This window comes from Lepisma saccharinum, chromosome 5 (assembly GCF_977018435.1).
Source record: "Lepisma saccharinum chromosome 5, izLepSacc3.1, whole genome shotgun sequence".
NCBI lineage: Eukaryota > Metazoa > Arthropoda > Insecta > Zygentoma > Lepismatidae > Lepisma > Lepisma saccharinum.
This window is the reverse complement of record NC_139233.1, coordinates 30,932,617-31,076,795: the sequence shown is the minus strand read 5'-3', so window position 1 is coordinate 31,076,795 and position 144,179 is coordinate 30,932,617. Positions and strand designations below refer to the sequence as shown.

At 39.9% G+C, this 144,179-nt stretch overlaps 1 protein-coding gene across 1 annotated transcript; it reads left to right on the top strand.

Annotated features, from left to right (window-relative positions):
• Window positions 1-56,910: 56,910 nt before the first annotated feature.
• Window positions 56,911-116,657, top strand: LOC145987742 (uncharacterized). Its single transcript, XM_083122400.1, has 2 exons — window positions 56,911-57,566; window positions 106,184-116,657. The coding sequence occupies exons 1-2, from the start codon at window positions 57,359-57,361 to the stop codon at window positions 107,488-107,490; spliced, it is 1,515 nt and encodes a 504-aa protein (XP_082978526.1). The 5' UTR covers window positions 56,911-57,358; the 3' UTR covers window positions 107,491-116,657.
• The last annotated feature ends 27,522 nt before the right edge of the window (window positions 116,658-144,179 follow it).

Genomic DNA, 144,179 nt, shown 5'->3' with positions numbered 1-144,179 from the left:
CTTCATCAACATCTTCATCGTCGCGATTAGAGTTATTACTTTCAGGGACGCTACAAGGTCACTTAGAACATCAGAGTAGAAAAACCTCATTCTATAGGATCACTTTGCAAAGCTTCATACTTTTGTGTCTTGAAAACCTGACTTTGCAAAATGTTTCAGCTATCATTTACAAAACTTCGATGTTTTGTGTGTAGAAAAACTATGCTAGGGCAACTTAAGCTATCACTTTGGAAAGCGTCGATATTGTTGTGGGTTGAAGAGTTGACTATACAAGATCGGGTTACGTTATCACTTTGCAAGCTTCGATTTTTTTGTCTGAAGAAAACCTAACTGCACAAAAACAACTTAAGTCATCACTTTGCAAAGCTTCGATCTTTTTGTGCTAAGAAATCCTAATATAGCAGATTAAGCCATTACATTAAAACTTCGATAGTTTGTGTGAAAACAGACTACGTAGGACTATTATTAAAATATAATTTTGTAAAGCTTCAGTACTTTGCATGAAGATTAGAAGCTTTAGGCTAGCACTTCTCTGTGATAAAACCTGGCTATACAAGAACAGTTTAGGCTACCACTTTGGAAAATACTTTGTGTAAAGGCTAGGCAGGAACAGGTTAAACTATCATGGAAAAACTGACTATGCAGGAGCATCAAAAGCTTTCACTTTGCAAAGCTTGTACGCACTGCGTAAAACCAGAAAATTTGACCCTGGAGACACACACGTCAACGCGCTTTAGGAATATTGCGGGGATGCATAGCGCAGACAAGAGGTGGCAACAGGAGATTGGAAAGGGGAGGGGCGGATATTGAGGAGCCGAGTATTGCGTGCTGGAAACACTCAGAACAGAAGTTGATCCAGAATGGAATGGGTGGGGCACAGATGAGAAAACGAACACGATAAAAAAAAGAAGAAAAGAAAAATAAACGAGAAGAAGAGAACGTGATTAAAACTCAAGCAAATGGGTACCAAAAGAGAAACATATCGATTGAAGTTTCTCCAATCTCCGCTCACGTTAATTGGAGCTGCGATCGCTTGGCTAACTTCTGCACACAATGGTATGGTCGATCGTAATTGTGCGCTAGGGCTCCTAAAAGAATCGCCCAAGGATTGGCCTTTATGCTAGATCTGAGAGATAACTCCACAGGAATGGAAGTAATATTTGAACTATGGAGGCCAATTTGATGGCAATTCTCAATGCTTAATTTATTCCAGGAGGCAAATCTGGATTGGTTTGAACTCAACTCTTCGAAATTGCCTATGCTACCACAACAAATTCCGTTGCGGTATCACCACTGAGTTATGGTACAAACTTAAGGTTCGATTAGGACTCGAACCTAGGTGTAGGAATACGAACTCTACTCTCTAAGCTACTGATCCAGCACCTGATTCCAATGTTCCAAACGGAATGTAGTAGTCAGTTCCGCGCTGGTTGATACTTGACACCGTTGACGTCATGAGTGATTTAAAAGCAACAAATCCCGTTCTGTGTGACTGGCTGAGACAGTTCACATGCAGCTGAAACAGCGGAAGCGAAAAAATAGAAAAAAAAAACAGGTGGAGACGTGTTAGCTCAGTAGGTACAGAAATGGCACGGTATGCCAAACAGCATTGACTGAGCACAATTTTTTTCACATTTCTACTATAGTGCACCTCTGTATGCCAAACTTATGCAGAAGACGCATTTTTACGGTACAAGAACTGCTGAAATTAAGTTTTAATAAAATAAATTTACAACGTACTTTAGTGAAATGTTTCCATAGTCTCGTATCTTGATCCGCTTCTGTTTTTGAACGCCTCTACATCAATTTAATCCAGTCATCATTCAGTATCAACGTAACGGTTAACCAAAAGTGGCAGATAAACGACGAAACATAAGAGAATAATACACAAATATCCAACTTCACAGGCGGATCTACAACTTTTTTTTGGGAGGGGCACAGATTATGCTATAAGCATATGACAGCAGCACATAATGTTTTGTCTATGTTAGCACAGCCTCATATGCGCGCGCGCGCGTGTGTAATATTCACGTCAAGACAATTACAAGGGCTTGATTTAAGGCCAATTTGTAGTCAGATAAACTAATCGGTTCTGGACCTTCAAAGCGTAATATGAACGATCCCAGGACCCTTTGATTATAAGATTATAGCATTAGTGGATTTTTTGCGAAATAAAAGTTGTTCAAAGTTTTTTGCATTAAAAAAAGGGATACGCAAGCGAAACTACCACAAACATGGGAAATATAGATCTATTGCTTTGTGCCCATCGTTAAAGGTTATTGCCTTGCTACCAACAAGTCCCGAATTTGATTTTCTTCGACTTATTTAAGTGACTAGTAAACTAGTCCCTATCAATGCATACGGGATTATTTTGCTGTCTCCAAGAGGAATGCTCGAACATTGTTGGTTGTGTAGAATGATATCAACACTTATTAAAATAGTTATACCACCATTAAGCCTTGTTTCCATGATATGAAAAACTCAATATGCTGACCAAGGCAGTAATTTATTTTATTATAAAACATAAACTAAACGTAACTTTTCAATCTTCTAGCAAGCTCTTCTTCAGACTCTGCACCAAGTACAAATGTAACAAGGTACAAAAGCAGGACGATATACAGGGTCATCCGTTTGAGATGTCAGAAAAGTAAACCGTTATCTACAAGAGGGTAATGTAGATATCTGTGAGCAGTTTGTTGTAATAGAAGCAGAAAGGATGTAAGTTTCGAGTGAGTGGAGGTTTACAGTCTTCAGCTGCGTGGCGGCAGTAGCATGCATGTAATACTCGAAAATTTCGCATCCCATACGACATACTGTGTGCGCTGTTGTGACGTGACCACCACCTTTGTTACCATGCACATTAGCGCCGCCATGTGGCTGAAGTATGTAAACCTGCACTCACTCGAAACTTACATCCTTTCTGATTATATTACAACAAGCTGCTCACAGATATCTACATTACCCTCTTGTAGATAACGGTTTACTTTTCTGACATCTCAAACGGATGACCCAGTATATACACACAAACATTACTCCCCTCCAGACTATTAGAAGGTTGTTCTGGAACATTCTAGCAGGTGGCTTTCCCTTGTCAACTGTATGTTTTACTTACTTATTTACTTACATCTAGAATGTGGTTGGACCCTTTATCTCACGCTGTTTTTCCTTCATTCTTCTTCCTTCTTCCTTCTTCCTTCTTCTCTCCTCTTTCTCTCTTGTCCTTTCCACTCTTCCTAACACCTTCTTCCATTCTTTGTTTAACTTCAATACCCCATTCCAGTTCATTGTGTCTTCTTCACTAAACATTACGTTTAGTTTATGTTTTATAGTAAAATAAATTACTGCCTCGGTCAGCATATTGAGTTTTCATAAAATAGTTAGTATTCAATTTTGGGAGGGGGACGTGCCCCCGTGCCATTCCCGCTAAATCTGCCAATGTCCAACCCAGTCCCGATTAGCCTTCCGGAGCTACAATGAACCTGAAACAAGATCTTCCAACGTTTTAAGCATCATTTCTTTCCTACCACAAGACCGTATAGCAGAATACCTTTGTGTTCGCAAACAAGGGAAGACCCACACTACCAACAAAGGGGAGGAAGGACACTTTTTCAACATAATTTCAACCTGACTCCGACATTCTTCCCAATACATGATAGAATAACCCAAGGACCGTCAATTTGGGGTCGAGGAGCTTATCATTTGAAACTGTTCCAAGGCACGGATTTCCACGGAGCCACAGATAAAAAGAGAGAGAGAAGGAAAAGTTCAAACTGTTAAACCTGAAATATAGGCCATTCTGCAACTACAAGTGCTCGGAGGGGGAAACTGAAACTGTTATATCCCCCTATCCCTCCCTCTCGCCCGCTATCTACTTGTCAGATTGAATAACAGAAACCCAGAGATTCTTTTCGGTCCGTTTTTGGTCTCTGAGGGGGGGATTCCATTTCTCCGTGGCGAAGGGAACCTCTCTCTGTGTGTGTGTGTGTGTGTGCGTATATATATGAGAAAAGTTTTTCCTAAAAAAAAATTTAAAAAAAGGCCGAACCTGTGGAAAATACTTCGGTAACTTTCTGCAGCAGTTTCTCTCCCGTTTACCTCATTTAGCTATATTGATTGCACGCGATTGTTTGCTTTGAAAACCTGCCAAACAGCAGTTGCGAGAGACCCTGCAGTTGCATGTTTCTTTTTTGTCCCAGTCCCTGCCTGCTACTGCTTTGCCGTGATTGGTAAGATGCCTCAATTTTCTTCCCTTTCTCCCAGGACAAAAGTGTCCCACTTTTCCATCCCTGTATGTGCTTCTTGCGTTAACAAATATGATTCTCCGCAGTTTACGAATTACACTTTGGGTACGTTTGGTAAAACTATGGGCACAGTTGGTAACACTGTGGGCACATATAGTAAAAAGGTAGGCACATTTGGTGAAACTGTGGGCACTTTGGTAAAACTGTGGCCACATATAGTAAAATTATGGTTTCTTTCAAAACGGATACCGGACTATTTGTAATCAGTATAGTCCAGTTTATTCGTTACTTTTAAAAGCAGATCCCGTTAAAATTGGGTCTACTGAATGAATTGTTGCTAAGTCTAATACGTAATAACTTGAATCTTTCATTTGGCTACCATGGTAGATCTAATATTAGTAACCCAACAATAAGACAATTTTTAAAAGTAAAAAATTGTTGTTTAATTATTTCAAAGATTTTAATTTTTCAAAGATATATATTAAACAAACATCTATTGTCAATACACTGAATTGATTCCGTTACTAGTAACGATTATTTTTAAACGCAAACTGAAATCGATATAAATTAAAGTGACAACCTGAAATCCGTACTTAAAATTTCTGAGATAAGAATCGGATAGCGTTTCTGCGAAGGTCGTTAGGACGAAACGCAATTCTTTCTGTGCCATGCAATTAAAGTACCGCTCCCGACCTTCCTAGTTCAAAAATAATTCAAGGTGTGGCGCCACAATCGCACAGTTGAGGATCAAGGTAAGGAAAGGGATAGGGAAAAAAAAGACAAACGCCGCTCGCAGGTGGTAGTTGCTTCTGCCGTGCGAAGCCTCCATTAATCAAAGATGAATCCCCTTTTTTATTTTTATTTCCCCAACTGTCTCTGCCGCCTGAAACTTCCTCTGTTCTCCCTCGCCAGCACAGGATATCGTAAATCCAAGTTGCTACACCAACACCCTCTATCCGCAAGTATTGACTTATCCCAGGGTTGCACATCAATACGATTTGCCACGGAATTTTTATTATTCGCTTGAAGATTTGCTCTTAATCAGTACTAACGGCGTTGCCATTGATGGGGGAGGGGGCATTAGCCCTCCCAAATAGTCTCCACGATAAATTTTCAGTTAACTCAAATTACGTTTTCAGCACTTTGAATCATATCCAGACCTAGATAATATGTGGTCCACAGGTCCCCATCACCTAATCCCCAAATTGCTTATTATTCCCTAACTTACAGGTTTTTCTGATACACACTGTCTCGCGCATAACAAGATAAAGGGAGAAAGCGGGTGAGTGGAGCGAAACGATAGCTCTGCTGCAAACGGCTGGTGGCTGCAGCCGCGTTATTGGTCGAGCTCTCTCGTTTTCTACTTGCGCAGAAGGCTTGTTAACGTGTGCTTGCTTCAGAGAAACCTGGGACAGGGTGTAAATAAGAAGCACAATTACACTATATATAAATGTATATTTTTTATAATAATTTTCCTTTGGGTGTAAATCGACGCTTTGACTAAGTCCGTGCTAGATTTATTGAAACTAAAATTCCGAGTGCTTCAGCTACTATTTGCATCCCTCAGGTCATAGAACAGGCTCCTTATCACACGAAAAATATAATAGAGCTCAAGAGATAAGAGAAAGGACCTAGACTGAAATTTATTTTTCGGAGACGAGGCCCTAGTAAAGGCTTCAAGCTATAAAGTTTTAAAGTATTAAAATCTCCATAGACAAGATAAAATTTATTGATTTGGTTATTTATGTCGCATTTCTTCCACTTCTGGCTAATAGCAACATCATAGCCATGATGAAAGCTGAGCCTTTAGAGGCGCACTTAGCACAGGCCAGGATTTAGGGAAGGGTAACTAATTTATGTATGTATCAGCTGTCGGCACCATAGAACTAATACCATTTGGCCCTTGATAAAACTTGAAACTCTAAAGTGGGACTGACACCGATGGACAGACAACTACAAACGAGATTATATTGGTTATAGGCCCACATCCGCCAAAGCCTCGTTTACCTGTAAGAATGCAATTTCCAGGGACCAGCATGTGGAAGAGATAATTTTTATGGTTCAACGAAATCATTCAGTAGATAAATCAAAACACTAATTCGTGGCTGAATCAGAGCGAGTGAGGTGTTCATCATTCTGGGTACATTACAGACACCTGAGTTGGCCACACTGACTTCCTGTTTAGTAATTGGAAAAGGATGAACAGGGCCACCCCCGGACAGCATTCCATTCATAATTGATTGGCGCCGCAAATTTAACTTCGTGTATCGAGAAAAAAATGGACTATTCTTCCGGCAGGGGGTGCATACAGTTCGACGTTTTCTTTTTTCTGATTCCGAGAAAACAATCAGTGGCTTTCAGTTACGGATAAAAAATGAAAGCTGAAAATGAACACACCTTCTCTCCTTTATTTTCCAATTCTTGCCTATTGTTGTCGCTTCGATGGATTGCTTTTCTATCTGCATGTATCCTTCACTTCCTCCACGGGAGAATTCGTGCAGTGGCGCCATCTATTTCTGGGCGTTTTAATTACACGAAATGCTGTAAGCTCAGCAGGGCTGAGAAAAGAGCAGCACTTGATATTATTGTGCTGACATGCGATATTCTGAATCACGTGATAGTTTTAAAGCAAATTAAGAACGTCTTATTTTCCTGTTCTTGTTCTCCTTGCTACGGAGCTTTGGTAGCATTATTACTTTACATTATTACTATACTTTCTCTTCGAATAACATTTTCTAACTCATGAATGTCATTGTTGGATCAGGCTCCTTAGTCAGTTGCTTACTGATAACGTCTTTATTAAATAAGTCGCGCCTGCTCATACAGGGTGTTCATAAAAGAATATAGCAGTTTCAACATTTCTTTATTTCTCGCAGAGAGAACAAATGTTACATTGAATGAAAGAAGAACCGTGAAAAAAAAACATTCCCGCGAGCTTGCTCTTCTTCACCGTCGCGGGCACTGTCGAGAAATGGCGACTCCCCAGCAGAAGACATTCTGCTTATCTACCGTGGCAGCCACGTTCTCCCGACAGCAACCCATGTGATTTCCTCCTTTTGGGGATTTGTGAAAGACCCTGTTTAAGTGCCACCACTTAATTCTGCCTGAATTGAGAAACCGGATTGTTTCAGGCATTCAGTCTATCACTTCAGACATGCTGATATGAGTGTGTCAGGAAATGGACTTCCGGCTGGATGTATGCCGTGTCACCAAGTGATCGCACATTGAACACTTGGAATGTAAGTTTCACAAACTTGGACAGTTCTTCTTTCACCCAATGTATCAATTGTTCTCACACCCCGTCGCTACGAGAAATAAAAAAAATATTGAAACTGCTATATTTTTATGTACACCCTGTATATGCCCGTAAGGCTTGAGCCCGGCAAATAATTTGCACACTGATTTTATATCCAACTTTTGCTCAGATAGGCCAGTACATTATTGGGAAGGCCCCACTAACTTCCGTACAAAGGATATTAATTTTCGGTTGTTGAGTCAACGTTCTATTGTACAAAAAGTCTAAGTACGAAAAGTCCATAAAATTATAAATTTCAAAGAATTTCTGTTAATTAGGCCACACTTCGCTATTCTGCCGATATAATTACTGATTGTTATCATCACCAAAATATATCAAAATTATATTGTTGGAGCTCAAATTTGTTACGCTGAGTGCTCTGTATTATTTATACTATCCATCGTCATACCGATGTTACGAACGTTAGTATAATGACACATGCCTATGGAAGGGAGGAAGTGTTATGACATTAATTATTTTTATATAAAATTATCAAGCAAATCAAGTTGAGTACATGCAATAGAAACACACACACACACACAAAGAAACAAACATAATGTGGAACAATACATTTTTGTGGTAGTGGATGTGAAACAATGTCAACATTAGAAGAAATAATGGCTTTTTTGTGTTGGTCTGTATAGAATGGCGTATCAACATGTGCGGGTGGATTTCACCCGGTAGATGGAGTAGGTCGCGCCACGTCACGGCTTTGGGCTCCACGCTCACCCGACCTGACCCACATTGGATTTCTTGTCTGGAATTTTATTAAGTCTAGGTGGTATGAGATTGAACGTTGCACAATTGAAACAACGGATTACGGTTGCAGTTGCTGAGATTCGACTGGCTGTGTTGGAAAGGGAGTTTCGGGCTGTTGTGTATCGCTGGGAGCTGTGTGTAGACCTACAAGTTTATCATGTTGATTTGTATTTACTTTGTGCCCTATTGAGATATGTATACTGTGTAAAAATATCTGCTTATGGATAAACGTATAGTGACTTTATAATCACCCTGTATACACACCATAGAAAACCAGTACACTTTCACGGCACAAATGTATTTATGCTTAGATGAGATTCATAACGAGTCACTCACAAGGGACTCCGGATTCGCCTGGTAATCAATGTGTCCCCGGGCTCGATCCCCGATGTTGATACAGTCACCACCAAAAATAATGGGATCCTTAGATCCAGATATAGCCTAATTGCTTAATTGCTGAGCGTTAAGCGTGCTGCTTAACTCTACGGGAGATGAACTAACTTCGATAGAAAATGTTCAATGGCAAGTTCTGTAGCGTTAGGCAACATGCTATTGGGGAGCATTTTTATCAGGTTCTATGGAGACTCATTTTTATTGCAGTTGACTGTAGTATATTGCTCAGCGGTTCGAATCCCATTTCAACTCTAGCCTATCAGAACACAAAGTGGACTTGTAACATTTGGTTTTACACTAACACGCAGAAACAAACAGGCCTCCTCGATGGCGTAGTGGTAACGTCGTCACCTAGTAATCAAGGGATTCCGGGTTTGATAGCCGGTGGAGGCACATAGTGGGTTCGAATCTCACTTTAAACTGTAGGTCCAGTCCCGATAAGCCTATTTGTGCATAAAGTGGACCACACACACAAATTCAACCAACAAACAAGATATTTCCCAAAACCACTCAGCGCCCAATCTCGTTTCGGTACTAACTCTATAAGAAACTCCGAGAATACATAGCACCGAAACAACAATAGGAAAACATATTACACCGATTAAGATAGACACTAGATCTAACCTTAAGAGCTCTTAAACTGAGCATAATTTAATCTCCCGCGCCCTATAATTTACCCTCAACAGTGCTAAGGCCACGAATTCACCTGTTATCCGTTCCTTTCTGGCGGGAAATTTCCCCCTCCTGTGTTACGAATATCCCCCCTCCCCGGCATCCTCGAAGATAACAGCGGGGGTGCTGGAATACCCGGAGAGATAACGAAGGCACTTAAGATAGCGCACGGAGCCGTAAGACGCAGCTGGATAATGCCTAGATTCTTATAGCAACCTGTTCGAGTTCGAGCCAAGACCGTATCGTTACATACGGGCCAGTGTTGCACACTATGAGTTCAATATATGTCCAACTGGTGGGCCGTGAGAGAGATTCCCAAGATGCGTGAATTTCTTGTTTAACGTCTCTTATCTGCTTCTTTAGGCTGAGAGTAACGGTGCCAGAGAGGAGCAGGATGGGGTGATGGTCACTTCTCCAGGAAACAAGCAACTATATAAATAAATGCCCTTTTATACCAAATGTGCTATTTTTTATTTATGTAGATCGGACGGTAGAACTCTCGATCACTCCTAAAGGAGCATTTAGACCGGAGCGAAATAGGGTTTCAGTAATATTTCAGACCGAAGCGACAAGCGAAAAACAACAGGTGACAAAAACAAGTGACAGGTGTCGCTTGGAAGCAAACCAACAGTCACCATTGGAACCTTTCGAACCAAGATGCACGACAAGCTGCACATGTCGCTTGCTTGTCGCTGGGAGTGGCCTGTTTACTCAATGGAGCATCATTCGCCTCAGCCTGTTGTGAAAAAATCTTACTTATAGCATAGATAACCGTATTATGATGCGTTTATCTGTGCTTATAGACTGAAGGGTACCATGTCGCTTCAGTGTGAAAGCCCAGTGTCGTTTTGGTCTGAAAACTCCCCCACACCGAAGTGACACGGCCCAGTTCAGGCTATACGAAAGCATTCACCGCGCATGCGCAAACAACACACCGAGGTAACACCATGCACACCATTAAGAAAGCAAGATACCGTTACTTTGCTGCCAAAAGTAACACGTTACAGTTACTCCGCTTCCCAAATTATTACGTTATCTTTACTTTGCTTTCAAAACTAAATCGTTATCGTTGCAGATACTTTGCCATACAGTAATTGCATTGAATTGTTTATACAGCATCACATCTGTTTTCCGAAGCGCATGTTTTCCAGTGAAACGTTTAAGTGCACAAGTTTTCAACAACGCAACAAAGCATGTTTCATCAATACCACAAAAATCCTCCAGTTCAATCAAGGCTACGCAAGTAAAATAACGTAAAATTACGAACTACCGTTAGATTAATTCATTAAATTTAGGTTAACCATTACTAACTCACGTAGCGAATGAGTAACATGTTAATTAATTTACGTTACTTCTCTACACTGGCTCTGATTGCCTCAGTACAGCTCTTATCATGGGTAAGATTTTAATTTTAGAATTCAAATCTTAAGTTTTGGTTTCAAATATATTTATTGGCTTTAATCTCGATAAGGGGTTAACCTCCAGAGTATTTCGAAATCATATAGATATTTTTTAAATCCGTTAAGGCCCGTTCTGATTTGGTTGTCGATAGGGATTCATGCCTGTGCAATATGACACGTGCAAATAGCCTAAGCGCTGACGCACTCAGAATATGAAATCCAGTCAGTGTTGGTCTCTACAACAGCCTAATAATTTCCTGATCCAACTCTCCTCCCGCAGGACATCTGTTTGGCTACCGTGGAAGTAAAAAATCTTCCAAGATGGCAGCACTGACGTGACCCGCGTACCTATCTCCCTCCAGTACTTTGATTGCAGTGCCAAACCGGAAATGAACGTGTAACAGTTGACTTACTATTTTCTTCTACATCATTGCGAGATGGGAAGCGTGTTCGTCTGGCGCCGGGCAGTCCGATCCATTTCATGTTCCTCCATCGTGTAGACCCCCGCTGTACGCGACGCGATGCGATGCGGAATGGGTTGGCGATGCGATTCGTGAAGGAGATTAGCCGAAAATTCGTGAGCTGATTTTTTACCAAGATGAGATCCTCGAAGGGGATAAGAGCTCTAGCAACAAGTAGAAGGAGAAAAAACTTGCAACGCCAAGACGGAAAAAATTGTGGAGGAATATTTCGTCCAAGAAACGAGAAGCTCTGGAAATTGCTCATGAATATTGTTTTTGCACTTGGTAAAGACTATAACCGTTCGCGCAAGAAGACATTCCGTGCACTGAATCAAACGTTTCCCTTACAAATTTTGCCATATTCATTCAAGCGATTTTTCAGAAAGGAACTTCAGGCATATATAACACAAGTTTTCCTTCACAAAAAAACTCAGGCATACTCCATCACAAGTTTACCTTCACAAAGTACCTAATGCATAGTCCATCACAAATTTTCTTTCATAAAGAACCCTATGCATACTCCATCATATGTTTTCCTTTACATAGAATAGAGGTGGATTAAATGTTGCCCGGATCAAAGATCTGAAGCATACGCCACCACAAAGCATTCATTTACAAAGAATTCAATGCATACTGGAAAAATTGTTTTCCTTAACAAAGAACTATACTACTCATTAACTTCCCCCACAACAAAAATTGCAATACACTCTATGACGTTCTTTGTAAGGAAAAGGCTAGAATGATATGCATCAAGTTCAAGGTAGAATTTGCTTTACAAAAACATATAATAGGAGAAGGTCTAAATATGGGTGAAGGTTTAAATATGGGTTTTGGAGTTATCAGCGCTCCTGGTTGCTGCAACCTGGCAGAGGCTATTGGAACTGGTTAACTGTCAAGGACAAAGATTGCGGCGCCAATTTGCAAGAGAAAGTGGTGGTTAGTTTCGGCCTTGGACGCTGTTATAGAATTGGGACCTCCGAAAACCTTTTGCAGGTATGTTTTAACTCAGCGTTTTCTGAATTCTCATCTTAGCGGTACATAAAAACAAATGTGGGCTTTTATAATGCTATGATTTGTTTGTGAAATACGTACCACAGAGAGCGAAAATAAATTGAAGGAGAAAAATAGCGTGATGGTCTAAATATGGGCTATGACATGAGGTCTAATGTTGAGATCACATTCTCAACACATATTTGGATGTTTTTTTGTTTTTGTTTTTAATTTCGATTTTTCCCATTCCGCGTGATTTTCAAAACAACAGATTATTCATAAATATGAATTTTATAATGTTTTAGCGAAAAATGACTGTTTTTAAAAATTGTAATTGCTTTTTGTGATATTGCCACTAGTAGCCCATATTTAGACCACAATTCTGAAATACATCATTTTACCATTTCTTTGAAATTACTTTTTCTTTTTAAAAGTTGAGACCTTCTATACTTTAGCATGCTATTACATTTAAGTGTATATTTTATAGATATGCATTTTAAATGCAGGTGCTTGATATATTAATTTTCTTCCTCCGAAAATGACAACATAAAAAGGGGGGCCCATATTTAGACCTTTTCCTCTACTTTTTTTAAAAATTCCTGCATATTCTCCATTGTTTTTTCACTAGAAATTAAAGTACTGTAAGAAAAATGCTAAGAATTCCTACATAATATTTACGTCACGAGATAAACTCGACACATAATCTGATCAATCATTTTTGAAAAGTCAGAAAGACTCAAATAACACTGGTCAACAGCCAAAATGCGACATGAGTGATATATACAATTTCTAGTCAATATTGGTCTCCTAAATACGAAACTGTAGTTAAAAATCGCAATTGACTAATTATAATTGAGTTACAGGGCATTGTTGATTTGGAGAAGTTCCCTATGTACGTACAGTCATGTTCAAAAAATCTGTCGCATGGATTTTTTCTAAGTCCAACGTCTTACGAAATTATGTTGGTAGCTCTGAAACAAGGAAGTGTTGTGAAATATACGATCCTCCAATCAGAGTGAAGTTCGATTCTGAGGAGCAGAAGGCGTGACTCACTGTCTTGTCCACAGGAAGTTCAACCAATGCAGCATTTCCAAATATGAGATAACGTCCCCATTGGTTAAATATTGTTTCAATAATGAGAATCGGCAGAAAGATTGCGCAAAAGTTTACTTTGTCGTTTTAATACTTTTAATCGTTTCAAATTAGTATTAAATTGTCCCAATTATAGTTCAAGAGCTTAATATAATGTATTCATGTATGTGTTTGACAATCATATATCACTCATTAGAACAATTTTCACATTGTTTTCACTACGTGAGATGGCATTTCATTTACATTTACGATAAAATAGTGGTTTGGGTGTAATAACAGTTTTCATTAATTAATTTAGAGATGCATTTTTATTTGTTGAGTTAATGATTAGGTTAATTCGTTATTTCTCGCGAAAAGAGGGAACCACAGCTGAAAGAAAATACACAACTTGTATTATTGAGGTCAAGAGTTCGTTTTAACATCACTTTTTGCACACATAGGCTAATCACGACTCGGGATACATTTAAATTGGAATCTGAAACATTATGCGACCTGACTGGAACTCGGGAAAGGACACACTGATTACAAGACGTCGATACATTACCACTTGGTCTGGCGAACGCCAATAATAATGAGGGGTTGTGGGAGTGGGAGAGGGGTGACGGAAAGTAGAAAATAAATAGTATTTTGGGGGGTATTTAATGTTATATTTATACACATACAAACCTAAGAAAATATTTATTTTGATACATGTGTGCGGGAGGTGGGGTAGGGGGAAAAGAGAGGGACAGAAAGATATTGGGAGAGATGGGACGAAGAGGTGATTGTGGAAAATGTTTTATTTGACGTTCAGTAATAAAAACAATCAAATCAATGATGATTATCTTATAAATACCATATTTAATGTAAATTTGTTTTAAAAATGGGGGCGGGGAGCTGTTTGTTTTACGTTCAGTGCAGGATAACAAGTGGAGACACATAGTGGTTCGTATCTCACTTTAAACTGTAGGTCCAGGCCCCATTAGCCTATCTGTGTATAACGTGGATTTAGAATTCAGTAGAAAATAACGTCGGTCTAGTATTTTGGATTTTAGATGCGTTGAGACCACTAAAATTTCCAATTCTTATAAGAAGAAACCTGTCCTCATATTACCATTTTGAAAGAGATAGAGTTAATTGTATAATCTTTCGTTGTTAGTTTCAAAGAAGACTAATTCAAATAGTAACAATGGGAACGAATAAAGCTTGCGAAAAGTTTTTGCCACCGTGCGGATTTGAACCTACGACCATTAGAGTGACAACCCAGTGCGATAACCACTAGCCCACGAGTTCGTTCCTTCTTACGGCATGATTATGAGATAAGACCAATGCGTTCAATATGCATTAGAAATATAATCCCCACCCGCCTCTTTATAAACAACGCACCCAAACGCTCCTTTGTAGCAAATTAAATAAAGGTGGTATGAATGTCACAAAACATTTAAGCAAAATCTACTATATTTACGACGCAATCGTTTTACATGGAGAGGCTACAGTTTCGAGAATTGAGGTTGTGACGTGGCTTCTTGTAGTGGTAGGGTAGATATTCGTATGGCAAGGTTCCAGCGTGCACTAGCCAGTAATTTCCGAGGAAAAAACTTCAATTTATTTTATGATGGCAAAGTGGTTCGGTGATAGGCTATCAGTATTACACGCCGAAGATTATAAGTTTGACTTCTGTTCGATTACCCCTATTATTATTATACGGGGTGTCCGAAAAGTCACGCAACCCGGTGTTTACGACCGTATAACGGAATAGCGAAACGGAATGAGAAGAAACGCTTTCTGCCAAGAGAATGCCCTGTATATTGGGAAAATTTAGAGAGACAAACATATGTAAGAACATGCATGTTTTAATAACAAATAAGCAAAGTGTTGCCAAAGGCGGAAAAAAAATATTTGCAAATCGTGTGTATTGATGCACAGAACCCATTGAGGTAAATTATCGCAACATTTCACAATACCAACGAACAATTTGGATGGCCATCTAATGAATTTGACAGAAAAAGAACTTTGACGAAGTTTCAAAAACATTGCAGACGGGAATAAATGGGCTGTTCCAAAAATCGATGTTTTCACAATATTACGCAGGACACTGGCAACACTGTTGGTGTCACGTGTCACCAACAGATGTGTTTCACCTCAGGCTATCACACTAAGGCACTTTTAACGACAAAGGACAAAGTTGGTTATTCTCGAACATATGCAATAAATTACATACACCTTGCAACCCTGAAATGTGGGTATCCCTAAATGCATCTCTTACGCGAGAATATGACGATGTTCGGATATATTCATCAACAATAAACACTCTTTTCTGTGTAGAATATGGCATTTTGAAAACACACACACGATGTCAGCATAAGTAGACACAATCTGGAATGCCGTTCGCGACAAACAGCAACCACTTAAGGCACAGAACACATAACTAGGGAACGGAACTTTAGGTAAATAAATGTTTTTTCTGCGATAAGATAGAGACCCTCGTTTTTGCCAAAATTCTGATCATAGCCTTATACGTGAACGCAGCAAATTTTATTTTACATAAAAACACATATCTTCCAGTTTTCCGTATGTAAATACATATTTTGCGAATTTTCATTTTAAATACATAAACTCGCTCATTGTCTTCAGCTACCTCGAAATCCTCCAAGGAAAAAAAGGTTTATTCTCCGCACCTTTTTCATATCTAGAGTGTTAGGTTTATTTTGTCTTTGAACACGCTCGCTGGCAGACTTCTGGCGCCTCGCCTACGATCCTACTGGGGGAAAATATTAATCCCACTGGATCTAACGCACAAGTGCTAATGTCTAAATATACAGAAATTTTTGGGAAAAACCAAGGTTTTCAAACTTTGTGCCAAATTGCACGTGTTTTGGAAGGTGAGGAAGAGGAAGCTTTGGAAAACTTCAGCGTTAGTGACATTTCGTGCTTCAAATATGCAAGAATTGTTTCTTGTGACGTGGAGCGATCTTTCTCACAATATAAGATGCTTTTTAGAGATAATTGTCATAGATTTACAATGGAGAATTTGGAAAGAAACTATGGGGATCCACTGCAACTCTTCCAAAAAATAGTTCACTAAGAGGTAAGCATTTAGAAACTGATTTCAGGTGTTTAAAATGCATGTAATATTTTGTTTTTGTTACAAAATGTTTTATTTTTATTTTTGTCACATATTTTCAACATTATGAGACATAAAAAAATAAATATTTCTGAGTTTTTTAGCACATAAAGTTCCGTTCTCTACACATAACAATTGATACATGTTCTTCTGTACCCACATTTCAGGGTTGCAAGGTGTATGTAAAGCGTTTCTTCTCATTCCGTTTCGCTATTCCGTTATACGGTCGTAAACACCGGGTTGCGTGACTTTTCGGACACTCTGTATATAGCAACTAAGTATTGTATTTAATTAATAATTGAAAGAAATAAAAATGTTATATATATTTTTTAAAAAATAACACTCCTTTCTAATGATTTTTCAATGTTATTTTTTAAAATGATTTTTCAGAATATGTTTTTGAATTTCTCATCATTTTACTAGGATTTGCATAAAAATGATCCATGTGTCATATTCGACGAAATGTCATGTACGGCGAAAGTTATACATTTTTATTTTATGGAAAATTATCAAGAAACAAAACAAATAAATACTATTGACATCCTTTTGTGAATAGTATTTATATTACATTATTTTTTGTTCACCATGTATAGTTGTATTCTTATAAAAAGCATGAAAAACAATATATTCTCTACATTTCGCAAAGCAAATAATATACGAATTTTCGTAATAAGTAAAATGCAATAAATAATTTTTCGGTTTAATATGAAATAAAAATCACAGAGTTAACCGAACGGTGAATCGAACACAGAATTTTACAACCCATAAAATGCCTTGTAGCCTTTGCAATGAAGTGATGTAGATTCAAGTAATAAAATTTAATGCAAAATCGTACGTTATAAGATTGTTCAAATATATTAAATCAATGTGTCCATAAGTTGTTATACTGTCAGCCATTTGGCACATCTCGTTACAAAATCTCAGCACATCATCATTCACTAGTTAATCGAATATATTGATTCACTTCACAGTTCAAATTGCAACAATAGTTTCGACTCATATCACGTGAGATGTAAACTCAATTCAATTCTCTCATTGTATGTAACTTGTATGTTGAGCTCATGTAGAAATATCAATTATGAGCTCTAAGCTAAATTTGATGCTACAATCGCTTGATCAACTCTTGCGTCTCGCTGCCAGACATTCTACGTTCCTGTTTGCTCCAGGTCGCTTCTGCATTTCATTAGCATTGTTTTTACCTCTGTTTCATTCTCATCGTCGTTATAAACCTACGTAATTTCTACTGTTTACAGTAGACAGAATCTACTGTTATCAATTGTAGTACTCTACTGTGTCTCTCGGAAATCTACTCAAAATCAAAGATTTCCTACTGAACACTTTCAGTAGGCCTAATGTGTAATTACAGTTGAGGAACTACAAGTGAAATATTCTCTTCAGTATTACATGTAATATTGCATGTAGTGTGTTTGAATTTCAATTTGAATTCAAAATCTTGGGTGCATCAGCACTTTGGCTATTTTGCACCTGTCACTTTATACGGGGTCCAGCCCCTTACCAGAACTAAAATAACATAACTGTAACGTCGTGTTGTAACTAAAATATTAAAATATTCTGAATTCGGTTAAAAGCTGAGGCTGTAAAGAGGCACTCAGCACCCACAAGGACCAAACACAGGACAACACAGAAAATTATACTGGCCATGGGGCCAGTCGCCAGAACCTCGTTCGTCTGCAAACTGAAGTCCAGGGTGTACTACGTGGAAGCAACAATTGGGTGTACATACTTCGTGGAAGGTCATCCCTTACACCCTTGTAGTGTGTTTAGCTCAGCATGTTAGCTGTAAATATAACTTTTTATTCCTCCTCACTAACAATTTGTTTTTATATCTATTTAAAATTTAAACCAACCTCACTTCCATGTAGTACACCCTGAACTGCATTTTGCAGACTAACGAGGCTCTGGTGACTGGACCTACTGTTAGTATAATCTTTGTAGGACTGCGTGTGTGTTGTCCTTTGTTTGTGCTGACTGTCTGTCGCTTTACAGGCTCAGCTTTTAACCCAGGTAAGGATATTTTAGTTTTCAGACACCCTTTTATTTTTGTCATGATAAGGGGCTGGACCCCGTATAGCGTGACGGGTGTAAAATAGCCTAAGTTTTCAGGCACACAAATTGTAATTCAAATTTAAAACATCTTAACATAGATGTTTCAAAACACCTATTGATCTACTGAAAACAGTAGACAAAAGTTTCATTGGAGTAAGTAGAAAAGAGTCATGAAATAATACCCAAAGACGTCAACCATTATGAATTAATGTTACATACTTTTTTTTATTTCACTTTCCAAAACCTAGGAGCTCAAAATAATACATGGCATGCGATTTACTAGACAGTCTGCTTTTCTGTGATTGATTCGTCGTGCCCAGTCGGGGATTACTACCGTTCAAGGTAAAATGGGAAGGGGAAGAAATCCACCACAGTACCATGACGTATGAAGTAACATGTTCACAGGCATTCAATGCAACTGATAAGGGTTCACCTGACCTTGGAAGTGTAGGAAACACGTTTCACGCTGGTTTCCAGAATGCTGTGGCTAATCTGGAACTAACGGTGGAATAAGAAATAACATTTAACAATGACATTTCGCATTTACAAAATATGAGATATGTAGACTGATTTATTTATTATAGTAGACGGTAGAGAATTACTTACCACGAAAGTCAAGTTCTAAATTGCAGACATCAAAATCTACTCCAGGTTGTAAAATACATTTGTGATAGACAGCAGATAGGTTAATAAGGTTTACAAGATTGCTAACGACTCTTAAGACAAACGTTCAACGAAGGTTATTGAGTGAGAAAATGGGAAATTGTTGAAAATAACGGCCTAGTTGAGTGAAGATCGAAGGTTCGAATCTCTTATAGAACCGGCTATTTTTTTTACACTAATTTTTGGTGCGTAATATATTTAATGTATTGTCGACATTTATAAGAAACAAAATATGAAAACTCTCCTCCTCCGAAACGGTGCGAAATAAGACTCTGTGCTTTCGATTCCGACTGCAGCGGGACGGCATGGATTCGAGTCGTCCTGGGTTCTCGGCCTGTTATCTGTATAGGAGCAGTGGCAACCTACCATCGTGAGGAAATTGGGGAGCTACGAGTGACTGGTGTAACCTGGTTTCAGATATTTTCTATAACGGCTGAGGGTTCGACGTGCTGACCAACGTCACCTCGTTGCCAGTTGAAGATAACTCTAGGTAGGATTGTGGAAGGGAGACTGACAGTCGGGAGATAGCCCATGGCCCTTCGAGGTTTTAAAATATGAAAACTATTCCTTCCGTGAATCTAATTTCTCGTCATTATCACGTGAAATTTCTTTTCAGTATGACTCCTGTAATACTAATTAGTTCCTAAGTAGGATAATGAGATGGACAAAGAGATATTAAATTATGAGTTCACTGTTTAAAAAATTTGCATTAACACATTTTTATATTCACATACCTCTTTACAAATTCCTGAGCACGTCACTACAAATGAACCAATCTAGTGCACACTAGAGCCTTGGCTTATCGATATGGGGTATCCTACAATTACACTCAAACCACAACCTCAATTCTCGAAGCTGTAGCCTCTCCATGTAAAACGATTGCGTCGTAAATATAGTAGATTTTGCTTAAATGTTTTGTGACATTCATACCACCTTTATTTAATTTGCTACAAAGGAGCGTTTGGGTGCGTTGTTTATAAAGAGGCGGGTGGGGATTATATTTCTAATGCATATTGAACGCATTGGTCTTATCTCATAATCATGCCGTAAGAAGGAACGAACTCGTGGGCTAGTGGTTATCGCACTGGGTTGTCACTCTAATGGTCGTAGGTTCAAATCCGCACGGTGGCAAAAACTTTTCGCAAGCTTTATTCGTTCCCATTGTTACTATTTGAATTAGTCTTCTTTGAAACTAACAACGAAAGATTATACAATTAACTCTATCTCTTTCAAAATGGTAATATGAGGACAGGTTTCTTCTTATAAGAATTGGAAATTTTAGTGGTCTCAACGCATCTAAAATCCAAAATACTAGACCGACGTTATTTTCTACTGAATTCTAAATCCACGTTATACACAGATAGGCTAATGGGGCCTGGACCTACAGTTTAAAGTGAGATACGAACCACTATGTGTCTCCACTTGTTATCCTGCACTGAACGTAAAACAAACAGCTCCCCGCCCCCATTTAAAAAAAAACAAATTTACATTAAATATGGTATTTATAAGATAATCATCATTGATTTGATTGTTTTTATTACTGAACGTCAAATAAAACATTTTCCACAATCACCTCTTCGTCCCATCTCTCCCAATATCTTTCTGTCCCTCTCTTTTCCCCCTTCCCCACCCCCACACACATGTATCAAAATAAATATTTCCTTACGTTTGTATGTGTATAAATATAACATTAAATACCCCAAAAATACTATTTATTTTCTACTTTCCGTCACCCCTCTCCCACTCCCACAACCCCTCATTATTATTGGCGTTCGCCAGACCAAGTGGTAATGTATCGACGTCTTGTAATCAGTGTGTCCTTTTCCGAGTTCCAGTCAGGTCGCATAATGTTTCAGATTCCAATTTAAATGTATCCCGAGTCGTGATTAGCCTATGTGTGCAAAAAGTGATGTTAAAACGAACTCTTGACCTCAATAATACAAGTTGTGTATTTTCTTTCAGCTGTGGTTCCCTCTTTTCGCGAGAAATAACGAATTAACCTAATCATTAACTCAACAAATAAAAATGCATCTCTAAATTAATTAATGAAAACTGTTATTACACCCAAACCACTATTTTATCGTAAATGTAAATGAAATGCCATCTCACGTAGTGAAAACAATGTGAAAATTGTTCAAATGAGTGATATATGATTGTCAAACACATACATGAATACATTATATTAAGCTCTTGAACTATAATTGAGACAATTTAATACTAATTTGAAACGATTAAAAGTATTAAAACGACAAAGTAAACTTTTGCGCAATCTTTCTGCCGATTCGCATTATTGAAACAATATTTAACCAATGGGGACGTTATCTCATATTTGGAAATGCTGCATTGGTTGAACTTCCTGTGGACAAGACCGTGAGTCACGCCTCCTGCTCCTCAGAATCGAACTTCACTCTGATTGGAGGATCGTATATTTCACAACACTTCCTTGTTTCAGAGCTACCAACATAATTTTGTAAGACGTTGGACTTAGAAAAAATCCATGCGACAGATTTTTTGAACATGACTGTACGTATATGGTATTACATAGCTGTAAGAAGAAAATGTTGAGTTTTTCTTTTCTTATATTTTTTATTTGTTGTAAGGAAAGGGGAACTGTTCAAGATCAGCCACAAAACCTCTTTATTCATTGTTTTGTGAGGTTTTAATTTGTGCAGACGTGATTGTGGCTTTATAAAACTAGGTAGATTGTGTGCATTTATCAAAGATCGTGTTTGCGTATTACGTGGTCCGTTTCTGGTAAGGTTGACATTTAATTAAATTGCTGAGTGATGTTAAAAAATGCCACGTAAATGCATTATCAATGCTAACAATGTCTGTTATGTTTATGGTCAAATTGTGTTTTCTGGACAGCGGAGAAATATTACCCCTGCTGTAAGAACAGCCTATAATCTATATTTCGGTAAATACTGCAAATTCGGAGATGAAGATAAGACTTGGGCTCAACATTTCCGTTGTAAGACCTTCTACACGAATCTGCTGGACTGGATGAATCACAGAAGACCATTGATGTCATTTGCTATTCCCATGATTCGGCTGGAGTCCACTAATCATACAGACCATTGTTTATTTTTTTGTATGGTCCCATCAATACAACGTATGTCCAATACTAAAAAGAAGACAAAGGTGTCATTTTATCGTGACGGTCAAAAATTGTTGGAAGAATACTTTTCTACCGAAGGAGATCTGATATACTGCAGTGATATTAATGGTTTATTGGGGGCTATGGGCATTAAGCACATCTGCGAAGAGTGGCGGTTGTTCATAGATGCATCGGTATAAAGTCTAAAAGCTGTACTGCTTCATAACAGCAATAAATTGACGTCAATCCTTATTGATTATTCTGTGTAAAAGAAAGAATCGTATGATAGCCTAAAATTCCTCCTTCAATCAATTAAATAGAACAACTAGGTACATACCTATGGAAAATATGTGCAGATTTGAAAGTCATTGCTATTTTAACTGAACTCCAAGAAGGCTATACCAAATATTGCTGTTTCCTCTGCGAATGGAATAGCAGAGACAGAGCTTATCATTTTATTAAAAAGGATTGTCGCCATTACGTCAAAGTATGGAAACTGGAAATATGAATGTACATAATGAACCTCTCGTTGAATCTGAAAATATTATACTTCCTGCACTTCATATAAAGCTTGGACTGATCAAAAACTTTGTCAAAAAGTTGGATCGATACTCTTTGGTATTCAAATATCTACTTAACAAATTTCCAAAAATCAGTGAACAGAAGATCAAGGAAGGAATTTTTGTGGGCCCTCAAATTCGTCAACTTCACCAGGACGAGATCTTCGAACACCTGCTAAGTGATGTTGAGAAACGTACATGGAGTTCTTTCGGAGAAGTCTCCAACAATTTCTTGGGAAACAAAAGTGCTGAAGACTATGAAAAACTTGTAAATAATTTGGTTTCATCGTATCAAAAAATAGGTTGCAATATGTTCCTTAAATTGCATTTTCTACTCTCATCTCAATTTCTTCCCGAAAAGTTGTGGGGAGTTAAGTGATGAACACGGTGAGCATTTCCACCAACAAATATCTGTAATGGAGAAAAGATAAGAAGGGAAATAGAGTAGAGGAATGCTTGCCGACTATTGCTGGACAGTAACCAGGGATGATCCTGAACTTCACTACAAGAGGGAAGCAAAGAGGAAGCGGATTTAATCCCACGTAAGTAGTAAAGAACACACCATACAGTAGTATAGTAGAAAATAATTATTTTGTGATTAATGTAAAAACTATGAATCATGAATTTAATTGGAAAGGCAGATGGAAATGTACCCACGTTTTGTACTGTTCGCATAATACAGTTCAAGCGTAAAAGTCACATGCACACCAAGCATACGTCATTCCACTAAGTTAGAACATTGGGAAACCCGACTTTTAGACAATACCTCGTATAATTCTTAAACCGGAAGTCGAGTGGCATTTTCATTGTCAGTTTCGTGTTCAGCATCATGGATTGATAAAGAAAAGTCAATTTTCATCCATGTCGCAAAAAAAAAAAAATTAAAATTTGTTGACCAGTGTAATATGAATGCGACATTTACCTTCTGGCTTGGTGCTCTCATCTTTTCGATACTATTTTCTATTATTGTTTTTCGTTTGCCATGTTTCCTATTGCTTTCAACCCACTCACATTTTTCCTTCGCTATTATTGCGATTATTCTAATAGATCTTTTCAGTTGTTACGGCGGGCGCTCTACAAGCTTGCAAGGGAAGTGGGGAGCTAGGAATACGCCGCAGATCAACCAGGGAACAGCGGTGGCGCCGAGAGTTACGACGTCGAGGGGAGGAACTACTACGTGCACCTCATTCTACAGGCTGCTGCGTTTCTTATCGCGCTGGATTGGTCGCTTCCCCGTTCCCCACTTCCCTAGCCAGCTTGTAGAGCGTCCGCCGTAAGAACTGAAAATACCTCTTTTTTTTTAGCTGTTTGATCGCTTTTCCGGTTATTCCTGAACTCCACATGTTAATCGCATTCATGGATATTCCTAATGTACCTTATTCCTATTCACATTATTATTCAATTCATTGTTATTTACTCAACTCATTGTTCTTTGTAAATGAAAACAATTATTTCTCAAGTCATTGTTATTACCACTCACAATTATGTTTTAAGAAACCATCACATTTATTCCCTTTCGTGTATATTTCAGTTGCAACTGTCAGTGTTATTCGTTGTTATTCGTGTTAAAATTTTCTCTGTTACTCCCGAACGTTTTCACAGTTATTCCCATTCACTGTTAATCCTGGTATTCCAGTGTATTCGATTCCATTGATGTTTCTGTTGCAACTGTCACGATTATTCCCAATCACGGCTATTCCTGTTACAACTGACACGATTATTCCCAATCACGGCTATTCCTGTTACAACTGACACGATTATTCCCAATCACGGCTATTCCTGAAGTAACTACCACGATTATTCCCAATCACGGCTATTCCTGTTGCAACTGCCACGATTATTCCCAATCACGGCTATTCCTGAAGTAACTACCACGATTATTGCCAATCACGGCTATTCCTGTTACAACTGACACGATTATTCCCAATCACGGCTATTCCTGAAGTAACTACCACGATTATTGCCAATCACGGCTATTCCTGTTACAACTGACACGATTATTCCCAATCACGGCTATTCCTGAAGTAACTACCACGATTATTGCCAATCACGGCTATTCCTGTTGCAACTGCCACGATTATTCCCAATCACGGCTATTCCTGAAGTAACTACCACGATTATTGCCAATCACGGCTATTCCTGTTGCAACTGCCACGATTATTCCCAATCACGGCTATTCCTGAAGTAACTACCACGATTATTGCCAATCACGGCTATTCCTGTTACAACTGACACGATTATTCCCAATCACGGCTATTCCTGAAGTAACTACCACGATTATTCCCAATCACGGCTATTCCTGTTACAACTGACACGATTATTCCCAATCACGGCTATTCCTGAAGTAACTACCACGATTATTGCCAATCACGGCTATTCCTGTTGCAACTGCCACGATTATTCCCAATCACGGCTATTCCTGATGCAACTGTCAATATTATTCCCAATCACGGCTATTGCTGTTGCAACTGCCACGAATATTCCCAATCACGGCTATGCCAGTTGCAACTATCACGATTATTCCCAATCACGGCTATTCCTGATGCAACTATCACGATTATTCCCAATCCCGGCTATTCTTGATGCAACTGTCACGATTATTCCCAATCACCGCTATTCCTGTTGCAACTGTCGGTATTATTCCCATTTGCACTTAATCCATTTTAAGGTCTTCCCCCTACTCTCGTTCCACCCAGGCTCACACGCGAACTTGCGATTGCGTATCCACAATGTTAAGCCTCCCCCTCCCCTTGGCGTATCTCTTGCACTTCCTGTTGTTTATTACCTGGCACCGCGGCGCCCTCCCTGGGGGGTTAGGAAGCTTTGCCCCCCCCCTCACATCCGCAGCCTTCGCGAAACCTCGGACGTCCCACCAGAGTAGACGAACTAATTGAGATTACGTCAGATGGGAAGAAAGATGGCCGCACATGTGGAGCGGGTGGCCAGATTTACGGGAAGCCGAAAGCTGCGTAAGTACTGCTTGTCTCATTATGCTGTCAGTGTTGCCGGAACAAGATATATTATTGTACACACCAGGGAAATACACCGGGACCGTTATCATGCCGTGAAGAACGCGCAAGGCCCTGTTGGACTAAAATATCTTGCACTGGAATTAGAAAAGCTCTAGTGCATCGAACGAAACAAAGCATATAATGAAAATGCTACACTGAAATTGGTTTTAGAGACCTTTCTTTGTTTTCTACTACATTGGAAAGTGGTTCAATTAGCACTTTTTTATTATTATTATTATTACAATTAGCAATGGCAGTTTCTGCTCGGGCAGCAAAGTTGCAAAGTCACTGGACTTGTGTACATAATCATTAATCATGAACGTCCTAAGGGAGCAAGTGGAACCACGCCCCCTCCCTTAGAAAATGGATGTCAACCTGAAAATATACTATATTTCTCACATGTAATTTCATTTCGTTCAAAGTAATTTATATTAATTATTATAAGGGTGTTGCAAGAACATGATAACTTTAAACTGGAGCAGTGTATTTTTTAGGCGGCGACAACAATATGGGGGGAAATACTTTTTCATTTGCCCCCCCCCCCGGAAAAGATTCTGCGGATGTTCATATTATAAATCTTAACATATGCGGTAATAAATAGTTTTATAGTGTAATAATCTAATATGTGAGATACAGAGAGAGAGAGAGAGAGAGAGAGAGAGAGAGAGAGAGAGAGAGAGAGAGAGAGAGAGAGAGAAGAAATTACAAATCTATCATTGTAACGAGTGCACTCACGGTTCCCGAAATGACGTGTCAATCATACCCCGGCAGGGGGCCAAACGTCGTTATGCGTACGGGAAATCGGTCGTGACTCACGGTCCAGTTATCAAGTTCGGTACTGAGACGGTCGTTTATTGTCATACTATTGCGAGGCGGAGATTAATACCTTGAAAAGTTACACTGTTTTGTTTACCTTTGATATGTAGATTCGAACAATCATAAAACACTAATAGCATAATATCTGGTACCTGAAAAAACGTCAAATAACAACACTGACGAACGGTAAAAAGTGAATATATATTGTAACAACAAAATAATATTGCAATCAACAACTGTTTACAAAGCCTCCTCACTCTCACAACATTCACTCTATCTCTCTTTCACACACAGAGGTATTTTTACATGTGAAGTATGGATACAAATCATGGATCTCATTAACATATCATTCCTTTTAATTTTTAAACCTTTATGTGAATTTAGGGCATTTGTCTGCCAGCTCCTGTGCTCTTTTAAATTAACTTAAGTGCCAGCCCTCGGAAAGCGGTTGACTAAGACAATTGGGTCGGCGTGGTTAAATCTTTCGTTCGAATGAACGTATGCATCGAGTCGTAATCACGACATTACAAGTTTCTCGGACGGGGGTATTACACACAAGCCTCTCTCGTCCAATGAGAACAACTACTCAATTACATAGTGATGCAAAAACTTAATTGGCTCCAGCTGCCGGAAATACACTAATCAATCGTCGGCGCGAGCAAAATTTACATCAAAAACCACTATGCAACAAATAATACTACTTCATGCGCACGACCTTGCAATAAAAACAACTACGCTTTCCACAATTAAAAAGGACTCATCAGTCAACTATTGACAAATTAAATTACGCGACGGGGCGGTCGGTTACACAAGAAATGGAGCACACTTTGACAATTTACACTAAATATTAAAGAAATGAAATGGAGCTTCTAACGCTGAATGCAGACAATTAAATTATAACATCTGAACATGAAATTACCCTTTTTATAACAATACCAAAAATTATCAGACGCGGGGGTTAGGTTTGGTGTTTCCTGAGTAACTTTGCAAATAAGTGAGGCTTCGGCGTTAACTGTACGGTGTTGAAACTAACGACGCACGTTTACATGTACATGAGACCCTCTGAAGTATACTGTACCAGACTCTGCTACATGGCGTGGTTATTCATCTCTCCTGGACGCGGGACTTGCACACGGTTCCTTTGTAGCGAAATTGTCCTCCGAGGTCGATCGCGACGAGGAATAATTGCGACGACATGGTGTACTTGCACCTCCTCAGTACTTCGGGCGTTCCTCTTGTCACTAGCGTCGGGTGTACGTGGTCACGCGCCGGTTCGGAATATCTCTAGTGTCGGGCATCAATTGGACGTCGATCTGCAATCATCTCTCTCTGGTGCCGGGCTTCGTTTGGGCGTCGTTCTGGTATCATCCTTCCCTCTCTTTCTCTGGTAACTAGCTTCGGTTGGAACGTCGATCTGGAAACGTCCTTCGGGCTTTGGTTGGGACGTCGATCTGAAAGCGTCCTTCGGGCTTTGGGCAGTGTTTGGTTTTGGCGTCGTCTGACTGGCTTCGGCGTCGTTGCAGGCGTCAGGGAAGCGACGCCCCCCTTCTCTATCTTCTTTAGCCCTCCATCCTTATGTAGTCCACGCTTGGCAAAAACAAATCACCGCGTAATCTTCACCAAAATAAGGCGCACACTGGTAACTCCCTATCCGCAAGTCGCTCGCGGTACGTAAGGAAACAAAGTCCACGGACACAAAACAATAATCACGCGAGAGTGTAGCGCGGAGCTGCTCTCTCTATGAAATCCGGGTGAAAACTGTGTCTGGAATCATAGTACTGCCTATATATAAGGGATTCGAATTCTTCCGTTGAACAGGACGCTCTAGTGGCTTGGCTTCTGTTTCAGAGGGATGGAAATGACCTCTCTCCATTGTCTTGAAACGCGGTCAAGTGCGCGTCGTCGATCCTTGCAGGCTTGAGCTCCAGCTGATCTCTCTGGTCATCCGTGAACATGGGTTAGCCCGCCCGCTGCGACTCAGGCCTGGTAGCGACGAAAATAATCTTTCCTTATCTTCGCGTTGGTGCAAATATGTCATGTTCTAAGCGGCGGCTGTCACTCAGGAAAGACTCGTCCCCAACTCCCGACGTCTGGCTCGGATACAAGTTTATTCACAAAATAAATCAAACCTCACACTTTCATGTTTGTGCATAAAATGAATCAATAAACAAAAATAATTTATATCGAACTGCGTTTCACATGTCACTAGATACCGTGACATCATTTTATGTTCTCTACTGTTAAGGTTTAGCAGGCTGTTATAAAAGTATAAAAGTAAAAAAAGTAAAGTGCTCCCCTGTGCTTTGCACCACGTCATGAAGGCGTATATGGGGTGTGAATTTAGGGCCCACACTTTCTTGATCACAGCCGAAGGTACGCCCACCCCTGGTCACCTCTTTCCCAGAGTTTCTCCAGGCACCCACTTTATACGACGCTGGGTGGGCGCCGAAGCCGCTTGAGTAGGTGGAAAAAATCCCGGTTCTCCCCCGCCGAGGATCGAACCCAGGTCTCTCGCATGGTAGTCAGACGCCCTAACAACTGAGAAATAATCATGACTTTGGCAAATATATATTTCTTTTACCCAATAATTTTTAAAGTACAGCAGAATTAATAAGTTTTTGCTTGCTCTTAACAATGAGTCTATAAAAATAGAATAGTGTAAAATTTACTTTTAACTTATCTAAGTATCCTAAACAGTTTGCCATATTCAATTTGTTTATTTCCCCTCCTAGAACATTTTTCTCCCCTCTTCCTCCAGTCTTTCTCCATCCATACTTTCCTGTTCCTTGTTATAATCTTTTAATTGGTCAGAAACGACCAAGGAAGCAGCAAGGGGAAGAAAACAAAATGGATTATCCCTTCTTTTACCCTAAGTTTGTTATTGCAGCTGTCTGCAGACAAGAACAATACAGAAAAAAAACTTTTCCCAAACCAGTAGATTGATTCGTTTAACTTTGATTAATCACAGAAATACAGGGGAAACTAACTTCCCGCGCGTTTCTCGACGATATGCCACGTGACATTTACGTGCCCAATCTTTACCTGTCTCCCCCTCCCCTTCTCCCAAACCTAACCTTCCCCTATTTTGTCTTGTGATTGCTCATCAGTGCTATTTAAATTAATATCACGAATCATAACGTGCCTCGCGGATAGCATAATGGTTTTCTGTAACCTTGTAGTCAAGAGGATCCAAGTTCGATCCCAGGGGTTGGGGACCTTCTTTAAAACCGTAAGCACAGTCCCAATTAGCCCATATGAGTATAATGTGGACTTAAAACAATCGTCTGAAGAATCTTTATCAACCATTTACTTCGGCAGCCACAGAGTGGTCATAAAGCCAAATGTATAATGCTTTAGTAATTACCAATATGCATTCTAAATTTGTAGATTGCGCTGTCCTCCGTGGCTAGTGGTTAGCGTAACGCCTGCCATTGTGTTGTCCTGTCCAATCATGTACTTCTTTAATTCCTAGATTAACTTGCAAACGTAGGAAAGCGGCGTTAAATATTGAAGATGCAGAAAGAGCATGCGTATAGAGCAGTGGCTCTTCCTTCGTCAGACTGCGGCCAGGTAAATTCCTTTTTAAAAGTCTATGCCCCGATCCCAACAAGTTTACTTGCAATTAGCTTTCTATTTTTAGAACTTTATACGTTAATAATATCTGATCTTGAAATTTAATTTTAGTAAGTAAACTATGGCACAATCATAGAGGTTATTAGTTCGATTATCTCTAGGCTGGTTGACAAATGTAAAAGTAAAATTTGGTTTGAATTAGTTGACAACTCCTAATGGAATCTTATAGTTTCCTCCGGCAAATATCATTAAATTAGTTTGGTAAGTGCTGATTTTCACAGGCATGTTTCATTTCGGCAACCGAAAAAAAATCCAATTAATGAAAATATTTCCACTTCAGTGTACGTATTTGTTAATGAAAATTGATGCGCAAACTAAATTAATCCGTCAAACCTCCAAAATTTGAGGCTGGAAGTAAAGCACCTCCTGGTTAGATGACCGCCACTGTCGCGAAATCCAAACGAGAGGTCATCTTCCCAGGTGTTTGCCAGCTTAGGCTGCAAGTGGCTTCATCCTTCCGGCTCTAACTTGCTACCTTCATTTGGTGCAAAGGTACATAAACCTTAATCTTAAAACTCAGCTAGCTTATCTACAGGGTAGGGTTCTTTGTAGACAACGAAACCAGACAGGATGCCTTCCAATGGAGACATTTAAACAAATATATTATTTAAACACAGGATACATGGAGTAAGAATATTTACATGATAAGCTACTTCTATAATTTTCTCGTTTACAGTCAATTTTCATCTCAATATGCTTTTTATTATTTATTTTCTCTATTTGAATATTCTTCTATCTGTACTTCCTTCGTAATGGACAGATCTGGATCTGGACTTCCTTCTTAATGGACGGTCTGGATCAGGACTTCCTTCTCAATGGACGGTCTGGATCTGGTCTTCCTTCTCAATATGGAGGATCTGGACTTCCCTTAATGGACGTTCTGGATCTGGACTTCCTTCTTGTCTTCTTTGTAAACTTCCCTCTGGATTTCAATTTGTTTATGTTTTGACTATTTAACGAATTCCTTTATCCTTTTCCAACTTTTTCCTTTAAGCTTTGGGAATAATACTAATATCCTCCCTTGCGGCTGCGATTGGAACGCGCCAACACTAACTGAGTACAACAGAGTGTATACTTGGTGCAAACGATTGACACGCGCATCCAAGTAGGTGCTACGGTTAAAACGCGCAACCAAAAAGTGCTGTGGGGCGTCGATTGGAACGCGCTCGCCACTGATGTAAACAAAATTTCCACTATGAGAATGATAAATCAATCAAACAGATGCAATATCTGTTCAAAGACACAAACTTGTATCAGTGCTTTGACTTCCTTAATTTTCATATTTACTTACATATGATCACTAATTTGATTTATAAAATATATATATAATTTATTTATTTCATATTTATTCTTTGTCTTCTTATAATATACTCTATTGTTTTTCATCTTTCCAATTTGCTTTGTTCTTATTTATAAAGTTATTCACACATATTATGCCAGTTCTTAATCTTGCACGCCTGGTGCTGCCATCTCTATTCCTCTTTGGCAAACTATTTACATTACTTGGTCCTATTGGGTACGTAACAAACTCGAGAAAGACCCAACCGTTAAAATTAAAATCTGGAGGCTGCAAGGGGAAGACAGTCGCCTCTCAGCTGTTTTGACTTCTCACCACCACTGGCGTTAAAGGATTTCCTCTTATCGTTGTTGAACAAACGAAAGGTAATCTTTCCAAGTGGTTGCCAACTTGGGATGCAAGTATAAACCTTTACGAGAACCTCTCCAGAGTGCTGTTGCACCATGGTGTTTAGTTCAACAGAATGGATAATGTCCAATTAACATTAAAGAACTATTGCCACCAATATTCGGAGGGCTACAGTCGAATTGCGCACACTTTTCCGGTTTTATCACTGGTATCTGATAAGACGTTGACAAGCTGTCACAATGTACAGGATTGCGCACAAAAAAAATGAGGCGATTTTGTCAGATGTAAAATGTTCTTCAGCCGTTCTCACTTCTGTTGTGTTTGTGTGTGTGTGTGTGTCGACTTACACGTGTTTTTGCAGTCATTAACCTAACCTAACTTTTGATTAAATTGGTATGAATTACTATTTTATTTCTAATTTTTCTCTCTCTAAAGAAAAAACAGTTTTGCGCACAGACTTTAAAGCTGTCAAAGTGGCAACGTTCGATCAAAATCTGTGCGCAAAACAGGTCAGTGAGATTTGTGCGCAATCCTGGATCTAAAGTGTGCGCAATTTGGTTGCGGCGTATGCGGAGAGTTATCTATCCTCTTCTCTGGAGGACGTACTGATCTTCCTATTTAAACTCGTTCACATTCAACATGGTATGTTGTCCACTACCGGCAAAAATAAAGTTGTTCACCTGAAGACAAGAATAGAGTTCACCCTCTAAACCTAGTGTCAGAATAGGTGCAAGTACTAGTAGATATACTAGACCAGCGGTTCTCAAACTGTGGTACGCGTACTCCCACGGGTACATGCACGACTTGAAAGGGGTACGCGATCAGCTCGAAAGACAAATACCCACAAGACAACATTTTTTTGGCGCAAGTGTGTGGAGCAGACTTCATTTTTTTACACTGCATATTATTAACACTCAACAGAAAAATAAGGTTGTTTTTGTTACTGACACTCTTCCTTTCGTGTATATTGAAATAAAATACCTGTTCGAAATCTATACCTATTTCATTCTTCAACTCAAAAACCCACAAACATTTGTTGAAGTGTAAAAACGTCACGAGTATGACTGGTAACAGTACCGAAATATTAGGCGCATCCAGAAAGTAAGTTTCCCACTAGCCCACAGGTGGCAGGTAATGCGTATTGAAACCGGTTTTGCGCATGCGTGAGAGGCACATGCCCTTGCTAGTGAATGTCATAGAAGACGCCTCCCGAAAGTCCTCAGTAGCGTCGCGGTATAGCGGCTCTTAGTCCATCTCCCGCCGCGTGCGTATGTTCGTTTGGTGATCATGTTCTTGAACGCGCAAAACATACAGCAGATCGAAATTCATCGTCAGCTGTGCCAGGTGTATGGGCCAGACGTCATGAGCAAGGAGATGGTGCATCGTTGGTGCAGGATATTTACTGAAGGCCGGGAAAATGTGCATGACGACGAGCGCAGTGGGCGGCCAATGGCCGTTATGGACGAGCTTGTGGAGCAGGTGCAGCAGCGCATATTGGAGGATTGTCGCGTCACGATCACGGAACTCAGCAGCCATTTCCCGCAGATTTCTCGGTCGTTGTTGCACGACATTGTTACCAAACGCCTCTCGTTCCGGAAATTGTGTGCCCGGTGGGTGCCGAAACAACTGACGCCCGAACACAAAGGAAAACGCATGGGCATGGCGCTGACATTTCTTCAGCGTTACCATGATGATGACGATTTCCTCAACCGGATCATCACAGGGGATGAAACGTGGGTTACATACAGCACCCCAGAAAGCAAGCAGCAGTCCATGCATTGGCGCCACAGTGGATCTCCATGCAGGACGAAGTTCAAACAGACTCTGTCGGCGCGAAAAGTGATGTGCACAGTGTTCTGGGAAAGGCAAGGCATTATGCTCATCGATTTTCTTCCCAGAGGTTAGACTGTGAACGCTAACCGTTACTGTGAAACACTGGAGACATTGCGATGAGCCATTCAGAATAAGCGACGCGGTAATCTCAGTGCCGGGGTGATATTGCTGCACGACAATGCGAAGCCGCATATGGCTAGGCGCACTGCAGCCCTTCTGCACAGGTTCAGTTGGGAGGTGTTCGATCATCCATCGCACAGCCCGAGTGTTTTGAATAAGTTCCTGTCCTGTAAACATTTTCACAGCGACGAAGAGGTTCAGAAGGCTGTCACACGGTGGTTCGGCGCCCAGGCGGCGGACTTCTACGACGCACGTATACAGAAGTTGGTCCCACGCTATGACAAGTGCCTGAATTCCGGCGGGAATTATGTTGACAAGTAACTGGACAAGTGCTGTATCTGTGGCAATAAATCATTGTATGAAATAATGTTTTCTTTTTGTGCACAACCTCAGGGAAACTTACTTTCTGGATGCGCCTAATAGATTAAATTTTGAGAAGAATTTCCGCTTGAGAGTTTCAAGGGCACAACCAGACATCAAGAAACTGTGTCAGGCTATGCAGGCACATCCATCGCACTAGAAACTGAGGATTTACAACAAAACTCCAAAATTGTGCTTGGCAGTTTGCTTACAAACTTACTTTTGTTCTTAATTCGTTTCAATAACTCTGGAAAAAGTATATGAAAATTAAAGTTTTTATGGAATTTTTAGCATATATGTTTCACATTTTAATTTTTGTAACTAAGCATAAAGATTGTAAAGATAGGAACACCCAATAAAATAAACAAAGGATTCTAATGTTTAATTGTTTACCATCTTTTCACATACAGCCCGAATGCGATTTTGCTATATTGTAGATACCCGCTTCCAACATATCCGAAACTCCTCTCCAATCAGACAGCGAAAAAAATTCCCCAAAATACACTATTCGGAGAAAACCTATGGCGAGGGGGGTACATTATACGTTTAGTTACAACTAAAGGGTACAATGCGAGTTAAGTTTGAGAACCGCTTCACTAGACAGTAGATAATGCCCAATTAATATTGTCACTGATACTTAGAGAATTATTTTATTTGTCGTTCTACTAACATTGCTTCTTCCATCTTTTCAAAGTGTAAGCATCTAAAAAAAACACACAAATATGAGCATGGAGCGAAGGCACACACAAAGGACATGCTTCAAAAGGAAGAAAACAGGAAAACCAAATATATGGCGGAGGGAGGTAAAAAAACCAAGAGAGGAAGGAAAACTATAGGAGATTTATGTGGACAGACTTGGCATAATATGACAAATCGCGAACGATAAAAAGGATAAAAAAAATGAAAAGAAGGGAATATGTACGTAGCAAATCTTTTCCGCTTTCCGACGCCTGCAATCCCGTTTTCGGAATGGAGGGAAGCGCAAAACAAGAAAGATGAAAAGTGGATGGGGTGGGACAGATTTGGAGATATGGCCAAATCATGGTTTGGGGGGAGAGGGACGGCCCCAATGTCTCGCGAGATTCCAATGGAAGCTGGACGATGGAACGCATCGCGTCGCGCATTGGCAATAGCGTGGGAAGCAGACTAATATCTTCAAGCACTGGTTGTGCATTTTGTTGGGCCTACAGATCAAAGTGGGATCGGAACCACTGGGTGCCTCCACCGGGTATCGAAACCGGGATCTCTTGATTACAAGGCCCCTTGAAACACCAGTATAAGTTTCGGTTAAAGGTACGGAAAAGTTTACATTGCTACCAGTGGCGTGTCCAGGGGGGGTTAGTGGGGTTATATCCCCCCACTCCTAAATTTAAAAAAAACTCAAATTAGTACAACAAACCCCAAACTTTGTTGAATTGAATTGTTGCTTTATGTAAACGTTATGCACAGATTGGCTAATCCAGGCTGAGTCTACAGTTTAAGGTGGAATCCGAACCACTGGGCAATGTGCCTCTACCAGGTATTGAACCAGGGGATCCCTTTATTGCAAGGCGGCGATGTTACCACTGCGCCTTCGAGGAAGCCCCCCATGTAAACCATCCAAGTATAGCAGTAAATGCACGTATGACTTCCCTTCTCAAGAAATACCAACTGTCCCCATTGTAGGCAATTTGTTGTAATGCATTTGTTATTGAAACAAATTAAACAAAAACGTCATTTAACATTAGACCGGATTTTTGTAGGAGGAGGACTGGGGTTGACACCATCGTGGGCACCTCTCCTCCTCTACATACAGTTAATATATAGATATGCAATTTTATTTAGAAAGTATTGGGATAGTCACTTTTCATAATATTTTCTGTATTACTGAGCATCGCCGATGGCTTAGTGGTAACGCTTCGCCTTGTGTACAGGGGGTCCTAGGTTCGATCCCCGTTGGAGGTACATTGCACGGTGGTTTGGAGTCCACTTTAAACTGTAGGTGCAGTCCCGACTTAACTGTGACAAAGCTTTCATTTTTAAAATAATTTTACCGTATTTCAAGTATCTATTTTCTTCATCTTTTCATTTTATGGCAATTTTCAAATCAATTGTATCCCTATCTGAGGCTCCCTTTGAGATGGAGGCAATGCAGAAATGTCGACAAATCTCTCGTTTGTGTATGTAGGTACGTGTTTATGTAGGGTTCCCCACGCTCCGTAGTGATGGTGATCAGCACCACACCCTCGTCGCTTTTACCTCCCAGAGTTGCCCCAAGTACTCATTATTTAAGAGGCTGAGCGAGGCCTAGAGCGGGGTCAGAAAACAATTACAAGGAAAACCGTTGGGAAAGAAAACGATCGATAGCTATACCGGTAGATATCGCCAACCGATTAACAGCTTCCGGGGTGAAGCAATGTGAAAAATCAAAGCAAAGGGGTTGCTGGGGCAATTAAAGGGGTCCCGTAACAGTTGTCCTTGCCGTAACCTATAAGCCAGGTGAGTGTAGATCGTGAACCGAAGTGCGAGGTCTTGCCCTGTCGCTGATAGGATCTCGTGATCTGCACGTGTCCATGTTCCGTTCAGCCACGTACGGCCGAAGTTTATTGGGGTTGCAAGGAGGGGGTGAAAGAAACCCCACGCGGTTCTCACATGAATATTAGCCGTGTGAATATATTTCCCTTTGAATGACTCAGACACTAGGAAAGTCATATTTCTGGAGCCTGCGTATTTCAACATTCACGGTATTCTTTTGTACTCCCGAAAGGATAAAAACTTCGCGATACTCATGTCGTCTTTTATAAAGGTCCCACGTGCACACTGCACTGTGTGCCATGAAGGGACATACAAAGGGATGTGAAGGTGAGGTCCACACATTCTCGATCTTGGATCCCTCTTTTTTGAGGCGTTGTGATCAGCACCACGTTCCGGCCGCATTTATCCACCAGGATTGTCCTCTGGTACATACATCGTTGAGGTTGGGTGAAACCAAGAGTCGCTTTCTGCAGAGACAAGGACGTAAGAATTCCGACTTTAGATCACCTACCCTGGGAATCGAACGTGGATATCCCGCGTAGCAGTCAGACATACCGACTGACCACCGCGGCTTCTTGTGTTTTAAAGTTTGTTTAAGCCCACTTTATGCACAGATAGACTAACCGGAACTGGACGTACAGTTACAAAGGGGATCTGAACCACTGTGTGCCTCCACCGAGTATCGAACCCAGAATCCTTTGATTAGATGGTGATAGCGTTACCATTACATCATCGGGGGGTTGTGTTGTTTTTTCTGTAGTAAAGTGCAGCCTTTGAATATTGCATAATTTACGTCTCTATTGTTCCTCCTTAGACCAATCTCGACTATGAGGATGAATGATGATTAGTTAGAATTGATGAAGGGACAGAAGAACACTGGGACTCAAGTCCGAAATCATGAGTCGACCACTCAACGCTCAGTCTTTGAAAGTAAGGTGTTACTTATAAGGAGCTTTCAAATGTAGCGACACGCGACAATCTACGCATGTCGCTCGTCGCTCCTCATAGGCCGTTTTCTGAATGGCGAGCATCGTGTTGAAGTGAATGCTTGTTTATTGCCCCGTGTCGTTTGTCGCTTGTCATTCCGGTGTGAATCCTCACTGACGCTTGTCGTTTCCGTTTGAAATGTCCCTGAATATCACTACTAGTAACTAGGGCTCGGATAATTATGCGTTTTGCATATTGCATATGCAAATGCATATTTAAGGATTTTTAACTAAAAATGCATATTTGTATGAAAATATGTTGATGTGCATATTTTTGTACCCACAACCAACACCGAGCATATACCGTATTTATTTTTTTTCTCCTCGCTTCGCTTCTCTTCTCTTTCTTTATCTTTTCTCTGTCTTTCTTCTTTCAACAACTTCAAACAAGCACCATAATTATAGAAGACTTTAAAGAGGCCCTCGCCCAGGTTGAAGGTCCTGTGTATGTACAGAAATTGGATGCAGTATTGAAAAAGAACAGAGGGTATGCAACAATGGTGATAGTTTGCAAAATTCTGTATACAAATGGACAACATTTGGATGATCTGGAACTGGATGTGTCTAACTTTGTTGCCCTAAAATACAGTCCACTTGTATCTTGCGAAGTGGAACGTGTGTTTTATGAAAATAAGACTATTCTAGCTGAATACAGAAGGAGTTTCAAATTCAAAAATCTGAGACTTCATGCTGTTAGCAAATGCAATCATGATCTTGATCTGTAATGTATTGTGTTTCATTTAACGCAGAACCATATTAATTGAAAAGAAATCTGTGTAGTGATTGAGCATTCAGAATAATGCATATTCATTCCCTGACATGTAATCTTTCATAGTTTGTAATACAGCATTTATAAATTAAATGGGGTCTTAAAGTGCATATTTAAGTATAACACCATTAAACCTTGTTTCCATGATATGAAAAACTCAATATCCTGACCAAGGCAGAAATTTATTTAATTTTAAAACATAAACTAAACGTAACGTTTCAACCTTCTAGCAAGGTCTTCTTCAGACTCTGCACCAAGTACAAATGTAACAAGGTACAAAACAGGACGATATATATACACAAAAATACTCCCCTTAAGACTATCAGAAAGTTGTTTTGGAACATTCTAGCATGTGGCTTTCCCTTGTCAACTGTACTTTCACCTGGAAGTGAATGTGGTTGGACTCTTTATCTCACGCTCTTTTTCCTTCATTCTTCTTCTCTCCTCTTTCTCTCTTGTCCTTTCCACTCTTTCGAACACCTTCTTCCATTCTTTGCTTAACTTCAGTCTCCCATTCCAGTTCATTGTGTCTTCTTCACCTTTCTTCTATATTTCCTTGGCCTCCTTCCACTATCTGCTTAGCCTCATCCCACTCTATGTCATGTCCTGTTTCTCTCGTGTGTTTAAATATCGCATTTCTCTGTCTCTTAAGTCGTACATCATCCCTATGTTGTATCAACCTTTCTTTCAGCCTCTTTTTCGTTTCTCCTATGTGCACACACTCTGATATTCTTTACATTACACTTCGTAGATAATCCCTTCCTCTTCCTCTTCTCTGTTTTCCTTTCTCTTGTTTGCATTCTTCGTTATTCTTAAGATGCTTCTCCCTTCCTTACTGTAAGTTTTAATGCCCACTTTGCTAAGCACTTTGCATATCTTTTCTGTGGTCTTCCCCATACTCCTTATTCAAAACCTTCTCTCTTTTTCTTTCTCTTCCAATTCTCCCCTACCACTTTTCTTTCTTCTTCTGTTTATGTCCAGTCTATCCTCCTTCTCATAGCCATTGTTTTCCAGCTGTTTCTATAGGCTATTTATTTGCCTTCTTTTTCACATTCTTTCGTGCATATTTTCTTGATTCTGTACTCCACATTCTTTATAAAATTTATTTTTGTCACCTCACTTACATCACTTCTTTTTTTTGCATATTTTACACTTTTTAGTGCATATTTGCATGTTTTTTTTTGCGTTTTTTTAGTGCATAACTATCCGAGCCCTAGTAGTAACAAATGCACTTCGAAGCTTTGTTCCTTTATTCAAAATAGAATGATACATCTGTGAATGATTGGATGAACAAGAGAGCTGAATCTGACGACTGTGCTTTCATGTATCGTCTATGGACGCTGAAGTGACTTATAAAAGCTTATAAAAACTTTCATCGGGCAGGCCTCATCTCCGGGATCAACTCAGGGCAAGCCCCGGCACCTAACGATCTGTTGGGTGAGATGAGTCAAGGCAAGGGCTTATAAAACCTTTTCCCGCTCCCCCCCCCAAAATAGGCAATAGTTAGGCTGGAGAGTTTGATGAACTAACCGATCTCCAAGTACGCACTGGTAATTGCTTTCTACGGACGCTAAATTGGCGTCATTTCCATTGGTAAATTAACCAACGAATATTATTACTTGCAAGCTTGAGTTCCAATGAGAACAAGACGGTGCAGGAAACAGAGAAATAAAGTACTTGAATTTGAAATTGTTACGTCCAAACAGCGACATGTACCAGTCTTACAATTTCATCCGTTTTCTGTAAAACAATGTACAATCAGTTGACATTGATGAGCAGCAGTGGTCCAGTCGATAGGGTGTCTGGCTGCCACGCAGATCCCAGGTTCGAATCCTGGGTAAGACACTGGTGTATTATTGTTTTTGTCTCATCATCCGTTTCAACAGTTCATCGTCATCGTCTCGATTAAAACCCAAGTGGTAAAAATAATGTCAACATGGTCACACTATCTCATACACTATGATTGCTGCAACATACCTCAGAGTTGCGGTAACCACAGAATATATTGAATTTGAGTTTTTTTTTGTATTTAGTCCACATAAGGCTAATCGGGACTGAGGCTACAGTTTAGAGTGGCGTCTGAACCACTGTGCAAAGTGTCTCCACCGAGTATCGAACCCGGGACCCCTTGATTAAAAGGTATCGACGTCAGCACTACCCCATCGGGGAGGCTCGATAATACAGGTAAAAAAAAGGTAAAGTGTTCCCCTGTGCATAGCACCACGCCATGAAGGCGTATAGGGGGTGTGGGGGTAACGCCCCACACTTTCTTGATCCGGTCGTGAGTGAGGGTGATGTGATCAGGATCACGCCCCTGACCGCCTTTACCCCCCAGGGTTTCCCCCAGGTACCCATGTTATTCGACGCTGGGTTGGCGCCGGGGCCGCTTCCACCGTTAGAAAAGTTCCCGGATTTGAACCGGCCGGGGATCGAACCCGGGACCTTGAGCATGGTAGTCAGACGCGTTACCGACTGAGCCACCGCGGCCAGGGTGTCCACAAATTATATTTACAATTTCAAATCTAAATAACTAAATAATGGAACGAGGCATCTCAGTTCTGTTTCCTTCATTTAAAAGAAAAACTCTCAAAGTTTTTTTTACCACCTCAATGCATCTCTATGTGTAGCCCCCTTGTTGCCCGTAGGATATCAAAAACTGGCCAATCATTTGATTGTGCATAAGACCACACCACACATGAACCTTTGGGCTTTGGCGATCGATTTCTCGAACCTCGTGAGGCTTTTCAGACCCCCCCCCCCAAAATTCGACAGTTATGCCTATTCAATCATTTATGAGAAAAGGAAACACGCTGTGCCTTCTCCTGTGGAGTAGTCAGTTTATGAAAATGTGACCTCACATCTTCCACACTTACTCAATGTACCTGACAAAACAGTAAACAAAACTTTGAGAGTTTCTATTTTACATTAAGGCAACAGAACGGAGATGCCTCGTTCCATTATTTAGTTATTTAGATTTGAAGTTGTAAATATAATTTGTGGACACCCTGTATATATCCTTCAGTACTACTTATTCTGTAGCTAATAGCAACGCACGAAAATAATATGTTAAAGCAACAATCGCAATACACCCTGCAACACTGCGCACCAAAAGATATGTTTTATCATTCTTTCCTTTTCCCAAACTTCTCGAAACTCCTCAGTTTCGATTTTGCTCTCTCTCTCTCTCTCTCTCTCTCTCTCTCTCTCTCTCTGCCTTCAATCTATCAAGAGGGGAACTACGCGTCTCTTCGGCAACATCACAAGCATAGAGAATACCCAGCCGAAGGTTATAATGAACTTTCTTCCATTTCTCGACAGAAAAAAACTCTTTCTTTTCCGCTTTCCATTTCCGACCGTTGTCCCCTTCCTCCCCCTCGGCTGAAACAAAAGAAGAAAACTTTCCCCTCAATGCATAATAAATTCCTGATCCATCTTCGATGTCAGATCTTCAGAACTTTTCAATGCAGGCTTAATACCACGCGGCGCAATATTCGACAAAAGTAGTGAGGGGAAAGATTTATAATGCTCGGGATATGCCAAACAATTTTGCCAGCTCTTCTTCGGGAAGTCGAGAATGGCTTGAAAACGTAACTCCATCAAATAAGGAGTCGCTACTTTGAAGTTCAAAGAGAAGTTTTGGAGTTCATATATTTTGCCCATCTTCAAGCCAAACTGAACCTTGAGAATAAGTGTTTCGAAGAATGACTAAGATGTTTTGAGTTTCGAAAAACTGTTAGTAAATTCCGTAGGGAGTTTGAACACTGCAAGAATCTACGCTATTTTCTTGTAAATGCATTAAATTATTTCTCAGGATAACCAGTTGTCCCCAACTTTAATCCACTATGAGTTGAAAGAACCAGCGAAATCTGGAAGTTTCAAATAGGAATCAGTTAAACCTATACTCTGTCTCGGGAATCTCTGGAGCAAGTGGATGAAAACAAGTCTCTGCGCAAGTAGTAACTCGAGAGGGATCGACCAATTAACACGTGAGAGGGGAAGTGAGTGCATGAAGAGAAAAATCCGGCTGCAGCTACCAGCTGGTAGCAGCACCGTGTACTGCTTCGCTCCGTCCACTCGCTTTCTCCCTTCTCTATCGTTAAGTGTGACCGTTCTCCACAGATTCCCAGGACAGAGCATACGTCACTGCATTTTCCCGAAATCATTCCTTATGCTTATGCAACCCAAAATACGGTACGGATATGTGGGCTGCATAAGGAAGAGGATACGTCTTCATTCAAGGCTGCTGCCTTGAAAATCGGAACATTCTGTCAACATATTTGTTCGTTTAGACCTAAGCGCTGTTAAAGTTTGTTTCTAAGCCCACGCTGTGCACGAATAAGCTAATCGGGACTGGACCTACAGTGTAAAATAGTATCCGAACCGCTATGTGCCTCCACCGGGTATCAAACAAGGGACCCTTTGATTAAAAGGCGAACACGTTACGGTACGCGATCAGGAAGGTCTGAATTACGCGCTATAAAATACAAACAAGACCCAAAATGTGTCAACTGACACAAATATATTGATTCCAGTAACATACTAATTGCATGAAATGCTAGTGATGCACATTATTGCATAAAAATACATAGAATAAATTAAAAGTGCACTTTTATCATGCTGTTCTGATGCACAATTATTAGAAGGAAGAAAGAAGGAAAACGTTAAAAAGCCTCGTTTACTGGGGAACAACTGTGTGCTTTCTGAACACAATTATACTGCAATATACTCAGTCTGTATACCAAAGTTCGTAATTGTATTGTAATAGTTTCTCATTGTATATATAGATTCGCTTGTTGAGCTGAGCAGGAATATTTACGTATAACGTATTTTTTTTAAAAAATGTATGAGCCCCTCGACCCCCCCTGAATTACTTAGCTTTAGTTGTGTTCAGATAGAGAAACTTAAATTATATAGTTTGCTAACTTTCTACTACGGTGAGGTTCTCACAGACAGACGGACGTACAGTCAGCGGCAATAAAAAACCCTATATTCAGAAATACTTGCTTGCCTTCAAGGCGTCTTTTGTGTTGCATAACTGTACGGCGATAAGTGAATCTTAATAGCAAATTTTCAATGGCAACTTCTACCACTGCCGTAGAGATAGGCAACACACATAATGCCTTGCAGGGAAGCGAATATTTCACGATCTAGATGTCCCATTTATATTGCCGGTGACTGTACAAAATGAGATCAAGATATAACCTCATAGCCGCTTTATACAGAGCATTGATGGAGAAAATCCTCATCTGAAATCACCAACCCCGGGAATCGAACCACGGTGTTCCGCGTGGCAACCAGACGCCCTACTTACTTCGGTTCTCTATAAAAACAAATAACAGCATAAGATAAGGGTTACAATATATCCGGATCACCCTGTATGTAAATATACAGGGCGATACTCTCACTACGAAAACCCAACATTCTTGAATAATTTCTTAAAATGTTTACGGTTCCCTATGAAAATTTACATGTACCCTAATCACCTTGTATGTTACCGAACAAGGTATGCCTAGAGCATATGCTCAAAGTGGTCCCTCCAGCATCAAAGAACTTTTGTGTACACGTCTGTACGTTTGCCTAATTCTACATAGCTAATGATAGCATCCTCCTGCTGTATCGTATACTTCAGAACGTTAATTGTTTGTGGCTTATTTCTGTAGATACGGCCTTTTAGGAAACTCCACGAGAAGGAATCAGGTAGTGCTGGTGTCAACTTAGTGTTTGTGGCACATGCACAAGGTCAAAGGCACCGTCCATTTCATTAAGGGTGCAAAGGTTGTGCTTCGATAGACATAGGTTGAAATCACCATGTAAATTTTTAATAGGGATCCGTAAAAAAGTTATTGAGGAATTTATGGGTTTCTTAGCGAGAGAATCGCCCTGTATATTTATGTACAGGGTGTTCCGAAAGTCTTGTGAACTCCAGGTGGTTATCAAGATGTTTCAGATGACTGACAAGCAACTATGCTGTGGAAGAACCATAACTATGGAGGCCTATGGACACATGTACATAGACAGACCGGTAAAATGATTTACATTAGAACAGAAGCCGTTCACCGATCCTGTATAAGAAGAGGACTCGAAGACAACAATCGAGAGGCAAGAAAAAACTGTGTTGAGATCTCCCAAAAAGTCTGTGAGAAACGTGGAATGCCAAAGACTACCAATATTCCAGTTTGATTGATTTGCTTTATTTTACTTCGTTTTTGTGCTATCTTTGGCTAATTTCGGAAGATGGGGATGTGTGATGAAATTGATGAATGGACACTCACAAACACCCATGCCAAGGCCGGCATTCGAACCACCCCTGACGTCGTAGCGCGATATGCTAACCACGCCTTCACGAGGACCGACACCAATCATCCAGTGTTTATCAACCAGCTTACTGATGCAGTTTGGAGAAATAGAGTGCCGCATACTGACCTAGACCGGTAACTTCGAAAATTGTCCTAAGGATAACAAAACATTTGGAACACCCTGTACATAAGGAAATAATATCCAAGTATGACACTGTACAGAAAACAGAGACATCTCTTTTTGAAGAGGGTAAAAACAAAATACAATATTTGTGTCCTTTTATAGTTTTTAAGTCCACTTTATGCGCATAGGTTAATCAAGACTGGACCTACAGCTTAAAGTAGGATCCGAACCACTATGTGCCACTGCCGAGTATCAAAGTAGAACGTATACAAAGAGAGACAGCACAATAATAATAGTGTAATAATGAATGGAGAATGTTACTGTCTCTATGAGTGACAGACCACTTGGAGGAAATTCACTGTACGCAAACGGATAGGGTGCAATAATAGTTGTAGAAGAAAAACAACGAGAATATGTTCCTGAAAGAAAAGAGTATTGTGTCTTGATAAATGTTTATAGAAGGTAAAAGGTATGTATGAGTTCGTTTTGAAGTCCGCTTTAGGCACCGAAAGGCTAATTGATAAACCTTCAGTTTAAAGTGGGATCCGAACCACCATGTACAGTGACCGGCAATGAAAATGAGACATCAAGATCCTGAAATATTCGTTTCCCTGCATGACTTATGTGTGTTGTCTAACTAGAAATTGCCATTGAAAATATTATAATCCACTTATCGTATTAGAGTTAGGCAACACACATAACGCCTTGCAGGGAAGCGAGTATTTCAGGATTTAGGTTCTCATTTTCATTGCCTGTTACTGTACCTCCACTGGGTATGAAGGTAATAGATATAGTGTTGCAACCCTTTGCATTTCAACATGCCATAAAGACATATGAGGGACGCGGAAATAGGACCACAAACATTCACAATCTTAGACATTTGTCGACGTGATGTTATCAGCACCTCGCTCGGGCCCCCTTTATCTCCCAGGGCTTCCTCCAGGTATCTTATTAGAGGCTTGCGGAACCCCAGAGTCGCTCCTTACAGATACAAGCTGGAAAAAAAAACTAAAATCACAAAACTCGAGACTCGAACCCGGTTCGACCGCGTAGCAGTCAGACACCCTACGGACTAAACCACAACGGATCTGTTTACAGAATAAGTAAAACAAATAGTAGTAGAACTATGTAATAAGTACAGACTAGGCTAGAGATGTATATTTTTACATATATGTAGACCACTCAGCTTTCTTTTTGGAGTCTAAAGATGGTTTGTGCCATCTTGCTGACAACGCCACCTTAATCCGCTTCATTACCTTCTCCCAGAAGGCATTCTACTTGTTGAAAGAGAAAACGCACGAAAGCAGGCGCGTGCCTCGTTAGCGAAATAATGCGTGCTGCGCGTACGCATGTTTGCAGCTGAAAGGGTTCTTCATTTGACTCTGGGACAATTGTTTCCTCGCAGTGCGGCATTGTTGTGTCTAATTGAGCCATTCCACCGCACTTTCTGGCGCTGCAGTCGCTACGTTAGAAGAATGTGAGTGTGTTTGTGATGAGAACGCAAATAGAAAACCATCTAAGAGGGGAAATGCTATTCACTAATTTACAGTACATTATAATGTTTCAAGTATGAAGGGTGGACTTATTTGCATTTTTGTTAATTGTTGCCGCTTTTCTACCACGGCTAATCGCGACGAGGAGGATAAGTGTTGATTAGATTATGTTGATATAATCAACACAGATGCTCAGACCAAGACTCGAACACGGGAACTTCGGTGGTTAGCTCGAAAGTCGACCAGTTAACGCGCTTTTTTTTTTTTTAAAGAAAAACTCGTAAGCGGCAGTTTTCCCACATAACAATCTCAAATAAATGAAACTAAATTCTCTATTTTTCAATCAAGACAGACAACCATATCTTACCCAGGATTCGAACCTAGACCCATGGCGTCGTAGCACACTGAGCTGTCCACTCCACCACGGAGGTCTACTCGGGCCCCAGAGCGAATACATGGACTCAGTAAAATGTCCTTATAGATTCAGGAAGGTTGTTTATTTGGAAGAGTTGAATTTAAATTGAATCACTATTACTAACAAATCAACTGCACATTAATGTTTTTCTGGCATTTTCTAGAAACAACGTTCAGTGTACAGAAAGTCATTAAACAATTGTTAACTTTCTAGCTTCCACGATTTTTATAACCAACAAAAGTTAATGATTCTGTGCTGCCATCTGTGAACAAAAAATACAAGTTTGATATATTTAGCGAATAATTTCTTTGTCAGTGAGGAGTGGATCAATGAAGAAAGAAATACTGATATTCATAAATTGTTTTCGTGGAAAGGGTGTATAGTAAATGCACATACTAAGCGCGCAAGCGGAAGTAGTGTGTCAGAGGGTGGCCCGGAAATTAAAATACTCATAAATTCATAGTTTGATGCACAAAAATGCATCAATTGAGAATGTCAGACAAGGTAATTTCTACGGAACTAAAATCTCACGCTTAGCTGTGTCAGTGATGGACAAAAGTGCATGAACATTGATTCGATGCATTTCGAGTTCTGTGTGACTCGGCATAAATAAGTGCAAAATAAAAGAAATACACAACCCCACCGGAGGATTATCTTGGATGTGAGTCGAGTTACCAGAGCCTAGTTAGCCTGCACCAATTACCCCAGTCTTCTGAAAGTATGTAGCAGATTTATTTTATGTATCATGCTAGTCCCGTGAATGCTTCTAAGCGTATGTAGTACCGGGAGAATAAGTGTTAAGGGTTCGAGTCCGTGTAGAGCCCCGCTATCCACCCCGAAACAAACATTCTGTAATTCATTAACTCACCACTTTTTAATCCATCCCAAGCGTCCTCTAACACATGTGAAGAGTTTCGAAAACGAGGTTCCCTGCAATTATATTTTGCTGTAAATAAAAGAGAGGTCTCTTTACAAATGCACTGAGTGCCATCGAAATGTTTTGCATTGTTAGAAGCTTGTAGTGCCCCTTGCACAGAGGAGGAGATGGGTGCTCTTGTTCGAAGCCCAATCCGCTAAACAAACAGACATGGTTCGGACCAAATGCTATTTTCGGAAAATGCGAGCCACAATATTGATCAAATATTGACTAACGTTAGGGGTTAATCACGGAGAGCAGCAATTGCGTCGCAATTGCAATTTCCTCCCTCTCGCTCGCTCTCTCACGCACCGTCAAGAACCCCTCTCCAGAGTAGGGTGCTGAGTGAGTGGATTGGAGCGTAGAAGGACTAGGTTTAATTGTCTCCCGCGGTTCCTCTGGTAGTCGAACCGAGGCCTATCTCACCATCGTTCCAGTTATATGACGAGTGCAAGGCCGAATCCTCTATCTACGTGAACGAAACTACAGTCGTCTCAACGAAAACGTAACTACACTCATCTCGACGAGGACGAAACTGAACTCGTCGCTACGAGAACGAAACTGTATTCGTTGCTACGACGATGAAACTACACTCGTCCCGACGAGAAAAATACGCCACTCTTCTTGACGAGGACGGAACTCCACTCGTCTCGACGAAGACAGAACTCGACTAGTCTCGCCAAACTCAGAACTCGACTAGTCTCGACAAAATCAGAACTCGACTCGTCTCGACAAAGTCAGAACTCGACTCGTCTCGACGAAGACAGAACTCGACTCGTCTCGACGAAGACAGAACTCGACTCGTCTCGACGAAGACAGAACTCGACTCGTCTCGACGAAAACAGAACTCGACTCGTCTCGACGAAGACAGAACTCCACTCGTCTCGACGAAGACAGAACTCCACTCGTCTCGACGAAGACAGAACCCCACTCGTCTCGAAGAAAACGTAACTACACTCTCTCGACGAGGATGAAACTGCACTCGTCGCTACGAGAACGAAACTGTACTCGTCGCTACGACGACGAAACTACACTCGTCCCGACGAGAATAATACGCCACTCTTCTTGACGAGGACGGAAGACAGAACTCGACTCGTTTCGACGAAGTCAGAACTCCACTCGTCTCGACAAAGTCAGAACTCCACTCGTCTCGACGAAGACAGAACTCGACGAAGACAGAACTCCACTCGTCTCGACGAAGTAAAAGCTTCATTCTTCTTGACTAACGAATCTGAACTTGTCTCGACAAGAAAAGTACTCCACTCATAGTGGAGCCTACCTTATCTCGGCGATAACTGTGCGTCACGAGAACGAAATTAGACTCATCTTGAAGAGAACGACGGCCTCCCAGATGGCATAATGGTAACGTCGTCGCCTTGTAATCATGGAGCCCTGGCTTCGATACCCGATAGAGGCATAAAGTGGTTCGGATCCCACATTAAACTGTATCAGTTCCTATTAGCCTTTCTGTGTATAAGGTTAACTTAATGTCAAAATCAAGTTCAAACTTGACGAGAACGATACGCCCTTCGTCGAGACGAGAAAGATGTTCAACTTAGCATTACGATAAATCAGTCATTGACGTTTGATGAAAACATAGTTATATATTCGATACACTAAAGAAGAAAACTTCTCAATGTATTTGATGATACGAAGAATAATACCACATGGTTATTCTACGTGCACACAAAAAAAAAAAACAGTTCGCGCTTCATCGCCAGAGTTCGTGCATTACCATATAGGAGGGAGCACCTGGCCGCCTGCCGTGCAACCAGAGAAAACAGCTGATTGCAAAGCACCTTTCGGAAAAGGGATGGGGGAATGGGGAGCTCCACCACCTGGTTGTATTGCAAGACTTCAGTGCATCCGGTTTCGGGGAATTTCAGATCCATTTTCCAGAAATCAAATACCCTCTGGGTGGGGAAGCACAGAAGCAGCCAAACGTGGTCCACAAAGCTTGTTTTTCAACACCAGTAAAAGGTGGTCCGTTTACTCTAGCGAAAGCTACACAGTGTCGAATCAAATTTAGTTAGAACTTATTTTTATTATCAGATAAGGAGCTTGAACTAAAATGGCACACTGTACGTGTGATGTTCAGTGGCGGATTAACAATCTTCTTCCGGCGGGCGGGGTACAAATAACAAAGAGCCAGGCTATTGCAAGGCACTGTATTAGGGCTTTTATTTCAGTATTTGGTTTAAGCCAAAATGAGAAAACTATAGAACACTTCGATTAGTATCTTACACTGCAGTGTATGGGATCTTCCGTTTATCACTAGACTCTTCTCTAACTAACAATACATTCATATACGTCACAAAATAATATAAACACTAAAGGAAATAGTTATATTAATATTGGAACCCCCTTTCTTCAATTAGAACTACCAAAATTCCACATACGAGATAAAACAACACTGGATCAAAATACCGGAATATTAACATCCCGTTAACAATCTTCTAGTAACTGAAAATCTTCGTTAGTTAATAACCACTTTTTGTGAAATTACAAAATTTCGTCATCTACTGGAATTGACGTCATCAAGCTATGAAGGGTATTCTGGGTTACGTGAGAAATGTTCAAGTAACGTTAAAAGCAGAATCAAGTAGAGAAACGTAGAGAGAGAGAGAGAGAGAGAGAGAGAGAGAGAGAGAGAAACAGCTTCTGTGACAGATTGGTCGTGATCAGTGGAAACCTCTAAGAAGCCTGAAGTCCTGTCCCATGATTTATTCCATCAGTTCAGCAGTCATCCTCATCGTAAAATAACGAAAAGAGGAAGATTGGAACAAGAAATAGAAAGAGGAAGACATGAAGCAAGATATGGAGAAAAGACAAAGGTACAAAATAAAGGAGAAAGAGTAAAGAATAGAGAAACACTGGAATAAAGAAATAGGCAATCAGAGGAAGATTGGAGAAGAGATGGAGAAAGATAAGAAACAAGATAATGAAAAAGGGAGAAGTTGGGAAACATATGAACAAAGAGAGATTGAACAAGAAATAATGAAACAGGGAGAAAGATAGATATACAGCTAGAACAAGACAAGAAGCAGGATATAGAGGAAACAGAGAAAAACCATAGAAGAAAATAGAAAGAAATATTGATAAATTGATTGACCTAGCTTATTTCACTTCGCTTTTCAGTCACTTTTGACTAATCGTGAAGATGAATGAACACCCTTGCCCAGGCCGGGATTCGAACCCAAGACCCTTGGCGTCATAGTGCTGTGATAACCACTTCGTCTGTGAATGCTTGGGTGTGTCTTGCCTCCTCAAAATCGGCAGCCACGCGCTAGAATGAAAATCTGTCTCTATGCAACAGCCAAGGACGCCGACAACATGCATTAAACAAACGAATACCTACCGTCACGAAAAAAAGAGCGCGGATCATTTGCAACAAATGGCAGGGGCGCTTTTTCCCTTTAAAGCCCAATCAATGAACAAGTACCCTGTGGTCACCGAACCGTAAACCCAGCACCCGGCCTGGAGGACAGCTGTTCGGGAGCAACCCCACATTGTCGCGAAGGTTGGTCCGATTTGGCAACGCCGCGAAATTTATTCTTGCGTAACAAGGTAGGGCAGTAAGGGAGGAGGAGGGGGGGGCACGTGCCAGGAAGTGAATGCTTCCGAAGGAAGCTCGTGCCCCCCCCCCCCCTTGTGTGGGGGTTGCTTTCGCAGAAGCCCAGGCAGCGTTATATCGAAATCGCCCCTCTTGGTAAATTTTGATATAAGCATTCATGAAATAGAATTGGAAAAATTGAGAATCAAGTTTAATGCGAGGAGAAGTGAAGCTGAACTAATTATCTCCATCAGCTCTTTCAAGGTCAACGCTTACCAAGAAGCTTTCAATTTAATCGAGTCCCATCGCTGCTGATACCTGGCTTACTATCCTGGAGCATGCTACTTCTTTTCAGGCATTCAGGCAGGCAAACGAGGCTCTGGTGCCTGGGTCCTGTGCGAGACAGCGTATTTTCTAACGGCGTATCCTGTGGAGAGCAAGGGGAAGTATTGTCCCCTCCCCTGTAAAACGAATGATGAAAATGTGTATTTGGTTCCGTGTGTTTTTTATATTGAAAAGTAAAAATAAATGTTATTCCCTCGTCACTGTAATATCGAAGTATGTAGCCCGGTGTCGGGAAAAATGCGCCCGGGAAAATTGCGCTCTCGCAATAAAAGTGGGGAAAATGCGCCCTCTCAAGAGTAACCACAATGAAAAGTGGGAAAAATGCGCCCAGCACACACAACCTTCACCAATATTATAATATGTTGATTAAAACAACCTTTACGCAGCTTCCCCTCACACTTAACACAGGCTTGGGACTGTCAGGAAAGATAATTTTGTTTTTAAAGTACAGTAAAAATATTAATTTTTCTGGCGTGTTTAGAAGCTGGAGATGATGTCCGTTGTCATAAATTTTTAAAATTTTACTTTTGTAATTTTTATTTAATATGTTGTAATTTTTATTTTATTTCATTAAAGTTTTTATTTACATTTGTATTTCCATTTCTTGTGACCTCCGTTGACGATCTTTTACTCCATTTTTTGGGTGTACGCCAGACTTCTCAGGCACTTGGTAAGGTCCTTGGGTGTGCTTGTTTTGTGAGTATGTAAAATTTTGCTAATCTGTTCACCCAGTTTTATGTACGTTCGTTTCCTCTTCGTTCCTTCCAAACCGATGCTAGCCCTGTCATATTTGTATCCGCTGTATTCCGCTTCCTGCTTCAGCGTCTTCAGAAGGGTGTAGAAGTTGGGATGAAGTCGAACTTTCTCCTGCAGCTTATTGTTCCACCCTTCGACAGCATTGTTCGTGCGGTGCTTTGCATCTCCACAGTGCCACACATCAACTGGTAGATTTGGATTTTGCAGCCATTGTTGCACAAAGTAGTCAAGAAACGCTGTCAGTTTCTCTCCTGCTGACTGGTCATATGTGCAAGGCGCATTTTTCCCACTTTCTAATGTGGTTACTCTTGGGAGGGCGCATTTTTCCCACTTTTATTGCGAGAGCGCATTTTTCCCGGGCGCAATTTTCCCTGATTCTGTAGCCCGTGCCCTCCCTGGGAAAGTAATGTTTCCCCCCTGGAAGAAAGTTATTCGGGAAAAAGTTTTGTTTTTCTCCCAAACAACAACACAATCTGGGCGAGCCCATGGTTTGCCCCATCATCTATCTAATTGTTGGGTGCTTTGGACGTTCTACGTGGAATTCTTCCCGCAGCATCATCGAGTAAAAAAAGGAGGATACTCTTTTGTTTTTCTTTTTAGAGAGTTATGCATGAGTGAGTAAGATGGTGAATGAGCAATAAACTACTTATGAATTCCTATCAGGTTCTTTATTTCGTAGACACATGTGGTGTTGCTGCTACATACGTGAATACTACGCACAGACTGATCGATATTTGATATTTAGCGCCACTTTTATGCCACTTTTGGCTAATCGCGACGATGAGGATGAGTGATTATACTGGGTGGTCCAAAAGTCCCGGAACGGTCACATATCGTGAGAAATACACATCGAATCGGAAAACGAAAAAATACGTGTTTAATAAGTTAAAGAAAGCTATTCAATGATATCACACTTGATTCCCGCCCCCCGCACCCTGGGGACAACTGTGAAATTTTAAATGGAAACCCCCATTTTGTATTGTAGAATCGGAAAGAGAACTTCATTCCGAGTCCAACGAGCTATCAACCATCCTCCTAGCTCAATTAGGAACGGAGATATGAAACAACGTGAAAATTTCACAAAACCCCAAAAAAATTCAAAGGGACGCTCTGCCCCTAATTGAGCTAGAGTGAAAGCGATTGGAGATTCGGAATCTGCACGTCAAGACCTTTCAACAGAGTTTTATGAATTTTTCACGTGGTGGGTGGGGGTGGGGAATCAAGTGTGATATCATTGAATAGCTTTCCTTCACTTATTAAAAACGTATTTTTTCGTTTTCCGATTCCATGTGTATTTCTCACGATATCTGGCCGTTCCGGGACTTTTGGATCACCCGGTATGATGCAACTAATAAAGGGACACCCACAAGGAACACCGATTGCATCAAAATACACACTAAAATGCATAAAAGTGTACTTTTATCAGCTGCTATTGGTATGAGCACTAGAAATGTATCAGACACAATTATTTCAATGAGATCAAAATTACACGTTTAACTGTCAATAGATGCACCAAAAGTGCAACCTTCATCTGATGCATTTACCAGGTATTCGAGTTTCCTTGTCCGAAGGTTTCAAACCTAAACGCACTGCCATGAAATGAGGTGGGTGGCAAAAGTTCGCGCTGTTGTTACGTTGGAGCACAACCCTCTGCGTTCGGAGGTTTAAGAGAATGAAAGATCTCGTAGAGTTGGTCTTTGTAATCCATGAGATAAAAACTCACAGTATTTGCTCGAAAGGCCAGGTATGACACAAAAGTGCCACGGAGAGAGATCGGTCTGACGTTCGAACTAAGCAACGCAGCCCGGTTGACGTTGCCACACAGTGCGCGGGAAACAGCGACTTTTGTCCCGATCTCGCTTTGCTTTTCCCACATGTGGCACCAGCGCAATTCTGCCCAATGGCCAATTTTCATGGCCGTGCGTTTAGGACCCTTGGTCCTTTCTACACAAGACAGCAGATGACGCGATTATTTTTTGCAGCAAGTAAAAAATGAAGAGGCAATGCATGGCTCAAGGGTTGTTTATAAGAATAAGGTGTAAGTTGTAGGAATTTCAGCGTGTTTTTTAAGTCGCAACAATGCCAATTGCCCGCAGACTGCAAACACTTATTGTCTCGCCTCTCGCCTGATTCTCACGCCATGTGAACAGACAGAACTGGAAACACCTCAAATCAATGTTGATGCACTTCAGGCGCATTAACTGACACAAATGAACGTGGAATTTTGCTTTCATTGAAATGATTGACAGACTGACTGATTTTTCTTGGCTGATTTTCTGCATGGAGTGTCATTTCGCTAACTCCTATGTCATTTCCCGTGGTTCTTGACGTTGTGTTGTTCATCTGAATTTCTTTCCACCTCTGCTATTGTCTCTTGAAGGTGTTTTAAGTCCACTTTATGCACAGTAAGGTTAATCGGGACTGGACTTAAGAGTTTAAAGTGGGATCCGCACCACTACGTGCCAACAGCCAAGGACGTATTTAGCGGTCCACGGGGTCCGGACCCTCCTCCCCCGAATGATTTACCAAATACTAAAATTAAATAGTGAAAATACACTTATTTAACATTTGTTGTTTAGTCGATGGTTATTTCCGCCGAACTTACTAGAAGGCCAGGATTATATTGGAATCATAACTTTGAATCACAGTATAAAAGAAGATTTATGCACATTACTTATAGTAATATGCATAAAATATTAATCATGAACTTTACTTTTCGTCAACTGGATCTAACATTATTTTTTTGTTATTGAATAAATATTCAATTCTTTATGTATTTTGCATTAATTTCCTTAATTTTGGCGATCTAAACTATATGTAAGCTAGATAATGTATACGTGCTGTTATATCTATATGTTATATGCTAATAAATTATTGTTTGGTTCGCTCCACACCGCCGAAATATATTTCTAGATACGTGCCTGCCACTAGCGGGTATCGAACCTCTTGATTACAAGGCGACAACGTTACCACCGCCATCGGGGAGGTATTTCAAACGATTGAGGCACTCATTTGATGCATTTTAGTACATCACACGAAAGAACAACTGATAGAAGTACCCTTTTATGCATTTCTGTGTGTATTTTGATGTACCAAAAATTCATCCTTAACAGTTTATGCACTTTAATGTGTTACTGGAGTCAACATATTTGTGTCAATTTAAGTCCTGTGTGTTGAGGAGACACCTGCGTAGAGACTAACCACATCACGTATTCCACGTTGCAAGAACTTGGCTGTCTGGTGACAACCGTGGAGGGCCAAACCAGAAATTAGCCTCTCTCAAAAAGAAAGTAAAAAAGTGTATAATACTCAATACATCTGCGCCCAAGAAAAAAAATATTAAAATTTTAAGTCCACCTTATGCACAGATATGCTAATTGAGACTGGACCTACAGTTTAAAGTAGGATCCGAAGCTCTATGTGCCTCCATTGGGATTCGAACCCAGGACCCCTAGATTTAAAGGAGACAATGTTACCATATGAACATCATAACGAAATAATTTCATTTCAAAGGTACTAAATAATTTAGATATGTTTGGAAAGAAAAGTTTAAAAAAAACATTTTTAGTAAGTTTAGTATGATTATGGAACTATATTTCTAATCCCGTTATTGTACGTCGCTTTTCTATCTATTGAGTTAATCATGACAATAGGTTGAATGGTGACGGAACGGCGAACCTGGGACCTATGCCTTTGCGGGGCGTTATGACGACGATTTCGCCGCGGGGGCCGTCGAATTCCGTGACATAAATATTTGTCTTTAACACTACATGCATTTAGATATTTTCGTCAGGCTGCTGCATTTATGTATGAATACTTTCAATAATGGTTTAAATTTCGCTGCATATAGATAGTAAGCCTTTGTTAAACTTAGGTTGTGCTTGACAATTGATTTCCATGTGAAGTATCTGAAGTGTTGGAAGTTTACTGTTACAGTCGTGGGAAATAGAAAGGGGTGGGTAGAGGAGAGATAGGAAAGAATAGGATGGCCTATTGATGTCGGTCAGTGAAATATTGAGCAACTTGGTTTCCTGACCTTGAAAGGGAGAAGAAGACGGCTTTTGTGAATGACAAAGTGAGTCCCCCTCGATACACACGCTCGGGGCGAGACTCACGGAAAGCCGGTGCGGAAAACTTTTCGCTCGAGTTCGGAGCACGCGAGAGGGCGGTCCCCGTCCGCGCCCCCTCCCACCGCTGGGCGGAGTCGCAGGGGGGAAGGTGGGCGGGGCTTGCTATCCTCCGCCGACGAGCTCTACTTAATTTTCGGGTGGACCACCATCCCCGAAAACTTTTCGTTACCCTGTTTTGGCACCCCCTCTCGCCCCGGAATCGATGCTTTCGGCGGTGCGCGCGCAGGGGTTCTCGGGATAAGGGCGTGCATGACGGTCGGGGAGGGTGCGGAGGGAAGGGCCGAGAGAGAGGTCCCGGCCCATCCCCGCTGCCGGCACGGGAATATAAAAGCGAGCGCGTGGTTTGGGGAGGACCAAGCCAAATCGCGGGTTGGGGGTTAGAACGTTGCAAGGGTCCGTCAGTGTTGTGGGGTTTGCCGTCTCGTGAAGGCATCTCTTTCCCTATTGTCCGCTTTCGAAGCACGTGTGTTTGTTTTTCTTGCTCCGCGAACCCCGCGCCAGTGACTCCGCATGCACCACGAGAAGCACCCGGCACCCTCCAGAACCTCCGCCCGTACATCTGCCGGAACCCCGAAGAGGAACCACCGCACGTGGTACTAGCTGATGGGAGCCACCAGAACGCCTCCCTCGCTCTCCACTCCATCCCTACGACCGTTGGACGGATGACGAAAGCACATAAGGACTCGCCGCTTCATCCTTCTCAGAGTCGAACCTCGGTCTCCCGCATCCCCGACGCCACCCTGAGGAACAGAAGGAGGAGGAAACCCGTCGGGGGTAGAACGCCCCAAGCACGTGACAAGAGACAGGCGTTAGAACCCGTCCGTTGAGCCCCGAAAGTGAGCGATCCAAAATGCCGAGATGCCTCATGGCGAAGAAGTGGAAGTACCCCTGGGACAGGGAGAAGGCGAGGGAGGCAGAGGCTACTGGGGGTCAGGAGAACCCCCGAATACCCTCCCCGAGGCCTTGGGGACCGTCCAGCCCCACAGCGGGTGCCACAGCTCCAAGTCCTCCACCCAACACGCCAGGGACTCCGGATCGAGTCTCTCTCCTCTACAATGGTAAGTACAGTCATCATTACTATTCATTATCCATAGAACATCTAGGTAGCAATAGCGTCTGCTATGTAAACACGACAACAATTACCAAGCACTGTCCTCCGTTAGTACAGGTTCCACTTCGTGTCAGACCTTCCTCCGGTGCTTTTTGCCTTCAGGTGCTAGCAACGCTGACACAACCATTCGAGATGCCAGTTCCGACAAAAATCCTGCATGTATCGGTGTTTGTAAGTTGCCAGCCATTAAATTTTGAGGTCGCTAAGTCCTCTTTCTCTAACAAAGCCCGCAATTATAGCCTGACACCAAACCTCAGAGCAAGTTCATTATCTTGGCGCGAACAGGGCTCAGCTCGACACGACAGTGAATATGCGCAGTTGTTGGCTCTTGCTAACATCCTCGGAAAACATTCCATTTCTGATTTGGACAAATGAAATCAGTTTATCTGATTCGATTTGTGCATCTTATCTTTGTGACCAGTAAAAGAAACACAAGGTTCAAGAAAGAATCACAAATATAATGAATCTGCTAGTATATAAGGCAGATATCATATATTGCACTGTATCATTTATGGGTCTTTGACAGAACAACAACTCTACTTCTATAGTGGGGTACAACCACGCATTACGTTGCTGATTTTAAGGAGAAACAGATTGTATAATTCTTATGGTATAGTGAATAGTAATCATCCTGATTTCTAGAAAGGAAAATACACATGTAATTCTGTTGGTACAATGGACAGTAACAATGTGTCAAAGGGGGAAAAAAACAGTTTGTGTAACTTCTGGTATAGTTGGGAGCAATCATGCATTTCTTTGCGTATTTCTAAAAATAAAAATTCACACTATATACCTCTGTTGGTACAGTGGAACGTAATCGTACAGTCCTTTCTTTACTTTGACAAAAGTAAACTTAGCTGTATAACTCTGCTTACTTGGTGCCGTTAATAGAGCCTCCCTCCCACTTTCCCATGGTTAAGGAAAAGTGGATTGCAACACACTTCTGCCTCTGTGGCAGAAAACGTTTGGATGTTTGATTTCTCACCCAATGAAGAGTTTGAATTTTTTTGTTTTATGTCCACTGTGAGTCGGGACTGGACCTATAGTTGAAAGGGCGGTCCGAACCACTACGTACCTCCACCAGGTAACCTGACAGCCTTTCGTTAGAAGGCGACGACGTCACTACTACGCCATCGTGGAAGTTGCATCCAAGGAAGGAAACTCCATATGTTTCTTCTTATTACTGAATTCAGATTTCACCATCCTTAATATGGAAGGTTTGTATGGCAGTTTCAAATTAGAATCAGTGTCAGAAGCCAGAAAAAAAAAACATATTTTTTTCCCCAAAGATATTGGCACTTACTTTCTTTGTGAAATGATCGATTATCTACATTTGAGTGGAACCCAAACCACTCGTTGAAAGTTTGAGCCAAGGCAACTGACTCGCAAAATCTTGAGCGTTTAGCAAACTGGATTAATATCCTATTTGGATTGCTGAGATTTGCCACTCTCGGAGCTCAAGATATAAAATATGGCCTAACTCCGCCCTTGCAGTGTAAAGTAATTTCACATTCACTCTCGGATTTCGAAGAAAGGTGAATGAGAGGTTGTATAGCTCCATTTGTGTAGGAAACAGTTACCATAGTTGCTGATTTCGTGAAGCTTAAAGTCTACTTTTCGTAACAGAAAACAATCACATATTTGCTTCTCCAAAGCAGAGAAACTTTGAAGTTTGTAATTTACTTTATTTAATTCAATATATTTTGATTCAGGTGGTATATTCATCCTTGACTTAAGGAACACCAAACCTTTTATATATACTGTATATATAAGTGTCCAAGTGTTCCGTTTTCATAGAAGATTGCTTGCCTCTTCATTAAAAATATGTTTAATTCTTATATAAGACACGTAAAGCCAAATATATAATAAGAACACAAAAGCATTAGCTGAACACTTAAATTGTGTAAAAATAATTTCTCCAGTGCTATGAAAGCTAGAGACGAAGTGTAGGATCATCCAGAAGTAACGAGTTTTTGTATTTTCAATTATATTGCTCATAATGTTGTAAATTACACCACATGAATGACAATAATATACAAATTCTACCTAAAACATCTTAAGAGGAAGTTCCATTCACACTTGCAATAAACTTAATAATAATGTCTTGAATGTAAGCTATAAATCATGGCTGTTCAAGTCACTGCTTTGTGCTCCCTCTTCTCGTAAATATTTTTTTCGTAAGATACAATGCGGGGACAGTGCTCCAGATAAATAAGAGTGAAAAAAATGTTATGAAACCTGTATGCCATTCCTCCCCATAACACAAAAGTCACGGTGTGAACATGTTCCATAGTAACTGTTGATGGAAGTGGGGCTTTTGATGGGAAATGTGAGGGAAAATCCCAGCATACAATGTTTAATTATAACTTTATATCGCTTCAATTCGGGATACATTATTAAAAGACATCTCTCCTGGGCATTCCGGCTTATTTCTTGTTAATGCACAACAGTTTTAATGCGTCCCCATCCATTGACTACCAATTATTGGCCTCCTCCCCGACTGAGAGCAGCAGCAGGGGCCCATTGTTCCTCACAGAACAACCTGTAATCTGCAACAATTGCAGAATTACGAGCCTACAATGACAGGATAATAGCCAATGATGTTTATGTGCGGTGTGTTATTCTCCATTTCGGTTTAACTTCCATTTCAAGTTTTCTTTCTTGTGCATGCTAATGCCTCCTTATACACATATTGCTTTTGTCACAAGTTTATGTTGCTTACTATTGTAAGTTCTTACAATTCTTACCCATGGTTCTCCTATGTAACAGCATAATAGCACAGAAATTAGTAATTATTTTTTATCATTAAAAACATTGACTTTCAATTGACTAGACATTTCATTATGTTATATCTGTAATCAGACAATTATTAAACTAAAGAAAATTTATTATATTCCCGAATAACATAAAGAAAATTTTAAGTTTGCCTAACAGTTTCGGAATTTTCGTAGAATGCTCGAGTATATTTAAGCACGCTATGATAGCAACACTGCTAGCTTAATTGGGCGTTCTTATCCCAGTCAAACATCATTGAGCTAAGCTCTTTTGATGGCAATCGTCTCTTTCCGTTAGGTGTAGTCAATACGCTGTCAGCCTGTTAGACTACATGTTATTACTGGACAAGACCGAGGCACCTGCAATGCCATTATTCTCTGCGAAAATCCATTTGCCCAGTGAATTACTATTGGTACGTCATGGTTTAGGGAATGAATCATAGCGAGATTGTGGATGATGATTTGATGCCAGTCTTCCCATTGGTGCAAAAGTTGAACGTAATTCTGATGTCTTTTACCAGATTTTCGACCCACCTGTTTCTACGATGCCTTTTACCTAGAAAGCTCCAACGATATTACAAATTTTACTTATGCTCTGTCGTCATGTGATTGCGTGTGCATTTCTTTAACGTCAATTTTCATCACTTTTAGGCATATCGCGATGAGGTTGAACAGTAATTAGATTAAATTCATGACGAGACACTCACAAAAACACGTATGCAGTACGTAAAACACAAATCCCATAGAGCATTATTCTGCATGAGGTTCAGATGCCAGAGGCCTGCAAGAATGCATTTTCCATGGAGTATATATATACTAAGTGGAATAGAGACTGACGTTTGAATGAAATTCGAAATAGATAAAAAGACAGTAAGGCGATTCGTTCGATCCATCTCATTTTGTGCCTTCTATATAGTAGCATATGTAATATGCTAACTTCAACAACTTTAGAAAGTTTCGTTGAAATATAGAGCAATATATAATTTAGAGACATGCAAGAGAAACTTGTTATTTAATGTAAAATGACCCAGAAGAATCATTGAAAATAATCTCCGATGCTTCATTATAATGAGATGTTTTTAATAATTTTAGTTGCTTTTATTTCCGTGCCATCTACCGGACACCAAGTTAACAAACTCCAGTTTCCACATTTGCGTGGCACAGAGGGGGAAACAATGACTGCTTCGATTTCGCCCTGTTTTGTTTTCAAATTTTAAAATTTTAATCTGAGGCCAACTCACATTTGTACAGTCCAGCGCATCGGAACAACAGTGTGTGTGAGAGGGGGGAGGAAACCGTAACGTAAACTTTTTCGTTTGTTCCCAACCAGATGAACGCAGACCAATGCAAACACGGTCCGATGTCTGTGTTATTTAACGTGAGTTGCACATGCAGAACCGACGGTGGTGTGGGTAAGTGCGTGCATCGCGTCATGGACACAGGCGGAGGGTAAAAATGAACCTGTGGGCAATATTAGCACAGTGATCGACGCTGTGGTCAGAGCAGGGCCGACACTCGCCCCTAGTCAATGTTGCGCACACAAAACGAAAATATCCCTCAACAAGGAGAACTTTCCGTGAAATTTCCCTCGGCTAAAGAAAATTGTGTCAGATGAAAAAATAAGTTTCGAGGGATAAATCCATGTTTTGCTTTCGAAAATATATGTGATATATAATGAGGTGTGCGTGTGTGTGTGTAATATATATAGCCTATATAAATTTATATATAGTTTGAATTTAAGTCCTCTCTATAGCTTTCATATTCATGCTGTATGTATGTATGTAATTTTATGTTATATCCAATGAAATATTTTCATGTATATTTTATATACATTTTATATAATTTGATATAAATTATAATATCGCAAGTTAACAATGTTATATACGAACGACAAATCTTTTATGATTCACTAAAGCATTTAAATAATAGAGAGTCCAAAAAAGGGAAAAAATACACGTATCAAAGGGAATTTGCATGGCAGTGTTGCTCGTGATCTCTCAACTCTCCAGAGCCTGCAAAACCAGAACTATCAGTCACTAGAAGGTAACCCCCTCCACACTGAATCGCAAGTATTGATTGTTCTCCCCTTCCCCTTTCCAACCCCCCTGACCCCGCAATCGTTACTGGACGAAGAACAATTCCCCCATTTTTTTTTACTGCAGCTGCCGATCGAAAATTGGCACGTTATTCTAAATCTACTTCCACTCCCCCTTTCTCCACCGTTTGGGATTTAACCTACAAACCGCATCACGAAAAGCACATTACATTATTCACTCCTCTCACAAGTTTTTTTTATTGTGTCAATATTCCCCTGGAATGCCAAATCATATAACATTTTAATACTGTACAGAATTGTAGAAGGTTGAAAACACAATATTATCAAGAGTGGAGTTAGATTTAAACTAATTATCTCATTTATTTTCATGAACCATTTACAAAATGTAAAATATTATCATTGCGAATATCAATACGTAAAAACTTATGTTCTGAAGCTCTACTGTACGACGTACAGTCACCAGCACAAACATTGGACTACCTTTACGGCGGTGGTACAACGTATCATTTAAAATTTGCTATTAAAATTCACTCTTCGCCGTAGAGTTAGGTAACACGCATAACGCCTTGCAGGGAAGCGAGTATTTCAGGATGTAGGTGTCTAATTTTTATTGCCGGTGATTGTACATTGAAGATTCTCTCTTCGGAATTTCTGCCATCCATGTGATTTCTGGAGGAGCCTCCAAGACCTCAGGATCTCCTTTCAGCGATCTAACTGTTCTCTTCCTTTCAGGTGTAGATGCAGTCGAGAGCTAACAATAGCTTCTCTTCACAGGCTAACGCAGTAGAGAGCTAACAATAGCTTCTCTTCACAGGCTAACGCAGTCGAGAGCTAACAATAGCTTCTCTTCACAGGCTAACGCAGTCGAGAGCTAACAAAAGGCTTATCTTCAGAACATGACTCAGTCGAAGGATAACAAACTGCTTCTCTTCAGAGCCCGATGCAGTCGAGAGTTAACAAACTGCTTTTCTTCAGAGGCTGGTGCAGTCGAGAACTAACAAATACCTTCTCTTCAGAGGCTGATGCACTCGAGAGCTAACAAACAGCTTCTCTTCAGAGATTGATGTAGTCGAGAGCTAGCAAGCAGCTTCTCTACAGAGCCTGATACAATCGAGGGCTAACAAAACTGTTTATCTTCAGAGCTTGGTTAAGGCGAGAGCTAACAAACATCTTCTCTTCATAGGCTGATGAACTCGAGAGCTAATAAAACAACCTTCTCTTCAAAGCCTGGCAAGTCGAGAGCTAACAAATCTCTAAAACTGTTTCTCTTCAGAGGCTGATGCAGTCGAAAGCCAACATTTTTCATCCCTTTAGTAACAACGCTTCTCTTCCCAAAAGAGGATTTTCAAGGTTGATCAATTTTTCGTGGACACACTGTATAAGTACTCGGTGCGTAAAGGAATTCCAGTTTTTTACATGAATATTCTATGGTTCTTAGGCTGTTCCTGGACGGAGAAAAACTGGAAAGCTGGGTAGAGAAGATATTAAAGGGAAAAGATAAAGATTGGACACATCTTCTGAATCTCATTTCCCCCTAGCTTTATCTCCTACTACTAGCGCCTCCTCATGAACGTCTCCTATTTTACGGTTACTTCTTGATCCCCTCTAGTCCCTGTTCTTAACCCTCCCCCTCTTGCACCCTCCCCCACCCCGCGCTTTATAACCCAGCGACCATTCGCGCGTCGCAAAAATCATGTGCTTAATTTATGAGTGGCAGTTACATACCGTTGGGATCAAATAAAGTGCCCCCTCCCCTTTCTCTCCTCCCCTTCCAAACAGTGCTTGCGTAGCAGTGTTGAAAAAAATTCCACCCCTGCCTCTGGGGCCGAATCTCCCTCCGTTCACGTCACGAACAGACCGAATGACGTCATGTCCATTACAAAACTAGGGAAATGGATATTTGGCTTCTAATATCCCAGTTATCTCCTACCGGATAATAACAGTGGACCGCTGCGTCAACTTTTGTCACATTTGACAATTCTGCAGGAATGCAAGTATAGGCCCGGAAAAGGTTGGGTATTTCATAATTCGTATATGCTAACTACAGGGTGTTCGAAAAGTTCCGCACCATAGGGCAAATGTTAAAATTTACTGTTTTCTGGTATTTTATTGCTGTGCGAGACTAGCTGGATACCACGTTCCGGAACACTGGATTGGTTGCAGAGGGCTCCACGGTCTCCGGATCTGAATCCGTTGGGCTTTACAATTTCAAGATATCAGAAATTCCTGGTATAAAGTGTACAGATTCCCCACTTGGCCCACCTCTGCACATGGATCGAGGACGAATGATTCACCACAGTGCCACATTAAGTTTCTCGTATGCTCAACTAATGTACGATTCCGCGTACAGAGACCTGTGTGTAACTCGACGTTGAATAAATACTGTGATTTGGACTATGATGCGGGATGTTTTGGACATCTTGTATATCAGAGTGCATAGTTTCGTTATTGCTAACGAGTTGAAAAAAATCGAATATAAAAACTAAACATGGCCATATCCTGATATCGGTTAATATTTATATTTCAATTCCCAAAACTTGGTAAACATAAAAAATGTCAAGAATTAGCAACTTTACTTATTTAAAAGGGTATGTTTGATCGATTGATTTAGTTTATTTTACGTTGCGGTTTTGCCACTTTCTTGGCTAATCGCGACGATGAGAATGAGTGATGCTATGATGAAATTGAGGAAGGGACACTCACAAAGAATACCCATGTCCATGCTGGGATTAGAACCAGGGACCCGTTCTAATCACTCCACCACGAAGGTCGGCCCTTATTACGTAAAATTGTAAAAACTGCAAAACAAAACAACAACAAAAAAAACGTGATGCATAAAAAAATATGGACATGGACAGTATGCAGTTTTCTAAAGACAAGTAAGGGTCTCGGTTTCATTGTTGTTGTATTTGTTACTTAGCGTCGCTTTTCTTCCTATTTTAGCTAATCGCGACGATGAGAATGAGTGATAAATTTGATTAAATTGATGAGGGACACTCACCAAGGACACCTATGCCCAAGCCGGGTCTCAAACACGGGAACGTATGTGGCCTGGGCCACCGAGGTGGCTGTTCTGGTCTCGTCTCGAACTAAACAAAACGAGACAAGTATCCAAGAATTTAGAGATCCTTAAGGTAAACATTTTTTAAATAAATAAAGTTATTCTGTTCGACGCCTCTTTTCGACGTTAAGGACAACTGAAAAACGATATTCCTAATACATGCTTAGACTTTATGCTGCCCGACAATATAGTACAATATTTTGGAAATTTTTTCTTCAACGAAACTAACTGTATCATAGCAATTCTACCTCATTGTTTGTAGACAAGTCATACGTATATTTTGTTTGTACCAATTCAATCCATTAGTGTCAATTTTGAGCGTGTGAAGAATGGTTGCATATATTTTCAGGATATATATTTTTCGAAAGTTCGTAGAGTCGAAACGGAGCGTCACGCAGATAAGCTTTACTAAGATAAGTTACTTGGCTTCATGAACTCAATTCTCAACCTCCGTGATACCGAGGGCCGATAAATTCTTCTTTTTTTTTTTGAAGCGATGACCGGATCCCTACAATTTTACTCCTAAATACCTTTAAATTTTTTTGAGACATTGTACATTACACATTACGATGTGTATTTGAATATTAAGCAGTACGTAACACCATAAATATTGGGAAAATGGAAGTTGGATATAACATCACCTAGCGATTGTTGGGTAGAAATTATTTCACATTTCAATGTCAAGAATATGCAATATTAAAATTTTCTTAAAATATTGGAGTTTCTTCTCTGTTTACCGAGAACTAATGTACGAGTGTTTTCGTACAGGAATGGTGGACAAGTGACAAGAACGCTCATTCAATACAAATTTTGAAAGATATGTTGATTAATAAGGTGAACTTAAATCAGACGTGTATAAACTTTTACGAAATGTTATTTGAAAAGAAGAATGGTCTGAAGAAGATCCATTCATAGGCAAAATAACTTCTAATTCTAAAGGATTGCTTGGTTGAGGTGCATTGCATATCATCATATTTCGTAGGTTATTTACACATTATTTATTTGGTTAGTTAGTTTTCAAACATAAGTATTTATGCCGAATCAGTTTTTATATTAAAATGCTTAATTTTGCTGTTCGTGTTTTTCCTTCAGGAAAATATGAAAAATAGGCCGTCTTGTTGTTTTAAAAATCTGGTAACTTTACACTAATATAGCTTGATTCTCGAGACGAGACTGAGACTTGCCTGTCGAGACCGAGACGGATGATTATGAATCGTGACGAGAACGAGACGGATGATCGTGAATCGTGACGAGAACGAGCGAATGATTGTGAATCGAGACGAGACCGAGACGGATGATTATGAATCGAGACGAGACCGAGACGGATGATTATGAATCGTGACGAGAACGAGACGGATGATTGTGAATCGAGACGAGAACGAGACGGATGATTATGAATCGAGACGAGACTGAGACGGATGATTATGAATCGTGACGAGAACGAGACGGATGATTGTGAATCGAGACGAGAACGAGACGGATGATTGTGAATCGAGACGAGAACGAGACGGATGATTATGAATCGTGACGAGAACGAGACGGATGATTGTGAATCGTGACGAGAACGAGACGGATGATTGTGAATCGAGACGAGAACGAGACGGATGATTGTGAATCGAAACGAGACCGAGACGGATGATTATGAATCGAGACGAGAACGAGACGGATGATTGTGAATCGAGACGAGAACGAGACGGATGATTGTGAATCGTGACGAGAACGAGACGAATGATTGTGAATTTGAATTTAAAATTTTGGGTGCGTCAGCACGTATGCTATTTTGCACCTGTCACTTTATACGGGGTCCAGCCCCTTACCATAACTAAAATAACATAACTGTAACGTCGTGTTGTAACTAAAATATTAAAATATTCTGAATTCGGTTAAAAGCTGAGGCTGTAAAGAGGCACCCAGCACACACACGGACAAAACGCAGGACAATACAAAAAATTATACTGCCCACGGGACCAGTCGCCAGAGCCATGTTCGTGTGCAAAATGCAGTCCAGGGTGTACTACGTGGAAGTGAGGTTGACAATTGGGTGTACTACGAGGAAGGTCACCCTTACACCCCACGGATGATTTTGAATCGAGACGAGAACGAGACCGATGATTATGAATCGAGACGAGAACTAGGCACTCTCAAGTCTCATCTCGGTGCAATCCCTAGCAGCGTTCCCAAAGCTGACTTCAAAGAACTGGAAGCGATGTTACCAGTTCCTGAAACATGTCCGAACAAGCCTTCCGTTGCGTGTCATTGACGAGGCTGTCATTTTACGGGACAAAGTACGCGTACACAGCTTGTTTAGTGTTGGCCGAATGAGCTGCATGTTACAACCCGCAGTCAATAAACATATCTGATCACGGCTCGTTTTAAGAGGCCCGTTTCCATGGCATTAACAGCCTGCACGCGGCGACGAATTGTCCCTCAGCGCTAATTGAGCCACAAAAGCCTGGGCAATAAACACGAAGGCGTCGGGGAGTGGGGTGAGGGACAACTCGACATTCCGTGCAATGTTCAGGTGATGATTGCGTCACGTATCATGACATGTTTGTAAGGTAATGTAAAGTCTAACTACACTTTATGCACGAGTAGAACAATCGGGACGTCCTCCCTCTCTTGTGGGAATTGAATGCGTTTTGCAATTCGCTTTCGACTTTTGTCTCTATCAACCTGCAAGAACGCAGCCAATCAAAGCTCAAAACAAAAATTACTTTTAGACATTTGTTCGGCAACCAACAAGTGAACAGCCAATCAGAATAAGAAAAGGTGGCTTCACTACTACCCACAGCATAATTTACAGTTTCCTTCAGCAACCGGAAAGCAAACAGCCAATCAGATCAAGAGAAGGTGGCTTCACTACTACTCCCAGGATAATTTACACATTTTTTCAGCACTAGCATATGCAAGTCACTTTGAGTGTAGTGTAACAACTGGTACATGCTTGCCGGTTGCTGAAGAAATGTCTAAATGTAAATAATACTGTGAGAAGTGTGAAGCCATCTTCTCTTATTCAGATTGCCTGCTTGCTTGACGGTTGCCGAACGAATGTCTAAATGTAAATTATGCTACCCAGTGGAGGCACATTGCACATTTTAAACTGCAGATCCAGTCCTGATTAGCCAATCTGTGCATAAAGTGGACATAAAAATAATTCGATTCAAATTCAAACTCAAAACATCCGGTTTTCAGGTGATCTTTGCAATTTGTACCGTTGTGTACAAAGTTGAAACTTGAAAAATAATGTTAATTTCCAGACAATGTCTTAAGAAGCATAAATAAAGTATAAAAAATTTACAAGAGCTATTTTAAAGTTAAAAAGAAAGTAATCTTAGTGTAACTTCAACTGGAAAATTAACTGAATTATAAATTCGTCATGTTGACATCAGTGTCTCAAAGACATGTATTAATTCAATTCTAGGCCACGAGATGGAACTGATATTTCGAACGCCAAATTTTGGCTGTCTAAATGCACATTAGGGTACGTGCTGTTAAAGGAAATTGATATATTTTATGACTATTTATTTTCTTCAAGTTTCAGATACAGTACTCAGACAATTTACACTGAAATTATACGAAGCATAGCCTAACGCAAGAAGTCGGAGCCTAGTTTACAAAGTTAATTTAAGTGTTGAATGAGGAAGTCGTAAATTTCATAACTGGGAAAACTAACTTCGTTGTGTACTTCTCTAGCTTCAATTTGTGTATTAACTAGATAGGACGTAAGTGAAAGTTCGTAAAAAAAAAAAATCCGATTCGTTGAGCGCTTGGAGTGCGCTATATGGACAGTTATTTAGTCCAAATTTTTTGTAACAACTAGAAGGATACCTTGGAACATTGATTCAGATTAATATTTGAGCAAAATAGACGCGTTGAAATATGCCGCAACTTACAACCTGCAATGATAAAGTTTTGGAATATAAAATCACCACTCCCAGCGCGATTTAGACAAAGCGTATAAACGAGTGATTTCTGAGATTTGGTGGGAATTATAAACTCCAAGGAAGTTGCTGCTCTCACTTTAATTCAATGTTATTCCTCGTAGATTGCCATCGATAAGCAAATTCCGCATTAACGAATGTTTACTGTATAATTGAACAAGTACGGTGCCAGCAGAGAACACGTGAGACCATAAGAAAAAGAGCTGAATCATGCCAGCAACCTCTTAAACGAAGATACATACGCGCACACGCGGTGTATCACTTTTCACAAAGGTGTCAATAGGTTGGCGCTTAAGTAGAACGGCTGTTTGAAATTTCAATGCTCCTGTTCTACTACAAGGAGAAACTTTTTTGCTCTTTAAGCCAGACCACTTCTCCCCTAGGTCAATCCGGTATTTCTGAGATCTCCACGAGACCTTGGTCCGAGTTTCACCTCTCCCACCCTTCCCCCCCACCCCCCTTGACACACGAGAAATTCACGCAATGCCCAAATCAGTTTCTGTTTCGACGCTCGACACGATAGCATCCATTATAAGACCCCTTCCACAGGTGTCATAAAAACCCCCAGAGCGCTCACGAAACAGTAAATCTCACGAAACCTTCTGCAGAACGGTGCTCCTCCCCACAGTCCCTCCCCCCCGGCCAATAAACTAAATTGCAGATGGATTCCCCGCTGCCCATATAACATAATGCCGTCTCAAGCTATTTCTTTCTTCTTTCGGTTCGATACAAGAATTTGAGTGAGTGTGTTGGTGACCTGTTTCGTACCCTATCGAAGCCAGGCCACGTGTTGAGCGCTGACATGTGGAATGGGTTTCCAGAAGGCATTTGAAATTATGTTCAGTCTCTGGCAATCTGGAAAGAAAAATGCTCCATGGTAAGTAAATTGTGCCAGGACCCACCCGTGCACGTGTTCCTGTGTCATGGGTGGCGTGAAGGGAGTGCACATCCATCGCTTTCATGTCCACATCACCTACAGCATTCCGATTTTTCATCTAAATATAAAAAAAGACTGATAGTAAACCAGTCAAGATAGTCCGTTCTAGTGCACATTGCAATAAAGTGATCTACTTCTCCTTTTCAGGGCCTCCCGATGGGGTAGTGGTGCTTCTTCGACTTGTAATGAAGGGGTCCCAGGTTCGATGCCAGGTGGAGGCATATAGTGGTTCCGATCCCACTTTAAACCCGATTAGCCTTACTGGGCATAAAGTGGTCATAAAACACCAGCTCAGTCAATCTCCTTTTCAGTGGCGGTATACATGTCCAAAGTGCAATCAATCCTGATTAGCCTCTGTACAACACGCCATTCCTTAATTGCCATTGAAAATTAATTGTTTTTATCTCCTTTATGTTTATACTAGCTGATTACCCGGCGTTGCCTGGGTGTTTACTTATCCCAATCTTGTATTAGACAGGAATAGTGTAAAAAAGTAACTAATTTTAAATGTGATCGTGAATGTCACCAATTAGCTTAGCGACTCCGAAAACTATGGATTCGACACTAATCTAGGTCATTTGTGGCATTTTATTTTTCACCCCCTCTCACTCCCCATGCCAATAGGTGATGAACTTGGAGTTGAACCGCATTGGGAGTGTCACGAAAACTATGGATCCCATTCGCAACACAGCCTGAATGTTAGACAACCCGAGAAACACCATCGTTGTGCGGATTGCATAGAGTCACGGATGTCTGTTTGTGCCGAATTTAATATCGGCGGTTCTCGATTATTTTTACATGTCACCCCTTCCCACCCCACCCCTAGGGGTGCCGGGGTTGTCTTACCCCCACAGTATTTATTTCCATATTGCAAGTGATACGTGTACCAAGTTTGGTTGAAATTGCTCCAGGCGTTCGAGAGTTATTGCTGAACAAACATACACACATACATACATACATTTTTATATATAAAATAATAAAAATATATAAATAGAGAATAACAGTTCTTTTTCTCCTGTTACTCCTTTTTCACTGTCTATATTCCGGTTATATAAAGTGTTACAAAATTATTCATCGGATTTCAAATTGCCACATATTTTGAGTTTACATCACCATAGTGGCAGGTGAAACGTCACTCTCAAGGTACATTCTCTGTTCTAAACAACAAGGCAATAGTCGAATTCGTGCTATAATCGCTCCAACATATCCGATGTCACTGATGTGATATTTCCGCTCATCCAGAGTTTAGACAAACAAGATTGACTCAGTGATCGATTTGGGTGATCTTACTTCGCTTTCCTACCACTGTGGATAATCGCGAAGACGAAAATAAGTGATAATATAATGGCATTAATGAAGGGGCACTCACAAAGAACACCCGAGACCTGGATTCGAACCCTGGACCCCTACTAACCAAACAACAAAGAAAAAGTTACACTACTTACTCTCAGGGTAGTATGTGTAGGGGCTGAAAGGAAATTTCTCATTCTTGATTCTGCATCCTCCCTTCTTCTGTGGAGGTGAGCACCAGACTCCGCCTTTACCGCTCCCAAATTAATTAGAGGCTGGGTCAATCCCAGAACCGTTCCATGCTGAGTCATCGCTGAAAAAATCCACCTGGAATCACCCTCACTGTGTGGGCATTGGCCCGGTCCTGTTCTCCGTGATAGCCAGACGTTCAACCCGATACTTCGAAAGACATTACTGGCATCTAACTCCACTCTCCATTAACTGGGATTTTTTCACTCTGATTAATTGAACTTAACCCCGTGACGCAATAGTTTTTTAGAGTCCCATCGCCGCTGTTTTCTGATTTTCCAGACCGGAGTCTGATACTTCTCTTCAAGTACCTTACCCATTTTTCTCATAAAGCTGGGTCAAAACCGAAATTTTTGAGTTCCTCACCGGGGATTAGACCTGACTACTTGGGCCAAAGACAAGAGCAGGGCGGGAAATCCTGGGGGTGATTTCCCCCACCAACAATCTTGGCCTCGAAAATCCCCCCCACCAAAAATTTCCGGGGAGGGAGTTTTTGTTCCAACAAACAAAAGATAAGCAATTACTTTTAATTTCAAGTATGCTTTACTAAGAATAATATCGAAAAAACACACAAATTAGTGTAGTTGTGAGTGTTCAATGACATTTCTCACTCAAGAGATCATTAACAAATCTACATCAATACGCACAATAAACGTAAAACAAGAATGCAAAGCAATAATAACTATCAAATCTAATTGATTTATATTGGCATAAAGCAAAAACTGAAAGAACTTAACATGATGAAACCACTTGTATTTCATAATTTATTAACATCTTTAACCAGTTAGTAAGGGAATTATTTTGTTTGTAAGGTTATAATATATCAAAGTAACAAATTAATTTCTTTATGTGTAATTAATAATAATAATACTTATATTTTTAATTTAGTAATTAATTTTTACATTTAATAACATTATAAATATGTATGTCGCCTAGTTTATATATATATATTTGTGGGGGAAGGGGTTTTGTAGATGAAGGAAGATCTTTATCCTCCCACCAGTCTTAAATGATTTGCTCGGTAGAACATTGAGAATTTTACGGTACCTTTTAACGGTGTGTTGCTGGAAAAGGAACACAGCAAATTAATAGTAAGAAAATATATCATTTTTACCAAAACTGCAATGCAAGAAAGGAACATCGACGGCACCAGGAGTGGGCGCTCTATCAACAAATAAGAAAAACTAGTTAAATAAATGCTATTTTAGGCAAAATATGTATTTTGTATGATACTTAGGGATATATGTGATATTCTCCTCATCCCATTCCTCTCCCACTACTTTCCTAGCTCAATCACTGCGTGTCTTCAAGATTAAAGTTGTAGTCAATGAGCTGCATGTTACAGAAAAAAAATTAACCACCATGATGTTCCAGCACGAAAATTGCGATATACTTTCGTCGAAGTTTTATACATTTTACACACCAGATGGGACAGCAAAGCAAATGTCTGCAATTTCCTGATAGTTTCGGAATTTCTCTGCAAAATACTCAGAAAACTCCTAACATTTCATAAATTCTGTAATGCCATATGTAATTTCTGCCCGAAGCAGCTGCTTGTGAACTTGTACCGCGAATATTATAATTTCATTAGAAGTTCCCGATATGGTTTGTTACCATTCAAGATTTAATTATTCCTCAGGTTCTAAATTTTTGATAATTTCAAATTTCCCAACTGTTGGTACTGTTATCAAACTGTATGATAATCCCGAAAGTCGATAAATAATTTTCCAAACACTAGATCGGAATGGGAAACATGTCTCTATTGGAGATTGTAACTGCATCTGGGTTAGCTACAGCTATTAGTACTTCTCTCTCTTGGTTGAGTGGGTGTGGATTTAGAAGAAAAAAAGATAATAGGTGGTGAAGAATATGATGGTGCTGATGTAATGGGTGGTAGATTGATATTTGCTGTTTTAAGCCCACTTTATGCACAGTAAGGCTAATCAGGACTGGACCTACAGTTTAAAGTGGGATCCGAACCACGGTGTGCCTCCACCGGGTATCGAACCCGGGACCCCTTGATTACAAGGCGACGACGTTACCACTGCGCCATCGGAGAGGCCCTAATGGATAGATAATTTCAGAGAAGTGTCCAAAAGCAATTTTTGTACATTGTTCAGCACATATTTTAACCCCGGCTATTGCCTATTTCTGCGGAATTTTTGCGATATTGAGACTGTCAAATCAGTTATAGTTTTTCCTGTCGAGTCTTCTCAAAAGAGCAGCCCCTCCGTTGCTAGCACATTGTGTGTCCCGGGTTCGAAACCCGACATGGGCATTTGTGGGTGTCCATTCATCAATCTCATCATGTCATCATCACTCATCCAGATCTTCGGAAATTAGCCAAAAGTGGCACAAAAGTCGAAGCAAAATAATGCAAATCAATCAATCAATCTTCTCAAAGTAATTTGGTTGTAAAAAATGCAGTGCAAGATAGCTAGGGAAGTACTGTAACGTTCTCAAATTGTTTGACACAAGATGGACTGAAAAGTATCAATACTCAGTAGGGTGACTTGTGAAATCATATACACTAATAGTAGAAACTTTACTTTTGTCCATTTTTGGATCATTTTTTAGTAGAAATGAACCCAAATTTCTCTGAACACAGTCAACACATTGCAACAACTTATTCCAATATGAAATGCCTATTCCTCATTCATTGGAGCAGTGTGTCAAAATGTTGGATGGCCTGGTTGATATTTTTTATATTTTCAAATCTGAATGAAAAATGTGGCAAACAGTAATTGAAGAGACATGTCCAGGGTCTGCATTGTAGGCAGTAGAAAATTGTGACAAGCTCTTGTATTCAAATATGCACAAATTGTTGGTGATCTTGGCTACACTGCCAGTTTCATCTTCAACACCCGATAGGATGTGTTTAACATTAACGAAGTTGAAATAATGTCCTCGCAATTCAACGGAAGATCCTCGACTAATGGGCCCTGCACTGTTAAGTGTGCATACATACGAATATTAAAATAACGCCGATGATGTTATTTTCAATTTTGTAGCAAGGAAGAAAGGACTTATTCTAATATTGTAATTCTTTTTCAAAGAGAAGCTGGGATTAGCTTTTTCAAAAGCATTTTCTGATCATTTTATGTAGAAAAGTTAGAAGTTCGTAGATAGACTTAATGTAATAAATGTGTGACCTTTCATGTGGTGGTAGAGTGGATTTTAATAGCCAGATCATACCTAGGAACGCTATACGTCCCGGATTTTATGGACAATCCCGTAATGGTATAATTTGTTCCAGTGTTCTGAATAGTTTCTTCAGGATGCACAAATGTCCTGGAATCCGGTGGCAAAGACGAAATGATTAAGAATATACCATCCTGAACTTTTTGTATATTTAAATGGGTGGACGTAATTTTAAAATGCTCATTTTACAAAGCAATCTAACCCTACATTGAACCACTCCCTCTCCATAATACAAGAGTTAACGAGATACAGACGGTACTGCAAAGATCTTTGACTTCACGATGGCGCCGCCGTCTACTAGCAGTGCTGAATTTCAGTTACGATTCTCTTTCATTGTATAGTAACCTGCTTAATATAAAGAGTCAGTGCTTGGGTGCCTATCTGTTCAGTCTGCAGTTTTCAAACAAAGTTCCCACACAATGTGGGATGTAAATGACAATTATGTTGTACATACATACAACTTTATCGGGTTCAGTCCCCCCCTCGCTCCCTTCCGGTCAGTAGTGTCCCGGATTTTCACTTATGAAATATAGGAACCTTAATTGAACCCCCTCGGTTACGTGAGCTATATATACGCCCATGATGAGACGTCATGATTCGATAAATTCAACGAAGAACAACAGACCATGCCCAAGGGCGTCCACAAAAAGTTTTGACGAGGTTAAGAATTACTTTTCATCAGATAACTACAATATTCTTTTAGACTGAGCATCGCCAAGATTAATGTGGGGGATTCTCACGTTTGTTTACATAAAATTGAATAAGTGCGCCCTTAGAAGGTACGTTAAAATTTAACATATTCTACCGTTAAAATTTACGCAACCGTTATTTTATAAATTTAAGTCTGAATATTTTATCATGCATAAAGAGAGATAATAATTATAAATTGCAGTTTCGTGCACCTTAAATATATTCTGAAAACTGAATCAATATTACATTATTCACGTTAATTGTGTAGACGTTGGAAAACTGTGGTGGTCATATTTTTATACAATTGATAGATGGCAGTGGAAATTAACTGTCTTAAACCGCCATTTCTTGAGTTATTTTCTTTCAATGTAGTAGTAATAGTAAAGTTAACAATAACAATTTTTATAAACTAATAACAGTAAGCAATAATTATGCTATTCGAGAAATATTTACTTTATATACAAGAGGAGCAAATATCTGGCACAGCTCTGTATTCCATCTGCATTACTCCCTTTCTATTAATCATTTCGCATGAAATGTGTGTAATGTGCAATATTTTTGTTATTAATAACAATGTTGCTCCCCTTTCAAACATACACAGGGACGAATGCATCTTGGATGTACATATATATAATCAGGGAACTTAAAATGTGATTTTTCTCAAATGGGCATAAAAATGGAACAATTTGGAAAAATACAAATTCATATTCTATTTAATATAATTGTACTTAATAAAGACGTTGACTAATTTTTTGAAATGATAAGTTTAGAACTTGGTATCGACTAGTGACGACATTGATGCAGTTTACCTCGAAAAAGTACTCGCAATCATCTTCCATTTCATTTCACGTATTTCCAAAAAGAAATATCCTGGAAGAATTTATGCATGTTTTCTCGTGACAGTACTAGTTGATATTTATGGATGAAATGATGTAAGTTTTTTCTCTATCATTTTCACAGTTCCATAATTCAACTGCAGAAATAAGGTTTCTAAGAAAATGTGGAACCGTATTTATTTTGTTTCTTAAATATTCACTACCGCACCATCTAACGGTGTGAATGTCATTCCTAACAGAATGTTCTGTAAAAATCACGAAAAAAATTGTTCGCCGTTTCAAGAGCAAATCATGTACTGTTATATAATGCAATGTTTTGTCAAGTCAGCGCCTGAGGGAGGCAAGAGGATGAAGTGTCCCCTACTCAACAAACAAACAGAAATTGATAATTATTTAAAAGCTATTTTAACCCAAAAATTCATTTTTTTATGGTATTTAGTTGTAAACTAAATGTGACCCCCCCCCGACAAGAATTATATTCCCGTCAGAATCTCTTTCTGACAATATCACTAGTGTATTTGCCAAAGTTGTACCTCAAATACAAGATTACCCGGAGTTATTGCATAATTGTTTTGTAGTTGCCTTAACCACGTATGGATAGCTTTTGTTAAATTTGCGGAAAGAAACTATTGTAGATTTCTCAGAAACAACAACTATAGTTCGTGTGTTTTCAATCATAGCCATTTCATTTTAATCTGCAAGAGTTTATGGGCCCCACTTTTAATAAGTAAAAATATGTGTTGGTGAATTGTTGGTGCAAGTAACACGTTTCAATGTTGTAGCTTTGTCACCATGCATATGAATTGTGACTAATGTATTCATAAAATAAGTTTTTTTTTTGACAGAATATTATCGAAAGCATTAAATTTTCATAGCAGGAGATATTTGGGGTTTGAAAAATATGGGGAAATTTATTAATAAAACTGATCAATTTACTTTATTTTTTGTGCCACGTTTGGTTAATTGCGAAGATGCGGATGACTGACCAGGATTCGAACCCGGGCCCCCTGGCGTCGTAGCGCGATGTGCTAACCACTTCGCCATGGGGACCGGCTAAGACGACTTTGGAAACATGTAAAGTTCTACATTTGCATTATTTAATGCATGAAAATGGTTTAGCATTTTAATGTTATCCTTTCATAAGCAATTTCGAACACGATTAATGCTTTTTGGTGTCTTCCCAGTAGTGACAAATGAGGTCTTCACATATATGGCAGAGATACAACATTTGCATGTAGTATCGGTTAATGTTCCCTGCATAACTCGAAAACATGGGCAGATACATAAAAATTAATGTCATTTTGAAATGAAGCACCCTAAAAACTATAAGAAAAGGTTATTTTTTTTGGTGAGAGAAGCTTCAATTGTAGAGCAGTGTAACATAACAAAAAAAAAAAAAAATGAGGACAAGGCCACGGTGCAGTAAGCCCATGCCTGGCTACGAAAAAGGCAGGAGGACATAAATTGCGTCGAAATTTGTTGTGCTGCCGCACAGAACCAAAACTGTGTCAACTGACACACATGGGCCTTTTTTCTCTTTTTACTACAGTGACACATTAAAGTTCATAATCCTCTAATGATGTACTTTTTCTGCATCAAAATGCAAAGAGAAATGTATAAAAGGGTTCTTTTATCAGCATCAATTGAGACGAACACACAATCACTTGACAAAGAAACTCAAATTCAACGTTTAACTCTGTCAATTCGTACGCAAAAAGTATATCAACCTTAATTTAATGCATTTTGTGGTCTCTGCCTGTAATTTAAGCGTTACCTTTCAGATAACGCTACCAAATAAGGTAACGCGTTACGTTTTTATTGCAAAGATGATGTTGGTAGAATAATAACAGTCTTTAGCGTTACCTTGCGAAGACGGAACTGTCCAGCAGTCCTGCTCGTCTCCACCAAATGATGAAAACATTAATCTGCGCAAAGCAAATACATTGTTCGGAGCTGCTAATAACATTTTTTTTTAGTTCATTACCTTCGAAGCATTGAAACACACAGTTATACATTCTAGAGTTTATTTTGGCTAATAGATGTCTCTAAGTGAAAAAAAAATGTTCGCCAATTCTTGTATATTCCTTTCAAAAATAATTTCATGAAGGGGACCTACGCAAAAGATAAGCCATGTCTAGGCAGATAATTGTTTGTAGAATGTGTGACACATTCACTTGACAACGCACCGGCCTAATTGCTTGTCAATTGACACAAACATTTCACATAATTTCAAATCTGTTAACACATTAAAGTGCGTAAAATACTCCTGATGCATTTGGAAGCATTAGAATGTATTCATATCTAGGAATATGTTGGGGGGGGGGGGCGAACCAAGTGTCTCAGGAATAATAATAATGTTAAAATTAAAATTATAATAAATCAAATTAATACGAATTACATGATTCATTGATTTGCTGTTTTAAGTCCACTTTATGCACAGTAAGGTTAATCGAGACTGGACCTATATTTTAAAGTTGGATCCGAACCACTATGTGCCTCCACCGGGTATCAAACTCGGGACCCCTTGATTACAAGGTGACGATGCTACCACTGCGCCATCGGGGAGGCCCTAATACTAATTACAATACATAAATTAATATTATATTATTATTATTACAAGAATAGGTAAAAAGACTGTATAAGAATAGATATAACAGCTCATATTCATTACGTAGCTTAGCTACCTGTAGTTAGGATCGGAATTATTTACATAAAAACAAGTGCCCTGGCAATGAAATTAATGTCAAATAGATGAATAATTGAATATTTATCGAATAACAAAAATGATGTTACATATAGTTGAAGAAAAGTAAGTTTCTGATTAATATTTTATGCATAGCCTATTATTTTGAGTAATTGTGTACATAAATCTTCTTTGTAATGTCACTCAAAGCCGTATGATCCCAATATAATCCTTGTCTTCCAATAAGTCAGAGAAAATTATACAACAAATACTAAACGAGTATATTTATATTATTTAATTTTCGTACTTAATAAGTCTTTCGGGTGGGGGAAGGGTCCGGACCCCTTAAATACGTCCTTACTGTTCTTCAAACCGTATGATCCCAATATTATCCTTGTCTTCCCATAAGTTCCGAGGAAATTATACAAGAAAGGCTAAACGAATATATTTTTCATTATTTAATTTTAGTACTTCATAAGTCTTTTGGGGGGGGGGGGGTCCGGACCTCCTGGACCCCCTAAATACGTCCTTGACAGGAACTCAAATTCATCACTTGTGCATCCAGGCACGATCATGTCAAAGAAACCAAAATTACGCATTCAACTGTCTCCATTGGTGTGTTTCGAGTTTTGTATACAGATAGCTACTCAAAGAACTTGAAGTGCACTATAACAATGTTGATGTATACTTTTACATCAATCTGTAATTTTGGTTCCTTCGATATGATCGTGTGTGATCCTCTCAATCGATGCATTTTGAGTGCATCACACGAAACAGGAGCTGATAAAAGTTACCTCTGATCTGTGTGTATACTGGCGCATCAAAAATGCACCATTAGCAGTTTGTACTGGAGTCAACATATCTGTGTCAATTGACACATTTTGGTATCTGACTGTAGCGCGATGGGTGGTTGACTCAAGATAACCGCCGAACATTTCTGGTTCGAATCGCGGCTTGGGCGTGTCCTTGAATGTCCTTTCGTCAATTTCACCATCGCGATTGACTGGCAAAGACTGGATGCAAAATTAAAGAAATAAAAATTGGAACAGCGTCGTGCTCTTTTCAAAACTGGGAACATTTTCCCAGAAAAGAAACCAGGGTGAATTGGAGGTTTGGAAAAATCTCAAGATCCTTCCGTTCTCCAGAGAAGAACGCTATCGGAAAATGGAACGGCATCATCTTGATGGTTCGAAGCATTGTTCTCTTTCCAGCCGAACTACTGCCGAGACCAAACACCATGATAGCATCAGGAAACATCCGACGGACCAAGCCAAGTTTTTTCGTTGCGAGGAAGTTTGCGGAGGCACCGACATGGAGCCGACAAAGCGCGATTAACGATCGTCCGCCATCTTGTCGGCCGAAGGGAGCGATACGCGCAACCCGTTGGCCCGGGTGGAGCAACCCGTCCTGACGTCACGCCGAAAACTTTCAGGAGATTCGAACTCCGAACCGCCCACGGGACACGCCCACTCCTCCGTCCGGGCTCGAAATAAGGTGGGCTCTGGAACGTCACTCTCTGGAGAGCCCATCTGGAGTTCTGGTCCTTTTCCAGAAGACGTCCCCCTGGCGGGTAAGCTCAGCTCTTCTTCCTCTGGGGAAATATCTAGGTGGCTCGGTTGGCAATGCTTGGGGAAACGATAGAGGGCGCATTAGAAGCATGTTTCGTATTTGTAATACTCCTACACTCACTGTGCGAATTAAGTTTGCGATTTAATTTTGAGTAGTAGGTTTGTTTTTCTTATGCAAATGTGTTAATATGTTACCAGTTAGTAAGCTAAACTATTGTCTTCCGGTTCTAAATACCTTAGAACGTTAGTTTTGAATCATTAAATCTTATGATAACATTTACACGTAATTTATGCACTAGTAACATCCAAAACTTGACCATTTCCAGTTGGCAGTGGTCAAGTTTTGAATGTTACTAGTGCATAGTGTTTCTTATAAAAAACTTAATGTCCATTTAACCTGCCTGCTAGTTTCTTGTGAACATTTTAATACATGTTGAGTGAGGTTGGTTAGTTGGAGAATGGTGTCCGGCTTTAATCCACAAGGCTGCATACTTTTCGGCAGGGAAATCTTTGGTGACTGGACCATTAATGGACAAGGAATTGTTTTTCAATTTTGTTTGTTACATAGTTTAGAAATAGTGCACTATACACACAGAGAACTAAATGCATCATACCGATTGATGCACCAGAACGCGTCGATTGATGCACTAAAGTGTGTTCTGTGGCATCTGCGAAGAATCAGATTGACATTTGATGCATTTTAGTGCATTTTTGTATGTCGTAAAAGAAACACGAAAGTGCATCACCTGATGCAAGTGAGGATTTCCTTCAGTCGAGATACATTATAATGTATCATTTGATGAGTTTCGATGCACCTTCCTGCATCTTTTTCAATGATGCACTTAAACGTTTCGTCTGAGCTACAGATTTTATTTAGCTTGGATGAAACGTCTAAGTGGATCATCGAGAAAGATGCAGAAAGGTGCATCAAAATGCATAAAATGATGCATTATATTGCATCTCGACTGAAAGAAATCCTCCCTTGCATCACATGATGCACTTTGGTGTTTCTTTTACGACATACAAAAATGCACTAAAATGCATCAAATGTGAATCTGATTCTTAGCAGATTCCATAAAACACACTTTAGTGCATCAATCGGCGCGTTTTGGTGCATCAATCGGTATGATGCATTTAGTTTTCTGTGTGTATGCTTTCAGTTCCATTATCTTTGAGAGGGATAAAAAATAACCCTGGCTGGGATAAATATAATTTTCTTTTGCCGGGGATAAAATGTTTTGTGAAGGGGAAATCTCTGACATCCCCACCGCTAATTCGCACACTGCCTACACTGGTTTGATTTTCTAAACTATATGACTAATCGCGACGATAAGAATGATTAGATAAAACTGATAGGACACTCGCAAAAGAACACCATGTCTAGGTCAGACGAGAGTTCGATAAGTTATTCCAGAAAGGTGACGTGTTATCGTTACTTACCTTCCAAATGTAACGTGTTACCGTTACTTTGTCATGCATTTAACTCTTTACACGAGTTTATATCTGTTCTCTCTGTAATGCATGTAGTGCATGTCTATCTAGGTCGAGACTCAAGTTGGTTAGGACTCCCCGATGGTGTAGTGGTAACGTCGTCGCCGGTTTCGATACCCGGTATAGGCACATAGTGCACATTAAACTGTAGGTCCAGTCCCGATTAGCCTTTCTGAGCATAAAGTGGACCTAAAACTAAAAACTCAACTCAACCCAAGTTGGCTAAGTTATTCAAAAAGTAATGCGTTACCGTTAGACTTATTTTGCTTGCAAAGTAACTTGTTGCCGTTACATTGCTTCCAAAAGTAACATATCACAGTTACCGTTATTTTGTCATGCAGTAAGAACACTTCAGCTAAGTTACTAGTTTCTGAAGTTATTCACAAAATCAACGCGTTATAGTTAATTTGCTTACAAAGTAACGTGTTACCGTGCATAGGTCAAGACCAAAGTTGTTCAAGTTGTTTTTTTAAAAAAGTAGCGCGTCATCGTTGCAGTTAATTTGCTTCCAATAGTAATGGGTTACATTCACCGTTACTTTGTTATGCAGTAAGGACTTAACTGTTTACACATGCATCACATTTGTTCTCTGGAGTCCACGCCTAAGTCGAAACCAATGTTAGGTAAGTTATTCAGAAAAAGGTAACATGTTACCATTACTTTGTTTCTGAAAGTAACGCTTTACAGATACCGTTACTTTGTCATTCACTAAGGACATTTAACTGTAACACAAATATCACACCTGTTTTCTGAAGTGCCTGCCTTGGTCGAAACCATAGTTGGACATGTTATTCAATAAAAGTAACCCGTTACCTTTAATTCGCAACCAAAAGTAACATGTTACAATGCCGTTACTTTGTCATGCAGCAAAGGCATTTAAGACAGGCTACTAACGCAAGCACAGAAAAAAGTTAACACGTTACTCGCAGTACGTTACTCTCCAACTCGGGTCGGGAGGGACATGAATCAAATGAAAAAGTATGACGCACAGTAACACCGAGCGTGGTAGTACGAATCCTCAGACTTGGTGTAACAGAACACTCCTACGGTGCTAATGCAGAATAGGTATTACTCAGCACCATCTGTCTTGTCTTGTTGCACCAATGCCTCTCAAACACCATCAACCATAAAATCTTTAACAGTCGAAAACGTGTTGGGTTACACCAATTACAGTGGCAACCGATTTGCTACAACTTTTGGTGGCGACTCAGTTGCATATTTTTTTTCAATATTATTTTCCTTAGTGTACAGTCACCGGCAATGAAAATGGGACACCTAGATCCTCAAATCCTTGCTTCTCTGCAAGGCGTTATGTGTGTTGCCTAACTTTACGGCGGTGATTGAAGTTTCTACTCAAAATTTGCTATTTAAATCCACTTATCGCTGTGTAGAGTTATGCAACACACATAACGCCTATTCCATTTTTATTACCGGTGACTGTACATCTCATGTAATCATCATTCATCCTCAGCGTCGTGATTAAATTGAAAAACTATATAACAAACATACTACATAGGTAATTGTTCAGTTCTTTCTCTTTTCTCTTGTATTTGTCTATGTGAGTTTTGGCTATTTAAAGTCAAGTTTTCAGTTCTAGGATAATCATAATAACGAGAATGAATTACGATTACATAAAATAAATAAAAGCGATTGAATTCTCAATCCTGAACTTGGAAGGAAGACACACAAGTCCAGCATTAAATGCACTCACCCACAACACCAGTATTGACCTCTATCGTCACTACTAGCAACTTCATATATTATTTACTTTGTGTATAGGTTCTCTTACAATTATGTACATTTCATTATATGTACACATTTGTTTTAGTCTGTTATCAGGAAATGTTATAATAAAATCAATTCAATAGTAGATATAGGTAGTCTACCATTAGCTTGTTTTTGCATTTTGTGGTCTTAAACTCAGATAGTTCACTTGAAAAAGACATGATTTTAAAGTGTAATTAGCGGGACGTGCAATATCACAATTATATCATTTCAACCGATGCTACACTTTATGATATACAACATACCTAACCTACTAACATGCAATATTTTTACAATTGAGCTACAATTACTCCTAGTTCTAATAATGCCAAAGTGGTTACAGGTAAGGTTAGAATAGCAACCATTTCTCGTGACGTGTCGATGCACAGTGTGCGCGCACCCCCGAACTATTATTATGATGAAATTATAATTTATAGCATGGTTTGGGGTAATTCCGACATTTGGGGAATTCCGACACTTCTAAGTTTCCAACGCTCTAACACATGAAAAACACAAAAGAACTCAGTGGGGAAAGATTGAAGTTTGAACAATGTCCACACAGCAGAGCTTCATATAGTGAGTGTGTTTGCGTAGATCGGCGTGCATAAGCTTGGTAACGTTTCTGTTAACATGCTTAAAACATGGTCATATGTTAAAATCTGGATTGAAATTGCTAAACTATAGATTTAGAGAATAAGAGAATTGAAGTAAATGAGCAATTCCGTCTGCTTTTTACCTTGTCCAGCTACAACATGACAAAATAAAAATGTGCTTGCTGTGCTTCCAAATGAAGGTTTTTAATGAATAATTATATCTATGTCGTTTCGAGGTACTTCCGAGGTACTGCAATTTGGGGCGATGTCGACACTTCTTTTATTTTTGTTCGCTTGCCAGTGCTACTTAAAGAGCAAAGGGTATTATACTTATCAATGATCCCAAAAATTACTTACTCATAGTATTCTTGTGGAAATGGTACGAAATTTTAAAAGAAAAACTTCAAAATGCAGCTAGCTGCAGGAAAGTCTGCGGTTGAAGATGTAAGAAACGGAATACCTCGAACGTTTGATGTGCCCAGGAACACAGGAACACTGAGATTGTCTGTCCAACGTTCTTCAATGAAAAGGGAAAGCAACTCGAGGAAAGAATTCCACAATTAGATGCTGTTGGATTTGGTTTCACCATAACCGATTTATGACCAGCCTTTTCCCTCGCACAAGATGCAACACTGAATATTTCATTTTTTAAAACCACTCAATCAATTTTACAATGAACAATGTCGGCTCAGATTATTGTCTAACTCGACCAGTACCACAACAAAGTACACCTTTTAAAACCGTTTTAGGAAAACACTTGAGCAGAGCTTCGACTGTTGCCAATACAACATAATGCCTTTATTGTCTTAAATCATCTGTCTTATCCATTATATGAAATTGCATTTATTACTAGAGACACTTACATTTAGAGTTGAAGAATATATTTATTTATTTTAATTGTTAAATATGTATGGTGTCGAATTTCACCAACAAATTGGGGCAATGTCGATACTACGTCAACTTTTGGTTTCTAGCCTTCACTCTTTCTATCTAATTAGGAAGGAAATTATCAATGTTTCGTACTACTTAAATTACGTTAATTAGTTTAACATGTCAATGATATAATATAAAACAATTCAATGGCCATTACGTTTTATTATACTGTATACTGCACACCAGAAGGCGTTGGATTTGATAATATACTCCTTATAGAAAAATATAATATTTACATATTAACTTAAAACGAAAGGCTTTCTGTTAACATTTGTTAGGAAACTATTTCGGAAATGAAGCACAAGTGTTGATCCTGACACCTAGCGAAGATTATATCATGACATCAAGTCAGCACAACATGTTGATTCCAGTAACATATTAAAGTGCATAAGCTCCTAATCATTGGCGTTGCAACATATCGCAAGGCCCTGGACGAAATTACAATGTGAGCCCCCCCCCTTCTTAAAATTTGTAATCTCAACATGAATCGATACAAAATGTTCAGGAAAAAAGATTATCAAGTTTAAATAATAATAATAATTACTGATCAAAATTACATCTAACAATTTTACCTCGCCCTAAAAATGTCTTTCTCTGCTTTTCTTGGATCTGAATCAAGCTCATGACTTCTGAATAGTCCAGTGTCGTTCTCTGTGGATAACATTGCCAGTCCTGACAATCGCCCTTGTGACATGGTCGTTCGGGGGTAAATGTTTATTTACTTCAACCTGGAAAAGCTTCTTTCAGCAGATGCAATACTTGCAAGAAGTCAGAATAAGTTTAGCGAAATACACATATTCGAATACATCTCACAAGTTTTCGTCGCACAATATATGTAAACACTTCTTTCATTCCGCATATGTTTGAAGGAACTAGTGCAACAAGCACTTTTAGTTCTTTATATAGTGTGTATCACAATGAGTCACAGATTCGATAAAATAAAAGGTTATTTTATTCATTGCTTATTTATAGCGGGCTGACTTCTAAATCAGACAAGCCGGCCCCCCTAGCGGAGTGGTTAGCACATCGCGCTACGACGCCAGGGGTGCCGGGTTCGAATCCAGGCCTGGGCATGGATGTTTGTGAGTGTTCCATTCATCAATTTTATCATGTCATCACTCATCCCCATCTTCGCAACTTAGCCAAAGTGGCACAAGAAGCGAAGTAAAGTAATGCAAGTCAATCAATCAATCAATGTAAAGCAGACAACTAACGCCCGGTTTTTATTTAAAATATTTGACGTATTCATTCCATTTGCAAACGTTTAACTAGAATTTAAAGCCAAACAACAAGAGAATGCTGTAGCTTTATTGGCCACAACACTTAGTCTCTTCCATCTATTTTTGTCGCTTCTATTTATTACTATTTTTTTAAATGCGGAGCCGCGGTGATCTAGTCAGTAGGGCGTCTGACTGACACGTGGGAGACCCGGATTCGATTCCCGGAGTGGGTGATCTGATCACATCACCTCCAAATTGGCCGGCCGAAGAATATGCCCCCACATCTCCGCATATATATATATATATATATATATATATATATATATATTGCACCATGCCATGAACTTTACCTTTTTACTTTCTTTGTAAAGGTTACGAAAGAGGCGAGGCCCCGGACAGTCATCCACCCTTTGATACGCCTCTGTTCCTAATTATGCAATTTGATGCATCAAAATACACATGAATGCATGCAAGGGCACGTACTTTCATCAGCCAACTGCTGTTCTATGTTAAGCACTAAAAATACATTATTGAAGAAGACCGTATACAATCACTTCAAATATAACGATAATACACATTTAACTGTGTCAAATAATGCCCCAACGGTGCATTAATCTTGATGGAATGCATATCGACTTGAAAATTATCAATATTATCTGTTTCTTGAGTCTGTGGTGTTCTATATCACCGTGAAAGCAGTAAGGCATAGAATAGTGTGCAAGTTAAAATATACAGATGTGATTTAATCTAACACTCAATGTGTGTTAAGGCAGATTTTAGGTTTTACAGCACCGTATTCGATATACTTAAAAATTTCTGGTTCACTGTTAGACGTTCCTACAATATTCTACCGTTAAATTTAACTTCTCCTCTTCACCTGTGCATTTACGAAATAACGGTACGCAACCGCTTTCTATTTAAATTTCAATATGTTATAAAGCATAAAGGCAGATAACGATTGCAAATTGTAGTTAAATGTACAATAAATAAAATTTAAAAACTAACACATTAAACTAAATTACTTTGGTTCCTAATGGCAGTTAATACTACAGTAGAGCGTCGATTATCCGAACGTCGGTCAACCGAACGACCGCTTAACCGAACTGTGTACTCGCTCACTTTCAGATATCTGTAATGAAAAAAGTACGTGACTTAGCTGCTCGTAAGCGTGTAGGCTTGCTTAGACAGACCAAAATAAAGGATTTTTTTAAACGTTAATTTTGTGTACTGTGTGTATTGTTCATGCAAAATGCGTATGTAATATGTACATATTTTTGTTTAATAAACTGTACCACATACTATATATTGCTACTAAAGTTGCCTTTGTACGTTACTTTGTAATACATACTTAAAGAGATGCCTGTTTTTATGAATAAATTTACTGTACAGTACTTCTTTTTGGCAAATAAACATGTACAGTTCGATTATCCGAACAAACCAGTTTTCCGAACACCCATGTCCCCCAATTACTTCGGATAATCGACGCTCTACTGTACTTTGAAAACAGTCGTGGTCATTTTTTTCGGTAGTTGGATGGCAGCAAAAATCAACGGTCATTTCTCTAGTTAAATTTTATTTATTTACTCGAAAAAGGGTCAAAAAATGCAAAAACATGCCCTAATAAAGGCATCCCAATTTATTCACTTATGTGTAAAGAACGTTCCTATCTACTTATGCAACGTTTCTGCCTTACCAAAAAGAAGATGCATTTGCATCAAAAGCCTAGCCATAGTCATAAGCACCGAATTCCCAAACAACTGTTGAATCACTTGTAATAAAACAAAAAACAAATTACAGCTACATTCTTAATAAATGAATGAAGCTTAAGCAGAAAACAACTTATACCCACGGTACAGTCATGGAAAAAAGTACTTCCCCCCATAGAGCCTTATTACCAGTAGTTTTATGGAGGAAATATTTCCTTCCACAACTTTACACACTAACGGCATAGCAAATTTCCTTCACTTTAAATATTTCTCTTTCAATTTGACTAGGTGAAACGGTTATTAAGGCGAGGAGATACAGTTACGCACCATGTGTGCATTTATTTGAATATCGTCGGAATGGGTAATGCTACTGAAGAAAAACGTGGGGGTACAAGAGAGTATGAATTTCTCCACATGTGGCAGGTCGAAGCGTTTTTCAGAGTTGATTATTAAGCTAGATACGACCTGTAAAAAATATGACGAATAACAATTTTCGGAATCCCATGTGTTCCTTATGGGGAATCAACTTCAGCATCAAGTTACGGCTAATCAAATGGGAGTTTCGACTTTTCAGCTGGGCAATCACTTCTTGAAACTGCCCTCTTCCCATTGATATCATTTTCTATTCCATCGTAAGTTTGATATTCCCAAGATAGCAAATCAAAAAATACTCTCATATGCCGAATGCATTTCTCCTTGCTTCCTTGCAGTGTTGCCAAAGCTGGTGCGCATAAAAGAGCTAAATTTCACCTTAATGGAGTTAAAACCGACTTTCAAGGAGCTAGATTTACGAAGTGCTTCCTACAGTAATGTTAGTTGTCAAAGGGGTGGGGCGCTGCTATTACAGGTAACTCTAAATTGATGACAATTTATTCTTAGTTTTCACCATCTAGATACGACGGCATCACCCATCTCAGGGTAGTACGAAATCGAAAATAAAGGATTCCCTCATGACAATATTATGCCAATTTCACGTCCACGGGGTGCTATAAAAAAAGTAGCTGGGGATATAAGAGGGGATGGGGCGACGCAGCCAATATAACAATATCACGTCACGTGCAAAATGTATAATCATGGCAAAAGTTGGTCTATGTGGGCCGGAACCAGTGATGGTATCATAGTGAGGCACGGGGGCGGGCACCCCAGTTCACAGGCAAACGAGTTCACGAAAGACCCTGAGCTGGCTCCAAGAGAGCTAAGTTGGCAACACTGACTCGGAGGGAAAAGCTGGACGGATATTGTCTCGCATGCCCTTAAGCGAAACGAGAAATCTTATTCCACCTAAGATAGCGGACGGGTATCAAATTAGATAATCTAGTGCTGATAAACCATTAGGCGAAATGGGAATGGGCGAAACGGTATCTAATCAGTACACTTAGTTCCTTTCTTAAGCAATAATTGAAAAACAAAATAATAATTTATCGGAAGGAGATGAAATACAACGGAATATGAGAAAGCGATACTGCTTTATTAATGTTCTGTATTATAATACTTGCTTCGCCAACAAAGCTTTTGGATTCGAGTCCCGGCTTGGCGGACGCTTGTTCCTTCGTGCATGTATCTCTTCATCAATTCCATCTACACTCTGTCCAGGAAATCTCTGGAGCGAACGACAGAAAACAAGTCCTCTGTGCAAATATTTACCCGAATGGAATCGACCAATGAAAGAGTGAGAGGGGAGGTGAGTGCATGGAGGAGAAAACGCGGCTGCTGCTACAAGCCGTTTGTAGCATTACACCACCTGTTCTCTTTCTCCTCTTCTCTACCGTCATGCGCAGCCTTTAATCCAGAGACAGAGTGTATCATAATCATTCATCCTCATCTTCCGCAATTAGCTGCACATGGAAGTTTAACGAAGGGAAAAAATCTTCTCTGAAGCAACATTCTGATTCGAAACCAACTTCCACCAATACGTAACGAATTACGAAAGGTTACCGGGAACGAAAAATAAAAAGAACCAACCAACTCGTCACGTGTTACGATTGCATGACATACCCTTTCCGTTCCATTGTTGCGCTCCGGAATCTCCATAAAGCACGTTAAGAGCAACAAGAGTTCCATTTTTGACCCATTTGTTTATTTCCAATATGGGACTGCGTGCTTCAAGGTCAGATAACTTTAAAAGAACAAGGCATAGTTTGTCCTGTTTCTTTTTAACTCGAGAGAAAAATAAAAGAGGGCAGCACCTGTTCGGAAAGCGTTATTTATATATTCTGTTAGGAGTAGACCTCAATTCAAATCAGAGCTATTCCAACCAATATATCAATACTATTTGAATTGTAATTTTCTTCAGTGTCGTGCAGGAATGGGAGTATTGCTAGGGACTGAATAGAAATGTGATTAATAGTATTTTTACTTCAGTGAGGACCTTCTCTCATGTTCTCCCCTGGCATAGAAAAAGTTTTGTGATTTTTTTGAAAAGAAATAATGCCAATATAGCTCCATATATATGTTTATTCATATTTCCCGCTAGGGGATATCAGGCTATATCTTTCATGTATTCCTGCATTATCTTAGGCTATACTCTCTCACATATTCTTAAATAGCATTTCGCTAGGCTACACTCTCCTACATATTCTTACAGGAGCATTGTTTAGGCTACACTCTCTCACAAATTCTTACAGGAGCATTTTTTAAGTTACACTCTCTCACACATTCTTACAGGAGCATTTTCTTAGGTTACTTTCTCTCTCTCTCTCTCTCTCTCTCTCTCTCTCTCTCTCTCTCTCTCTCTCTCTCTCTCTCTCTCTCTCTCTCTCTCTCTCTCTCTCTCTCTCTCTCACACATAGTTTTACAGGAGCATTTTCTTAGGGTACTCTCTCACATATTCTTTCAGGAGCATTTTCTTAGGCTACACTCTCTCACATATTCTTTCAGAAGCATTTTCTTAGGCTACACTTTCTCACATATTCTTTCAGAAGCATTTTCTTAGGCTACACTCTCTCACATATTCTTTCAGGAGCATTTTCTTAGGCTACACTCTCTCACATATTCTTCCAGAAGCATTTTCTTAGGCTACACTCTCTCACATATTCTTTCAGAAGCATTTTCTTAGGCTACACTTTCTCACATATTCTTTCAGAAGCATTTTCTTAGGCTACACTCTCTCACATATTCTTTCAGGAGCATTTTCTTAGGCTACACTCTCTCACATATTCTTTCAGGAGCATTTTCTTAGACTATACTTGCATATTCTTGCAGAAACATTTATCCCACACTGTGCAAATGAATGGGTTGGTACCAAAAAACGGTATGCGTATATTCCTGTAACTGGTTGTACATTTTTCGTATTTGTTGTTATTACTACTTACTTTGCTTTACATATTGGGAAAGTTTAAAAAATTTCATTGAGATTTTCCTTAAAATATCGAATTATTCTAATTTCAGAAACAGGGAATTTCTTGTTTTTCAACGGACATAGCCTTCCCTAAATAATATAATATTTGATTTTTTATTTTGATTTGCTTTATTTTACTTCGCTTTTTGTGCCAGTTTTGGCTAATTTGCGAAGATGGAGATGAGTGATGACATGATGAAATTGATGAATGGACACTCGCAAACATCCACGCTCAGGCCGGGATTCGAACCCTGGACCCATAGCGTCGTAGCGCGATGTGCTAACCACTCCGGCACGAGGGCCGGCAAATAATATAAGACTTTGATTATTACCATACCCTGTATAAAAATAAGTACCGCACCCTGGCCGTGGGGTCTAAGTCGTCATGCTTTGGGTTTTACGGGACGTGCGCAGGTTCGAATCTCCTGGGGGGGGGGGGGGAAGTGCAACAACTGAGGACTAAAAGTGGTAAATGTTGTAAGTGCCAAAAGCGAAAGTGTTGGGAAATCGCATCGTTCCGCACATCAGCCCGTAAGAACGTGCACACTAGTGACCTCTTTACATGCCCCTTTGAACTACTTAGAAGCCTACCAGCCACAGTTCACGTTTACCACATTATAAAGCATGGAACATTTAACAGTTTAACGTGGAAGACTGTGTTTGAATTATTGTGGCACTTACAGCGTTTACCAATTTTAGTCTTCAACTGTTCTCCTGAGATTTCGGCCTGTTGATAGGACCGGTGGCCATCCACCATCGTGAGGAAATTGTGGAGCTACGAGTGAGTAGCGTAACCCAGTCATGGAAACCTACAACAATGCCTCGGAGTTCGTCGTGCGCTGACCAACCAAGGATCTACTGAATTAAAAGTTTTCCACCTTAGGTTTAGGCACAGATAGGAAATATATTACGTAGAAACTTACGCCGAATATGCAGAAGATGCCGTCCTGGTTGAGAAGAATTCAATATATATTTGATTTAATTTGTTATTTAGCGTCGCTTTCGGCAACTTTTGGAAAATCGGGACGATGAGAATGAATGATGAAATTAAAAGGACCCGAACGCTGGCGTTGTAGGCCGGAGTGCTAACCACTCCGCCACGGAGATCGGCAATTCAATATGCCTGTGTATGTGCACACATATATAGCTACACTCTTTCCCCTACCGGTGTCTTCTTTCAATAACAACAATACAAAAGAAACAAATGCGAAAGGAAAACTCAAAGGGCGAAATTAAGAAGTGAAGAAATTGAATTATATTGTTTCACAAATATATTATTTCAATCTATCAACTGTTCACCTATGGCTTCAACCATTACCACTTCGATTAACGCAGAAATATCACAACTACCTCTGCAGGCCTAACCAGATAATAAAATTGAATTAAGATGAACAAAATTACGATAAGAAAATTTGCTGTAATGACGAAATTAGGGTAATAATAGCCAAAATGTGAAAAATGTTTTCCTTTGCCACCTAGTGAACACAAGTGAAATCTAGAATTTTATATGGATTGCGATGCTTCTTATATATAAGGAAACCGAATTATTTTCCTGTGCACATTGAAAAATAGAGTTGTTTAACTTCTGGGGGTTATCAGCGAGTTACTCAATTATGTCCTGACTCTATCATCGCTTCGTGATAAACGTGGAGGGGTCACAGAATCTTGCCATATTGTTTTTCTCACCTCTTATATTCCATGTTCGTCATCTTCAACGAGTTTCGTGACTTGAACCTTCTTCCCCGAACTTCCTCGTATTAATCCGTGCAAGCTCACGAAGGAGTACAGATTGAAGGGTGCGGACAGGGGGGATCCAAAGGGGTGGGAGATTACGAGATAGAGGGTGGGAGCATGGGCCTGTTTTCCGCTTTGCTAATTAAACAGGGGGTTTTCATTAAGAGCCGTGATTATATCGATGCTGAAGGAAAAGAAAAAAGGGCACACGTCAGCCGGAATCAATGGTCCAATGGCCGTTCTCGAAAGGCCGTTTCCAACCCCCATCCCGGACGAGCCCCCAGAAAAATAAGGGAAAGTCACAGCTGTTGTCAGACACATTTAATTAGAGAGAGAAACGGGCACATTGGCTTTACATTCAACCCCCTCCTCTACCCTGAAGTGATCTTACAGGCACCAACGTTATTTACCAAACACACTCTGGTTTCAGGGACATTGCAACGTGTCCCTGACTAAAAAAAGCGGAACTATTTTTTTTAATACTCACCAGCGGCTACACAGAACACGAACAAAATATCAAAAAAGGCCATCATTAATTAATCAAATTTGTGCTTTCATGACGGATGGCTTGAATTCAACCAACCCTTTTTGATTTTTTGTGCCCAACGCATAAATACCAGCAGTGGATATTTGAAATGTGTCCATTGTACTTACGCCTTCATGTGAACTGGCCTGAAGCTCTGCTCTGGGCGTGTAAACTCGCACTCCGGTTCTCTATCCGCTGGACAGCCAATCTGTAAAACAAGAAAAGAGTAGTCATGTTTAGTCAGCGAAGCTAGCTTTTCACGAACATTAACATGGTCCGAAAAAAATCATTTACGCATGTAATATTTAGTGCTTGGATTTTGAAGACCTGAAATTTCTCTCCAATTAATAAAAAGGTTGAGAAAATAGCCTGTAAAGTTACTTTAGATAAGGCCTGGCCGTATTCGTTAAACAGCGCTCTCGTATGCACGTGTGGACAGTAGGGCAAGCGGAGATTCTCTAGCGTTGTAAGAGGAATGGAAAGGATAAAGTAACGAGGCAGAAGGCTTCGTAGGTCGCGTTCGTGACGTGGTTAACGTCTTCTGATTCGTGAATAACGGTGCAGTATAACCTCCTGCTCTGCTGCTTACCGGCCTTGAGTTGCAGTTTGCAGCCGGAAAGAGGCTAGCTCCGCCCTCCGTCTTCTGACGTCAGGGTCAAATTGATTCGTTGTTAGGTTAGGCATGTTAGGATAAGATCACTTAGCACTAACACGTTCAATTTTCTTGTGACGTCACTAGTCGAAGTGCGGGGCGGAGCTCAATAGTGCGTGCTAAAAGTGAGACATGCGAGAAGCTCGCATCGCTAGCTTCCATCGAGTCTGCTTTAGGCACACGCTTGAAATTTTGGTAAATGCCATGAAAGTATAGACAGTGTCCAATGTGTCCAATCAAGGTTTATACACTTTTGGGTGCATATTGATACAGTGAAACGCGTAATTTTCGTTTTCGTTAATTGTGTTACTGGAGTCAACATAATTGTGTAAATTGTCTGTATTGGAATAATTTAACACAACCGGATTATTGCTGAAAGTTTTTTTTTTCGCACTTGCTTGCAAGGTTAAAATTCTTTGATTCTTTACTGGGGTTGAACTGATACCGATACGATGCCGATGCTGCGCAACACTTTCGCGGAGTCTATTTATCCTGGAAATTATGCAAAATTCAAACTTTTTTTTATTTTGCACAAACTTTACACGGAAAACTATATTTTCTGATTACATAATATCTATTTTAATATTTTGATGCAATTTTTGAAGATTCTAAAGTAAATTTATTTGTAAATTGATGCATATAATTGGAGAAGATAATGCACACATCAATATTGATCAATATTTTGAACAAATTTTAATTATTTCAAGTAACGGTATCGGTGGCAATCGGTAAGGGTATCGGTATCGGTGGGAATCGGTAAGAGTATCGGTATCTGTTCAAAGTGTATCGGCTCAGCCCTACTCTTTACCTATCTTTCTCGTTATCTGCGACTGTCGCTACAATGACGTCTGCTCTTCTCTCTGTCTCGTCCCGTCTTTCTCTCTGTCCCTCTGGTGTCTTTTTCTCTTTGCCTTTCTCTGTCTGAGTGTAGGTATCTCTCGCTCTCTTCTCCATTGTTTCAATTGAACCAATATAAAATCTGTTGCTTGTGAATCAAGTACAATAAAATTAACCGAACGACCGTGCAGGAGAAAAAAATGTTAAGGTATCTCAAAAATTATAATGAACACGATATAAAACTTCAAAAATACTGAAAAATGGCCAATAAGCCAAGTATGGCAAAAGTAGCCACATTGCACAGTGGCTCAGATCCCATTAACACAGCACAAATGCACCTAGTATGAACCCAGAAGCCTCTCAAATGTAGACATGATCCTATCATGCCATTTGGCTCTTGATTTTGAATATACAAGCAATAGTTTTAGTGCCACTTCGATAAACAAATACAACATTGTACGACTGAGCGTATAAAAGAAAACAATCCCTATGGTCATTCTGTCCGGTGAGTTAATTTATTTTTGTTTGTTCGTACCGTTAGAAAATCTTTCTCATTCTATATCACTGAGGTCTCGAACGAAACGAGACTCTCGAACAGCAAATCTCGATCTCGTCTCGAATTGACAGACACCTGTGTCGTTCTGAGACTCGTCAAGTTTCGAAAGGCCCTGTCTCGTTAACATTTATATTTTGAGAGGATGTTCTCTTGAGATCGAGACTCGCAAAAACGTCAGAGTTTGTTTTAAATGCACTTTATGCTCAGATCACCGTCTTACAAATTTTCACTTTTTTTCTCTTTCCTGAACGAAAATAAGTGTTCCTTATAGTTTTGACCTCCTGATTACGAATCTGAAGTCAGATATTCTGTATCAGGTCTGGTTTTTCAGAAATGTTGAAATGAATTTTTGAAGAAAACCCCAATTTTTTTAAAATGGTATGTCTTTGAAAAAATTGACATTTCTATGTAAAATGCAAACTTTATGACATAAAAAGTACGTGCATGGCAGATTTGGATATCAGAAGGATATTATGTCTTAGTATTGCGTGCAGTTTTACATGAACAATGGACTGTCAACAAAAATACAACCTTAGTGACAATGAAGTTCGACCAGTCACAAATATAGGAGTGTGTTGTGAAAGAAGGAAAACACATGCATATGCTGAACATATTTTATTCAGCAGGCTACATGGAACAAAGGAAAACATAAATTTCCGCTGCAACGCAGCAATGTATGGTGTCCACACAAAATAAAACATTTTCGTCCATCTACACGTGACATTGAAGTTCGACCACTGTTAGAGGGGATCCTGTTTACCATGGTGTGACGCCGCCCCGTCGGCGAATAACTGTGGCAATGCGTCGGGGCATGCTTCGGACGAGTCGTTCAAGGTATTCCACATCGATGCGGTGCCATTCCTCCTGCAGGCAGGCGATAAGAGCAGCCACTGTCGTGGGTCCCCTCTGTTGCACACGTCGCTTAAGAACACGCCACACGTTCTCAATGGGCGACAGGTCGGGACTCGATGGTGGCCATGGCAGAGTTCGCACGTGATGGCGAGTCAACCATTCTCTTGTCAGCCGCACTGTATGAGGCCTGGCATTGTCGTGTTGAAAGATGAGACGCCTGTGGAACAGGTGCCTTCGCACTGTGGGAAGATGCCGCTCCAGTATGCGTGTATAGGCGTGTGCATTCACAATGCCCTCACGGACGTGTAGTGGGCCAACCCCAGATGCCGTCATGCATCCCCATACCATCACTGACGCAGGTTTCTGTGCCCGACGTGCATAACATTTTGCTTCATTCTGTTCCTACTTCCGACAAATGACTGTTTTCCGTATTTTCCCGTACACAACATTGAAAATGGATTCGTCCGTCCACAAAACCCTGTTCCACTGCCGAAATGTCCATCCCCGGTACATTCGTGCCCACCGTAGTCGATTGCCTTTGTTCAACATGGAAAGGAAGGGTTTACGTTTCGCCTTGTACACTCGGTAACCGCATCGCTGTAGGTAACGGCGAATGGTTCTGGTTGACACTTCAATGTGAAAGCGTTCTCGAGACCACAGTCGTAATTCGGCCACAGAAACATGATTGTTGGTCTGGATATAGCGCCTAAATATCCGTAGGTCACGCACGCTCGGCAGGCGTTTTCGACTAGGGGCCTTACCTGGCTCTGTAGTACCCGTATTTTGGTGGTGTTTGGTGATGCAGTGGACGGTTGACTTGGGTAAGAAACAAAAGTGACTATTGACAAATACATAGACATAGATTGATGCATGTTAAGAAGCACAAAATAAAATAAACACCTATGGAGCTTTCCTCTTCTGTGATGTGGGGGTCGTGTTACGTACCAAATTCCACTGCGAGCATTGACACACCATATTTTCCTTTGTATCGCTGCTGCAGGATCAGATTTGATTGGTGAAACCTCCCACCATGCTCATCAGAAACAGCTCCTAGGTTTTCGGGAAAGAACGACAGGTGGCTATGTAGCAAATGCACTTTGAGCGACATATTGCATCGCATAGTGTGCAGGTTTGATAACAACTCCTCCACTAGTTGCATATAGTTCGCACTTTTGTTATTTCCTAGAAATTTTCTGAGACACTCTCAAGAGAAATCCAGGTCTTCCTCTCCACTTCTGTCAGTTTTTCAGGGAATACGTCATCTTTCATCAATTGACATATCTGGGGGCCAATGAACACGCCTTCTTTTAGTTTAGCATCTGAGATATTTGGGAACTTTCCCTGGAGATATTTAAATCCTTGTCCTTCCTTTTCCAACCCGTTTACAATACCTTCATAATGCCCAATTTAATGTGGAGGGGAGGCAGAAAAGTCTCCTTTGGATCGACAAGAGGTTCCTCTTTCACATTCTTTCTTCCGGGAGTAGGCCATTCCCTTTGTTTGTAATGCATTTCCCTTGCTCTACTGTCCCACTCGCAAAGAAAAACAACAGTATTTTGTGTAGCCTAACTGTAACCCTAACACCAAACCAATCACCTTCAAGTCCCCACATATGTTCCACTTATGCTCATCATACCTCACTTTATGCAGCACGAGTTTAACATTTTGATAAGTTTCCTTCATGTTTACTGAATATCCAACTGGAACGGAAGGGTAAGTATTACCGTTGTGGAGGAGGACACACTTCATGCTTGCTTTTGACGAGTCCAAGAATAACCGCCACTCATCGCTTTTATACTGTATTTGTAATGCCAGCATCAGTCCTACAACATCTGTGCAATATATGCAATCATCACTACTGCTGTAAAATTGAAGAAAGTCATGTTGTCTATCACAGTAGAATGTCACTTTGGTTTCTTTTTTAAGAAGATTCCATTCTTGAAGCTTTGAAGCTAGGAGCTCAGCTTGGTGTTTGGGTAAGTGCAAGTCTCTAACAAGGTCGTTCAGTTCCTCCTGAGTAATCAAATGTTCTCTGGCACGTTCCCTGTATGTCGGATCCTCACGCTCACTACTCATACCACATTCACTTTCATCAACATCACTGCTGTCTACTGTATATACTTCTGACGGCACTGGCACAGGGAAACCTTGACCATGTGGGATGGGTCTTCTAGATTATTGTAGATCTAGGTATTGCACTGATTTACTACCTTTGGGCGTTGCTCCCTTTACTTGAAACACAAAAGTAGCAGTCGTGCAAGTGATCATGTGATTCAAACCATAACATTGGTGTAGCGAATGGCATACATTTGTGAGAACCGCGTAATTCACTGCACACGATTGACAGCAAAATTTCGGTGCCCAGGGTTTGCCTATGTCGACTATATTATGACTAACATTATTATCATCAGGAAACGTTTTTTTAAATATTTTTACAAGCTACCGTGCGTCCATTTCGATCTTCAGCCGAGAGATCGGGAGAAGCGTGGCGGGCGGCGCTGACGGAGATGCCGACATTTGCGTCCTGTAATGACCGCTTATTTTTATGGACATATGCATACATTCATATAAATATTGCAAAACGAGCGCTAACCTGTGTTATAATTCATCATCTGTAATTCATCCAAGTTCTGCCCTTATATACACAAAAAAATACGCTTTAGAAACGATGTTAAGAGCCACAGATAATGAAACATTTTAATCATAGTTTTGACCAGTAACGTCCTGCTTAAGTTTATATCCTTGAAAGAGTTTTGTGTCGATCGTTTGGAGGTTTCGAATGTGCAACACTGTATTAAGATTACGCTGCAGACAAAACCGTTAAAAGTCAATGGTTTTCGTGAGCTTCCTTGCAATTCGAAATCTCCGAGCTCGAGTTTTTTGTTCCTTCGTGACTAGATGAAGACAGAGCTGTGAATATAGTGGCGAGCAGATGTAAACCAAGAGCGTGTTAATTTCGTACTGTGCGCAAGAGTGATATTCTTGGTTACTTGCCGTTACTTGTTTGTGTTATTGCAGTGTGTATGTGTGTTGTGTCAGTGAGACGATTGGAATGCCAGCCGCAAGGTTCACGTTAGAACAAAGAATTCTTATGTATGACACTTACGTGAAAACAGACTCGTGTCGAGACGTGTGTAGGCAATTTGTACAGAAATTCCTAGGCGTTTCACCTCCACATAGAGATACGGTTAGACATCTTGTCCTTAAATTACGAGAAACTGGATCGTTAAATTTTAAAACACCTAAGCAAAAACGACGGATTCTAACCGATGCAAAACTCGATGAAATTGGTGCAGCGTTAGAACGTTCTCCAAACAAACCTCTACGCCGTGAGATGGACGTGTCAAAATCATCAGCACATACAGCTACTAAGCTACTAAAATTAAAACCGTACCCTTATAACACAGGTTAGTGCTCGTTTTGCAATATTTATATGAATGTCTGCATATGTCCATAAAAATAAGCGGGCATTACAGGCCGCAAATGTCGGCATCTCCGTCAGCGCCGCCCGCCACGCTTCTACCGATCTCTCGGCTGAAGATCGAAATGAACGCACGGTAGTTCCAGAAAACTAACAATTTCAATTCACTTTTCGGTTTTTTCAAAAATTGAGACCTGATACGGGAATACGAATATCATTTTCGACTTCAGCAGAAAAAAACAACTTTCATAATCACCTATTACTTTTCAGGAAAGAAATTCAGTGAATCGGAAATGGAGCTGCAGTTTACAATAGGATCCGAAGCACCATGGGCCTCCACCGGTTATCGAACCCGGGACCTTGTTTGTTTGACTTTTAAGTCATCCACTTTGTGCACAGAAAGGATAATCAGAACTTGATCTACGGTAGGCATCGAACCCGGCTCTTCTTGATTAGAAAGCGACTACGTTACCAGTTCGCCAGAGGCGCTGAGATCCGCCTCGAGCAGCATCCCTAACCTGACTCGGCCTTATTAAAACCTTCATCGTTCCTCGCAGCGGTTACAATGCGTCTTGGAGGCCCACGGAGAATCCAATAATCGTCCCTAGCTGGAGGAATGCTAATGCCAGCAAAGGGCACGGGACTCCAATCACGTCTCTAATTCTCCGTCCGCTACTTTCTTTCGCTTGCTCGCCTCCCCTTTTCATCCTCGATCCTGAAGGATCGTAATTTGGACTTTTGGGAGGCAACGAAAGGCGCCTGCTAATGCGCCAGAAGAAGATAGAGAAGAGACGAAGCAAGAACAAGAAGAAACGGTTAAAGATGCGGAGGGCGGAAAGGTCCTCTGCTCCGGCTTTTCCAAATATCTGGAGAAGAAGCGAATTTTCTGAGCAAATACTCCCGCTCTCCCTACACTCACTTGGAGAGTGTTTGCAGAGGAGTCCCTCGGGAACCTTCTTCCCGGGCAAGTTACAATGCAGGAGTGAAGCGGACCGGAATAAGGACTGGTGAATTAGCTTTCTCCCTTTATCCCGGTCCGAAGTTTTAGCTCCTTCCCGAAAACTTGAAAGGGGGGTTCCTTCCCTCTTCCTGAAGGAGAGATTGTTACCGAGTCTTTGTTAGATTTCTAACTTCCTGTGTTGCCAATTCAGCACTTCGCTTCCGCTTTTGGATTACGGGTTTCTATGCTGATGTTATGCCGGCATTAGCATGAATACATCAGTTTTAGTGTATTAGTTATGCTCAGGCCCGTAGCCAGGAATTCTTTGTAGGGGGGGCGAAGTCAATCCTAGAGGGGGCAAATTTTTAATATGTTGTGTCGCATTGGCAGATATAGCAGGATATACAGAGGCACTTGCCCCTTCCCCCAAAAGAGGTAAATAACAGAAAAAGGTTGATATATTGAAATTGCAACGAACAAAAAAAAACTTCGAGCAACATCAAATAGCAATATTTCGATAATGACCTTTCCAGATTGCCAAAGGATATAAAGTTTAACATAAATAGACTAATAGGGACTGTATCTAGTGTCGCCCACGGGACGAGACGGGACAGGCTTTTAAAAATTCGAGACGAGACGAGATTGATCATGTGTTCCGAGACAAACGAATATTTTCGAGATGAGACAGCATTTCACAGCATTTCCACGAGACGAGACAGGCCAAAGTCTCGTCTCGTGGGCAACACTGAGTGTATCTATTTAATACTTACAGGTCGATAATGTTAATAGACGATTAATATGTACCAACAGCCAGGGCCGGATTAAGACTAAATTGGGCCTGATGCGCAAAGAATAATAGTAACTGTATAATAAGTAACACTGAGTATAGGCGTCTGAAATTGGGGCTCCAAATTTCATTCTAACATTTATTTTCAGGTTAATATAGCAAAACGTCACCTTGTAATCAAGGGGTTCCGGGTTTGATTCCTGGTGGAGGCCCATAGTGGTTCGGATCCCACTTTAAACTGTAGGTCCAGTCCAGATTAGCCTTACTGTGCATTAAGTGCACTTAAAACACCAAATCAATCCAATAATATAACAAAAGAAAACTGTTAAGCTTTCGGAAAATTCTCCTCTGCTTTCATCTGGGCCTAGTTAGGAATGGGCCTAATGCTGCAGCATCAATAGCACCCACCTTTATCCGTCACTGCCAACAGCTTTGGGCCTCTCTGCAGAACTGATTAAGGGAGCCCTTTATAATTCATGCTTCATAATGATTCCCTCAAGTTTCCAGTATGCAAGATATTTACGCACAAAGGAATCTAACGAGAATCCAATAACACCATTGTGTTGTGTTATGCAAGAAAAATCGAATTAATTAAATAATAGTTACATATTATCTACACTTTGATGAATTGTGTAAAAATTTGTAATACATTTTTTTGTACTTGCTAAAACATTAAAACATGGGTCCCTTAGTCCACCACGGACTCAATTTCCTTCAAAGGGGAGACTCTTGCATCACTACAGACAATGGTTGCCTACTGGTTACGTTAACCATTTTGCAAAATATTGTGTGAATTGTATTATACTATAGTTGAAATACATGTTTTGACATCTGACAAACAAATAAGAATCCCCTGATTGATCAATGACTTCTTGGATTACAGTGTCATCATTAATATTTCATATTAAGTTTATTAGAAAGAAATTGTATTAATAGGGCGCAAATAATTTTACGGGGCACCAGGGCATTATCTTTAACATTTTTTTCTTCATATAGATCGTTTTTCACCCAGGGCTGACTCCTGCCACCACATAGCTATGGCTCTGAACTTGGACTATAAGAATAGCAAATGTTGCGAGCGAAGCGAGCAAGAAAATTTTACGAAATGTATTTTTATTTGTATAAAATTTGAAATCTAGGATGGCGTAATTGCTCCTCTGTGCCCCTTGCAAGTGCTCTTGGCCGTCTCGAAGAAAAATGCAAGTACACGTAAAAACCAATTCCATCATGAGTATCCAATTGTCCTACTATTCTTAGATTCTCATAGTCTTGTTTTTTTACTTCAATGTTTGCTTCCCCTAGAATGGACTTCCGTCCAAGGTCGGGGGACAATGCCCCTTGCCCCCTTGTGGTTGCGACACTGTTTATGAGTGTCTCTTCATCAATTTCACGTCATCACTCATTGTTGTGATTAGCTAGAAGTGGCAGAAAAACAACGCTAAGTAACAAAAATCAAATATCCACTCCCTCTCTCTACCACATGAATCACTATTACCGTATGGTAGACTGGGGAAACGAAAATTTAAGCGGTTCAAACTTCATAGCAACACATCCAAGAAAAACATCCAAACCATGGACGTCCGCAGGATTTTTTCCAGGGAGAAGCAAGGAAGGTACTTTTTCCCAGGGGGTGGCAAACGAAGGCAAATTTTCCCCAAAAATTGTGTTGTTCCCTAAAAAACATTGTTTAAATTTGAATTTATGGTGTTCATGCAATAATTAACACATATTATTGTGGCTAAAATGAAATTATATTTGTGAATTACGTATTTTTTGGTTGACTTTCATTTTTCAGGGGGGCCGTGGCCCCCTTGCCCCCCCCCCCTTCCGGACGCCCATGATCCAAACACATTAGGCACCTTTAATATAAGACTACTCAAAATGTCAAAACTGTTCTAGATACTGAAAAATTGCAAAATCATTTCCCGAAGTCTGAATCTGGAAGGGAATTTCTCCTCCCAATCCTGATACATTATACGGAATCCCATACACTCTAATAAATCACAAAATCAATAAGTGTCTTTGTTATGTTGCTAGAGTAACACATGATATAATTGTAAAGATTAGTGAGAATTCCAGGCAGGAGTGTTTTCTGTATTTTTCACAGGGGGGGCAAAGCAGGCTCTCAGGGGGGGCAGTTGCCCCCCTTGCCCCCCCTCTAGCTACGGGCCTGGCTTATGCTGTGTTCTTTTCTACCTATCAGGGATAAGAATGAGGATGAAGGGTAAAATTGTGGAAAGATGATTGGTTGGTTGATTTGACTCCGCTTTTCTGCAACTTTTGGCTAAGATGAGTGATGATATGATGAAATTGATGAAGATACACTCAAAAAGAATACCCATGGGATTCGAACCAGGTGTCCCTGGGTTCGTGGTGCGATGTGCTAACCACTCGGCCACGGAAACCGGCTTGGAATAGATGAAATAACAATGAAGCGTCCACAGTTTACCCAGAAATCGTAGCACCCGAAGGTTACTCGTCGCCTTGTAACCAAAGGGTCTTGGATTGGATACTCGTTGGAGGAACATAGTGGTTCGTATCTCACTTTAAAAACTGTAGATCCAGGCCCGAGCGAGTAGCCTTTATTTGCATACAGTGGACCTAAAACAAACGAACCAATACTGGCTAAATATGAGAAAGTACTACGAAAATCTCAATGCATGAATTCAGATTAGAAGACAGGAAGTACAGAAATAACAAAATACAGAGCTGATCCAAGTAAATACATTAACAAACTGCAGGAATTGTCGAAATACACAAAATGCCGAATATGGGGAAAACGAAATGCAGTGAAAATGGTATTGAAGACCATGAAATTCGGAGAAAGGAGGAATACAGGGAAAATGAAAATTGAAAACAGTGAGGAAATTGGAAATTCAGATAAAAGAGGAACACAGGCAATGCCGAAGAAAGAAAATCTTGAAGCACAAGAATACCATAAATCAGAGGCGTCTCCTGAACGCATGCGGTGCATGCTGCGCATGCGTCAATTTCAGGAAAAAGGACAGCTTGCTCTGCGACGACGTTAATGAGCATTTCTACATTCTAATTTCTTCATATAGGAAAAGTATTTATTTTACACGAGAGCGCTCAACTAATCTTTTATTACATTTCTTGGATCTGAAGTGGCGCATGCGTCAATTGTGGGAAAATAATTATTACTTTCTTTCACTTCAGATCCAAGAAATGTTATATAAGCTTAGTTCAGCGCTCTTGTGTAAAATAAATACTTCTCCTATATGAAGAAATTAGAATGTAGAAATGCTCATTAATGCCGTCGCAGAACAAGCTGTCCTTTTTCCCACAATTGACGCATGCGTAGCATGCACCGCAGGGATTTTAATAGGAGCAGGCATCATCGTAGAGGTAACATGTAACTCCAAATTCCAGTAACTCTTCCTGTTCCTCCACGGTAAGCTTCCGAGATGAAGATTTGGAACACGCACACACACTAATGGAAATATTCGGTCCTATTAAGAGAAAGGAGTAAACATTCTCCAAGCTACACCCTGTCCTGGGAATCTCTAGAGCAAGCGAACGCAAACAAGTCCTCACAATTAGGACTTGAGAGGGTTTGACTTCCCCTCCTGTGAGGGGAAGTGAGTGCAGCTACAAGCCGTTTGCAGCAACGCGCACTGATTTGCTCCGTCCATTCGCTTTCTCTCCCTCTCTACCGTTACACGCAGCCTTGATCCACAGATTCCCCAAACAGAGTGTAATTACCACAACGGATCAGGTTTTAATTTACGTGTGAAGGAACTTAAAATATTTAAGAGAGTAAAGAAATATGGTTGAAATAGTTTTATTAATACCATGCATGATCTCTGTAAGCAATCCATGCGATACTTTATGCATGTTTATGAAAATATTTCTTGAAAGTTCTCGTAATCATCTCAATGGTACAGTTGTGTTTCCTTTTGTATTTCCAGGGTACGTCCAGGACCTGTCGACATTCCAGCTGACAGCCCTTCTTCCACGAGTTCATCCAGACACGGAGAAGAATGAGACCTCAGAGTGCCAGGCGTCCACGTACCCAAATTTCCACAGCCTTCCCAGCGGACCGCAAGACTCCCTGCCCGCCCAGCAGAGGTACGAGGATCTGGGCAGACGATGGGGGGATGATCATCACCCTCATCGCCTGCTGCAGATCACGCCCATGCCGCCGCCGCCTCCGACGCAGCCTCCTGCAAGCACCCAGGTCCCGCCCAGGAAGTCCCTGTCAATGTGTTTCACAAGCACCGGTGCCGCCCTATCTCTGCCGCCCAAAAAGAAGGACATTTACCGACCGTACTCCCTGGACGATCCGCCGGCGCCAGTTGCGGAACAAAGGCGAATAGAGCCGGTGATCGAGACGCAACACCAAAAAGATCTAAGTGCGGCGCACGCGATACTGGACCTTAGTGCCTCGACCGCGATGGGTTACAACGTCCACTCGGAGACGGTGCACCCGGAACCTCCTCGGGTGCATCAACCGCCTCACTTCCAACATCTGCAAGCACCACCGCAGTCGCCTCCGTCACCGGAAGTGTACCATCTCAACAGCGGGAAGACCGTGGCCTACACGTACGAGGCGTTCTTCGTGAGCGACGGCCGGTCCAAGAGGAAGCTGTCCAGCGAGCGTTCGGAAACGGACAAGCCTCGGTACTCGTGTCCGGAATGCGGGAAGAAGTACGCGACGTCCTCGAACCTGTCGCGCCACAAGCAGACGCACCGCAGCCTCGATTCTCAGTCCGCCAAGAAGTGTCCGACGTGCACGAAGGCGTACGTGAGCATGCCGGCCCTAGCGATGCACATCCTCACGCACAACCTCAGCCACAAGTGCGCGGTGTGCGGGAAGGCGTTCTCGAGGCCGTGGTTGCTGCAGGGCCACCTAAGGTCGCACACCGGAGAGAAACCGTACGGCTGCGCGCACTGCGGGAAGGCGTTCGCGGACCGCTCCAACCTGCGTGCGCACATGCAGACTCATTCGGCGGCAAAGAACTTCCGCTGCAAGCGCTGCAACAAGTCCTTCGCGTTGAAGTCATACCTGAACAAGCACTACGAATCGGCATGCTTCAAGGACGGCACGGGTGTTCCACCTGTGGGCCCCGAAGAGTGTTCGTTGGAGTGCGGGGTGGACATTGAAAACTCCATGTCCCCAGCACTTCCATCGCCTTCACAAGTGACGAGCAACGTGTACCATCCAGAGGACAACATCGGCACGTGTGATGCGTATATGGTCCATAACGAACTGTAAATTTGTAGGTATGCCTTCCTTTTTGATACACACACACACTTCTAAGACAACATAGCAAGAATGCACTGCTCAACAAAGGTAACAAATGCTGTCCAGATATTGTTGTTTGTCGTTAACCAGTAATTTTTGGTTCAGCTGAAAAGGCAACAGCGTATAAACTTTCAAACCTTTAATATTGCTAGGGTAGATAACAAGAAGTGTAACCAGAAAACAAGGAAGGGCTGTATTCCATCCCTTTAGTACAACCTGCACCTCTTGAAGCTTAATTGTACAAATTAGATTTTCCCTTGATGCTTAAAGAGGAGAAAGGGGCTATATTTTTAAACTTACACCAGCAGATGAAACTTTCTCAAGTTGCTGTGCAGTCCTAAGGGTTTGTAGAAGGCAATGCACTGAAAGGACGACCATATAAATATCATAATGTAGACATGAAGAATTGTCATTAACTTGTTATAACATATTTAAAATCTTTCTAGCAATAATGGTTCAAACTTCAAAGGGGAATTCGGGAAGTAAAAAGTAAAAAGTAACTGGGAAGCAAATAATATATTTCTCAAAATTTAAAGTATACAAGATTATAAACAAAGCCTATATTTTAGTTAAAAAATTTTTGTACCACATTAAGAAACTTGTTATCGCCTTCATTTCGATTGTTGAGAGAAATTAAATGAAGTTGTTGGTTTTGAAAACTGGTAATATGTAAGGAACATAATAAAATGTTTAGATGAAATATATTGTGTGCATACAATCACATGTCTGCCTTGATTGTGAAATCAATTCACGGTCCAACCACTATGGCAAATAAAATTATTATCATTTTTAAAAACTTTTGTGAAGAGAAGGTTCCTTCGGATTAACCACTGAAGATTACGAACTTTGAAGAGCTAACGTCACTCTCACATTCAGAGACTGGTACAGTGCCACAGCCCTGTAACAGTTACTGAAGATGAGAGTAACAGTACCTCCCCAAAGTTTATAATCGCCAGAATTCAATCCAGTTTACATGCATTTTGTTCGTGAAAGACACTCAGTTTGGCGTAAAGATAGCAGAATATTAGTACCTCATCACTAAAAATTCAATAATTTTTCATTAGTTGCAAAGCAAGGAAATTAATTAGTTCGTAATTCTTCCTCTAAATTTTGACCAGGAGTGCAGACCGCTGAAAAAAAAATAGAACCTGATTTCCCCGCCATCTACAAATCATATTTTGAATTATTCATGGTCGCAATGTTAGTGTATTTAAGATGGATTTTATTTGTAATTAGCAGAAAAAAGTTTGAACTATAATTGTTAGAAAGGCGTTGAAATGTTAAAAGAGAGATAAGTATACAATTTGCGTCCCACCACTATCTTAAGAAAGTTAAACATGGTTACATCACTGCAACTGTCAGACAGAAGAATATTTTAAAGTTAATGCATTTTTAAAATGTTGATGTTAGTAGATCACAGTTATTTGGTTTGTTCTTGATGATTTAACATTTTCTCAACAAATGCAAAGTGTTTCGAAAACAACGAATGAATATAAATATATACACATAGAATTATATATGTATACAGACGAATGAGAAATATGTAACTTAGTGAGAAACCTAGTCAGTAGGTAATACTATGCATATAAAAATAGGTTCGTAGAGTGATGAATTTCATATACATAAAAGAGTTGCTTTACAATGAATAATGTATTTATAATTTATAAGAAAGTTTGATAAAGTGTTGACAAAATGCGAGTCGTAACTCAGTACTAGGGTTGTGACAATTCTTTTTAACATTACAAATTAGCAATTTCATTGTTGAAAAACAACTAGTAATGCAATAATTCTAATCTGCGATTACCGTTTGGTTTTAGATGCACGCTCTAAACTTTGATATATTGATATTTTCTGAGAATTTTTGATCCAATCTGTTCATTTCACATGACGAACAACTAATGATACTATTTATACCCTGATACTGAGTTTGATTCAAGTTAGTTTTTAGCAAAGCATTATAATTTATTCTACAAATAGGAAAATAAAGACGTAGCTTTGATAGTGAATACAATGTCCAAGACACTCCGCTTCAATACATTCCAAGGTATGTACTTAAAGGGTCTCAGTATGAAGTATTGTTTGTTCTTTTTTGTTCTATTTGTGATAGAACTATTTAAAAAATGAGGGAAGAGATTTAATGAGAATGGGAACCTCATAGTCTATGCAATATTTTTGCAGATTAGTCTAAAGATGTAGATATGAGAATTAGGTTAGTATATTTATATATACGTACATAAGATACATATGTAGATATTACCTTTAGGAAAGTAGCTAGGGATAGAGTGCAATATTTTCCATGTAAATAATGATGATTCTTTTTTTTATTATTGTTCCAACAGTCAGTTCGACATGAGGTCTAGTCATTGTTGAATTAATTTCCGAAAGAGGAAGTTAATTTTTTTGGACTTTGCACTTCGATAATGGTATAGCACAAACCCGAACTAGAATCACTACCAGACGATGTGAAGTAATTGTAGTGTAATTGCATGATCGAAAGTTGATTTATTGGACATTATCTAATCTTCCGGATCAATCTTAAATTGGTCATTGATCATACTAATTATAACAACTTAAATTTCCATCTCAAAACGTAGCTCGGATCAAAATAACTTCTCAATTAAATCTTCACAGGAAGTTCAAGCTGGTTTCAATTTTTTGCTTGGATACAAGAGCTTCCAAATAAAAAGTTTCGACTGATTACACAATTTTCTAACTAATAAAAAAATCTTCTCAAATTAAATTATTTTATGTATATGTATTCAAATTATTTATTTAAATTATTAATTATAAACATATTTATAAACATAATTTTAAAGAATTATCAAAAATCACAATACATTTTGTTACTAAGATGATACGAAACTGATTAAGTTTATTTAAAGTTATTAAAGAGATACATAACTGTGTACAAATCGCCCATCTTCGATATTGAAAAGAAGCGTTTGCGTGCCATAGAATCTCAAAAAATTTCAAGATTTCTTAGAACTCCCTACTCGTGTAGTATGATAACTCCTGCACTCTTTCCCCAACATCAATCGATGAGGCTAAACAAATATTATTTCTGGATGTTTATCTTCGTCCACGGCACCCATTGCGGCATTCAGCGACTTCTCTTTGTCTTGACCAAAACTCCTGAAACCAAAGTGAGTCAGTCACGTTCATTGTTAGAGCACCAAGAATAGATTTCATTTCCACAAGGATATGCGGTTTCTCTGCAGGTAACCAAATCTTCAATTAAAGCAAATTTCATTCGGAACAAATCTGATTGTATCAGGATTTTTTTGCGTCAAAATTGTTGAACATGACAAAACAATGTGCTTTTTTAACACTAAATTTTTGGCAAGAGCACTTATTACCAGTTTAACTGTAATTCTTCACCCAGAACTTTTGATCATTCTGAAGAATATTTATTTGCAATAAGATCTACCAGAATATAAAAGAAAGCTATAGGAAGAATCCTTTCAGTACCAAAGATTACTAGTCATTTCCCAAATTACTTATATGCAATATAAATGTAATGAATACCGATTAGATAAAGGTACTAACGCACAATATCCTGCGATGAAACGTGAGTACATGCAGAAATGTATAAACTAAATTCACATGAATGAATGTTATATTTATAACATTCAGTGGCTAGATAGTGGCATCCTCAACGTAAAAATGCTTTTGGCATAAGCTTGTGATAAATTTATAAAGTACATGAAATGTCCTAAAACTAATAATAAGATAGCAATAACTTTAACAAATATTAGATAAACTTTTAATAATTATGTGATTTACGAACAATAAGTTACCATTAAGAATGTGGAAAGTAATATTTTGCAAATACGATTCACAATTACACTTCGATTGATTCTGGCTTGACTGGGATTCAAGTTCGGACTTTGTGCTGTACGAGATGCAAATTCAACTGCCTTTATAAGATGAGTCCCTCAGAACTGATCTGGAACAGGAGTTAAGTCTAGTCAAAGGCATACATTCCTGGAGCTCGTCCATTTTTATTCCCTCTCTCTATATATACATACACACATGCATACCTATATATAAACATCATAAATATTTATGTCGCACCGCTACATAGAAAACACCCACAGACTGAATTATTAAACGAAATCCTTAGCATGTAGCATATTACTTTGTTAGTCGTGTTTCCTAGTCAAGATGTACTGTATCTATAATTTGCAAATATTGTGAAAAATTATGTGTATAATTTTAAAATATGTCGGGAAGTTTTTACAGTTGGAGCCATTGTGCACGTTGCAAATCCTATTCGTTGATAGTGTTTAATCTATCAATGTCGGTTATACATACTCTATATTTTCACTTTAGTTCACTATTTAATTACGCCAAGTTCATAAAGTTTTGATGTTCTTCGAAAGCAGCTTCAGAATACTTTGATTTCTATGCAAAATTCAATACTGATACGTTTAAATATCTGTCTGCGTAATTGTTTTTTTTTTCATTTATGTATGTGTCTTAATTTTCCATACTCGATTTCTTCAATCACATCTTTTACTCTTGCTGTGAAACTTCGGTCACGTACCAAAAAATATATTTCCTACAGACAGATTAAGGCACAATGAATTGGTGTGAAAAAGGACTTTATTTTTTGTATTATCTTGTCTTTCACACAACAGATCCAGAGCTAACAATCATAAAATAACAATGCTGTTCTATAATTATTATTAATAATAATTTGATTGAAGTAACTTGTAACGTTGCTCACATTCACTAAATTTCTTCTAATCTTATTGTATTACTTTCAATGGTATTCACCAAGCATTGTGTCAGTCAATACGTTCCTCCTTAGACTTTCTTGCTATTCACTTTTCATTGGCTGCAGTTGCAATGTCTTCTTTCTTGAATGCAGTTTTTACCTATTATTGTAAAGTTTCTTTGTTATTCTTCGTTATGGCTCTCCCCTTCTCTTTCTTTATCAATCATCTTCCTTCCAATACCTTCAGTGACTCTTGCTTTGAAATGTATCAGTATATTGACTTCAGTACTATATTTGCCTTGCATATATTTCGATCAATACCTTAAATGAAACAAAACAATAATATATGTATTTATAAAAATGTTAATTGATTTTACATTTAATGTCTTTCGAAGAACATCACAAAACTTGTTTAAAATTTAACCAGAGAATGTAGCTTACATATGTTATTCCTGCATCGAAATGTTATAAATCTGGTTACAGTTTTGGTTCACAATCCATTACTATAATTTGTAAGTTTTTAATGTAGATAGTTTGTCTATATTTTAAGTTTGATGTCAATACAAGCAAATATTTAAAAGAATCATGTGGCACCGACAAAATGTCAATATTTTCATGCAGCACAACGTACATGGTGGTATCTAATTTTTTGAAAAAATCAGCAATATTTTCAACGAAACTATATTTCGATTTTCAAACACCAATAACTTACATCGAAAAAAGTTCAACAAAGCAATAAGGTTTATTTAAAAATATAGCAATAACTTGAAATGTTGTTTTAGTAGCAATAACTTTACTGTTGAAGGCACAAAAATGCAATCCAATTAAATTTCACTTTTCAATGCATTATGTTATCTGACTTTTACTACTTTAACGTCATGTCATATTCAGAAATTCAGCTGATCTGAGTCACGGATATCCTAAAAGTAAAATTATTTTTTGCTGATATCATAATAATTGAGTTTCTTTAATTGGTCGAGTCTTCAAAAAGAAAAATCTTTTTCCTTGTAACCTCAAACCTAAGTTCTCACAACACTGTACCTCTACAAGTTGGCGTGAAGAACATGTGTTAGAAATAGTAAACTTGTTGACCATTCTTTGCCGTCAGAGGCATTGCTTTCATCTTCACTAATCTTCAATCTTCTCATGATCTACGAATTTTTGTCGAATTCTTCTCTGGTCTCTCTTCACATCTATATTTCTTCTCTTCTACATACCAATTTTTTATCTTCTTTCTTCCGTCCTCTTTCACATTTTCTCCATTTTTCTTTTCTTCTTCAATCTTCACTTTTGTATTCCTTTCTCGCTTCTCCATCAACCCGAAAACGTACTTCAAGAACATAGTGTCCTATAGACACAGATGACTGGTGTGATACGATCCACTGAAATATGTCCCCGGTCGAGAATCGAACAATGAGGACAGTGTATAAATATCCTTCTGAAAAAAATATAATCTTCCTAGTTTTCAGTTGAGTGTTTTTGCACTGTACAAATCTTTTGCTAAAACGACGTAAGACAGCTGTCCTAGGAGGGCAGTATCACATTTTGGTAAATTTAATGGTGTTAAAACATGTTGATTACGTGTTTTTTTCTTACATCATTGTAGTTAAAACATTGGCCAAAATGTGGTGTGGACTTCCTGGGCGTAGTTTTAACACTTGAAACAATGAAGATGAAATGCTGAACGATGAATTGATTAAAGGGCCGAAAGTATTGTACAAATGCATTCTATCTAGGATTCGAACAAAAAAATCCCACACATGGTAGACGGCTACACCAACCAACTAACAACGAAGACTGGCTGAAATCAGTATTAACAGTTTAATAAACTCTCTGTGGTGCAACAGCCCTCCTAGGGCATGGGCCTGCCAAAGGGATTTTCATTGGGTGACGTGTGGTCAGAGCATAAAGTTCCATCGCCGCTGTTTATTATAGCTCATTATAGCGAACGTCCCACAAACCTGTTGTTTAGTGGACCATGAGATGATGATGAGGTTCCAGAAATCAGCCCGTGGAAGCAAAAACAATAATTTCGCCGATACCTGAAAATCCCTTGTTTCTTGCTGCAACTCTGCTTTGTCTGCTGATTGAACCAGCAACAAGCCACCTCTTTTGGAGAATCTCGTCCATTGTTCGAACTCATCGGTGACTCTTTCCGGGGTTATATCAGTCCTCTGCTGGAATAACAGGCTTGCCGTCCCGTGAAACATGGCTGCGGCGAGAGCAAAAGATACGAAGCAAGATGAACGAATTCATAATCGCACGGTTGGCCCAGGGTCTGTGTGCAACTGACACGCGTCGGTATCACTCGCTGCTGTCAGGAGCAGCCGAACTGCACGTGCCACAGCGTCTAAAGCAGTGTTGCCGGCAAATGTTTTTAGAAATTTACCAAATGACTATGTTTTAAGGCAGTGTTGCCAGTTTATTTGCTTCACTTTCTATTTCTAAGTTCCCTTCATTCTTCATTTCTTTGCATCTTCATTTCACAACCCATTTCTTCAAATTTCTTCAGCTTCTTGTATTACACACTACTTCTTTCTTACTTACTTTCCTCTACTTCTTTAGTCCTATTTCTATTCTTTATTCTGTTTTCTGTTATATTTTTTCTAATCCTTTCCTTACTTATCTCGCTTCAACTCACTGGCAAATGTTCTAAATTTAACCCTTCCTTAATACAGTAAAGTTCTCCCCAGTGTGTGAAGACTCATGGTCCAACATATTCTCCCTCACCGTCTTAGTAGTGCTGAACACTATTCTTCGGTCACCTTTACTCCCAGGTCACCCACCAACTAGTAACAGTTAATGAGAAGCTGGTGAGCCCCAGAGCCGCTTATGGAGGGACATTGAAGGAAAAATTCCTAGCTCTGGTATCGAACCAAGACTATTAACTTCCCAGTACCCATAATGATAAGTTTATGACTGGAAGAACATCCTCTGTATTTACACAGTATCAATGGCAAATAACAGAAATGCACCAGTTCTATATTATCTAGCCTTAGAACATTGTTATCAAATAAATTATATGTAATAGAACATTCATATTATTTTATGAAATGTCTTCTTAATAAAACAGGAGATAAATTTGGAACATCCTGTATGAGTCTGAATCCCGGAATGCCTCTAGGTCTTCCCTGATGCTTCTTCTGTCACCTATTAATCGTCACGATTAATCTAATGTTAGAAATGCGACGTTAAATATACAAAATACTCAGAACAATACTTCTGGCTTTATCACTTTGGTCCAACTATTTTCTTTTTCAATCAAAATCTTTCATCTTCCCATTCACTTTTATTTCTTCTCTTCATTGTTGTCTGTTAATTCTTTGGTATTTGTGCCTTCAATAGTGTCTGAACAACGATGCACCTTTTTACATTGTTGGTAATTTAACTCACGACAAAACCCGGTATTGATTGAGAGCTTAATGTGACGTAATTTTTTTTGTTGTTGCAAGTAACAGCTTTATAATTCCTGTCATTTGTGTGCGTAATACTACATTTATATTTTTGTCTAAGATCGTTACACTACACGATGTTCCCTTTTGCTGAAAAAACGATGTAAAATACAAGCAAGGAATCTAGAAAAATATATGCATTTCTAGAAAAAACTGCTTAGGTGCCTCATTCTTGACCTATAGGGGTATTTTTTTTAGCAGTGCAAAATGTACGTTCGCTTTGTTGCAAATTTTTGATGCAAAAGTATTTTAAAAAATCCTTCCACTTTTTGCATATACCAGTGTAGAGTATTTTGTAAAAATATTTTTGAGTTGGATGTATTAAGGGCCCAGGAAAATGCCGGGGTATTCGCAAGCAATAACACTAGTAGATGGGCCACAACGAGGAACATTCCTTAATAAACCTCTATGCAATGGCCCAGAATTTAGCAATATACATATTATTATAAATATAGTTGAGACTTTAGAATGTAATAATGGTAACACTATATATTATTAAAGCTTCGACAAGAACGGTTGTTGAAATGCTAGTCACACGTAGAATGTTCAGGCTAAGATGATATAAAAAGAATGTATTTGTAATATAACACATGTATTCCGAAGATCTATGAGTGGGAAGTTCTGTGTATCAATTGGTAAAAATGAGATTTCGTCCTCCCCAACAAAATTCCTATTTTGAAATGGCATACAGTGTTTTGAAATTCTCTACACATGTACACATGTGTAATAAATGCAATAACTTATACTGTTTTGTATAACAATCTATTTTAGTTGTTACTTTCCATAATATGCATTCAAATTTTTCAAACAAGTATTAATTTCTTTGTGTGTCTTAATTTCAAAGTGTATTTATCGGATTCTGTCGAATTCGAACTTTCTACTACGAAAATGATGTTTTAAACTTTAAAGATGTAAGTATAATAAGCCGACACACGTGGAGAGAAGCTTTATAAACAATTATTTATCTTTTAATAATCAGTACACGACTACAGAGTTAAAACAAGCTTAAAATGACATAATTCACATGTTCCATTTAAAGTTTTTAAAAAATATATATAGTTTTGGCTTGAATGCTACTTAAAAAGAACTTGGGCAAAAATTCCAATCTTTGAATGCATATTGACATGTAACAACACTTACCTTTCACAACACCATGTACCATTCATTTTATGATGAATTCTTCCAGTTCTTTTTCTCGGTTTCCACAAATGAAAAACAAAAGGATCATTTTACAACTTACCTTACAACATTGTGATTTCGAAAGCTCTGTATGCCAATTTCTTGATTTTACATTTCACATCATCATTGCCAATAAATATAACTGAATAAGCATTATAAATCATGTGTATGTATGGGTGTAAATAAACAATTTGGATTGATTGCGATATCTATGTGGGTATGTGTGCAGGTACATAAGTAACAAGATTTGCCATGTTTTCAATACTTTTTAACATGCAATGTTGAGTCTATGTAAATGTTGTCGGTTCTCCCCCAAAAATGTTAAAAATGTTAACACCAACTGAAAAAAAGCTTGCCTCAAAAATTGAGTTTAAAACATGCCAAATCTACATGCTTTGTAAACTCATGAGATGTTACTGTGTTCAAAATGTGAGTATGAACTTTCCACACATGACGAAAAGCGAATACACAGAAATCAGGAGTAGAGTTGCTCAAACATAGTGTTATGTATTATATAATATCCACCCCTCGAATTTGCATATATATTATTATACATATATATATATATATATACATACCCTTTATCATTCTGACTACGATGTCATATTTATGAACACAATTGTGAATAGTAAAATTTTTGTATTTATATTTTCATAATAAATAGTGTAGAAAAGGGTAATGTGTTTTTAATTTACTGAATTTCTGTACTGTTTCCTCCTAGATATGTTCTGCAGAAAATATAACCAAAAATACGTATTCATTTTGGTAGAGGCAAATGAGCCGTATTATTAAAGCTGAAAACATGCTTACTTCTTATTTTTCCAGCATGTAGACAATGTGGTATGAAGAAAAAAGACCTACTCACACAGAAACACATGCTACAGTGTTCAGAACATGTTCACATTGTCGTGTGAGAACCAGAGGGACGTAACTACAATTTATCTAATTTACAGGAGGGAGGAAATAATGTATTCTTAAGAATACAGTCTGACTTAAATAGAGTCAGTAAATTTGAGATTCGACTCTCTATGTTATTGTTAAGAATTAGAAGTGGATCTGACTGCAAATAAAACTCTTCATAGAGGAGGCTTTACACAAAACCGAAAAGAGCCGAAAACCGAACGTTCCTCTGGTTCTCATACGACAATATTTTGGTGTAAAAACAAATGCAGATACAATTACACATATGGCACCACACATTTTTGGAGAAATTTTATAAATATTGTGAAAGTCAGTATCTTCAGCAGTTTAATCAGACCCTACACACCTCAGTGAAGTTGACAATTTTTCCGGCTACCTCTTCAAATGTTTATCTTCTCCACAATACAATAAGAACATGTTCTGGTAAAGGATTCATCTAGTATCACTTGAAGTACATGGTACATGAATTGAATTAGAAAATAGGTCCTCCATTTTTTTAATCATATCAATTGGAGTAACGTATCAACAATATTGTGTCATAAGGTGCTCAGTTTTAATCATACAATTAGAGTAAACAACAAAGAATTCAATTATAAGATGCTTTCGGAATGTAGCACATTAAAAAAATGACTTGTCAATTAAAATGTTTTAAAACTTAGATGTAATATAAGACTACCATGCCTACGATAAACAGATACCCCAAAATATCTTCTTGAGACTGAGTTGTTTTAAGTCAACTTTATATGCACAAATAGGCTAATCGGGACTGGACCCACAGTTTAAAGTGGGACCCGGGTATTGAACCCTGCACTCCTTGATTGCAAGGCGAAATAAATATCATCCCACATAAGGAAGGTAAGTGCAACATTAACAAATATTATTTAAAGTCAAATTTAAAACTGAAGAAAAACAAACCACCACTCACTTCAATATACTTGAAATTTAGACTTACTTCTTTCTGTAATGACTGATGTCAGTAATAGAACTAATTGCTTGAATACAAGTACAGTACCTTAAAAGTTACTAAATATTCAAATATGAGAAATGTTTTAAAAAACACATGACAATACCGAGAAGATGAAAGATGATCTTGATCATGTGCAAAATTATTGTACCTTTAATATCTTCACAAAAATATTAAGTAATAAGAAATTACTAGTAATCCTTGCCACTCAGCATTTCGTGGGAGTAGAAGATATGGTGGTTGGGTACAGGATAGTGGAAGTGTGAGAACTAAAAACAAAGAAAGTTTTGCCATGTTAGGTTGTTTCCAGGAGAACGTGGAAAACTGCCCTAGAGTAGGTGTCAACAATTCATAACAGCCAAGAAAGTCGGCACATAACGACAGTGAAAGAACGAGAAGGCACAAAATATTTAACTCCAAATGGTATGCAGTTTCGATGCGATACTCATTTTAACTTGAACATTCAGCGGTAAAGTTACAGTATTTTGCCTAGAAATATTAGTTTTCTCGTGATTCTGTGATATGCAAATACGATTTTCATATGTAGGCTCATGTTAATGCCAAGGTAATTCCTTTCCAGTTGCTGCCATTTTCAATCTCTCCACCTTGCATTCAAAATAGCCGTCCTGGCATTTCAACGTCGATAAATATAGTTTCAGATTTTCTCTTGTGGTTGGTGTAACGAGACCAAATGGTAACGAATAGCAGTCGACAATGTCAAGGCAAGGGCATGTAAAGGGACATTATATTCCCAAAGTTACAAAATGGAAGTTAAACCGGATGTAGTAAGAATGACTGTGATAATTTGTTGATTCGTTACTTGGAGGTTTCCCGTCAAAACAGGGCAGCTTACTCTCTTATCAGTGGGAATTCTCCCAAAATTGACCAAATGTAACCCTTTAGCTTTATCTGACTGTGAATAAATATATATATATATATATATATATATATATATACCGCGTGAGGCACCTAAAAGTACCACCTGAAATAGCGAAGAAACCAGAAACAGTAGCGATGTGAGGTTTGCGGGAAACAACAATATCAAATGGGGCTCGTAAATCGGAGGTATGGGGTGGGTCGAAAAATATCGACAAATGGGGCATCTGGAGCAAAGTCATATTTTTTTTAATGGAACGATATACAATAACATGCATAATATAAAAGAGCACACGCAGAGAAACACAACGCCGTTGGTCTCGTGCATCTGCTGCACATAGGAACGAAGATATGGCCATGTGAAAATATGTAAACAAACTAACAAGTGGCCCACTTGACCGTCAGTACCACGGCATGTAAGACTTCTCAGGTGCCTGACAGAACTGCCTTTACGCAGAGCAAGTTTTGATAGCAGATCCACGAGATCGTGTTAGTTCATAGCAAGCAGTCGTAGTGGTAAGAGCGAAGATTATGGTGTTCACAAACATAGAAAAAGCGGACATGATCCTGATTTATGGGGAATGCCGAAAGAATGCCTCAGAAGCCTACTGTGTGTACGCAGAGAGATATCCGGACAGACGACAGCCATCTCGACGTCTGTTTATTAAGTTATTTATTAAATTAAGAGACACCGGACGTGTAACACCACGAGCACGTGTGCGGAACAAGCCAACTACAGGTGAGGCAGGTGCAACAAATGTTCTCGCCGCTGTTGCTGTGAATCCGCACGTTAGCTCCCGTGAAATTGCCAGGGATGCTGGGATGAGTCAGCGAAGTGTATTGCGCATTCTGCACACACACAAGTTTCACCCATATCATATCTCCCTCCATCAGGAACTTCACGGGAATGATTTTGTGGACCGTGTTTGGTTTTGCACATGGATGTTACGACACGACACACCCGATTTGTCACTTATCCTCTTCACTGACGAGGCAACTTTTACCAATCATGGAAATGTCAACCTAAGGAACATGCACTATTGGTCGGTGACAAATCCACATTGGCTTCGCCAAGTGGAACGCCAGCGCCCATGGAGTATGAACGTGTGGTGTGGTATAGTGGGTGAACATCTCATTGGCCCTTTTTTTATACAAGGGACTCTGAATGCTGACCGATACATACAGTTTTTACAACATGAACTGCCTGTACTATTGGAGGACATACCACTTCAGACAAGGAGGGAAATGTGGTACCAACATGACGGGTGCCCAGCTCACAGTGCAAGACGCGCTATAGCATGTGTGGAAAATACATTTCCAAATCGTTGGATTGGACGTGGAGGGCCTGTCAAATGGCCGGCTCATTCGCCAGATTTGTCACCGTTACACTTTTTCCTGTGGGGAAAGCTGAAGGACATTGTCTACCGGGATGTGCCAACAACTCCAGAGGATATGCAACACCGCATTACTGCGGCCTGTAGGGACATTCCCTACGAGATGCTACATTCTGTGCAACGATCTTTGCGTGGGCGCCTCGTTGCCTGTATCGCAGCTGACGGCCACCACTTTGAACACACACTTTGACAGGTTTTCGCTTCTTACGCAGTGGTTCTTCGACATACTGTCATGGTCATTTTCATTATGCTGTAACACTGTCAAATACATGGTGCTGACGATGTCTACTGTATTTTTTCTTCCTTTAACACGTTCTGTCTTCATCTTGTTCAATGGCTTCCGACATCTCATACTTGTACATGCCGTGGTACTGACGGTCAAGTGGGCCACTTGTTAGTTTGTTTACAGATTTTCACATGGCCATATCTTCGTTCCTATGCGCAGTAGATGCATGAGACCAACGGCGTTGTGTTTCTCTGCGTGTGCTCTTTTATATTATGCATGTTATTGTATATCGTTCTATTTAAAAAAATATGACTTTGCTCCAGATGCCCCATTTGTCGATATTTTTCGACCCACCCCCATACCTCCGATTTACGAGCCCCATTTGATATTGTTGTTTCCCGCAAACCTCACATCGCTACTGTTTCTGGTTTCTTCGCTATTTCAGGTGGTACTTTTAGGTGCCTCACGCGGTATATATATATATTGTCTTGATTTACGATTTTTTATACGATTCTAAATTTTACCTTACATAGATAAACAACTAACATTGCTAATTTAAAGTTAACAAGCAAGAATGAAAATGTTCCAATTCTTACATTTTATCTTTTTATTGTTCTTGTTCTGGTTACCTCAATTTTGTTTTATAATATAGACGGTCTATTGTAATAACATTGTTCTGCACCAACTGCCAAGTGAGTTGTTTAAATATTTGTTAAGATTTTTGAAAAATAATATTTATCTGGTAAAAATGGTATGTGACTACTTCTTTAAGAACAAAAATACGCAACTTGATTCATATAGAGCATTGTTTAATTCGTAATCCCGTGTGTGTTTCTTTATAACGGCAAGTTCTACTGCCATATTTTCAGAAGCACCATCAAACATGTGTGTGCATGTGGAGAAAAATGAACTTCCTAATAAAGTTTGCCTACAATGACCTCAATTTGCTTCCTCCAAACTGAAAATATGTCTCGAAACACTGGCAAAAATCGACCCTCCCGAGGCAAAGGGGTTTTTCTTAAAACAAAAAAATGGTGCAAAGTCTCCAGAGGATTTATAAATTAAACCAACTGTGTATCTCAAATCTCAAATTATGAGGACACAATGGCCACGAATGTCGACGTAACTCAAAAAGTAAGAATAAATATCAAGGCCTAAAAAAAAATCAAAAAAAAAAAATCATGTCATCCTGAAAAGATAAGAAAACTCGGATATGCTCGTCTGTATCGGTTGAGACGAAATGCTCTCTTAGTTCTTCACGATTCCAAATTTAAAGAAACTTTGCTTATGTGACAAGAGTTACTAAACACTAATATCTCCAGGACACACAGTTTACATTTTGCAAACTCACTATGGAGACTATACCATTATAACGTGCTTAGTAACAGCCGAAAACAATTTGCCATGGTGCTCACTTTTTTTTATCCCGGCTCTAATAAGGGAGGCTTTCGCCCAACTTGAAGCTTCGTTGGGGAGGGGAGGCAAGGAGCATGCCTTCACGAACACCCGGCGCCTGGAACTGTGTGCTGTATTAATTAATTAATTACTTTCATTTCGGGAATTGGTGGGTGTACGCGAGGAGGTGGGGGGGAGTTTGGAACTCCCTGGCGTAAGGGTGGGGAAAGAACTGCGAATAAACTTTTCAATGCCCGGAAGAACTTCTGCGCAAACTTTCGCCATGAATTGGTCACGATGTTTACTTACGCTCAAGGAGGGAAACATTTTGGGGTTTTGGAACAGGAGGAAGGAGAAAAGATGTTAAATGCCAGAGACGTGCTTGCGTTCACACTGAAAAAGTAAATGCATCAAAATAAAAATACTTAAATTAACCAGAGTGTATTCGAAATGCCTCTCTGAGCCCGCTGGTGAGAAGTGTCGAGTGGAGCCTCCTAAGGATGTTGGTTATGCTGATGCACTGAAGCTGATGATGCTTGGGCAGATAAGTGGTGCAAATGTGTAAGATAGATTAGAATGGTGGCAACTGTTACTGGCACGTAGAATGGAAGAAGAGGTTACATCGGTGTATGGAGAATCTCATTGGCTACTCGTGGGTGGAAGCAGACGACGAGGTCGCCAAAGTGAGGTTAAGCTGCTGAACTCCGTACCAGCTAACTGTATACCAGGCGAAAGAGAACAAGTATCTGCGCAAGTAGTTACTCGAGAGGGCTCCACCAATGAACAGTGAGAGAAACGGGATTGTGTAATGGGCGACGGGAGTTACCCAAGTTCCTGTAAGCGTTGCAAACTTTTGAAAACGATAATACCGAACGCACATTGCAAACGGGCAGCATTTTTGTGTCCAGGTCCGTACGATTGGTTTAAAATTTCTTAGGAAAATATTAGGGATAAAACTGCAAGACTAAATTTTGACAAGCCGTGCATTTAGCGTACGGACTAAGTTCTGGACAGTACGTCCGTACATGCCATGATATTTCCGTACATGTACGGTCAGGACCGTACGGTTGGCAACGCTGCGCTTTCACCACTCGATTTCCTCCTCCTCCTCTGCTGATATGCGCGGCCTTGCTCTACAGTTAGCTGGGACAGGGTATAGTAGATGTAGACGATAAACCTTGCTACGTAGGTCTTCTTGGCCGATACTGTCTATTAGTATTGGTGTTAATGTTTATCCACATCCTGACAGCAGATGTTCCATAAGGTATTCCTGACATGGCAAACTCAAGTCTTCGAGTAGCTGTAAGGTGTGAATTCGGTGTTCAAGGTTGGTATAGCTGTGAAAAAGACACACCACCCGATTTATCTTCCAGCTAGACCCTTTCAAGCAGATCTCTCATTATCCGGGAAGTCATCACTAGGAAACGGAACTTTATGTGCTAAAAAACTCAAAAATATTTTTTTTATGTGTCATAAATGTTCAAAATATGTGATAAAAACAGGAAAATATGTGACCAAAAAAAACATTTGGTAACAAAAACAAAATATGATATGCACTTTAAACACCTGGAATGAAATCAGTTTCTAAATGCTTACCTCTTAGCGAGCTATTTTTTGGAAAAGTTGCAGTGGATTCCCATAGTTTCTCCCAAATTCTCCATTGTAAACCTGTGACGATTATCTCTAGAAAGCATCTTATATTGTGAGAAAGATCGCTCCACGTCACAAGAAACAATTCTTGCATATTTGAAGCACGAAATGTCACTAAGGCTGGGGTTTTCCAAAGCTTCCTCTTACAAAACACTTGCAATTTCGCACAAAGTTTGAAAACCTTGGTTTTTCCCAAACAATTCTGTACATTTAGACATTAGCACTTGTGCGTTAGATCCAGTGAGATCTTTCAGTTTCGTTTCTACTATATGGACTTCATTCACGGAAGCTTTGGCAGTGTTCACGGACGATTCAAGCTTTCGTATGGAATTGGAGAGAAAGGATAGGTTTGTTGATGTATGCCAATTCGACTTTTAAGGAGAGATCCTTCAACAGTTCTTGCAGAATTTCTATAGAAGTCAATGAGCGATTTTATGTATTTAAAATGAAAATTCGCAAAATATGTATTTACATACGAAAAACTGAAAAATATGTGTTTTTATGTAAAATAAAATTTGCTGTGTTGACATATATGGCTATGATCAGAATTTTGGCAAAAACGAGGGTTTCTATCTTATCGCAGAAAAAATATTTATTTACCTAAAGTTCCGTTCCCTAGTCATCACCACTGAGCAAGCCAGATACCTGGCAGCGTATCGGAGGAGAATAAGACTTACCTTTTCCTGCTCCCAAAACACACAAATATAATTTCACCTGACAATAATTCGGGTTCCTTTTCCCCCGCACTATATTCTCTAAAAATGCTGATCTAATGGAAATCGAGAAACTTTCACAAACTCACTGAGTCTATCTCCCAAGATAATGTTCGCTATTTTCTAATTATTATATTTAAAATTAAAATATATGATAATGACCTTAATACGTACACTATGCAACAAATGTTTCGTTTTATTAATGTTGAACCTACGAATGAGTCCGTCAGCTAAAGATGTTGCGTGATTTTCTCAAGCGAACCAAAACAAGTCCCTGCGCAAGTAGTGGCTCGCAAGCGCTCGGCTAATGAACGTGTGAGAGGGGAAGTGAGTGCATGTTGGGGAAACACGGCTGAAGATACTAGCCGTTTGCAGCACCTAGCTGCATTTTGCTCACCCCTTCTCTCTTCCCTTCTCAACGGTAATGTGTAGCTTTGCTCCACAGTTTCCCAAGACAGAGTTTATATTGTTATGGCTCTTTTGCATCTGCGATATCTTACCCAAGGATACTAGCCAAGTAATATTAATGATGGAAAATTAGTTCTGGAGAAGATTCTGGGAATGTACTGGGACCGCTATGTTGAGAAGAAGATTCCGAGCTTTCCAGAGGTAACCTCACTCTCATCTTCAAGGACCGGACGAGTTCCGAAGAAGATTCCAAACTCTTTGCAAGTAACTTCACTCTCATCTTCAGGGTACGAGTGAGTTCTGGAGAAGATTCCGAACTCTTGAGAAGTAATCTCACTCTTATCTTCAGGGTACGTGAGTTCTGGAGACTATATACAACTATATAGTGATAACCTCAGTCTCATCTTCAGGGCATGAGTGATTTCTGGAAAATATACTAAACTCTTTAGAGGTAACCCCACTCCCCACTTTTATCTTCAGCGTACGAGTGAATCCTGGAGATGATTCATAACTATTTAGAGTTTAACTTCACTCTCATCTTCAGTGACCGAGTGAATTCTGAAGAAGATTAGAAACTCTTTATAGGTAACCCCACTCTCATCTTCAGGGTACGAGCGAATTCTGGAGAAAATTCTGAAGTATTCAAAGGTAATCTTACCCTCATCTTAGGGGTACGAGTGAGTTCTGGAAAAGATTCCGAGCTTACTAGGGGTAACCTCATTTGCATCTTCATTTGCAGAGATCGGGTGAGTTCTAGAGGAGATTGCAAGCATTCTAGAGGCACATTCGCACTCATATTCATGTATTTACTCTGAATGATATCCGAGAGAGAGAAATCTTGATCACTCATCTCCAGAAAAGCTTTCAGGAGTACTTTGAGCTTCCTTCTGTATCCCGTTTTCCATTTATCAAAATATGGTCACCCCACCGGCAACATGGAGACTGCATCAGTCCATGGCTCAAAGGGTCCACATCTCACCTCCGTATTTCTCCGGCGAAACAGTTTTCATTTCCATTCCCACCCGCGCTTCCCACGGCCCCTCCTCCACCCCGGGCGGTCAGCTGTTGCGGTAGGAGCAGATGCCGCCTCATCTCCATATGTGACGAGCGGGAGACTCGCGGAGCAGCCGGCTTATTAGGGCCAATTAGAGATGCTGGCTCCCCCTTCGACCGGAGAGAGTGGATTAAAGGTTGGCCGTGGAGGTGCAGGGAGCCCGATCTGCAGGCAGGACTTTGGGGCACGCAGGGTTGCCAACGTGGAAGAATAATTTCAAAGTACCCAACTAGATGTCACACCTTGTATCTGATCTGCGTAAGACGTAGGAGGAATGTTGTGTTATTTATTTATTTGTTTACCACATAATTCCAAATACAGCTTTGGAATGTAATAACAATGCAAATAACAAAAATAACAATGGAAGTAACAATAAATAATAATAACATAAACTAAAATACATAGTTTTTCCCTTCATACTTTACGTTTGTGCATACATACATATGAGATAAAGTGGATTACATGTTATTACACAGCAGCTTTTTAAAACGTGACTGGTTTCCAAAAATATCAACTTGGTTTGGTAGACTGTTGTATTGGCCGGGTAGTCTGTGGAAGAGAGAACGCTGTATTAGGCTTAATCTGGGTTTCTGATATGTGAAAAGCTGAGTGCTCCTTGTGGTGCGGGACGGTACTCGAAAGTGAATTTCTTGAAGAAAGCGATCACTTCTTATGTTCCCATTGGTTATTTTATGGAGGAAAATATGGTCTGCAAGTTTGTGTCTATCATGAGGGGTGTGGATATTTAGCATTTTCAGAAGGATGGACTTTTGTAAATGTTTTGTGGATGGAATTCGGTGGCGAACAATGGCCAGGAAGAAATTTAGAACAGAATTTAGCCTCTCTAATTTTGAGGGGCATGCCATAGACCAGATCGGAGAACAGTAGATTTGTAAAAAGTGCCAAGAGCAGACATGTTGTTTATTTCAGTAAAACGATAGAGGAGACCTAGCATACGCATGGAACCCTTAGTGACTGCAGATTCAAAGGAACATTCATATCGTGAACTATTGTTCAGAACTGACGTTCAATTAGTGCACAATCTTTATTTTTCTTTCCTGAAGAAGGCAATCCCACTCCTATGTAACAAGGTAGGCGATTCACCCGTTCAGCATTGGCAAAGCTTGTTTGCTTGAAGGTCCAGCTTATGCACAGAGGCAAATCAGTGCCGCACCTAGTGACCCATCGAAGAACCGAACTTGTATTTCTTTCACTTTTAGAATAAAACATTTAGACGAGTGTATTCAATTATCTGGCATTGCTCTTCTACCTCTTCAGAGTGAATGATTATTATAATACATGAGAAAAAGATGAAACGTAATGGAATACTCACACTTTTCTGGGATTCGAACCCGGAACTTCCCAAGGCAGTATTAATCAGTGAAGAACACTAGTATTTTTATGTTACGTCACTTTCTTCCTCTTTAGACTAATCACGACGATGATAATAAATTCTGATTAACAACGGCGGCTCAAGGACCAGGCGAAATAGTATCTAAACCTATTTTTTTTCATATACGCGTAACTATTTGTTTTAAAGAGAGTTAGATTTTGTGTAGACAAGATTTGATTGAAGTTAATGCTGCATAACATAATAAATATATTTCAAAATCATGTACCAATTTAAGTAAGAGATTACTCCTATTTTAATATGATTATGTAGGTATGTATACCTATAATAAATGTATATTTAATAGTAGGCCTAACAGTAAAAGCATTTTAAAAATAAAGTCGTTAAAACCGTAAATATATAACATGGATATTAGGGGTCGAAAGTAGAGGCACCAGGGTGGAAAGTTAGGGATGGGAAGGTGGAAAGTATTGGGGGGGGGGGGCAAAAATCCACCTTGATTAAATTAAGGGACTCAACGTAACCGTGATCTAATCTTTGTTACAAATATTTCTTACGTGCACGTCGCTTTCAAACATAATACATAACCTACAGTGTTCACGCTCTCTAGAAAAATAATATATTTCACATACATAAATCAATTTCACTAAGACTTGTTTACCCCCCTCCTTTTCCATCGGAACATCCATATATAGTGGTACATTTAGGTAATTTATTGTCGCAATCCTGCTCCGAAGAGATCCCCCTAACATAACGCACCTGTTCCCAGACACTTTGCAGGAACTTTTTCTACATTGGAGTTGGCAACGCTGCCGCCCTGTCGGAAGGAACAGTGCGAGAAGGGTAATTAGAAGCAACGAGAACTCGCCTGTCACTTTGTGTTCCCAACGTCGACGCAAAGTGTCGCCCTAAGCTACGTCGGACAACTGCGCTCCCCTTCCCCCCAACCACCACCAATCCGTCGTCGAGGATTACGAACCCAAGCAGCATGCGTGCAGGTGACGAGTACGCACCCTGCACGCACTGCGTAAACATTTAGACATTCTCTTTACTTCCAACACATTGCAAACTTCTTCCTAATGTTCGGTTGCATGTGGAGGAGTTCAACGGGTCCGGCACATCCCAGGCATTTAGTGAACATTTTGCATTAGTTTTATGATAAAGTAAAATGATCAAGAAGACCAAAAGCTGCAAATGATCAAGAGAGCTCTGAACACTTCTTAATTAATTTTAATTTCTATCTCCTTGCTCATTGCAACATTACGTGAAGGCATTAGAGGGGAGGTAGGGGACCACACATTCACGATCTCGGACATTTATGCATATATCATCAGCACATATTCCGGCCATCTTTATCCTCCAGGTACTCTTTTATTAGAAGCTGGGTAAACCCCAGAGCTGGAACAATTCTTACGTGGAATCACCCACTGGGAATGGAACCCGGGTCTATCGTGTAGGAGTCGGATCTCCTGCCGATCCACCGCTGCTTCATTTCTTGTATTTATTGCTAATATATAATAATTTTGATGCCACGTTTACTTATATTGTGAAAATAATGTGGTTCCTTCAATTTCAGTTGCGCCTTTTTCATCACAATCTCATGAATATGAATGAATTTAGGTAAAAAGCAAAGGAAAAACTGGCAACGGAAAAAATGGCAAAGGGAAAAAATGGCAACGGAAAAAATGGCAACGGAAAAAATGGCAAAGGGAAAAAATGGCAAAGGGAAAAAATGGCATCGGAAAAAATGGCAAAGGGGAAAAAATGGCAACGGAAAAAATGGCAAAGGGAAAAAATGGCAACGGAAAAAATGGTAACGGAAAAAATGGCAAAGGGAAAAAAATGGCAACGGAAAAAATGTCAAAGGGAAAAATGGCAACGGAAAAAATGGCAAAGGGAAAAAATGGCAAAGAGAAAAAATGGCAACGGAAAAAATGGCAAGAATAAAAATGGCAAATACAATATATTACGATTTTACATGAAAATTGAGAAATTAAATGTCTTGCATTTCACAGTTTTTTTAAATTAAAATTTAATATAATTAATATTAATTTGACTTTGAATGGATACATTTTTATTGTTTCCAAAAATAATTATAATGCCGTTAATGTCTTTATTTCTTTTCGCAGGAGTTACTGCTGCTATCGAATCACAAGTTAATAAAAGGTAGCCTTTGTAAATAATTTGAAGCATGTGTGATTGGTGAAACTTAGGGGAGGGGGGTGTGCAGCATAGAATGGGTTTGTTACTAGTAGGACTTCAAGTCAGCCCTTATCTAACCCCCTCGCACTAATTTGTGTCACTGAGAAGGACGAACTTGTTTAATTTTTTAAAATGAAAATTGTTAAATCTGGGAAAGCTGGAGAGAAGCTCTTCTTTCTACAACAGTCTGATGTGCAGAATGTTGTTAATGTGGAAGAACAAATTCAAGTGTCGAGGAATTCTAAAAACAAAATTATTGAAACAAAATATTGTGTGTTCCTATGACCATAATCATCCACCTGATTATGATGCTGTAAAGATAGCGAAGTGTCCTAATTTTGGACGGTATAAGAGAACATTGCATATAATATACTTGAAGGTAGAAACAAAAAAACAAGTTTTTCCATTTGGTGGGCTCTAAACATCCTACAGAGTACAAACTGTAGGCTATATTGTGGAAGCTAATCAGGTGCATCCAGCAACAAAATGCAGCAGTGAAAGCGATCATTCTGCATGCTGAGAGAGAGGACAACTGCCAAAGAAGAAAACTACGAGAATGTATACCGACAGTGCTAACAGAAAAAAAATGCAGGATTTCTTACGAGGAGTAGCACATAACCTAAAGTTGCAATGCATGTAAAGTGACAATATCACAGATGAATAAGTATTTTTAGCTAAATACAGTAAAAGGTGACGAAACGCATGGTGAATAAATATTGATTTCGTTAAACTCAGCATCAATATTTTTCTTCTTTACAATTTGGATATGAATTATTTATATCAATTATTTATCATTTGCTTTTGCTTTCTGTTTGCGATTTTTACTTGGCCATTTTTTCCGTTGCCATTTTTACCGGACACCGAACCACTATGTGCCTTTACCGGGTATCGAACCCGGAACCCCTTGATTACAAGGCGCCATCGGGGAGGCTCTGAGAAAGGGAATATTCATAAAAACAATAACAGAGAAATATAATAACAATCAGAAAACGTTAACAGTGAAAAATAGCAGCGGATGTGAATATTCGCGAGATTAAATGTGAAAGGTTTAAACGCGAATGAAATAACATCTAAATGATTAAACGTGAAGAAGAAAAAAGCTAAAAGGGAATCTTAATACGCTTGTTTACCTTCTTTAAGCGCGGAGTCCTTACAAGCAGCGGGAAATGTGATGTGTGTGTGAGTGTACACATTTATTACTGCCAAACAGTTTTCCTCTGCATTATTCAATGGTGGTAATATTCAACCCTCCCTTGACGGGGACGGTCATATCCCAGTAGCTCACAGAGTCAACAGCTGTCCGTAAAGGGGAGGATTCACCACCTGCCCCAATTCCTGCATTTTCAACCCCCCTTTCTCCAACCCCCAGGTGAATTTGAGAAGATTCACCCCAGCATATCTCACCTTCTTCCCGGTCATTAACACCTGGTTAGCAACCAGTGACCTCTGTCGGGAAGAAAATACAATACAGGATGCGAGAGAGGGACGGGGGAAACTAGTAATCGGATATCGGCAACGGGAAAAGGAGTGGGGGGGGGGGCAAGTTATTGGGTACACATCCTGTCACCGTCTGCCCACGGTTTGTTCGTCATGGTCGAATACCAAACTCTGAATTATTTAATTTGCCATCTGTTGAACTCCTGGTTTATGTATATAAGAATCAATGTTGCCAACCAATCTTTGTTCAAAAGCTTTTTCGCTGTGTTCGGGGAGGGTTTAGGTTTTTGTTTTAAGTCCACTTTATGCACAGAAAGGCTAATCGGGACTGGACCTACAGTTAACAGTAGGATCCGAACAAATCAGTGCCTCCACCGGGTATCGAACCCAGGATCCTTTAGTTACAACGCGACGACGTTAACACTGCACCTTTGGGGAGGTCCGAGGGGAGAGTAGGCTTACCAACTTTAAAGAACAAAATTCCCGGAGATTTATTTACAACCTTCAGATCCTTTAGTTTAAAACGTTCTGGAAGACTAATGTTCTGAACATAAGCTGTTATCTGTATTACCGTCTTGCTACTGAGAATACAAAATTTAATCATTTTCATGCAAACATTGAAACTGCGTCATTTAACGTACATAAATACTTCATTTTGAATATCTCCGCTATGACGGCGGAGGTCCCTGGTTCGAATCCCGGCTGGGCATCCTCATATTCGAGATTAGTCAAAAGTGGCAGAAAAGCGAAGCCCAATAAATAAATGAAAATATATTATATTATTTGGCTAATCTCAAAGATGGGGATGAGTGATGATATGATGGAATTTATGAAGGGACACTCACAAAGAACACTCATGCCCAGCCGGGATTCAAACCACGGCGTTGTAGCGCTCTGTGCTATGCTAACCATCTTGCACGGAGGGCGGATGAAGATGAATGATGAAGAAATAAATTTGATGATGGGACAAACACAATGATACATCCATGCCTTTAACACGATTCGAACCTGAGGCCCCTGACCACTCCACAACTAAGGTCAGCAATCCTTTTTTCTCGCACTCATGAAACGATATCTATGTAAAGATAATTCTGAGATATTTTAAAGACACGCGGCTTTCTTTAGTCTACAACTGGAATTTCACCCAGGATAAAAAGGGATTTCATCCATGGTAAAAAGGGATTTCATCCAGGGTAAAAAGGGATTTCACCCAGGGTAAAAAGAGATTTCACCCAGGGTAAAAAGGGATTTCACCCAGGGTAAAAGGGATTTCACCCAGGGTAAAAAGGGATTTCACCCTGAGTAAAAAGGGATTTCACCCAGTGAAAAAGAGATTTCACCCAGGGTAAAAGGGATTTCACCCAGGGTAAAAAGGGATTTCACCCAGGGAAAAAAGAGATTTCACCCAGGGTAAAAATGGACTTCACCCAGGGTAAAAAGAGTTTTCACCCAGGATAAAAAGAGATTTCACCCAGGGTAAATGTTAAGTAATGGATTTTCTTAGTCACCAAACACCACCTATGTCCATACACCCTATAAATTGTAATGCTGTAACTCGTGCTATGGCAACACTGTGAAGCCAGAAGCTCGTGGTTGTATCAGCCGCGCGTGCACAATAGCTTCGATTCCTTTTTGCGGTAAAAACAGGCGCGTGTTGGCCCGGTGGACTGGCATCTGTTGATTCCCAGCGCGGGTCGAGCTGATATATATCGCCCCGTGTCCAGAGCAGCCGCCCCGAAATCTGTTGAACATAGACCCTTCGGTTGGTAGTCCACGTGCCGCTGTCCCAATTGTTGGTGAAGGCGAACAAAAAGTTGCCTCTTTTGTGGTGCAAGGGTTATGGTTGGCTGTTCCGAGATCAAATGGTTGTGGGTTCGATCCAGGAACCAGTAATGCCTGAATCACACGAGGTTACATTTCCTTCTGGATTTTCCAGTTGGACTAGTTGTGTGGTACTGGCTCACCTGCTGGTTCTCGCGTCTAATAACGATACAGTTTCGTTACAGTACTTGTCGGTATTTGTTTTTGTTCCCACAAGGCATTGCGCAGAGCAGACATGCTAAAAAGACGGACGAGCCACTTGTGGAAGAACGCCTACTGCTGCTATTATTTAATGACCCGAAAGAAAACATGGATTAAAGGTATACTCAACAAGCCTTTTAATGAACTCGGATATGTACATTCATACATTCGCAGGATTCATTCATATACAAATATTTTGTTGAATTAAATATGTCAAACATTTAATACATTGGTAATAATAAGTATTTTCATTGTCGGCCACTCGCATCTGTCCTGTACAAATCTTATTGCTTTGAATAAATTCCTAAATATTAATGAACACGAATGTACCTCATCTCTGTTTTCCTTTCGTCGAGCACAGAACAAAAACATCCAACATTCGGAAACCACAGGAAAAAAATCTTATTTGCCAAACTCGCAGATTATCTTCACATTACCAAACTTTCGCTCTGATTGGCTGTTCCACGGAATCTAGCAGAGAAAGACATTTTCAATTAGAACACAGTCTAGTCGTCAAAACCAGCCTGGCAGCCATCATTTCCAGCCAGGTAGCTAGTCCAGCGCCAAGTAGGACATTCCTACTGGCGTGTTCCAGTTATGCGTGATTCTAGGCTTGGTATTGATATTCTGGAAGAGTTCAATTCCGAGAGCACAATTTGAAAATTGAGACAAGGAAGACCAGGACCTCGGAGGTGCGTAGATACGAGAAACGAGACCGAGAAATGTTGCAACTAGGACGTTCCGAGACTCGAGATGGGTTTTAGAAAGCGATGAGTCCGAGAAGCTAGACAGGTTTTTGCAATCCAATATGAGACGAGAAGGTGGCAAGCTGCCTACAGTTTAAATTGCAATCCGACCCACTACGTGTCTTCACCGCGTATCGAGCCTCGGATTCCCTTGATTACACCGCGACGACGTTTCCACTATGCCATCGGGGAGGTCCTTCTCTCTCTCTCTCTCTCTCTCTCTCTCTCTCTCTCTCTCTCTCTCTCTCACACACATAGGTTCTATATTAATCCGGGGGGAGGGGCAGAAGATACAAACTGATATGGGAAAATATTATATTAAATTTATTCTTGCTCTGACATAAGGAAAGGGGCAAGACGGAAAGGCAGAGTTATTAATCAACAGATAGAATAGTTATTTTGTAATTACAAATTTCTGAAGTTACAAGGTCCAATCTAGAAAGACTCTCTCTGCAATATTTATTAAACTTCACTACAATATAAGACAGCTTTGGATTTTTCTCAGAAACAAATCCATTACTTTGTTTATTTATATGAAATATGTTATACCTGAACGTCAACAAATAACTGCCGTCGAGTTTCTACTTGTACCAAATCCTCCGATGCTATCCCAAGTTATAAAAGCCGGTTTGATTGCACTTTAGCAGGATAATGTGAGGCAGAGGTGGGGGGAGGGTGAGAGCAGCAGGTGATGCGGACGCTGGACCAGATCTGCAGACGACCCTCATCGCCATACGGACTTGTTGATGTCATTGTTACGGGACTGGGGCCGTCAGCTGTTCGGAGCTATTCAGAAAAAAACCGGATTGTTTGCGAGAGCGTGAGAGACATGTGAGATCCGCGAAGAGAACCAACAAACAATTGAAAGCCGACACCTGTCCATCTGGCGGCGCGGGGCCTTTGTTCGCTTCCGGCTTTTGCTTGCTTCTGTACTTCTCCGAATGAAGGGTTCGTGTTGTTCTGTATTGTTTGGTGTTCAGCCTCCACGAGTCTGCAATGCCACTATTTCTTTTTGCCTTTTTTCTCCTCTTGTTGAGGATGGGCGGCATGGGGGATATGGTGCAGGCATTACCTGTTACACACGCAGTTGCCAAATTGCCAATTAGAAGCAAATTTATATGCCATTTTACATTTGGTTGGGGAGGTGTATCAGCAGATGGAGCCAGGTGCAACAAGTATGAAGGAACAAGGGATTCTTTTTGTCTACTGAGGATAAATCACGAAATTTTCGTTGCGCCAATCGTGAATATACTGGATGTGGACGTGTGATGTAAAATACACCTTGAATTCAATCTGTGACCTATTCCAAGGAAAAAGAAAATCATCTTTAACGGTTTTTGTTGATTATATTTAAAAAACACCAAATTGTATTATATTTTTCTTATTTATTCTAGTTTACTACCTCCCTTGGCAATAGAGACAATAAGGATGAATGATGATTGGATGACTTAATGAAGAGAATCGACTAAGAAACATTCATGTTCAGGTCAGGCCTACAGATCCGAAAATCTCAGTGTCAAGATCGTGAGTCTACTACTGAATACGCTTTGCCACCGAGGCGCCAAAACAACAATCGCATTTCTAGTGAACATGTGGAACGAGATATCAAGGACCAAATGACTGTATATCAATATATCTTGGAAAATTTTAAGTCGTTATCACTGATGTCTTAAAAATTCAGAAGTAAAAATACATATTTATTCGAGATCTAGGCTCCGTTTATACCAAGAAGTTCACCACTTGTTTATTGGTTCCACATTTTTTCGTCTGAAGCTTTTATGCAAAATCTAAGCTATTCAAATTCTACACAAGTATTTATAGAAGTGGAATATGAAACATCTTATTTGTATTATAGATGGTGTGCACAGCTTCTATCTCTCTGATGAAATGAACTGTACAGAACGAACATAAAGCATCATATCTAAACTCTTGATTCATTCCTGACTTCACGATGAGTACCACCAGTAACCCAGGTGTGATTAACTGATCTTGCTTTTTTACTTTGTTTTTCTGTCACATTTGGCTAAGGATGAGTGATGATATGATGAAATTGGTGAAGGAACACCCATGCCCTTACCGGGATTTGAACCCAGGACCCCTGGCGTAGTAGCACGTTGTACTAACCACTGCGCCAGAGAGGTCAGCAACATCAACTAGCATATTCTATGAAAGGCTTTCCTCGAACGTCAAGACCTGGGAAATCACATAGGAAGCATTCCCCTTATCCTTAGCTGGACGAAAGCATTTTACAAAATATGCCAGTCGATATGCTGTTCGAGTTACACCACATCAGCCATTTTTGAACGCACACAAAGCTTTCTCCCGTGGCTTCTTCATTATTCATCCAATCCCACGCACATGCGAGGCCCCGAGCGGGTGCACAGAAGAAACATTTTGTACAGAGGGCGAGCGTGCAATTTATATTGTCACTGCTCCAGCGTTCATACGAAACCGGAGAATGGCTGAACGATATAAAGGGACGAGGGAAAGGGAGAGCCATCTACCGTGCATATGAAACATTAATTTGACCTTAATTGTGTTTGTAATGCCTCGCAAACTCTATTCGTTTTCCATCCCTCGTTACGCCAAGCAAATAGGCTTTTCAGTTCTGTCGCAGGGGGCGCTCTCGGAGGAAATCTTGGCTGTTGTTGCCGTGCGTCCCCATTCGATGAGCAGTAACAACCGTACGTACGAGCGAAGGGAAGAGGACTCTGAATTCCTGAATTGAGGTGTGCAAGCTACGAGCTCACCGTTACCTATTTACATTATTAAATTCAGTCATATATTTGAGTTTACTATTATGAATAGTTGCAGATAACCTGCGATTGATTTTTTCAGGGCTTCTCAGCCTAATTAATACTTGAAAAATGACATCCGGCTTTAACAACAGAAGGCATGAGTAAAGTAGGAGTTCAACTGCAGGAAACGTGGTCAAAGCTGCAGGAATCACGGGCAAAGTAGAAGTTTGCCTGCAAGAGTAATATCCAAAGTACTTCGACTGCAGGAAGCATGGGATAAAAAGAGGATTCAACTGAATTCTTGAAAAATTACTCCTCATGCAACACCAGTGATAAAGCAAAATATCCACCTTTTAACAAGTAGAAGAATTAGTGTTGGGAATTTTGGCCAGTACTTTCAAGAACCATTGACAAATGAAGGAAACGGGTAAAATTGAGCATATGAAGGGAAAGCGTAAAGTTGAGCTTCAACTAGAGAGCAAAAGTAAAGATGAGCTTCAACTACAGGGCAAAAGTAAAGTTGAGCTTCAATTGCAGGAGAAGGGCAAAGTTTACTTTCAACTTCATGAAATATGTTTAAAAATAAGCTTCAACTCCAAGACTACAGGAAAACATTATTCATGTTTTAAAGATTGCTATTTCATTTGTCTTTTCCATTTCTTTGGCTTTCAATAGCTTCACACGTATCGGAAATTTTCTTGAAACGTGTTACATAAAAATCACAATATTGTAAATAAGTTAGAATTCTCTTTTCTGGGAATAATATTCCAAATGAGAAATGTGTGCATTTGTAGAAAATGTTTTATATTACTAAAACCTAATTGCAAATATGTTCATTTGTCAATCAAATTTTAGGGGTACAATGTGAATTGGTGACTCAAGGGTGCACTGTACCCCTTCTTAATATTTGAGAGGTACAATGTGCCTTTCCTGTTTCTACGTCACTTATGCATTTGCTACACGTACACGTAATGAACAACGTATGCTACAATTAGCTTATTCTTATCATCATTTACATCAAAATCTTCAGAAATCAGGCTGTCAAAAACAAATACTTTCTCTCGGATGGTAACATGACACTTGCTACACTTTACCGAGCGAGGTAAAAACTTGATCCCAAAAAAAAGTTAGCAATGCTATCTGAGCAAAGTTTATTTGACCAACATGTAGATGAGCGATCACTTTGCTCGCTCAGCGCCCCTGATGTTCTGAACTCCTTAGCTACAGAAAGGAGTTGGAGGAGTTGGAAATATTGACGAGGATTGACGTTCACATTTCCAGGGTCATTTATCACCGGCTGTCACCGGCCAAACCTTCACGAGATCTTCCTCTCCCCTCTCCCACCCTTCCAGCAGGATATTCAAGACATCCATCCCATAACACTCTCAGATCAAGACACTTCACATCTCGCGAACTCAACTCTCGGCGAACAGCTACCGCCCTAGACGGCGGACAGAAATTAAACGCTGCTGTGTTTGAGCGGGACCCATCACTCAAAGCCCCCGCAACCCTAGCCGGCTGGAGACGGGGACTCCTCGCTGAGAATGGTGAATCCCCTGTTATTGCCTCGGCCGAGGGCGAAGGCTAAAGCAGTCTCCCCCGCTCTCTCGTAATCACACCTCGACAGCCCTTTCAAGTAGATAAATGGATGGATGAATGGATTCGTGGATTCCCCTTCGTCCTTAGCCTGTGCTCTGCTCGCAAGAGAGTTCGGTACGTGCAACAGTTTTCTCCGACGGAGGGTGAGCCGAGTTGCAAAAACTCCTTTCATCTACAAACCTGAAGTACAAGAGCATTTCAATTCTAACAACAGAAGGCATGAGTAAAGTAGGAGTTCAACTGCAAGAAGCATGGGTAATGTACGGGTTTAACTGCAGGAATCGTGGGTAAAGTAGTAGTTCCATCCGCAGGAATCACGGGTAGAGTAGAATTTCGCATGCAGGAGTAAAGTTGAAGAAGGGGTTCAACTGAATGAAGCATGGGTAGAAGAGGTTCAACTGAAGGAAGCATGGGTGTAGAAGGGGTTCAACTGAAGGAAGCATGGGTGTAGAAGGGGTTCAACTGAAGGAAGCATGGGTGAAGAAGGGGTTCAACTGAAGGAAGCATGGGTGTAGAAGGGGTTCAACTGAAGGAAGCATGGGTGAAGAAGGGGTTCAACTGAAGGAAGCATGGGTGTAGAAGGGGTTCAACTGAAGGAAGCATGGGTGTAGAAGGGGTTCAACTGAAGGAAGCATGGGTGTAGAAGGGGTTCAACTGAAGGAAGCATGGGTGTAGAAGGGGTTCAACTGAAGGAAGCATGGGTGAAGAAGGGGTTCAACTGAAGGAAGCATTGGTGAAGAAGGGGTTCAACTGAAGGAAGCATGCGTGAAGAAGGGGTTCAATTGAAGGAAGCATGGGTGAAGAAGGGGTTCAATTGAAGGAAGCATGGGTGTAGAAGGGGTTCAACTGAAGGAAGCATGGGTCAAGAAGGGGTTCAACTGAAGAAAGAATTGGCAAAAAAGTATCAATGATAAAGAAAGAGACACACACAACAAGTATAAGTAGAGTAGACATTGAAATATATTAATCGTGGATAAATTTGGAGTTCAATAGAGTAATCATGGTTAAAATGAAGCCCACATTACAGAAAAGTAACGGGCAAACCATTTCAATTGCAGTTATTAAGCAATGTTTGGATTCAGTTGGTCAACTCAAGTTTCATCAAGACTTATGGTGACAGCAGTACGAGTTCAAATTACTCCTTCCTACTTATAGGTCTTCCTTCGGCGCTAACAGTGTAGTATGTAGTCTACTGTTCACACTTTGTTGATGGGTGTGACGTTCTAAAGATTGAATCTTGACAAAAGAGCTTCGCCCATCATTTTTGGAATTTGGAATGTTGTTAATATTCTCACTCTGTAAAAAAGTAGAAGGTTAAATAACCATAATGTTGGATAGAGGTGTCTAACTTGGACGAACTTAGCAAAGGTGATAATGAAGAGACAATTCAAATTATGGAGACTGAATACCGATTGTGGAACATATACTCCGAGGGTCACCGAGGTCTGTGGTGCCAGACATATAGACATTCTAAACAGTCACTCAAAAATAGAAAACAAATCCTCTTTTGAAAAATTGCAGGAAAGAAAATACCTTCACTTTTGATAAATCGACTACGTTAAATCTCAATGGGAAAATATTCTCACATGCCACTTTCTTTCAAAAATTAATAACCAGCAATGACATGCCATCGAAAGAACATCTCTAGGAAAAAAAATTCCACCACTGTTGCGTTTAACCAAGGTGGAATCCCGTCCTCCTTCCCTTTACCCACATTGGCAAATACCTTCATCCCTTTTTCCCCTCTAAAAAATCTCATTATAAAATTCTTCCTCATATCATCTGGCAGTTTCGTGGAGAAGACGATCCCCCTTCCCCCCCTCCTTTTCAAAATGTTTCCCATTTCCATTATCTGGGAACATTACAACAAGCTCGCCCTTTTTAACTTTCATGTATAACCCTTATCAAAATCGTTTTTTTTTCTTCTTCGTTCATTTCCTCCCCTTTCTTTGGCTACGTTTTGAAACATTAATGACCTGGCATTAATATGAGAAGGGTTCGTCGGCCGATGGAGTAATTTCTTCAAGTATAATAAAAGCTGTTTGGGACCACGTCGAAAGGGCCGGGGAAGGATAAAAGGAAGGATTTGATTGGATAGTTGCGAGAACATTGTTGCCAGGGGATTTTGCAACATGAAATATCCTTCGGGGTTATGCATGTTAAATGTAATTTCTAGGTAGGTATGTTGCGGGACTTTTACACTCCATCAGGATTCCCCAGAAGGGTGTAGATTGACCTAAAATTGCGCTCAGAAATTTTCAAGTGGGAAAAATTTGTCACAAGGGCTCGTGGCACAGTTTCTATCGTCCTCGAGTTTCAAAGTTTAAGTCCACTTAATGCTCAGAGGAGATAATCAGAATAGAGTACACTGATTAAAGCAGAAAGGGTAATTCAGGATTTTCGCTGCATGAATCGTGGGAAGGTACAAGTTCCAACTGCAGGAATCAGGGGCAGAATATAGGAGTTAAACTGCAGGAATCATGAGCAAAATAGCAGTGAAACTGCAGGAGTCATGGTCAAAGTATTTCAACTAAGCACGGGTAAGGCATGGGTAAAAATTTATCAAGAGATTAATGCAAAGTGTCTCCACCTAGAATTAAACTTCGAACCAGTTGATTACAAGTCGACATCACTAAACAATAGGCTGTCGGGAAAGTCTAACCTGCACAAATCAGATTTGTATCGGTTGTTCTGTAGAAGAAACGAGAATTACCGTTTCGTCTATTTTCAGATGGAAAGGCTGTAGTTTCATTGCTCTTCTTGATTGTTTCCGACGCAATGCCTGATGACCGATGTAAATAACCTACCTGCTCTGTGCAGATGGCCAAATAGATTCTTGATTCATGTGTAATGGATTGGACTTTCAACCGCTGTAGCTCTTTAAATTTCAGCTTTGCAGAGACTTGTTCTAAGCAAACGACAATCAGGGCCTCATCAAAAACTGAATGAATTAATTATTAAACATTATGACGGGTGCGTCGGTATTGAGGTTATTTGCACTCTTCTCTTACTACGGGTGCTTTAGTGGCTTGCAAAACTAGAACAAACTTTAGTCAATAAATTAAAATGACAATAATTTGATTAGGGCACATATTATGAAGATGAAATCATTATCAAGATTAAGACAAAATACATCTAGAACCTCAAAACACTACGCCACTGATAAAAGCTCAGTATGAAATGGAACTCAGCCTACAGATGGACAATGCATAAGACAACACACAACCCAATCCAGATGCTATAGCCTCTTTCATCTGAAAGAATACAGTTTCCAGAATCTACTATCATTTTAACTAAGATTTGGGTGAGTGATCTTCGTTACAAACTAATATTTAATAGGTTGCGGGTTCATGTGAAAGATTGTTTTGAGACTAAACCTGCAATTTAAACTTTGATACGATTCAGTGTGTGCCTACACCGGGTATCGAACCCGGGATTACAAGGCGACGACGTTACCATCGAGAAGGTCCACGGGTTTATGAGTTGAGGAATTTAAATTTTGCTGTCATTAAAGGTAAAGGTACTCGCCCTGAGGTTATATGAGGGATGTGGAGATGGGACTACACACTCAAATATCTGACTTTGGCGGGAGGAATGTGATCAGCATCATGCTCCTGGCGCATCCAGAGTCTACCCTAGGTACTCACTTATTAGAGGCTGAGTGAACTCCAGAGCCGCAACAACACCTGACCTACCCTGGGTTTCGAACCGGCGGCTGGCAGTCAGAAGTCCTACCGAGTGGACAACCGCGTATTGTTATTATTACTATTATTATTATTACTTGCAGACAGACAAATTGATTTTGAATGTGTGAATTGTAATGCTCTAAAATAAAGAAAGAATAATTTCCCGAAATCGCTGGTACGCCCGTAATGACGTCACAATCCACACGAGATATACGAACTCCTTCAGGTCCGAAATCTTACGGTGCAGTGACGAACAAGAGAGCCGTGCGAGAGAATTAAAATGAAGATGGGCGAGGCATTCCTCCTTCATATTTTAACGACCTTCAAGGTGGAAAAAGTAAAAAAAAAAAAAAAAAAAAAAAAAGGGCGTTCTATTCCCGTGCTCGTAAGTGGTTGGTCGTTAAATATTTCAGAGCCACTTGCAAAACGCCTCTCAGGGACCATTCCGTCACACCACCTACGTCTACCCCTCACCCTAAAAACCCTCCCTCCGTCTGCGTAGCGCGAAAGGTGGGCCTCAATAATTAAAGCTCCTTCTCGGAGCTACAGCTCACTTAGCTCCTACCCGTTTCCTAAGAGTTTGAAGAAAGTGTGACGGAATTAACCTGAAGTTTGTTCCCCGCCACCCCCAACCCCCGCGCCAACCTCCCCTGGACGGGGATAAAAGCACTAATGGAAGCGCTTGTAAATTGGCACAAATTATTCATATTCGCGCATCCGCCGCTAGAGGATATTGCTCGCAAAGCCAGAGAAACGAAGAGCCAGATATCTTGCTCGTCAGCAGATGACATGGTCATAATCTTCAATGATTCATCTCCAGCAGTTGTAACTCCTGCTGGGAGGAATGTGCGGTAATGAAAAGTAAACAAGTTCGAGCTGCGTTTACGGCGTGTTCGTTAGATCCTTCCAAATCGATAGCTCATTATTACTACTACTACTACTTGCAAGGGCCTTCACGATGCCGTTCTGGTTTCGATTTCTGGTGGGGGAGCATTGCAAAATGGATCGGATTGAATTCAATTGTTGTTTTGAGTCTACTGTATGCTCAAATAGACTAATCGGGACTGGGCCAACAGCTTAAAGTTCAATCCGAACCACTGTGGTTTGTGTCTCCATCGGGTATCGAATCCGGGACCCAACAATGGGTAGGATACCAATTTAAACTGGCCTGGGCATGGATGCCCTTTGTGAGAAGAATGTATGGATTCCCAGGGTTCTTAAAGGTCCAAAATTGTTAATAAAAAATACATAATAATAAAAAAAGCAATTCCGTCGAGAGAGAAAATCAGCAAGCGCAAATGCGTTCTAAACCGTAAAGAACCTTTTTATGTTTAATGTATTTCAATTCGGCACAGGAACAGTTTTTCTGGATGAATTTAGATACGTTCCAGTCCAGGAACCTTTTTTCCGGATCAATTTAAATAGGGTCCAAGTTCCTTTTTCAAATAAAACAATACCCAACGTGGACCGAATTTACGTAAATTGTGCGAGGAGAAAGGTGTCGGTCCAGTTACAATTCCAATAGAATTTATTGGTTCCTGAACTTTTAACAACCTTCGTTTTACGCTGGCACAAACTGAAGCCAACGTGTGAACAGAATCAAGGGCAACTTCGGCATGGAAGGAAGTATCAGGAGAACGGAAGAGGAAGCGAAGAATGACTAAAAGACAATGGAAATCGACCAACAACCCCTTCACCCAAAGCCATGACGTCAGAAGCACTTAACCCGAGTGCTCTCGCCAAAGGATTGTCGCCTGTTGTCCATTGTTTGCGATGCCTCATCATCGCTTGCTGATATCAGGGCTATCCAAACCCTCTTCCTCCCGGCTCACAAAGACAGTGGGGAGAAAGCTCAAGTTATGAGTTTGTTCTGGTCACGTTCCGGGCTCAATTTAAAGTCAAGGGCTCCCCTCCCACTCTTGAAAA

Excerpts from the sequence above, each read along its gene's own strand:
- LOC145987742 (XM_083122400.1), top strand. The coding sequence starts at position 57,359 with ATGCCGAGATGCCTCATGGCGAAGAAGTGGAAGTACCCCTGGGACAGG. Across the intron at positions 57,567-106,183 it reads AGTCTCTCTCCTCTACAATG|GGTACGTCCAGGACCTGTCG; the intron begins GTAAGTACAGTC and ends TTGTATTTCCAG.